Genomic DNA, 144179 nt, shown 5'->3' on the forward strand with positions numbered 1-144179 from the left:
TTCTTGTGAGCAGTATATACACAGATTCCACTAGTATACATATCTTTTATTAATTAATAAAGTAAGCACTTGGAGGAAAAAATACACTAGGTTCCTGTGAGACAGCAACTATCATACAAAAACAGGTTTTTCTATAGATTTGACTATTAAGTTCAACATGTTTTTTTTCATGATCATAAGACCATGCAATTCTTGAAATCTGTACTACAGTCATGAAATTTGGACAACCAGCTTTTTAATTTTAGAAAGTAACTAATTCTTATAATAGAATCTTACATTAGAAAGAGCATTACATAACTTTTTCTTCATAATATAGAAGAAAAATTCTATCATGCCTGCCTTTTTTTTTTCCTGTTAATTTTCTGGAAAAGTAGAATGTGAACTTACCAGTGTTTATTTTAGCATGACCTAATAGTCTGTAATTTAAAGGAAAAAAAATCACAATACCATCTAGCATCTCTTTGTGGGCTTTCTATGTTTCAGATTACTTAGGTCCACTTTAAATCTTGAGAGCTCAGTTTTGGTTACTAAATGTTCCAAAGGATTCCTGGTTAAATACTAAATTGAAGGAAACAAGAGCTGTCTAGAGTTAACCCATCTGATGATTGTGGTTTTATGGGCTTTTTAAGAATCTCTATGGCACTGCACTGATGTTTTTCTAAAAGCTTTGGAGAGGCTGTGATAAAATAACATTATTATTGTAAATACTGTTAGAATTTTTTAAAACCTGCAAAAGTGTTCTCATGTGCTTTGGAATGACATCACGATCCCCACCCCTTCTCAAGAATAATCTGCATCCATTTTTAAAGTGATGATGCTTCCGTGAAAACAAACTTTGGTTACTATTTAATCTGCATATAGGACCATGTCATTTTTATAGGAAAGCCTAGTCAAAGGCAAATCCTATAGATGTACATGTAAGCACAAACACACAACCTCAAGGTGTATATGAGATTATACACCAATATGATCAGGAATTAATTGATGTTTGTAAGTAACAATATTGTCCTTTGTCACAAGACACCTTAAGTGAGACTGGACGTGCAGGCTACATTAGCGGTACATCTCGGCCAGTATTCCATCTTCAGTAATAGCCAAAAGTTCAGAAGAGGTCACAGATGTGTGACAATTCTCACTGACACTCTTCTGACCACCAACTACTTTGATGTCAGGAACTTCCTGAACCATATGTTATTTCTGTTAGTTTAGCAACTTTCAGCACATCACCCTTCCAAGCAATAGTCCATGCTTCCCCTGGAAACCGTATCAGTTTATAATATCTACTGCATATATTTGACAAGTTATCCCACAGGTCTCTCCACTACTGATGTCATGGAGAACCTCTTCTTTTTGAAGGCTCTGAATCTGCCTTTCCTCCTGTGTATGCTTTTGTTTTGAAAGGAAGTTGTCTTCATCTTCCTTCTCTGCAGATCTCCACGATATTGCTCTCAAGTCATTCTTATCCTAGACCAAAGTCCTAGTTTACAGAAATGTTCTTAAATGGAAGCCACTCCATCTAGCTCATCATCCTTGCCAACCTTCTCTAAGCCTCTTCTAGTTTTAATAAACCTTTGAAAGCTCCAGAAGTACACACAGCACTCAGAAGGCAACTGGACCATACACTCTCATAATGACATTCTCAAATTTATTCTGAATTTCTTTACTCTGACATTTGAGTTGTGTTTTGGTGACCAATGAGCTCATGATCTCATAGGATCCCCAATCACAATCCCCAAATCTTACTCCTCAATGGTAATACCCAGCTCAAACTCATAACCTAATATATAATTGGGATTGTTCTGCCTAGTTATCCTTCTCAGTTATCCTCATTTACCTACATTGAATTTTATCACCCATTTTGTTACACAAACATCCTCAGCACTTTAACATCCTTCCATCGTTCTCCACAATGAACCTGAACACTTTAGCATGTACCATTTAAACAACATAATTAGGTTGCAGAGCACACAGAGGATATGAAGTTCCAAGTTTTGCTTTTTGAGACAGTCACCTAACTCAAATTGTAATTCAAGATGTTTTTAACAGTTTCAGCTATCAGTCAGGTAAATGGTTCTGGTGCTCTAGTCCCGCTAGCTAACACAAGCTCAAATAAGAGGGGCAAGGCAGTGGCTGAAAAAAAAACACAATACCACACAGAAGCTGCAAGGACCGTACTAGGACAAGGCCTTTCATGGGAGATAACTTTCTTCATGACGTTACACTAGATGGTTGGGAACAAAAAGACAACTCGTGAAGGACAGAAATAAAGTGACTGAGAGACAGTCACTGGGGAGGGTAGTCTCCCCAGTACATACACTGCATCCTGGCTGTAGGTGGTAGCTATGCAGTAGTCCAAACCCTGCAGCAGAAGTCCAGCCCTGCCCTGAGTCCCACTGCCTGAACAGCATTGCCTGGGTGCAATAGCTGCGACAGGGTTTAGCAGTGCTTTTTTCATAACCTCTGATTTTCATATTATTTATTGGAGCTATTAAAATTAAAATGCTGATTCTGGTTGCCCTGTTTCCTCTTCACCTTATCCCAGCCCTCAGAAAAAGGCAAGAAGTAAGAAAGAGTGGCCAATTTCCAAGCAGCCCCTAACTTCCACTACAGCCTAGAGTCAAGGAACTGCTGTTCTATGTGAAAAGAAAATACTTCATAGATTATTGTAGATTTATAGTGAATAGAAAGAGCCACATTTAGCCATGACTGCTTTTGCTACTGCTACAGCTGTGATGCTGGATGATTGTATCAATGACCTGATGAGCTAAAACACAAAAGCCTTAGGGAGGGATAACTGAAGATGCAGAATATTTAGGATAACAACAAAGCAAATCCCTCTTCAAAGCTATAATCAATGAGACTTTCTGAAGCTGCACAGCAGAGACAAGGAATGTATTTCTGACTCTTGTTCATGCACCAGCTTTGTCTACACAGTGGTATAAATATACACCTAAAAGTCACTAGAGTGACTTCACAGAGTCCCTCACGCCATTTTGCTATGAGAACATCCTTGTGAATGAGGTAAGTGCGTAGCTCTGCATTTGTTCCCATCTCCCATTCAGTATGTTGAACATTCTGCTCCAGAGCACTGTGATGTGCTACGCATGTCATTTTGGGATGCACATTTGAATCTGTAAGAATTCTGATATTGATGCCAGATTAGAGAACAGCTAAAAGCAGTCATGCATAACTTATGCATAACTACATGACTGAACACAGCAGAGGGAGATAAGTCAGACAGTTAGTATCCAGAATAGTCATCTGGATTACAATATTTGGATTCAGGTGACCAGCAGCAACTACTGGATCAGTTTTAGGCAGCAAAGCCAGAACCTGCTAGAAGTCCACGCAGATTCTGCCCTGGAGCTGCACCAATGTAAAACCATTTTGGGCACTCCTGTCAGCCTGATGAAATGTCATAACTGTGGTCACCAAACAACTCTAGTATTAAATCACAAGGTAATCACCTCATTACTGGCAGGGCAACACATCCAGGAAGGTTGATAGTAGCACACGGGGGTTTCTGAATGTCATGTCAAGTCACAGCAATAGGGTTCCCTGTTCCCACAGGTTATGAAACACATACCTGTTGCACTACTCTATCCCAGCTCCATCTCCCAAATGTACAGGCTTAAGACTTTGTCAACACACTGTCATATTTCTACACATCTTGCTGGACACAGTTTACCACATTAAGCATTCACCAATACTAATAATGCATGATCTACGACAAAAGACCCATGTCCTGAAAAGTAATTTTTATTCTCCACAGACACCAGGACACTTATGAGCCCTCCTCTTTTTTTTAAAGCAACTTAGTAGACTCTGCTTCCCTGATTTTCAATCCTACATTAGGTAATGGGAGAAAAACACATGCAAGATGTTGCCTTAAACAGCTGCAGACTGCCAGTGCGACAGGCTTCCAGAAAGGTGGAAGGAAGATGGTGACAAAAAAGATGGAACAAAAATAGTCTTATGATGTATGGTATGCATCAACGTTTCATGCACGTTATGGGAAGAAATCCTGGAGGGCAGATGGAAACATGAAACGGAAACGCTTTTGTGAATCCTGTAGAATGTGTTCCTCTAAAAGTGCTCTCCAACAAGACGCTTGAGCTCCTTTCACGCTGTGGGAAAGTAGCTGGAGGCTAGCAAAAAATTTGCAATCAAAAAGATATGTTTAGTTTAATTTTATTTTTAAAAAGTTGTGAGGAGATGAGTTTTACAATAGTCATGTGTTCCATTTATTTTTCAGACGGGTGTTTAGTAAAATTGATTTATTTACTGATTTAGCTGACAGTGAATTTTTTCAATGAAAAATAATGACCTTAAAAACAAAGCAGGTCATGCACAGAGTGCTCCTCTAGATGATGTACACAAGAATCAGAAGAGTCAGGAAGCACTTCAGTTCAACTGACATAGTGGTCTCAATATGGAACATCTTCTATGTTTTGCAGGGTGTTGGAGACAAAATGCTTGAACCGTGTTTTGTTACAACTGTTTATGTTTAGCACCTTTGTATTGCCTGTTTCTTGTCCCCTTCCAGAAATGCATAATCCATCACAATCTTCTGGGTATTCTCCAGGAAACCCTCCTTTCACCACTCTGCCTTTGCTGAGCTGACAATTTCAAGGTTCAGATCCACCTTTCATTTATCTTCAGAAATCTGATGGCTATCTTTTAGCTACTAATTCCCCTCTTCATATGGGCTGCAGCTTTTTTATGTGCTAAGAGAAATCAGAAAAAAAATAAAGATGTTACTAGTCAACCCACTCATTACAAACTCTATTTTAATACTGCTAACTAGTTTCTTCCCTCATGACCACATTCAGATTCTTTTCTCCCAACTTTTCTTTTCACCGTGTGCCCTTCAAAACTGCAGGATGCCTTCCAAATTACTTCCACATATTACATATGCTGTTGTAGGTTTTTCTGGGACACACATAATGGGGTAAGTTGGTTGCTATTGTTTCAAAAATTGAAATGTCAGACACTGTTGGATAGGCATTTGAGTATGAAGGGTTCTGCTTTTAGTTTTTTGTTTTGGTTTGGTTTGGTTTTTTAAGAAAAAACTAGTAGGCATTACATATTTAATTGCATACACACGCAACTAGCTGTCCTTATCCTAGAGGATATTACTCCCTAGAAAATTCCTGGGAGACTTAAGGATCTCATTTATAAAGACAACAGGCAAACTTGTGATAATGCACTGCAAGGTTACCTATTGACAAGCTCATCCAGCAGTGCTAGCAGAGCATTTCTTTAAAGGGAAAAGAAACCCCAACAACCCAACACCTCCTTTACCTGCACTTTTTGCATCAAACCTCCCTCCCACACACTTTTTCATGCTTTTTATGGCTTCTAAAAATTACACAAAGCTAAGAAAATTCTGTACACATTGTTAGATCTACACAAGCTCACTCTACTAAATAAAAGTTTTAGAACAGCAACACAATTCAAAATTCTTTGTGTACTTCACCCTGAGTGAAGATTGAGCACACTAATGAAACTCCATGACAGCACAGCTTTATACTTGAGACTGCATTAAGATGTATAAACACTCTGAGCATGACTAAGGTCTGGAGCAGGGGGGCAGCATAACCAAAGCTGGAGAAGGCTGTGATTAGTGAGGAGGAAATGAGAGGAGATCAAATCAGCTGCGAAAGGAGGCAGAAAAGTGCAACTCATGTTTGGGACTTGGCACAGCAAAGAAATATATCATTAAAGCTTTAAAGTAAGACTGATGAGAAGATGACATTTCAGTGAGGGGAACAAGAGCAAAGAAAAAAAAATGCAAAGGCATCAAAAAGTGTGATCAAGAGCTCTTGTATTTGTAGAGTCGGGTATTGGAGAAACTGAAGGATGTCACCTGGGCAGGGGTGTAGGCAGTGGCAGGAAGAAACACAGTCCCATGTAACAACACCCACTCTCTATGTCTGTGCATGCCTCCGTACACATGGTTCCCTCCAGCCTTCAAACTATTTCCCCTTGCACCTACATGAGGAGCAGAGCTCCAGGGAGCGTGGACGTGAGCCATGCCATGGCTTCAGCTCAGCTAACACAGGCAGCTCCTTGCTGTGTCTAGCTGGGCTGGGCTGCTTCATGCCTTCCCCACAGCCCCAGGGACACCCCAAAGGCAGGGAGCGAGCAGTGTGCTCCATGGTGACATCAGGGTCACCACTCTCCTCCTGGAGATTTCCAGCCAGGGTTTCCAAATAGGGCAAGACAGGTACGGGACAGAGTTGCAAAGATCTGGACAGTGAAAACAACTGATTTGGGCAGAGAAGATAACTTGATGCTATTCCTCATGGAATGGGTCTTTTAAATTGAGGGTAGAGAGCGCAGAGAATGAGGGGAAGGAGAAGACATGGAGGTACCAGGGAGCTGACAGTGTAAAGTTTCCAAAAAGTCCTTCAGTACAGCTGGACTGATATGCAGGCAAGGTTAGCTGAGCAAAGACCAGGGATAGGGGTAGGGGATACTAACAGTAAAAGCTGATACTCTGGGTGAGAGAGTAAGAGAAATGACAGGATGGAGGGACAGTAGCTGGAGTGCAGAAGTTTGGAGGTGGCCAGCGATGCACACAGTGCATCTGTGTGGATGAGGAGCCCACAGAAAATAAATAAAACAGAAGTCTGATCTAAGTGTGAGAACAGCTAAGTTAAATGTCCAGGGAAAGTCTGCTACCTGAGCGGTAGAGTTCCACTCCAGAAAAAGTAGTTTAAACCCTCCTGTCAAGTTACTGTGTGTTATAGATTAGGAAATCAGGGGAATTTTTCTTCCCCTGCCTCACTCCAAGGAAAAAACGGGGTGGGGGGTGGGGGGTGGGGAGGGAGGTTATTAGTGTTACAAAAGATGTAGCCTGCCTAGGTTAATGGCCCATTTGGAGAGACTAATCTATAACACTGTACAACTGGGCATGCAATACTTACCAGATTAGTTTCCTCCTCCGGCCTCTGCAGGATCCTGTAGCCGTTTCTTGGGTATTGTTCACAGCTGATGAAACACAAAGCTTTGCAGCAGGCCCAGGCCCAGACAGACACTATGGCACGGGTGAGGTTATTGACCTTTTCTTGCCGGGTTTTTACCCAGTTACCTCAGGCTGTGGCATTGTGCACCATCCGAGAGAAAAAAAATACATTGCTGGTGGATTTGGTGGCAATGTCACTTGCAAAACCACAGCCCAGAGCATGTATGAAGGCACTGATCAAGAATCCTGTTGTGTCTCTTTGTCTTCTGCTACATCTTTTGTGGTCCCTTCTGCTGATTCATCCCCAAGGCCAGGTCCAGGTGTGCTTTCTCTCTTTCACTTATGTGGGGAGTGACCTGTACCTGTCTATCCCATAACAATTCATATCTGAGTAGGGTCAGTCATATATGAACTGGAGGCCACCCAGAGCCTTGGCAGACTCTTCAAAACTAATTGATTATTCCAAGCAACTTGCTTGCAACCTCCACCACAAAGAGCAGCCACTCTTGCCTACCTGTCAAAATGTGTGGAGCATCCCCTCAGGATGATCCTGGAGTAAAGAAGGACATGGGTAGTGAGCCAAGTAGGAATACAAACTCCAAATACAAACTCCAGTATATTATAAGCAATTAACCCAAAGAAACCTTAAAGTGGAAACTAACACACCACAACAAGCATTTACTAAAGTAAGTAGTCCTTCGTGATGCAACACTGAGAATTAAGTTCAGTATGGACACATGATGCTGTAAAGGATCTGAAGTGTGTTCAAAGTAACATCCTACTGTGGACTAAGCCATAGTACATTGGTTTTACTAATTATTTCCCAGTAATCATCAGCCTAGACATTCTTTCTCACTTCATCTATTTTAAAGTTCACAAAGGGACAATTCTACCTATCGTTTGCTTGAGTGAATCCTATGTTTCCATACTTCGAAAAACAAAATAGAAGTAAAGAACAAAAAGTGAAGTTAATTTTGCATGCAGTTTCTGTTTGTTAGGGAGAATCTCTTTTTCAACATACAGAAAGAATATCATGCATAATGTAAAGAAAAAAAATTCCCCACAATAGGTTATTCCTTATCCTCTACCTTTAAGAGACTACTGCAGTAGATAATACAAACTGGTTTGTAGTAACTGTTTTCAAGTAGATCATCTCTAAGCCACTAAGATACCAAAAGAATGGGTCAGATGGGTATATATATTTCAAATCTGCTAAGTCCTGGTCCCATCTCTCTCACATACCCCTCTGCAATTTTGAGCAAAAGCAGCTCACATCTAAGGCATATCAACATACACGTTTTTATCAACTTCCAGACTTTACTTAAAAAAAGAAACAAAACTACTTAACCAAACCCAGCCTACCTCTCTGTCAAGTCTGCCCTCCTCTTGCAACCTGACCCAACCACCCCTAGTTTCTAGAGTGCAGCCCTAGCCACTCTGGTCTTGCAGAGCCTCCACTGGCCACGAGCAGTTGCAGAGCCACACTCCTGCCTCCAAGGCTTCACTGCTCTAATGGCAAAACCTGAGGAATCACTTCAGATCCTTGGTGAAAAAGCCTGTAGGTCACTGTGCACCACGAATCAAGTGTTGGAGCTTTCTGTTAGATACACAGGCTGTTCATTATTTACAAAGGCCTGGATGTTAAGAAGACACCACTACAAACAGGAGCAGTATTTATTTACAGATATCATTAGCAATTTACAAGAAAATATAATAAATGGGTCACACAGGAACAGTTGAAGCACTGGATCTTAACTTCAGTATTGCATCAAATGCTGTAAGAGAGCGACAGATCACTAACGCCAAGTTAGTAATTTTCAGTAAGTTCTCATGGAATTTTTTCCTTCTAAATAATCAAAACAATTGGTCATTGGTCCTTATAAGGAAAAATGCCATACCAAACAGAATTTCATAAAATACAGCTGTTTTAACTTTACGGTTCCTTCCATCTGCAGCACCTGAATTTTGGGGTTGCATTTTTATGATTGATTGTTTGGGGGTTTTTTTTCTTAACAAGATAACAAGATAAAACTATTGACGTTATTGGCAGTAGAATTAACTTGTTCATATGGTTTCATCTGTTTTTATGACAGAGAGAGATACTCAATAAAACCACAGCATAGCAAATTTTAAACTAATAAACACCAAAACTTTACTTTTAAACAGCAAAGTATTAGCCCGTTGCTGCTAGAAGATAGCACACAATTAGACAGACAAGATTTACATAAATAACTGGATCATCCAGAATTAATACGATTTCAAGATGGCTTCAGGAAAAAAATAATGCCAACCCTCTTTTTCCAGGGCAAAATACAAACCAGCACAGAGTTAAAAAAGAGAGGATCTTTTCCTTTGTATCTTACGGTTATACCACCCCTTGAAGCATCTAATAGCACCTCATATTAAGACAAAATACAGGACTAGACAGAACAGTAGTCAGAATTCCTGAGTTGTATCAGATCTAGAGAGGATAACACTTTTGTGAACTCCAAACAGCAGCCTCCCATCTCTCCAGAGCATCTTTTGAAACATGCAGTTGAGCTTGCCTCGAGTATAGCAAAGTATATGTTTTAAGACCTCAGGCACTGGGATACCTGCCAAGTCACAACAAATATGTACACATAATCTAATCTACTTAAATTTTGAGTGGAAACTCTGTGCCCTTCAGGTATATCCCTCAAGGCTACGAACAGTATGCTTGTCAGACAGGATGAAGTTTCCCTGTGTAAGTAATAACTGAGCTATTCTGGCATCTAACCACTCCTCATGGCTTCATCCAAACCAAAGATCAGGGAGGGAGGAGTCATGAAGATGAGGGAGAGGAAGTTTGGAGATAGGGGTAAAATGAGATTAAGTAAGAAGAAACAGAGACAAATTAGAGGCCGATTAGGAACAACAAGGCTCTCTTAATAAAACAGGTATAAGAAAGCACTCTTTTCCATTCATCCCTCCCTTTATCTGGCAGATGACAAGTTGGTAAAAAATTCCTCAAAACAGCGAATGCCGTGAAGAGGAGAAGGAGATCTAAAGAGTGAAATGAAGCCAAGCAGAGGCAAATCAGCAGTGTTAACAAATTACAAGGCAATGCTCCGTAGAGGATTTTTCACACCCTTGGTATGGTCACTGTTTAGGAAAAAGTGGGTAGAAAGCAAGCCAGTTAAATCCTTGGGACCCTGTAAGGGCTTCTACAACTAAGAACAAAATTAACAAAACAAAAATCAAAACAGTTTAGAATACAAACAAATGTAAACAAACGGGCATATGTTGACAGCAAAAAGCACTTACTGCATTGTTTTCTGAAATTATGGAATATTACTATTTTTCTTTAAAAGCGGGTGACTATTGAGCTTGAAATTTCATATCACACTCGTTTCTAAGGCCTATGAACCTTCTGTTAAGAAAAGCTAAACAACTGGATAAATTTTAATAAGAGATCTTCCCATTTGGACTCTAAAAAAAATTTCACTGGCAGCCTTACTTCCTATCACTAGTCAATCTCTCAAAATATAATATTTATTAATCCTTTAAAACACTTGGTCTAATTGCACACGATAATGGTCAGGTTTATCTGAAGCAATCTAGTATTTTCTAGTTGTTCTAGTATGTTCTACACTACTGATTTTAGCAGGTTTTTTTTTCTTCTTCTTTACTTCTAACAGATAATGTTACAATTGCAAATTTCAAACTGCAACTGCCCTGATTACCCAAATCTGAGTATCAGAGGGAGAGAAGAGAGATGCAGAGACTCATGCCCATGCCGTTTGTGTGTAACTGCACAAATGAGCAGCCTTTAAGAAAAAAGAAATACGTGCAAATACGAAGTGTGGATTCATAACCAGCTAACGCTGACAGCAGTCTGACAGCACAGCACCCACCCCAGCTTTCTATCATTAAGAACACATGAAAGTGTAACACACAGAAACTTGGCTGTAGAAGTTACATTTCTTTCGTGCCTCCTATCATATCTCAGAAATCTGCCAGAGTAAAGGAAGGTATGTATCCCCTTCTGCAGGAAGGGCTGGGAGCTCATCTTACTAAACCACACTTGTTACATATTATCAACTGCACACAATACACTTATTTATGACCTGTGGCGATGACAACCTGCCATCGCTCTCCCCCGACACACCCAGCCCTGTCACTGTGCACAAGCTGCCACCATGACTAGTGCTGAGGGGAAGCATCTTCTAATGAAAAGGGAACAAAATGGTTGAAAAGAGTTAGGGCTATGCAAACAAATGGCTAAGAAAAAAGACAGACTATAAAAACAGGTACAATGGCCTGATGATGTTTTTGAAATCACTTGTTTCCTTACCAAAGCAGGGGTTGCTTTTGGAGGAGCCTCTATCCCGAATAAGAACGTGAGAATGTATCAGACATTTACATTTTAATTTCTCATTGTTACCATAGTTGTCACCAAAACGTCAAGGTTTATACGCAAAAGGCTGTACTTCGCTGTACTTGCCAAGACAAGGGCTGGTATTTCCCTTGAATTACACACAAACTAGCACTGTGAGACATCACCTTTTCAAAACAAAACAGAACACAAAACAAAACACAGAAGAATCACTCAGTATATAGCTATGGTACAGATAATTGCTGTCAGTTAACCTCAAGGCCTGATCCTTCATCAGATTTGATATCTGCCTTGGCAAGCAACTTCAGCACTTACCTTCTCATCTCTGGATCCAATCCCAAAAGCAAAGCAGCTATCTCCAGAACTAGATAATTCCACCCAAGCAAGCACTTTGTTTACTGGGTCACCCACAGGCAGAGGTGACCATGCTCAGCCAACAACCCAAGCTGGCCAGACACAAGCCACCTTCTTGATGGAGGCCAGGCTGTGTGGCAAAAGCATCCATGAGCAGCTCTATGAGGGATTAGTGGGATGGGGGAGACCTCCAGGCCTTAGGCTGCTAGCCCCATTACCTGAGAAGTGAATGCCCTTCCCCCCACCCCTGCACATGGCCCGGCGACCCCGCAAGGAGCTCACACAAACCACCTGGGAGGGACGGACGAAACAGAGAATTTATTGTGGGGTTGGGGTTTATAAGGCTTTTAGGAGGGTCAAAGGGGACCAATTACAAGTTCAGGGTCACACAGAAAAAAACATCAGGTAAAGGGTCAACAGCCAATAGGAAGGGGTTAACAAAGGACCAATGAGAAACACCTCAGGACACCTTCCCAGGACACTCTGTGTGAGAGACAATAGCTTCACAGGGGGTGTCAGGAAGAGGGAGACAGTGACACTGCAGAAAATGCAAAAAGCCATTTTGAAAACATGTTTAAACCACAGCAAAAACTTCTGTTTTCCTCACCAGTCCATCTCTGACAGGACTTTTTCCATCCTGCATATGGCAAATCCATTGCCACACAGCTCAGAGGCAGGGGTTACAGATCTGGTACAGTGTCTCGGCTAATGCTCTAGGGATTGGAGATGGACACATCTGTCCAGCTGTCATGTTGAAGAGAACACATGAGAGCACTCTGTTAGCACGTCCAGAACCTAGTTATTTTCAGCATGTCCCCATGCTGAAACAGTTCAAGGTACAGTGCTTCTTCCTCCCTCCCTTTCCTTCTCACACTGGTGCTTGTCTGACCACACAGTATACCAGGCCAGAGACCTAAAACATTCATGTTAACCCTAAAGAGCTAAAACAGTCAAATTAACCCTATAGAAAAAATGTTAACCATTTCTGTGCAGTCCAAGTCTTTGGAGTGGTTTAGTGCCAGCACAAGAGGAGGCAGAGAAGAGCCACCTCATGAACACAGATGAGCAGTTTGGGATTCCCACATGCCCAGCTCCCCCTGCACTCACAGATTTCCCATGGTCTCTTGGTACTAACTGTATTGAGTAGCCATTCAGAGACAGGAATAGCAGAAATTTCAGCATCCTTCTAGACAAGGGGATTTGGCACCATCTCTGCTTTGCAGACCCAAGAAGAATCAACCTGGCAGAACTGAGCACAACAGACTAATGCAGTATCATGACACTGTGAGAGGCTCTCACCTTAGCCAGGGTGATGAAAGGTACTAAAGGACTAAATTAATATTATTGGTGAGATGTCTCCTTGAATAAACTTGGTTCAAACTAAGCCTGCCAAACATCTACAATCACAACAGAGAAAGCACTGGGCAACTGTTAGAAATCACTATTCCTAGTAGAGTGAAAATAATGTAGAATTTCACAGTCCTCTGCACCAGAGATGGATGTCAACCACAGACAGCAACACAGGAGCTTCTGAAAGGTGAATTTAAAAAAAATACATAATCTTTCTTATTGAAATACTATCTTCTGATTTCACAGTAAGCAAGGCTGTGATGATATGGAAGTCTCTCAGAACAGCATCAAATCCAAGTACAAACTTTTTGCCTCATTTCAATATTGAGGAAAGGTGGACAAAAGTTATCTGGACATGCAATTAATGATGACAGCATAGCCTCTTGCTTGGAGCATGTTTTCAAAGAAAGAATGAAAACACAGAGGTAAACAGAAAAAGCAAATAAAATGTTTCATGATTCTTAAAAGTTGAACCACATCAAACACTCAACTTTTCTTCACCATTACAAATAGTCTTTATACAAAAGAAGCACAACAGCTCTAGTCCCATTCAGTAAGAAATCCGCTATACTACCACCTGAGCAGTAGTTTGTTGAGCTGAGAAGAGAGGGGTTAGTTCAAGAATAGTATGGCAGGAAAAGCAGATCAAGAGGAGATAACAACAGATTTCTTTCAGAAAAAGGTGGAAGGATTTTAGTTATGGACTTCTGCCAAGACTGGTCTTCAGTATTTTTTGATTCAACATTTTCATTTAGAATTTTTTTGATGTCTTTAAGTGAGCACTACTAAAATGCGTAGAAAACATGAAACTAGAAGGTGGCAGCAGAACAGTGCAGACTGAAACAACACACAAGAAAAATGGTAACAAATCTTAAGGACAGAAATAGGATGAAAAGTAGCGACAAAGAACAGAGTAACACAGAGACTACTAGTTTCTGATGAGAAGTGATGAACTGTTAGTTGGAAGCAGCAGAAAAGGAAAAAATTTGTGTATAACCTTCCTACAAGCAGCTAGTAAAAATCACTAAAACAAGCTGGTTCAGAAGAAAGAAAATATAATGACTGGAAAAAGCTGTATTTTCTGAGCAGAAATGGACATACAGATGCTACTACCAAGATCTTGCTGGGAACACCACGTATAAATTTAGTAATACAAATTCACAAAAAAATTTATCTGGGATAGCACAACAAAACATCTGACAAAAAAAAAAAATGCCTACAGTTCTTATTAAGTACACCAAAGAGACAATCCACAGGGCTGGAGCAAATAATAAGTGTAAGCTTATCAAAAGTAAGTTTAGGCTGGAAATTAAAAGCCTTTCTAGACAACAAAACACTGGCTTTAAGTTTACATGGAAAAAACTTCACTAGTTCGCAAGTGGTTCTCTATAGGTTCACAGAGACAGACATGGTTTCTGTGACAGCAAGGCATCTGGCTCAGCCAGAGTGATTTGTTACAGTTCTGGGTGATTTGTTCCGGTTCGGGGTCCCTGAATATTCATCAAAACACAACGATGGTCCTAGTGGGCCAGAGCAAAAGTCCATCCAGCCCAGCAGCCTTGCTCCAATAACAGCCAACAGCAGATCATGAGGAAGACAAGTATGTAGTATTTTTGGGAATTTCACCATTTGTGATTTAGCGACTTACTGAGCTAGATAGATTTAATACCCCTCTTTCCCACTATTTTGGCAGCCCCCTCTTGTGCTCATGTAAGCCTTTGTACTGACAACATCCCATGGCAAGGAGTTCCACAGCTTAATTTCACATTTTATTAACAACTGCTTTCTTTTAGCTCGTTCTGAACCCATTTCCCACCATTTCTCTTTTCTCTTAGCTAATGATTTTGCTCCCCTTCATCCCATCAATGCCATTCATGGTTCCTTTATGATTCTGCCTATGATATGAAATCTCTATTTTCAGTACTCTCCCTTTTGTAGTCTCATTCCAGGCTGAAAAGTCTAAGCCAACTTAGGCCTTCCTTTTTCACATTCATCACCTTGTCCTGTATTTTTGCCATGCTACATATCTTTTGTACAGCATTGAGCAGACAGACACACCACAGATTGCTGCCTGTTTGATTTCCTTCCTAACAATTAATACCCAAAATCCATCAAAGTACTACAGTAAGCTTGATGTCTACGCCAGGCAAGTCAGGATAAACTTGAATAACAACTGGGGGGTGGGAGGATGCATGAACAAATACAATATATTGGTGAAGAGGCAACACAACGTAGAAAAGGAAGTCAAGCTCCACGAAGCAAGGGAGCTCTCTGAAGGAATCAATACACAGGTATGCCTGCACTGAAGTGGCTGGAGAGAGACAAAGCTGAACAGACTGGTAGCTACTGCTTCTTCCAATAAAAGCGCTAGAGATACGAAATTAAATGAAAGGACACAGGCTTGAGAAGGAAATGTACCTGCTTTTCACACATTTCTGCTGCGTAACTCCTTGCAACAGGGTCTCTAGAGACTTTAAAATTTACAAAGGCTCAAGAGGTCATAGGAAAAAGTCATGGAAAAAGTCCAGTAAGGGTTGGTAAATACAAACCCATCATGTTTGGCTCAGGAAGCCTTTAACAAGTGGATAATTGAAGATCAGGATAATACTCTGGGAAAGCCATCCCTACTCCTGTAACTTTCGCAACACCTTTGGTTTTGCCAGTGTCAGAAACAGAACACCAGGCTTTGATATGCACACAAGTATAATTATTCTTCCTAAATAAAATGCAAACGTAGAATTTGATCTGCATTTATCAGGTTAAATAAAAGTGCTATCATTTCAGGCCTTGATGAGACTGCAAAGGCCCGTGGTAACAGTTCTCTTACAACTCTTGATTTAATAGCAGGACAATTCCTCTGTTAATGTACACAGGAACTGACATTGCTTTCACTAGGTACAAATATGAACTCAAATCCAGCATATTTTACTATTGGCAGAATTAGTAGGGTCACATTTCACCACGCTGCCAAACACTTGCCATTATAAGACAAACTCCTCTATATAAGACAACTTTGCCAAACTGCCATTGTTTTGGCTGAAATTTTACAAATTAGTCTGCTACCCTGTTCTGTTTCTTCACTTTTTATTCATTTAAAACGGTGCAGCCATTTCAAAAACAAAGGTTAATATAAAATAGTTTTGTCTGGGTCAAAAGATTCTGGCAGACTTCTCCTACTTTTCCTAGTGTTTTGAACCCCTGTCCTTTGTGATGGAGACTTGAAATTAGACAGGGATAGTAGTAGAGCTGACATTCCTGAGAACTCTACCCAAATTTAACCAATTTTTGATTACTTATTCCACAAGCCCTTTAGTATTCAGAAATCAATGGTTTGAGTCAGAAAGCTGTCCTAGAAGGACTCTGATTCTATTAGAAATCGCTGTGTCATTTAAACTAAATGCTACAGAGAAGGTCATTAATTTTCTCGGTCCTTAGCGTGACTCTACAAGGAGTGATTTGCAGAAATACTTAGTGCCTGAAGCTGCATTGGGAGGCAGTGAAAGCTGCATTCTAAACAGATTATGAAGACAATGGTTTTGAAAAACTCAGCCTAGTAATCTCAGAACAGGTTCTTCCAAAAAATGCCAAAAAGTTTGATTCTTAAAAAAACAAGTCTAAGAAAAAAAGCCACAAGAGTAATTTACTTTATTCTCACTCTGCATTTTATCCTGTGCATGCAACACAGGTTCTCCTCCTTTGGTATCAAGGTGCTTTACAGTACAAGTATCATGATGCAGGTTGGGCAAGAGGTGTCTATCACTCTCTATCACAAGAGTCAGAAACAACATACAAGCAGCTCAGTGTTTCACCAGCGTATGGACTGTGGCTGTAGGGCAGGTTTTCTGGCTGTAGGGCAGGTTTTCTCACAGTATCCAGAGCCTGAAGCAAAACATCAAACGTGCTAGAGAGCATACCAGAACTCTGTATAAATATGTTCCATTGTCAAAATCCACGCATAAGTTTCCAGCCAGAAAACTGGCTTATGAACTCCCATCTGCAGGATACATACAGCTCTGAGAACTAGCACCCCACTGGATATTTGCCTTCAGTGATTCAGGGCCTGTAAAACAGGATAGCATAGGAGTGTCCATGGCAATGACTGAGAGGAACATAGTTTGGCTTTGTGTAAATGAGGGACAGCTGAATTTACTATTTGATTTAAAAACAGTAGTGTCAGCCACTGTTGTTAAATTAACACACAAAATTAAACAGGGTGCATACATGCAACCACAAGTACTCAAACTGCATTTTTCCCTTTCTTTTCCACATGTCTCAGTTCTCCTCCTTCGAGTAACACTGTAAGCTTGTCAGGGGAAGGACAGATGCCTGCTGTGTTTTCCTTTACAGCCTCTAGTACACTGAATCCTAAAAATGGATGTTACTTTTCTTTTTTCTAAGACATGAACAAAGCAACACAACTCCTAAAGCCTCCTTTAGTTCCATTTATTCTTACCCGGTCATCAGTGCTTAGAAACAAACATTCTTCCTGTCCACTGCTCTCCTGTGAAAGACCACAGTATCTATAGTTACTGGAGAGGAGTGCTTCAGTTATCTAGGCTCCAATCCTTCCCATGATTCACTTTTCAGCTTGTCCCAGAAGGATCCTCTGCTTTCCTCTGCTTTCTCAGAGGATAACAGAACCAAGATTTCTCTCTTTCCAACAGCAGCTACTGAAATTCACTCTCATCACCAGGAAGCTCATCAATCCCTAAGAGAATCAAATACGAAGATCACATCTGAAACTGAAGAGCTGAAGAGTCACTTCTGATCAGCTTACAACTTCCACAATCTTGCCAGGCCTTCCCCAGTGCAAGCAAAGAGGTGAGACTGCAACTCTAGCCCTAAGAAATGCTATCAGAGAACACAGGTTGAGCTTTTTTTTTTTTTAAAAAAAAAAAAAAAAAGAGTTACTAACTTCCCCCAAACCATTTTTCTTCTTATTTGTAGGCCTTCCTGCCGAAGGAAAGCATACTGGGCAGGTGGCACACACAGCTGACACTGTGAAACTCTCACCGGAAGGAACAAATAGTATCAGAAGCACCATCCCAACTTCCTTCAAAATATCCACGATTTTCTAACAGCCCTGAGAAGCAAATACCATGATAATTTCCTATCCTAAGAATGGAATAGCATGAGGGAGAAGGAGAAGAAGGGCTATATGAAGAAAGAATCTATCCCACTCCTTTCTTAAGCCATGACTGCTTACAAGAGACAATCTCACACAAATACAAGATATTTTTGTCTGATCTTGCTCGGCTGTTTCTCCTTGGACATTTGGATACCAAATTTATTAAAGACAATACTGTATTTTTGGTTAAAGGCAGACCAAGAGCTTCCTCCTTAGAATCCATGAGAATTCCTCTTCAGTTCAGTGGAGCAGCACAAACTTGCGGCTAAGAGATTTCGGGCGTTAATTCTGAAAGGTACAAACAAACAAGCCGACGTCCAAGTTCACGCAAATATCCTCTCAGGGCAGCTGTTTATTTTATATGATTCTTCCAGCTGTGCAAAAGGTGCTTTTAAAAAGCAGAGCACATTGCAGAAGGCGGCGCAGTAGCTCAACACAACCCCCAGTATGGCAGAGTTCTTCCCTGGGGAGGAGACGGGGCACGGGCAAGAAGTCCAAGCCCAAGAAGCTGCTGTGGCGCAGAACACAGAGTAGCAAGACCCAGGACCTGAAACCCTGCTGGCAGATGGACATTTCAGATAGTTCATCTCAAGGAATGTGTTAAGAATCGCACACAAGAATCCACTGAAGCATTCAAGTAGTCAGAGGATTGATATATTTTGCAGGTATGTATATCCTTGGTCACAGTCTGCTAGTGCTTTATCTACAAATTACTTATCAATACACAAATAATCCTCTGTCTCCTAGTGATCCTATGTCACAGAGCACCACTGGAACAAGTGGTGCAGAAATAAGCACACAAACATCTTTCTTTTGCAGCTGATGAGTAATATGGGACTGAAAAATGATGAAAGCAGAATAGAAAAGCAACGTGGTACAGAAAAAACAGTACATTAAAAAAAGTAGTAACGAAGCATTCAGGAAAGAATTAATCAAAACAAAACCTAAACTGAACTTTTCCTTTAAATCAAACATTTCAAAATACTGAACAATGAGATACTTGATTATGAAAAATCTTAACATGCAAAAATAAAAGGGCCAGATCAATAAGGTCTTTTGAAGTATTATTAAAATGATGGTCCACCTGGAGAAGGTAGTTTCCAGATGCACTGACTACTCTGGACAATCTTATTTTATGTTCTCCATGTTTTCTTGGAGATACAAATGAAAACCACTGTTGAAGAAAGCTGCTGAAACTTGGAATAAACATGAAAGAGTAACAAGATGAGAAAAGCCATTACTAGACAGGAAAAGACAGAAAGCAGAAACCTGGAAAACCTGAAGCAAAATAACAAACAAACAGTTTAACCTTGTTGAGGACAGTGGGACATGGATAACTAGGAACACATACTCTCCTGGTCCTCTTTTACTATAAGGAATTTATCCCGGGTTTGACCTCTTGTCTGACTTGGCTTTTTAAATATAAAAGCTCCCCTTCGGTAAATACATTCTCATCTTTAAAACATAATTATCGTCTGAAAGTTGACACTAAAAATAGCAGGAAGGAGCTTCATATTCACGTCTTCTTGATTTCTGTATCAATTTACTTGATTGCAACAGCCAAGCATATGTCCTCTGGTCCTCAAGGCTCAAAGGAGTTCTGAATGTTAGTCCTAAAGCAATGTTTGACAGCGTGATGCTTTTCAGTTTAAATCCATGAATAATAGTTGAAATTCAACGTGTAACTGTAAACACATTGCATATAAAGAACAAAGCAGTCAAAAATGTTTACTAACTTTCTTAAGAAAAGCAAGTATCTGAACAAAAAAACCCCAAATTAGATTAGGGAAACACAAAAAAAATAAAAAGAATACATATTCCACTAATCCATACTGGCATGCCAGGAAAACTTAAAGACAATTTGGAACAAACTTCACAAATTCTTACAATTAGGAAATACATGAGGAATAACATCATGAATAAGTCTTCAAATTAGCAAGTGACCAAGAAGTATACACTTTGCCAATTTCAGTTCAAATCAAAATACTTCATGATACAAGCATATTTTTAGTACTTTTACAAATAAATGAGTTCTTTGGAATAAGATTCTTAACTCATTAACATTCCCATTTTTTCCCCTGCAGTGTCAGAAACAGCCATTTCAAGATGACTTTTGCAAATCTGTAAATTGAAAGGAACGCTTAACATGTAATCTCATATGAAATTAGTCTGAAAAAAAAGGTCAAAAATCTTTTAAATATGAATCTTGGAAAAGTTAGGGCTCTTTTTTTTCCTTTACTTTAACGACTGTCTGAACTAACTACTGCACTAACCTGATGACACACTTATTTATTATATTTTCTTATGCCTGTTATTCACTTGTTGGCAGTAATACAATTTCATTTAGCAATAGCTTGGACCCCTCAGTAAGGGAATGTGTACATAGTAGCGCTCTAATCTTGCTGCCCAGCTGCTAAGACAGTCACATGAGTCACTTGCTGCCTTTAGAGCAACACACACCACTTGCTGAATTTAGAGACATTCTCTGTTTCTGCACTGACCATACATGTCAACTGAGTAATACCCTATCCTAACCACACACAAAATTCACTAGGTGTTTGTTGGTGGGTTTTTTATATTTAAATCAGTGAGTCAAAGAGTGTATTTCTTACTAATGCAGTTAACTACCCAGCTCCACAAAGTGATTTACGTACCAGTTTCCAGTATTATCATTCTCACACCAGTTAGGTTAACTTCAGGAATCATTTCAAATGTAGGTAACCTCATCTAATTGTTCAGTGAAAATCCAGTCCCGAAAGAATGAAGAACTCTGTCTGCCAGGACGATTCAGTATACAGCTCTGGAACAAAACGCTTCACAACAATTCCTGCCTTATCAGGATTTTAAACTGCGACTGTTTGGAACACCACCTTATTCAACAGTCTATTTAAAAACAATTTACATAAAGACTGTCAAAACTACTTCCACATAGCACTTCAGTCTACTAATACATATAACTCCTTGTGGAAAATACTCTATTTATTAACATAATCTATAGGTGCTAGGTAGGAAGTGCTATCTCATACTGTTTGGTACGCTGCCTTACAGCAAAACACTGTGAGGAGACAGTTCTTTGGGCTGTTGCTACATCCTCAGTGTAGGCCTGAGGATGTTTCATTTTACTCTGTATCACGTAATATCCTCTTTCCCACTTCCCACCAAACCCGAGGAGTCTTTTAGATTATACGAAACACACTTCTACAGTCCAAAAATACACTGGCACAAATTCCAAAAGATGTTTCAGTCGGCCTAAAGAAGAAAGCAGCGTATCAAACCTTACCTAACTCTGTTTGTTTCAATTATGGCCAAGCTTGCCTTGAAACAATCCTTACAGATTTCTTGCCAGTAGGAAATCACAGTAGGCAATGTCCCAGCTTGCCAGTCAAGCAGCAGCACATTTTCAAGTTAAATACTCTAATCTGTCAGATAACATTAAAGAGAGCTCCATAACTAGCCAGAATAGAGTATCAAGTAATAACAACTAACTAAACTTTTCATTCATGTTGTATCATTCTGAATTAGCATTTTAAAAAATAAACTAAAAGGATTATTTCTATGCTGTTTCAGCAAACTTTGCACTGTAATTTAACTAAATACAAGCAAATTCCTTGTATTGGTATTTATTACCTAAAAAATTCTAGTCACTGATGTACACACTGCCAGTCAAACTCCAGTCAAATTTCAGATTAACACCCATATATATACTGTTCTTACAAGCAACATCTAAGATTTCTGAAGTCAAAAGATAAGGCAGAACTACTTTTTGTTGTATTTTTGCACTTTACAGAATTTTCTGCCAAGTCAGTATTGCGGTTTCCCACGTCTGTGTGACTCTTTACTCAGCAACAGTATACTATTACAAACATTGAAAAGACAACTTCAGAAAACAAAGTGGCAGAGGGACATGGGGCAAGATTAGCAATTGAAACAACTAATCCAGATGAATCTCAGTGTCTCCAATCCAGCTGGCATAGATTCGCACACCCCTTTATCTTTCCCCTAATCGGTATAGCATTCTATTCAGGTATTTCACTATCACAACATAATAATCTACATCAGAATTAGGAACTGCTACCCCCTCACGCTGTGAAAAAGTTTTGGCATATGCCAGTTTTAATCATCAATTTGTCTTGAATAGCCAGAATGCCTTAAAGCAGGCCAAAACATGCTGACGTATAAAACAATTCTTGGAAAAAAGTCTGCAATTTGATAATGAATGTATTACGCATTCTATTAAAGAAGTTTCTCTGCTTAAGAATTCAACTTCATGGGCGTATTTCTGGGATGTCCTGAAACCTTTCAGATGGGCTCTAGTAAGAGGTAGCTGCTTAGGATAAAAACATTGCCTACAGAATGATGTATGATGGCTTAGTGGATTAGCACGTTAAAAGTATAATCTCTTTTGACACAGCTATTTTTAAGGGTTCTTAAAAAAGAGTATAAAATGTTAATTCTGTTTTCCAGTAAACATAACTTTTGATCTGCTGAGTCAGAGGTGTTATGCATAATAATCACAGCAGGAGTACAATGCTATTTGTATTTTTTTGTAGGAAAAAGAATGAGCACAATTCCGTGCAAATAACAAGAAAAAAAATAATCACAGAGCAGAAGTCAGTTAAGGGCAAATACACCAGAGGAAAACTGTAGTTCTGGCAAAACAAAACAATTGTTTTCCTAGGTAAAATCCACATTTCTAGAGAGTCAACTCCAGAGCCATATAACATTCACATACAGGTTTTATAATAAGCACTTTCAACACTTGACTAAAATACTGTGTGCTACTAAGTCAGCACAGTATCACTTTTCTATGTATCACTTTTAATTCTGAATTCAGACCCACAAAACCAACAAACTCACTAACCTTAGAAAGCACTTTATCATGCACTATCTGAATGTAGCAGAAGAGCTTTGTGTTTGTACAGCTCCCAAAAATCATCATGGAAGATTCTGAATACCTATGCATGTCTAGGTACCTAACCTTTTTATCTCAAAAGAAAAAGCTATGGATGTACATGGACACAATGTAATTTTTTTCTCTGGTCAAGTTTTGAAGGTTTTGTTATTGAAAACTACATTCTTCTAAATGTACACAATATATTATTTTAATAAATATACTCATATAGCACACATTCCCTTATTGAGGGATCCAAGCTATTGCTCAACACATCTTTTATGACATCTAAGTATTATTTACTTTGTTGAAAAATATCACCAGATGAGTATAGTAGTTATTTTTCTTTGCTTTCGAGACAGTTAAATATTTTTCAAACACTCTAACTTCATATGTGGTTACACTAATTGCCCTTTCAAGTTAAGAGACTTGTAAAATCATCCTGAAGTGTCCATTTCTGATACTGTAGGAAAAAATCAAAATGACACTGAGTGAAGGAAGGATCTTATTCCAAATAATTAATTTATTTGTAAAAGCCAGAGTAAAGCAGTTCCCTGTTCACACTCTAGAAAGCAATGAGTCCTTCACTGCTGGTCTGCTCCTTCCACATTTAGGACACTGCAGTTCCATCATTAAGCAGCATCCCCTGCCGAGAAGCACATGACTCTACTGTTCCATGATGTACCCTCAATGACCACCAATTTCCGAATGAACCTGAAAAAATACTGGTTTGAACATGTAAAAAAACCTGCTGAACAGCTTGATTCTGGGCAACCTTAAAGATCACCCCTTTTCATGAGTGCTACCTGAAACAATCTCAAATGCATGTTGCAATATTAAAAAAAAAAAAAAAAAAAGCTGTTGGGGAAATACCACTCGCTCCCTGAGCAGCACTTCAGCTTTAACACAGATCTCTCATTCTAAGACAGGTTTAATATGTTAGCACTACAGACCATACAGTTACTACTGTATAGTTACTAATGACCTACCTAGAATTTGATAGATGGAAATGGTGACATTTGGAAAGCATGAAATAGAAGCTTCACGTCTTGAAGGTCGCAGAGAAAAGAATTGTTAGCATCCAACTGGATTTTGATAAGCTTTGTCAGAGGAACCTGGGACATGCATTTTTATTGACAGCTTGTTCAATTTATTTTGTTTTCATTTATAGCAAAGCACTGTTGAAAAGGCAAAGGAAACTTTCAAATAATCTGGTCAGGATCAGACAGGAAAAAATCTCCCTCTTCCACCAAAAAATTCTGTAGTTCATATCATTTAATAACTTTGCCAGCCACTGCAACACACTAAAAAAAATACCAAGAAACAGACTTCCTAAGCAACTGACAAATGCAATAAGTTGAGGTGAAAAAAACCAAAGGATTAATTTTTTACTCCACATAACCAGTCTAAAAATACCCAAAGCAAGAGGATAGAACACTTGCTCTTCAGGCCAGAATTCTGCCATGCATTGGGAGGGGAGTTGAAGTAATTTTGACAACATTCGCTCTCAGATGCACCCCCAAACACAAAATCACATCACAAAATTACAAAGCCGTTAAGTAACAGTTAATTCATTAGAGGGATACAAATGCAATATGACCTTTGTCCAGCAAACCTTACAACTTTCCTACAAAGGCCTAAGTTACAAAAAATCTGGATATATTACAGAATTGTAGAATGGTTTGGGTTGGAAGGGACCTTAAAATCATCCAGTTCCAATCCCCCTGCCATGGGCAGGGACACCTTCCACTAGACCAGGTTGCTCAAAGGCCTTGAACACTTCCAGAGATAGGGCACCCACAACACTCTGTGGGCAATGCATTTCAGTGCCTCACCACCCTCACGAATAAAGAATTTCTTCCTAAAATCAAATCCAGTCCTCTTGTCAGTTTTACCTCTTGTCCTATCACTACACGCCCTTATAAAAAAATCCCTGTCCAGAGGCTGTTGTCAGCCAAAGTGGTGGCAAATTTTACATGTATTTGGGAAGGAAGAATTAACAAATCAGTTACACTCTGTCTTCTTCAAACTGAGTCTCACTATCCTAATGTAAGAAATGGGATTTAAGTACTACTTCACAGAACAGAGTACTTGCAACCTGACAACATATTTCTGCCTGCCTTTTTGCTTTTTTGTTAAGCTACCTACATAAAACTTTTATGCTAAAACTACCTTCAAATACCAAACTACCTCCTTTATGATGAAGATCTTAGCAGAATGAATTATTTGAACCTTCAACCACAATTTAACAACTAAAACTATGACAAGTATAGGGGACATCCATTAAGTCTTAAGCCCATTAAGTTTAGGGCATCCATTAAATCTTTGAGAAATGGTTTGCTCAGAGTTGAGAGACTTTCTATTGCTTGGTTCCTACTAAAAACCAGAATAAATAGCACAATACTCGAGTACTTACTCAGACATAACCTTTAGGAAATTTAATCTGCCTAATGAAGAATTACAGAGTTCATCTCAAGATAACTGAATATATTATCAGTTTCAAGGTTGCAACATTACTGTGTGACTGATATCACAAATAAAGGACTGAGAGGCAGTGATTTAAGTTGCCAGAGCCCCTTCTTGATCACACCTCCCTTTTCATTCAAGGCTTGAAGAAAAATTCAGTCTCGTTTTATGTTCAGTATTTTTATTAGTCAAACTATAGAAATAATAAAAATAATAATACATATTCAACCTCCTTAAACTAAAGCACCTTGCTACTCCAATTAAATGGATGAGCAACCAATGCAGCTAAAAACTGCTTAAATGAACTTTCCTTTCAGTACAAATATTTAAGTATAATGAAAAGCAAGAAGTTTGTTTTACATAATGCAGAGATAAAAACTGTACTAGAAACCAAAATGTGTTACTCAAGATGAACTTAACTTACTTGTTCTCAAATACTCTGAAGTGGCCAAGTTTTCAAAGGTGAAATAATATTATACTGCAGGGGAGACCTCTAAAACTTGTTTTTTGTTCCAGGAAACTCATCTCATCATTTAACAATACTGAAAGTATAATCTAGACTTCTGTTTGCCTTCTACAGCAATTCATACTAGGAGTGTGTTTGAGTAATTCTTATGAGAAATAGGTATAGTACATATTTGACTAATGCTACAAGGCTACAAAAACTGACATCTTTTCCTCATAAGTTAGTTTAACATTCGTCCAGTTGGGGTCTATTCCCATCATCCAAACACCATTATGACTAAATTTCCAGTGTTACTCTACACACAATTTTTATACTTGTAGCATCACCAGCTCAAGTTAATGACACAGTACTCCTCAGTACAATTTTTGTAGTACAAAAACGATCAATATCAAAATTTAATGAGACACAGATTCATTCCAAGAGAATAAAAGAGCTTTAAGTAAGTGAAATTACTGCTGGGTTCAGAAAAGAGTGTATCCAGATGAAAAGATACTCTCATGCAGCTAAGACAAAAACCCTTTAAAATTATAACTGGGAAAACATTACATTTTACAAGTAATGAGAAATTAAACGAGTTTGATATAAATATTTCATATATACTTTTTAAAGTAATTTCAACACATATTAAAACCAGCCTGAATAATTAGGATAATTAACATATTAGGATTCTGGGTTAACTTTTTAAGTAAAAAATAATGTAACTTTGTTGTTTAGGAATAGAGCTGATTTCATTGTACTGGTATGCTTATAACTGTACTTAAACACCATTTAAAATAGCATGTAGCAACACCGTCCTTTGACAGACGCAATAATATTTTTATTACTTTTTCTGAAACTGATTAAAATATAGCCATAAGCTATATGTTTGTGCTGGGACATAATTAGAAGTGGTTTAGTCTAAACACAATCCTAGTATTCAAAAGAATAAAAGAAAACTGTCAAGTCACAGAGGAAAAAAAAATCCAAATATTTAAATTAACTGGCATCTATTGTGATCAGCTATGTCTAAGCTCTTCTCTAAGCTATGTGGTTCACCGTTTCCTAGTGTCCTAGATGAAACAAATTATGCGAGTATCGACCACAGTAACTTCCAGTGAACAAAATAAGCTTGAACAATGTCTATGTTTAGCTTTTAAACAGAGCATGAAACCCTGGCAGGATTTTATATTTGTTTTATTTTAGTTTAATACTCGCTCTTCTTAAAGTACTTGTGAGGAGAAGAGTACCAGTAACTGATAGCAGGTAGCTAACACCATAAATTTACACCTTTGGAGTGTATCGTCTTATGAAAACATAAGAACAGCTGCAGGCAATTTCTACTTTTACATATTTATATTGTATCTATACTTGCATGTGATAAATGCAGTACTACTAAGCCCTGCATGTAGGCAGCTGCAGTAAATGCACAACTAGTATAAATGAAAATTCCACACATGACAGTAAGAGTTTGAAGAAACTTAACATTTACAAACTTGTAAATGTTTTATTACTAAATATACTGGCTTGATTGAAATTTAATAGCAAGCTGCCAGAATCTCTCTTTTTGCCTTTTCTTCAAAAAGGTCTCTTTTAAAAAAAGATTCCTATATCACAACTGATTCAAAAGACATTACATTCTATCTGAACAGCCAGATGTTTCCTCAAAATGTGTCTGTGTATCTATTACATATAAATGTAACATTCATGATAAATACATATACCACACAGTAAAGAGCTTTATTAGGAGTGACAAGCACTTGGGACAGTAAAATCTGATTTGCATACACAGGGTCTTTCTGCTGTTCAAACACTTAGTGTAATGAGATCTCATTAATTCAGAATCAGGTGATTTGCAGGGCTTTTTAGAAAACTCATGCCCTAGCAAATCTGATACCCTGTAGTACACAAATACATACTCAATACATGAAGAGGGAAGGTAAGTTTTCTGACATTCTCCTTCCTTTCTGATTACTTGTCAATTCACAGTAAATGTGCATAAGGCAAAATCAACCATCTACATCTTATTTCATATGAAATACTTCATGCTTTGCAGACTGCCAAATCTGATGTGACTCACAACCATAAAGAAAAGCTCTCATGGTTAGTAATACAGTGTCAGGCTACTAGGTAAATTACCTGTACAATACACAAGTAAGTCTATGTGCAATCTGCATGGTTAAATGATATCAAATGAAGTATTATTATAGCAATATGGAAGAGATTATTATTAGTTATCCTAACTTCAGTGAAAAAACAACTTTGACAAATAATTCCCTTTAAACACCTTCTAATCTGATTTCTAGGGATATTCTCCTTGAGAGAGGAATTTAGCACATTAAGTGCAAAAGAAGATTATAGCAATTCAGTTTACTGTAACAGACACTTTTTGCATTTTTCCAAGTTCCTTTACATAGTTATTTCTTAATTACTTCTGATGGCAATTGTTAGGTTTTACTTTGCTCATTCCCACTTGACTTTCTCAAATCTGATTTGAGCTGTTTTACTCCAGAGTTTTAAGTTACTGTTCTGTGTATGATAGCCACACTTGTCTATATTCGTTGTATCTATCTCACTTTTTGGTTTTATACCAGTTCAGACCTATTTTTTCTTTTCCTCTCTTTCCTTTCCTCTAAACAAATAAAATAAAATTATGCACACTGGGCCACATGCTACTCTCCCCATGCCATCTTGTAAGTCTATCAAAACCACAAGGGCTGAGCATGAAAAAATAGCCCATCGCTCTGGACAGGTATTTCAATGTATTTAACAAGGTATTTTTACAGTCTGCAAAGACAATGAACTAGGAAGGGGACAGAAGTTATTACAGAGAAGGCTATAATAGAACTGATTTATTCCTTCAACATGAGAATAACCACATATTCTTTTCCACTCCTCACTGTCAAGTATGTACTTAGTCAGTCACCTCAAAACTCTGCTATGTACAGGGGTTAATTTTAATGCCATGATCCTACAGTAACTGCTTACTAGACATGCAGGGTCCATTTAAATATTAACAATTTTAATATAACCTATGAGAAGGCCCCATACTTTAAAACTGTTAGCACAAAGCTACTTTAAAAAGCATTTTATATCTTGTCAAAAAATTAAAAAAAATCCTCTCATTCTGTTCATTTTTGCTATTCGTCTTAAGATGATACAATAACAGGTGAACACTGATACTGAAGTAGATAAAAAACACTTTAACAAGCCAATCTAAATAAAAGTGAAGCTGAACCTGCAGCAACGGTGACCAGTTTTGCTAAATATTACGTTTTCTTTAGTTGCATACAATTAGAATTTCTTGCATTTGATCTTTGGTGGAAAACTGTTCATTTAAAATGCATTAATAACTGCAATCTATGCAATTTCAGATAAATATTTCTTGAAAAATTAAAACATACATAAGCACCTGTATAAGTGATTATATTGAGAGTTAATCAATGTTTTACATTCAAGTTACAAGATCACACAATTTAAAAATCAAAATAAATTAAATTAAATTCTAGATGTCTTTTTTTTTTATTAGCAGGAAAAACACACAATTCTCTACTATCAAAATGCTCAGATAAATGCAAAAAAACCCCTTACGCTTCAAAAATTTAAACATTTTACATTTGATCAATACAAATGTTACTTTGGTCTAATATTTGAATTATTTTTAAATAGTTTTTTAAGGCTACCTAAACATTTGGTAATTGGTTAAAGATGCTTAGAAGTTCAGTGGATAAATACTGCACATTTTTTTTCAAAAGCTCTGCAAGCTAAATCTTTTCTAGTAGCAGATATTTGGAGAATATCTCCATGAAAGCAAGTGCTCTATCACTTCAGTGGTGATGACTGCTAGCTCCTTTTAACTCTACACTGATTTGAGAATGGTCTAAGTGCTCTAACATATTTCATGTTTTCCAGAATATCTCCCCTTGGTAAACAGATAAAGTTGTTCAAGAACCCTCCCAAAAAGCATTTGTTCACAAAATCTGGTTTTGACAACATAAGAAGTTATAAACAATTTCATAAAAAATTTTTAAAACTTATGTTTTAGACTCTGAAGCAAAACATCCATTTTAACAAAATAACCTTGAACAGTTGCAAACAGTGGTTTATTTAGAACATGAGCAGTACCCTCTTTAACCCATTAATTTTAAAACACATGTAATACCCTGAAAGGAGGAGACTTAAGGGCACCATTTTGACTAACTAGCTGCAGAGATGGACAACCATTAGAAGTGTCTGTGCTTAGTATGTAGTGCCTTTTGGAATTACACAAACTTTTCAAAGGTTTCTTAATTTAAATCTCAAAAGTTCTATGCTGGGAAACTAATTTTTTCAGGATAATTACTAAATTAAAAGTACACACCAAGAGACACATTTGAACTAAGCATTCAAGGAAAGCTGAATGCATATCAATTTAGATTCGTGTATTTGCTTGTACTGTTGTAGAATACTGCAGTTATTAACTTTTAAACAGTTTTGAATAGGAATGATAAGTATCTAAGAAGGATTTTAACACATTTACAGCTCTCCAGTTTACCTACAAAAAGTAGGGTAACTTTACCAACAACAGCCCATAGCATTTGTTTCTTCAGGTGTTTTAATTTTAGAAAATCTTGAAAAAATCATACTGTATCATGTATAGAATCAGACCAACTCATAATACAGGAGATTATCTTAACTCTTAGAACTAAGGAAGCTTTGAAAGTTACTTTCTATTTTTATTAAAAAAACACTTCATCACTGTAAGAAAAATTCAGTTTTCTACGAAAGAGAGTAAGTTTGTAAAAAAAAAATCCTAAACAACATTTATTTTCTGCTATTATTATCACTATCTGGACTATACCTTAAATTAAACCCAGTTTAGAACAGCATCAAATTCTGTGAGAACACCCTTTCCTCTTTCTCCTCCCTGTGTCCTGAATTTTGTACTATGGTTGGATACACTGAATTTAATTTGTAATACATAGCTGTAAGTCAAGAAGGATACTGCACTACACGTGCTTCTTTCATGTTGTTCTTACCAGTGCCTATACCTATTTTCAGCATTACAATATTAATGATTAAGAAGTTCTTAATTAGGTAAAAATATAGTAACATATTAAACACTTCATACTGGTGGTCACAGATACAGCATTTGAAGAGTTCTTAAATACTGTTCTCAATACCATTAACTAGTTTATTTAAGTTAGTTCTGCACATCTACTAGTATCTGTCTATCTACCCTGGTACATTAAAACCACCAACACATAGTATACTGCTATTAATTTATCAAATTTCTATGCATTCCAGGGTAATGTTACTTCAGTCCATAAAAATAATAGATCAGGTTAAGAAATATTCAGAAAGGAACTTTTAAGTCTGAATCTCTAAACCATAAAAGGCAGTTTTGGAAAAATGTTAAAGTTCATTCCTTTATACAAACTGATTAATCTTTTTTCCTTAATGAGCCTTTTTTTTCTAGCCTAAAAGTAGTTAATGTGATTTAATTTTCACAACTGTGAGTCACTGGAAAACTTTGAGATTTCTTCCCAAATTTTTAACCACCAGGCTATCTAGACAACAAGCTTCTTTGGTCACCCTTGTAGTAAAGGTACACATCATTTGTGAGCACATGCTATTGAACACAGAGGGCTATCACAACTGATACTCAACTTCCACAGATTCAAAGAAAACATTTGCTGAAATAGCCTGCCTACAAGTTCAGTACTTCAGCTTTGCTCTCAAGAACCACATACCTGTATTCAACTTTCAATCCAGAATTAAATACAAAGACTAAAAAAACCAAAGCAAATGTAAAGGAAACATTGTAACTCTCATAAAGATATAAAATTACCACGTTAAGAGGCGATGTTATTTTTTTTAAATAGGATATTTCACTGAAAATTAAAATACATAGGAGATAATAGGGATAAGCAGAGCATTTCACATCATTACAGTTAAACATTTGCAAGTTACAAATCAAGCATAAAACTGTATCAGCCAGAACCCATGCTAAAAGCATGCATGCACACACACATGCACACATATACATGAAACTAGACCACAGTTAGGATGATTTTTCTTTCTTTAAACAATGCCAGAGGCAATTCTTCCAAGTGATGCTATAACTACACAGCTAAGGTGTACTTATAAGGAGCCCCTACTTTGGCCAATTAAAACCTACAGTTACTTTCACTATTTTCAAAACCTTTGGGGACTGTTCAGGAGATTCAAGTACAGAACAAGCTTTTCAACAAACTCAGGTGTTCCCAACAAAACTGAATGTATTCAAAGTAAAAATAATGCACTTCACAACTTTTACAAAATGTCTATGAAATTGCCCTACACGCATAGGGAATTCATCTCCTCCCAGGGAATTCACAGCTAGCAGAACAGCACTAGGTCTTAACATTAAACAACCTGAGACTATTTTATTTCTACAACATGCATTCCAAAAAATGTTCTCCAAAACACAGCATCTCAATTAACACACAAGAAAACTCCCCTAAAGACCTGCTACACACAAAAGAATTGCTTTGATCCCAACGAATCTGCACGTTTTTCCCTGTTATCCTGCCTTAACTTATCAGACCAGGGCCGATTTGATAGCTTTCCATTAAAAAAAACCAACAACGAACCATCCCTCTGCTAAAGGCAGAGGTGCTGCAGAGGTGATGATAACCCTAGGAAAAGAGAAGCTGTCTCTTTAAAATGTCCTGCTATGTCCCTGATCCCACGTGGAACCAACATCAGCAGCACTTTCGCATTAACTTCAACGTGAGGTGAGATGAGGCATCATTATTTTATATAAATAAAACGAGGAGACTGCAGAATACATTCTTTGTAGGAGACAAACAGGTGAACTGAACGTGCCAGGGAAATCAGCAACCATCCGCAGAAGAGGTGCCCTGCCCCTGAGCCCTCTCTTCTTTCCCTATGGAGCATTACCTCAACCCCACACTACTCTGAAGAATCCAGTTTAAATAGAGGAGGGAGCTACCAGGAAAACTTGAAATTCAAAGACAACGAAAATGCACTTTATAAACCGGAAAGGTTTACTCTTTGCCTCACACATCCTAATTAGATCAGGAAAGTGACACTACAAAGGCATTACATTCCGGTCCGAAAAAAAAAAAAAAAAGGAAAGAAAAAGACAGAGGCAAAGAAAGGAGCCCCCATCTCCCCGAACCCCCCCAAACATACCAAAAAAGCATTAAAAAAGGAAGTTATAAAGCAGCACATAAAGCATTTATCTTATCTAGGATCACTCCACATTACCCCCAAGTTACACACTTTCTGCACCATCATCTCCCCCTACCTCTCTCTCCTGAAAGGGATTTTCACGTTTTCTCATTGTCGGTGGCGAGTTATAAGAGGCTTTTGCCTTTCCAAAGAATTCATCAACAAAAAAAAAATAATAAATATTAACTCCTTGCTCCCTGAAACCTTAAAACGGTCTCGGGAAGACACGGGTTTTATTCTGTTACCTTGAGGAAGAAAAGGGGGAGCAGCTCCGATTTTTAGGTATTTTTTGGCATTTTTTTCTGATTTTTATTTTGTTATATGCCTCAGTTCTCCCTCCATTTTGGTTGTTTATGATACTGACAACAAGCTGTCCCTGCTCTCTCTCTCTCTCTCTCCGGATCTCTCCTGCTTTCAGTTAGCAAAACCCCCCTCCCCAATGAAACACGACTCAGCACTTACTTGGGTTCACACTTTTCTCTAAACACATACCGATGGGGAAGGGAAAAGCTCCTGGGCCACTCGGAGGGAGAGAGCAGGCAAATTCGTTTCTTTATTACGAAAAAAAAAACTTTTGTCCAAAAAACGACGGGAAAGGGGGGTCGAGTGCCCCAAAGTCACTCCGGATCCCCCCAAAGCCGCAGCCGCCAGGTCCGGGGGACACCCCACGGGTAGCCGGGTCCACGGGGGAAATTTCTGTGCGAAATTTGTCCGGTTTGAGGCGGTGGGCGAATTTATATTAATTTTTTCCCTCATTTTTCGGCACCGCGGTCTCTAATGTCTTCCGCTCCCTCTCTCGCCGCTCTCGCCGCTGTCACTGCATTCACAGCACAGGCTCCGGAGAGGCGAGGAGGGGAGGGGGCGGCCGCGCAGCTCCTGCCCCTGCCCCTGCCCCGCGGCCCCGGCCCCGGCCCGGCGCGGGGGTCGGCGGCGGGCACCCCGCGCCCTCCTGTCGTCCCCCGGGCAGCCCCGCCGCCTCGCCCGCTCGCTCGCGAACCAACATAGCGCCGCGGGGAGGGAGGGGAGGAGTGGAGGAAACTCCTGAGAGAGGTTTTTCTGAAAATCATCTCTTTCTCCCCGCGAGGGAGGGGAAGGGGGGGGCACCTCTCGCCTCGCCTCCCCTCCCCTGCTTTTCCCCTCGTGGGGGGGGGTCCGACGCGGGGCGGCGGGGGGCTGCGGGAGATGGCGGGGAGAGGGATGGAAGGGAGGGATGGTTAACACAAACTTTTCCTCACTGCTCGCTGCTCCTCTCTCCTCTCCCCCCTCCTTCTCCTCCTCCCCCTTCATAATTTAAATAACCCTGATATTTCCCTGCTAAACCCCGGCGCCTGCCCCCCAAACCCGCAGCAGACTCACCGCGGGAGCCTCAGCATCCCCTCTGCGCCCCGTTTCCACCCTTTACAGTGTTCTCCGATTTTTCTGTAATTTTTTCCCCATATTTCGGGCTGGACGCGGCGGGCCTGGAAATTGTTTGCTTTCCCGTCTTTCCAGCAGCCATTGTAGTGTATGCGCTGCGGTGCAGCCCAGCCTGCCGCACACGCCGCGCCCACACCGCCCGCCGCCCACACGCACCGCGGGTTGGACGCCTCCCCCAGTCAGTCAGGGCCGCGGCCGCGCCCCGCCGCCGGCGCCTGCGGGCCGCGCCGCCCGCCCCGTTGGTGGAAGGAGGCGCCGCTCACGGCCGGGGCGGGCGCGACGCCGCCGCCATTGGCGGCTCGGCCGTGCCACTCAGCACCGCCGGGGCGTGGGCGGCGGCGGCGCGGGGCCGGGGGGAGCCGCGGGGCCGGGAGCGGGGTAGGCTGCGCCCGTACTTAAGCGCGCTGCCCGAGCCGCTGACGTCTTTCGAATTGGAGACGGGCTGTCCCCCTCCCGCCCCGCGCTCCCGCGGACACGGCCGGGGACGGAGAGGTGAGTGCCGCCGGCGGCGACCCGCGCTGTGCCTGCCGCCGCTTCCCCTTCCCGGCCGGCGGAGGGGAGGCTCTCTCGCCCTTCGCCTCCCGCGGGCCGGGGCAGCTCCGCTCGGGCCCGGCGGCGGCGCGGCCCGGGCACCGCTCCCTGGGCGGCAGGTGGTGCCGGGGGGTGGCAGCGGGACCGACCGCGGGGACCGACCCGGGCCGGGGGAAGGTGGCGCCGGGAGCCTCAGGCCGCTCCGCCGGGGGCGGGGGTCGGCAGGGGCCGGGCAGTGGGCACCTGGATGGCCCCCGGCCCCCCTGGGAGGCCGAGTTCGGCCAGGCGGCAGCTCCGCGGGGCCGTGCGCCCGGGTCCGCAGGCTGCCGCCTCCCGCCCCCCTCCGCCGCTACAGCGGTAAAAGCCGTAGGGTTTTTAATACGGCCTTGGCTTCGGGGTTCAAAGTTTAATAAGCTAGTCTGTATTGCAGCATAATTAGCGATTTTGCATGCGTATATGTGCATTTAGAACAGACCAAGCGCTTTTCAATGGGAGGGAGCCTGTGGAGAAGTGCCCTGATGGGTTTATGAACTGAAAAAGCCCAAGGGCTAAAGAGTGCCAGCAACAGCCCTGGTTCTCTGTGGTACAGTTAACAACTGTTAATGTGTTAAAACATAATTATGAACTGCGGAATAGACAGGCCTTTGGTTGTGGTTGGGTTCTGACCTGTGATCTGAAAGCAGGAAGGGAAGCCTGTGCCTATGCAAAACCGGGGAGGAGGAGGAAGCTCGCTTCCTGCCCAACTGCTCATGCAGTCACACAGCAGCATTTCGGCGTGACCCGCCTGCCCTTCCAGCTGATAATGTTTCAGGTCCTGAAGTACTTCGGAGAGGGAGAGAGAGGAACACGCGCAGGAGCTATCAGAGCTTTTCGGTAGTACTAAGAATGTTTAAGCACTTGTCTGCTCTGAGCTAAGCAGCTTCGTGAGAACCTGAACTGCCTGTTCATTAGTAGGTATTTAATGCCTTGTGTGCATTGTTCCTTAAACCAGGCAAGGTTGCAGACTCTGGTACTGTAATCATACTGAAAGCGTTAAGTGCAGTTTGTATAATGAACGCTGATTATGACAATGGATCTTATGAGTCACAAACACTCTTTCAGAGAGTAAGTCTGAAGTCAAGCTAATACTATACACCTTAAGGCATGTCTGCTTAGGTGGTAATATCAATGAAATGCAGAGTTAAAACACAGACACAAACGAACATCTAAAAATGTTGTGTCTTTTAGGCTGACTTAGGTGAGGCATTGTGATGTGCTGCTTTTGCTTTCTGCTGCTTTTCCTCTCCCTCCTCCTTTCTTGAAGTCTGGGGTGATACTAGTATACCTGCTTGTGTTTCCATTTGAGTTGGAAGTGCTGGATCAAAAATACTCTTGCACTCACAAAAAAGGCAAACATTTGCCTAGCTTGTAAAGTTAACTTAAGCACTGGATAGTTCTCAAAGGCAGGTTGAAGGGTTTCCCGATGCTGTTCGTTAAAAGGCCCATTTGCAGAAGACTATCCTGTGGAATGCAGAGAGTACTCTAAGCATCAGGAGAGTATACATGCACAGGATGTAAAATCTAGGACTTGTTTGCCGAGAATGGCTTACTTTTACCTGAAGAAGAAACCCCATCTAAAACACTGTTTTCTGTCTGTGACTTACAAAGAACAGTATTTGATTTTTGTTTGCTGATATTAAGCAAAACTGGCTTTTAACTGCAGACTTGCATTATCTTTCCCTAATGTGAACAGAAACAAGTTTAAGTTTAGAACTTTTAGGGAAAATAAAAAAAATGAAAGATGCAGCTCAGTTTCCTTCATCAGCAGTATTTGCTCCCTCAGTCCTGCTTGCATTGCCTCAAACAGTCATCTGGTCAACATTAATTTATTTTTTTTTAGATTTAGTATTTGTTTGGAACAAATACCTGCATGGCCATATGTGTGCCAGAGGCAATGTATAGGAAGTTGTAAAGGGAAAGGGAGTCTGCTCTTCATCTTGATGTCATCATCTTGGATCAGTGTAGGTTCTTGGCACTGAATTCTGTGTCTCTTAAGCTTACAGTTCCTAGAGTCAGTGTCAAACTACTAAAGCGTTGAAAAATGTGATTCAAGGTGTCACGCAAGTGTTAGTGCGTCTGGTCCCACCTTGCAGGGAAACCATTTCTCTTTCTATTAAATATTTGATACAGCATCACAGGAAGTAGTTGGGCACTTGTTGTACCTGGGAAAGCTCAGTGAAGATACAGATGTGATTGAGCTAAGGAGTAGGCACAAATCTAGAAAAGTTTACTTGTACATTCCTCCCACACACTATTGATTGAAGCGCCTACAGTGTGTTGGCTGTGAACAGTTTCTGTGGAGCTGTTTCTCCTAAACGCGGTCACTTCCTTTGTGATATCACGGGCTAGTGTGAGAGTTACTGCAGTGACTCCATTCTCTGCAGAAATTCATCAGGGAGTAAGCAGTCTTGGTAGTGGGCTAAACTTGCCTGAGATTCCTTGCTGTTACTGCTTTTGAAATAACATTTTTGCAAAAGAAGTTTGGTAGTGGTTTGGCTTTTGTTTGTTTTTTTTTAAAGGCAACCAAACTCTGTGTGTTATTACAAGGCCTTCATTACATCTTCAGACTTAATCCTGAGTTACTAATAAAAGTAGATACTTAACCTGTTTATTTTCTGTTTCTATCCAAGGTACAAGTATCTGTCTAGATGTCCAGGCATGCACAAAAGCTTAGAGATCACGATATAAATCCATGTGTAGCGGTAAGATGATCAAATTGAGATTTCTGGTTTTATGTTTTGATGTTAAATAATGCAATTTCTAGAGGCCTTTTTCAGGAATGCCACTCTTACATTATAGCATTTTGCATAAAGGGTTTCTTAAAACTCTGAAGATGGAAGAGCTGAAGATCATCCATTATAGTAAGCGTGAAATAATGAGTAATTCCCAATAAATAGGAGTGATACAACTGATAGCAATCTCTTAATTTTCTGTCCTTAAAACCAGAGCCTGAAATCCTGGTTAGACCAGCTTGGTTGTTTTTTAAAAGTCTTTTATGAGTTATACTAAGCATCATTGTAAACAATTATTCTGCGCATTCTATCCTTACTGTTTAAAGAGTACTAATGTCTGTTACCTCCAAATGAAGTCACTGCTTGGAAGTACTGATTATCCTTTGTGATAGATGTTCCTTTGCTCTCTTTGATAGTATTCTTTCATCTCAGAAGCTGCCTCCTATCTTCATAGATATTCTGGGACTTGTTGAAATATTTAAACACTGAGTACAGTAACTTCCCTCAGCTCTGAAGTATATTTTCCCCTATTAAAGGAAACAGATGCCACTACAAAATGTCTGGATGAAAACAACTATAAGAAGGATATGTGTACTGCTTATTTTTTGAAGTACAAAAACTGCAGAAAATTCTGGGTAAGCAGAGTAGACTTTCTAATTTTTACTCCCTGTTTTGCTTTAAGTACATTACTTCTAACACACTGGTTTCTGAACCCTTCAGACTTAGCTAATGCTGACTGCTGCTGTTTTTATGGTAACTTACAGGTCCAAGTAGTCTCAGTATGTGTTGCTGGAAGACTTAAGCAGATGCACATCAAAGCACTTCGCTCAATTCCTCTAAGTTTACCCTCTTAGGTTGTGTGTTCCTGCAGTACCTGATGTTTCCCTCTCAGTTTGAGTCAGATATTTCTGGTAATAAGTTTTCTTTTAAACATAGGCAATAAAAAAGTTCTGAGGTAAGGTTATCTGGTTTTCCATTGTTTTGGATCGTGTTTGCTTTAACTTAGGATAAAGCTTAGGAAGAGATCATTCTTACTTGGTGGTTCATTCTTAGGAAGAGTTCATTCTTATTGCCTTCTCTCTTGTGGTAAAGAAGTATAATGAGGAACTACGTGTTTTTGCTGTTTTATTTCCTTAGTAGTAAAGAGTTTTTAGCTTAGCCTTTAAATACTTGGCAAACTGCAAAAAAAACTATTTACAGACAATTGTGCGTTAGTCTGACAGAGTGTAACGGGACTGTGGATTTCACTGTCTTCTGAAGCAGCAGGGTAAACTATCAGGTATTTTCAATTAAGTACTAGTAAGCTTAGTTATAGAGTATCTGGTTCTTGATATATTAAAAGTTTTTCTGTTAAAGAATCTTGTTTGTTTGGAGCTCCGAAGCAGAGATTCTGAGAAATCTGTTCTCATGGTCATTTTATTCTATTTTCAGCATGCCATTATGATGCAAAGGAGAAGAAATGGTGTGAAACCAGAGATGCCCTCAGCAGACGAGAGAAAGAAAATCTTGGAATCGGTGGGGAAGCCCTACTGACTAGAAACTTGAATTGACTGTTTTCTCTGTACATATCAAGACTTACCAGCAGCAAGTTACTGTTTTATGAACTGAACTCTACCGTAGTCATATCTTGGATTAAAATAACATCTTAAGTTTTGAAATGTGTGAGCTTTCTAGGATAGAACTTCCTGGTTTGATTCATACTTCCTGTCATGGGAACTTGGCCTTTTACTGGAAGACATGAGTATCAACACAACTTATGTCTAGATATTTTGGAAGTAGAAACTAACTTGCTGTGAAATGCTAAATATAAAATTAATGGGACCTGCAGAAAGTCTGAGTAAAAAGAGGGGGTGATGAGTGTTGTAGTGTGGTTCTAAGACTGGAGCAGGTTGAGAAGCTGGTACATGCAACATGTTTCACGCACCCAGCTATTCTGCCCAACAGTATGGATTTACCATGTGTGGTCTTATCATTCTTTCCACGTGTGTCGAATTCTGTGTCCCGAGTTTAAATAAGACTGTTCATAAACTAAAATCCTAAATGCAGCAAGCTTGTCGTTAGGTCTGCCACTGTACTTGTCAGTGACAGCAGAAGCTTGCAATAAATCAGATCTGTAAGCTTTGCTTGTTACAAGGTTAGAGAGGTGGATGAAGATAGTTCAGACCTGAGGAATTCAGTTCTGAATAGTACTTTCTGTCGATAGTAAATAGATACTTCGCTGCTGGGCAGGCGGGGGGGGACTTGCAGACACGTAAACATATACTCTGAGTGACATGGCAGGTTTAACTATAGTACATCTATCTAAGACTCTCTGGACAGCTGAAGCTCTGGGTTTAGAAATGCTTACTCATACAAGGCTACAAGCTCAGTTTGAACAGGTACTGTAATCTTAAGTAGGATTGATTCCTTAACTAAACGGAACAGCTAATAAGTGTAAACAGGTTGCTGTCTAGTGGAAATAGTGTCTTCTTACCTTTTGCCTTCTGATGTCGTGGCTTAAAAGCTTGAACCCTGTGGCAAAACAGAAAAACTACTATCACGAGCTCAGGTTCCATGTGAAATCCTTTAGTACTTACTGGGATCAAGTTGGCAGAACTCTGGCTGACCTCATGGAGGATAGTGTAAAAGTGTTGTCTCTATTTAGACTGTTTTGGAAAGTCTTCATGGCTTCCTGTTTCCCCTGTCTGGCTTGCCGTGTTTCTTTCCACTGGGGGCCTATCTCTATGCTTGTTGGGATTTTTATGTTGTTTCCACCTGCCCCCTTATTTGATCTGACTAATAACTATACAATATCTGCTTTCACTCTTCCTTTCTGTTCTCCATCTACATCTGAGTTTTGAAATGGATTGATCCCACCCTTTCTGTTATTGGAATAAGTGTGTAACTCTATGCCTTTTGAGTATGCAATTCTCTGAGCATAGCTGTGCAGCCTCTAAGCCATGTCACAAGTTCTCTTGTCAGTTCCTGGCAAGGAAAATGGACTTTCTTCAATCAAGATCATAAGAGTCTTAATTTCAAAGTACTTTCTCTGCACTTAAATGCAAACTTTGACATTTTACTTTTTTTTCCTAGTGTGGAACAGAGAAGAAATTTTCATTATAGATTCAAGGGCTTGCTTTTGTCCACTGCTTCCTTGCCACCTTTTTCCAATACCCTCCTACATACCAGTCTTTTTTTTTTTCCCCATTTGGCACCAATTCTTTTTTTACTGATTTGAGTGTTTTGGTCTGTTCTTATTCCATCTTTTTTATTCTGTCTCTGATCTAATGATGTAGTGTTGCAATAATGTTCTAATACATCTCCTTTTGAAGGTCTTGTGCTCTGTTCTTGTCATAGTGAAAGAACTCCTTGCTTTCATTAGTCAAACTTAGCCTTAGTACCTCCTCATTGGCCATGCCTCTCTCAGCTGCAATTTTGATGGAGCTATTGTCCACTTTTCCTTAGGGCTGTGTCTCTCTGGACTCCTAATTTTGCTGCCTTGCTTGCCTAAGGGCACCTTCTCTCCTACTTGGCACAGGTTTGTCATTTGGCACCTCTGCCGTATCTTTGGGCATGTTCTTTGCTCCTATGGCTTTAGCTACTATTCTAGTGCTTGCTGTTTTTCTGCTGCTGTGCTCTTACACTCTGGGCTCACAGTAATTAAAACATATATTAGATATTATACAAAAGAACGTATCCTAAGTTTTCCTTTCAGGTTTTTTTCAAGTATAGAAAGTATATACTTTTTTTTTCCTGCCACTGTTTGCTTGGAAAGTTTCCACTAGTGTTCTTTTCTTTTGAAGGTTGACTGACTTATCTTTAGACTTTGATAAGTACTCTGTACTGCTTTGTAAAGAACTAGTGCTGGACTTCAGAAAGTCAGAAAAGGAGGTGCATTCCCTGCTTTCAAGTATCATTACAAGAATGTGGGATCACAGGTTAGGCTAAGGCACATGTAATGAAAGAACAGTAGTCTAATATTAGACCTCCTGATCATCAGTGGACACACATGGTGAGCTGTCTGTGGGTGTTACAACAAAAATGAGTTTAGTGTAGAACTGAGAGCAATTTAAGCAGTGAACTTGTAGATTTAATTCAGGTGATCAGTCATCTGTTGTAGGGAATGCCACTTATTTCCATTGCATATGCCTTATAGTTACTGTTAAGTAACACTAGTTTATGAAAAATCTTGGAGAGCAAGAAGTTTTCTTCCTTGTGTTATAATGTCTCGAGTGATCTGTTAGCTGAGTATGACTTTTCATCATTTTTTTCCCTCACTAGAGGTTGCTGTTCTTGCTTTCATTACTGAAGCTCAAGTGGTAAATTATGATAGCTAAAACATAGGCTCTTATGTATGAAATGGTTGAGTTTTTTCCATTAATTTCTGTAGTGTGATTAACTGTCTTTGGTTGTGAGCCAAAGATAATGGTCTTTTCCTCATACCTGAGAGCTTATATTCCACACTTCACTGAAACACCGACATAAGCTGTAGCCTGCCAGTCTTACTGGGCAGAAGTAAACTGGGCTGAATTCTTAGTTTGCTAAAGCACACTTTTGTGTACTAACACAGAAAACATAACACAATGGATCAATATAATTAATTCAGAAGCAAGGAAGGACCTGTGAGTTGGTTGTGGGTTTTATTTTGGTTTTTAAAGGTTTTTTGGTTTGGGGGTTGTTTGGGGTTTTTTGTTTGTTTTGTTGTTGGGGGTTTTTTTTTAGTTTTGGGGTTTTTTTAATAGGTATAATTATTCATTTTGTTTGTGGTACAAGGACCAAATCTGGATAGTAGCATGAACATTTGATAACTTTTTTGTTTGACAGCTGGATGGTGCTGTTGCACAACAGACTGAAAACAGCAGCACTCCACCCACTACTGGCTCTTTCAAGCTCTTTTGGCCTCTTCCCACAGAGGTAGCAGAATTCATGCAGGAGAAAGGAAAGATTGGTGCTGTCTCTACACTGTAAACAGAAGAGGACAAGAGTCTAAATCACAGAAACAGGAGGTTTCTGTGCAGCCCGGGAAGCTTTGAAATAGGGTCCTTGAAAGAATTTTTTTTTTTTCCACAGTGTTCATTTGATCACAGCTGGGCACAGAGCAGCAGCTACAGGCTCTCTCCCAGGCTTAGGTGAATATCCAGACTCGCATCTGTACACTTTTACCATCTCATTTTTCCCATTGCCCTACAGTGCAAGGTCTTTGTCTGGCTCTGGGAGTTAGCTGCTGCCGCAGTTGGAATGAGTCTGCTCTTGAAGATGTTAGAAGTAAGTTATCTAGCTCTAGAGTCCTGAACATGTCTTTGGGTTTATCTGAAGCTTTTGAAAGGCAGGGAGTTGCACCTGCTGTGGCTGTGAATCTCTTTCATGGTCTTCACCTAATAAAACTTCTGTGCTCGTGATCAAGGGCATAACAAGATTTTGCTAAAACTTCTTCAGGACAGGCAGGATAAATTTACAGTATAAAATGTTATTCTGCTCTAATGCTTTTGTAGACAGCCCTTAGGTTAAAAGTATCTGCATCTGTAGAGTTAGTCTTTAGAAACAGCCATTAAAAAAGTAATCATAGTGTGAAAAAAGATTGGAAAAATAGTACACTATTGCAGGCTTTTTTTTTTTCTTTTGAAAGAATCTGAGGCAACTGGAGGAAATAGTTTGGTAAGTATCAAAGTAGTAAAAAGTAAAACAAGCACACTACTTCAGAATTTTTAAATTTTTATTACAGCTTATTTGATATGAAGAGGAGGGAAGTACTGCATTTATACTAGCTAAATGCAGTGGGTTCTTAAAACTTTAGTATATGTTTTACTACATACGTGATACCATATGTAGTAACTCAAACCATCAGATTTTTGAATAAGTAATTTTTCTCCATCCTTTAGGTTTCTACCTTGATGATTTCTATCTCAAAATCCTTTTTTTGAGGATTTTCAGCACTGTTCTTCCAATCATTACTCACTCTTAGAAGTCCCTCTACCCTTGAGCTACTTCTTTACGTATTTTACTTCAATAAACAGCTATGCAGTGCAAACACTCGCTTATATCAAGAGACTTTGGCAGAACACAACAAAATTCGGGATACAACAAAATTGAACTAGTGTCTTTGAAAACAAGACAATTGCAATATAAGGTGATGTCTAATGATAAAGATTATGCTCAAGATAGAAATGAGGTACTGACTAAATACAGTAAAAGCAGTTCACAGCTGTATGACAACATTACACTTATAGTAAAAATAGGGGCCATCAGTTCAAGCTTGCAGACATAAGTCTTTGAAGAATCCAAATGCTTTAATTGATGATAAAAGATGCCAACTGTTTTGTCAAAAGAAAGATTTTACAGCATTTTCACAGAAATGGCCTGCTGGTAATATTTTGTTATTGTATTGCATGTGAATCTAAAATTTTTTCTTGCTCTCAAATGTAGACCTACCTCTAAGCAGTCCTTGGTGGCAGTTTCATGCAGCTGGTGAAGTGAATGTGGTTGCATGAGACAAGTAGGGTGACATTTTCTCCTGATTTTTGTTAAATAGTGGAATCGAATGAAGTTGCTGCATTGGGCTATGTTAGTCATACAATGCTTGCTTCAATGCATAAGTAACAAAAGGATGGAATGGAGATAAGAGGATAAATTCTTAAGGTGGGGGGTGCACTATGAATTTGCCATATCCTGCAGTATCAGTCTTTAGAACTTCAGCTCTATGTTTCCTGATGCTGAGTGGATTTGAACAGGTGTTACTGATAGTCTAAGAAATACTGTGTTTTAGTATTCTTCCATTTGACTGTCAAACAACTACAATAATTCTTAAGTTAAAGATGACAGTTCAAGGTCTTGGGCTGGTCCTATACAGGATTGAAGAACTACTTTGACTCTCAGATTTCAAATGAACAGATCTTTAAGGATCTACACCTGTTGTCTGTCTTGGTGTTTAGACATCTAGAGCCTGTGGATGCCAGTTTGATATTAGAAGTCCCTGGTGCTTTATGTTCTACCTTGCACTTTGATGCTGACAGTGCTGATGGACTGCTGGAATTTATGGAATAAATATTTCACTCCCATCAGCCTTGCAGACTGACTGTGAAGTCTGCTAGTGTGTGGGTGAGCGGAAGGAAATTTATTTTTCTTCAGGGTGTTGCTTGATGGTCATCTTTACAGTCCTTCCCTTGAGCAACTGCCATTCCATCTCCCTTTTTCCTCCCTCCATCTGGTGCCTCTGTGTGATCCCCACCACCACTGCTAGTGCAGAGCTCTAGTACCTGGGGCGTGTATCCAGCTGCAAAATAGCAAAGGGAAAAGGAGAGAAGCTCTGGGCATCTCTGGAGCTGCAGCTGCACCCTTGTATGCCTTCAACAAATGCTGAAGTCACAGCTGCTCTCACAGGTCAAAAAGACTTTCTATGTTTGAAGAAGCAGCTTAGCTATTAAAAGCTGTGAGTACACAAGGGCTGTGATTCTTAGAATCATAGATGTAACATTTCAAATACCTCCAGGAATGGTGACTCCACCACTTCCCTTGGTAGCCTGTTCCAATGTTTGACAACCTTTTTGGTGAAGAATATTCTCCTGATGTCCAATCTGAACCTCCCCTGCAAAACTTGAAGCCATTTCCTCTTGTCCTGTTCGTTACTTGGGAGAAGAGACTGCTTCCTACCTCACTACAAGCTCCTTTCAGATGGTTGTAGAGAGCAATGAGGTCCCCTGCTGAGCCCACTTTTCTCCGGGCTAAATACCCCCAGTTCCCTCAGCTGCTCCTTGTTAAATGAGACCCTTCTTGAAGGATGTCTAGCTTTTCTGGCTTCCTTTGCCCTTCAGGACTGCCTCCAAAGAGATTGTCAACCAGACTTCTAAACAGGCCAAAGTCTGCCCTCCCAATGTTGAAGGTGGCAGTTCTTCTGACAAACCTCTCCTCTACCCTGCCACCTGCTCCCTTACTTTGAGAACTGAAAACTGTCATTTCATTATCACTGTGTGCCAGGTGGCCTCTAACCATCATGCCCCTCTAGCATCCCCCAACAGTCCTTCTTTGTTCACAAACAACTAGAGTGCCTTCCCTAGTTGGCTCCCTCACTGGCTGTCAGGAAGTTTTCTTCCACACGCTTCAGGAACTTCCTGGACTGTTTTCTCTCCACTGTGTTATATGAGGTGTCAGGCAGCTAGAAGTAGATAGAACCTAGAAGGAGCCACAATTTCCTAGCACTTTCAGCTAGGCAATTAAATAGTCTTAATAGTGTGCCCATTTTTTTTATCCTAGATATGATCACATTGCAGTTAGGTGCTGCAACTACACATGTATGAGGAGCAGAAAAACACCGAAAAGGCTCACTGGTAGGTTTTTACCTACCTCTGTGTTAAAATGAGTTTACAGGTTTCTGCCCTTTAAATTTTAGTGTTCAAAACCCTGAAAATCAATTATATTAATAAATACTTTAGCACCTCAGCTCTTTTAGGGTTGCTGTGGGACAAGAAGAGTTCACAAAATGCTTTGGTTTTCTGCAGTGTAGAAAAATTGCCAGCCAGGAGTGGTAGAGAGCATCAGTATATCTCCTGGTCTCCTCCAGTTGGCAGCTGGAGGAGGTCATCCTGCTGGAAAAGCAGGTGAATATTTCCAAACAGCCAGCTGCTCCTTGAGTCACGGTAATTTTGTTCTCTGACCCAAGTGGGTACAGATCAGCTCAATTTTATACAGGTCTGGAAATGCAGGCTGATTGTTTCTGGTTGTGCTAGGGAGGTCATTTGTGGCTGATTATTGCTACCAGTTTGCCTCTGTAAAGCCACGGGAAGCTGACACTGTTCCTAAATCAGCCATTTGCTAATTTCAAATGTTAACTGATTAATTTGGTTTTGTTCACATCCTCTATTGGGTCTAGAATTGCTGTTCCCTTGTAGAGAATGATTTTTTTTGTGCAAGATTGTCCTCATGATTTATTTCCAGTTCAGCTTCCATATTGCTAGATTCTGCACCAACCCAAGAGAAATAATATTCGCTTTTCAGTAAGGGATTAATACAGTTGATGAGATGTTTCTGACACAGGAGGTTCACAGATGTTCTTGCACAAGCCTTTAGAAGGACATTCGACATGTGGCGATGCAGTAACATGTTCAGGAAATTTTAGGTAAGCAAATTAACTTAATAAACCACTTTTCATCGAACTAGATGGAGCCAAATCAGGTACTTTGCCAAGAAATCTATGTTTATTAGTGCAGTATAATTTGTTGCTTACAAAGCTCTTTGGCTCAGGCAGGGTTTGTGAGGGGAACGAGCGGTGGTGTTGGGAGGTTTCCTGCCGAAAGAGGGCGGCTCCGCTGGGAGCTCAGCAGCAGCGCTCACTGTTCCTTCTCCGGGTCCTTAAGGAGGGGATCAATACTGTGCCACACGACCCATCCCTGAAGCTCGAAAAAAAATCATCATTTGACATGAAAACCAAAGAAAGGTGAGCTGTTTGGTATGCCAGTTTGCTGCTAAGGGGGGCTGGACTAGGAAATTGTCACAGCACCAGAAGGCATCCTAGGACTCTGCTTCCAGTCTCACAGTAGTTTCTGGGGTTTCTAGCAAGGGCAACCTAAATTCACATGCATAAACTCTTTTGTTGGTAGTGAATGCATTGGCATATGCAGAGTTCTTCTTTTAAAAGCCTATATTCAATAGAGATTTAAACATCTCCACAGCAAGTCATCTCTCTGTATCCCCAAAGACTAAGAACCATAGAAGTTGGGCACTTTTTATAATTTAAGTGTGATTTCTCTAAAGGGAGATGATTGCGGAAAAGAAGAATTTTTCTTTTGCCAGAAATCACCTCCCTATATCACTGTCTCTACTGGAAGATGTGTGTGGTATTTGGGATATGCTGTATCTTCACAGTGGGTCTTGGATGTGCCTTGCATTTTGCCCAACACAGAGCCTATCAGGCAGCTCACAGATAGTGTTGACTCCCACAGTATTTATCCAAATGACCTTAAAATTACTTAGTCAAAGAAAAAAAAAAGGTCATAGTCTTTCCCACCTTAGACCCCTGAAGAGTTGCATAAATATCATATTTCTTTAAGAGTTATATAGGAAGAAGACTTTGTTTATATTCCCCTTGTTTGTAGTACAGGAACTGTTTAATATGTCCTGCTGTTTCTGGATAGGTAGCACTCTCCCAGTGTCAAACACAGCTTACTAGACTGCCAGAGTGACAATTTCACACCTTATTATGAAAGTCCTTAGCATAAGGCATCCAAAAGCTCCTTGTTTCAGCACCTGTGATCCCACTTTATTATTTCTACCCTTATTACATCACCCAACATATGCTACTCTGTTTTGGTAGGTGGGATCTGATAAGTCTTTTGTGATGTTATGTGAAATAATAAGGCAAACCAAAATTAGGTGTCACTACTTCAGCCACTGGAATAAGAGTTTTGTTAGCAAAGTGAGATAGAAATTAATTTTATTTTGAAATATTAGCATTCGGTTTTGAGGGTATCTGCTTGCCAAGTTAATTTTATATTTCTTAATATATGTATCCCTTACACTGTACCATCATTTCCTGGTTTGTAAAGCTGAAACAAATTTGGTACTCTTCCTAGTCACATAGTTTTTGTTAAAATGGAGTTTTGATTTGGTTCTCTTAAAATTAGGAGCATATTTTGATTCAATTTTGTTTTTTAAATTTTAGCAACTCTGAAAACAAAAAACTTCTCAAAGCGACTTCTTAAAAATATCTGGACACTTCAAAATAAATGAAACAACACCAGGTAGTTGTTCTTCAACAGCCTCATTGTATTTTAATCTCTTCTTTTAACAGTATTATCCACTTTTTAAAAAGCAGTATTATCAAAATAACTCAGTAAAGACATTTCATCATTGCATCCATAAGCTAATCTTGATTTTTTGAGATACATCTATACAATCTGGCCTAAAGATCTGAGCCAGCAACTTAAATGCATGTGAATGCTCATTAATTTTACTGGTGGATCTGAGCTAAGCTGTGGGCAGGGTGTATCTCTGAGCTGCAGTGTTGAACCCTTCTGGGTGCCTGATGAGGAATAAGTTTTCTTGTGTGAGATGGATGTGAAACACTTGAATTATGAAATACTAGCTACATGTAAGGAAATGTATTGCTTGTGTCAGTGAGTTTAGAGATTATTTTTCTTTCAGATGAACCTCAGAATGTCACAAGTTGCTGTACATTAGGGAAGCCTTTTGAAATGTTCCCTCTGTGCTCAACAGAATCAAGACTGTTGGAGAAAGACTCAAACATGATATCCTGCTGATTAGAAGGGGTGTCATCTGCTCCTAAAAACTTATCTAGGAGTGTAGCAAACAACATCCCTGAAAATTACCTTCACCTATAGACATTGAAAGAAATCCACAACCTCTAGCCCCCAGAACAGTTAAAGATTATTTTGATTCAGTAAAGACAGCAGTAGGAAACTAATGTAATTTTTTCTATTCCCAAGAAGCCAGATCACAAAACTGGTACTTTTCTTCCTCAGGTATTACAAAAACCTAATTCTTGTGAGGAAAAAAATGATATCTAACAAGTCTCTCTGTGCTCCTTATATATCTGCCCTAATTTTTGCCTTACTGTCAAGGACAGCTAAGATTTAATTGACCACAAGCAAAAAAACAACTTCTAAATTCCTCACAAAGACCACATTCTACCAGCTGGTAGAATGAAAAAATATGAAAAACCAAAAAATATGCAAGTAATGGCACTTCCAAATAGGCCATCTCCAATCCTATTATGAAGACAGGTAATTTCCCAGGTAAACCTATACTAATGGTTTAATTGTTCAAACTTCTAGGCCTCATTCTGCTAAAAAACAAACAGAAGACTAGCCCACCAAAAGGAAAAGTAAAAAACCAAAACCAAACCAACAAACCCTGAGGGGCAACTAGCACACATCTAAGTAGGCATTTCCATGTCAGAGTTCACTGCATGTGTATGATCATGTGCATATTTTCCCTCTGGTGAAGCAATCACATTTTAGCTCTCAAAACTACAAATGTTTTCCCCCTGTCTTTGAGACTTGTTTAAACTATTTGGATGTTATTAAGCTAAGTATCATTTGTGAGAATAATTCAAGCAAGCAGAGAGAGAATGGGAAAAAAAGAATATTTGAGAGTATTTACAGACTTGTTTTAGTATTTAATAATTTAATTATGTTTTTATCTTAAAAAAATCCTCTAGAAGAGAGATTTTATTGCCAATGTGAAATGTGGGGTTTTGAAAAAAAATGCAGACCTAGGCCATAGATACTTCACTCTTTTGAATAACTTTTAGAAGTTCATATGCACTTCTAGTATCAACGTTCCCAAGTCAGCAAGTGGCAAAGTCTGGAACCTCAATCACCAGTTTTATGTTCCATTAGAACACACAGATGGGGAACGCTGCAGCCTGTGCCCTATTTGTGGTAGACCTGTGGTATCCACAGAGGACTCTTGTAGTCACTGACCCATGCCCAGACATTATGACATTTCAGACAAGGTTTTAAGAATGGAAATATGTGATTTTAGGTAGTGTTTCTTCCTTATATCTGTATAGGGAGTGTCTCAGGGTATACTCATAGTATGGAAATGCCCAACCACTCAATACATCTTAAATCCTGACCTTTAACTGTTCGTATCACACTCCTGATGTTCTTACACCTTCATTCAAGTTCCTCAAGAACCTGCATCACATGCTAAATTCTGCCTCCTCCTATCTGGAGAAGTTGGGACAAAAAAAGAAGATATGGGAATATTTTGCCTCTACTCATGTTCTCTTGGGAAACTGAGCTATTTCTGGGAACCTGGAGCCTAGTTCTAGTCCAGTTTTCTTGTCCTGAGGTAAGCCAAAGTTTGCCTTTAAGAAGACAAGTATGTCCCCTCCATTCACCCTCACCTGCGATTGCAGAAACTGTTTTCAACCCAGGCAAGTGCAGTGGATGTTCCTGTTCTGTGGAAAGTACAGATCAAAGTGATTTTTGAGACTTGTTTTGACTGTACCAAAATGTTCTAAAGCATTATACTGTCTGTGAATTTGTTCATTAACTCATGGTGCAGGAAAAACAATCAACCGTGTACCTTTATCTTGCAAAGTTTGATGGTTTAATTGTTCATTGCAGCACATGGAAAGCAACTAATTATTACCAGTTTTCTTTTTTCTTTAGGTGGTACCTGTCATCAATAAGCAAAACGTTTTTAGATGAGAAACTGTAGAGCTCATCTCTCTAACAGCTCACCATTGTCAAATGGGGAGACCTCGCTCCCTTTACCCCATCCCATTGCCTAGGGACATTTCATCTTTAGCCTTCCACAAGTTCTCACACTTGCTAGATCCTTCACTGAACTGATCACATTGCTCACCAAGCAGCTTAAAGGGTACAGCTTCTGTGTTGTTAATGGCTGCTCTTAAGTAATTTCACACTTAAGCAAGTGATTGTGCAAGCACTGGGACTCATGAACCTCAGGCAACAAGCAGTATCTGGTTACAGATAACCATTTGTGATTGCTGCCCTTCTGTTCAGTTATGGACATTCAGGCCAAGTGACCTCCCATGTAAACGTGGGTTACCACCAACCAAAGTTATGAGTCAAGGCTGCAACAGCTCATATCCTCTATGGCTCACCAGAGAGACCTCTAGCACCAAAAGACTCCAGTTGCATGACGTGGGTTCAATTCCCATTTTTCCATCTAACTGTTTAACAACAAAAGCCTAAAAAAAAAAAAAAAAAAACAAGGAAAAAGTGATTAAAATCTACCAGTATAAACCCTCCATGCAGATTTGTGAAGCTAAACTCAGAACAACAGTTTGTGTAATGATGATGAACTGTTAAATAAAATTAAGTGCCTTTCCCTGTGGACTTTGTAATAAAAATTGTAAACAATATTTGGCAAAAAAAGCTGCAGGACTATGGGCTGTCACTCCCAGATGGCATAAATTAGTGGAAGGTTTGTTGTGCTTCCCTTCCCAAGCCATCCACCCCTCCCTGGGTTTTGTATGTGCTAGCCTTGAACAGGGATGACTCAGCTGCTGGTGAATCACCTGCTGAAGTGCTAAAAGTGCTAGCTTGGCTGCATTTCCTCAAGCAACAGTGAACTGTCAAGGCAGACTAGCAAGAAAATAGTCTTCTGCAGCTGGGAGAATCTCCCTGCTTGCACATCTCAATGTGCTGCAATTAGAGGTGGTTGCACAGATATTACTGTGACTTCAACAATCCCTGCTGAGATGTTGCTTGCTAAAATCTTCCTTGTGCAATTGCTTTTTCATGACAGGGCTTTTCCACAGGCATTGCTCTAAAGCTTTCTTTAACAGAAAACCAGTTGGTTAATAGGTCCTGTACACTATTAACTGGAGAAATACGGGTCAGGGATGTTTCACTGTTTTTCTGTTGCTGACATGAAAAGTAATGGAATATACCAACCAGAGAGATTGTTCCAGAAAAGACATGAGGTCTAGAAAAGCCTTCTGAAATCTTGCTGTTTCAAATTACTGTTTTCTGGACTGATGATGCTGGAGAAAGACAGGAGGAAAAGTAAAAACTGCATGGAAAGCTTTGCTGGACTCTACATCCCCACGGGACTGCATATATCCAACCAGCTGCTAGAGAGAAAAATATAGAGAACCTATTGTCACTGTGTGGTAAGTCTAAATGTCTTTTACAAACAGAGACAGTTTGAGAGATACAAATCAAGCCTGGCTTCCCACAATAATTTTTAACTAATGTGACTGATGGGCCTTTTTGACTATTTTGTTTAGTATTGGTATCTTCTTTGCCTTAATAGTCAAAGAGTTACAAAATCACTTAGGTTAGAAAAGACCTCTGAGGTCATTGAGTGCAACCTTTGACCAATCACCACCTTGTCAACTAGACCATGGCACTAAGTGCCACATTCAGTTGTTTCTTGAACATCTGCAAGAATGGTGTCTCCACCACCTCCCTGGGCAGTCCATTACAATGCTTTAAAACCCTTTCTGTGAAAAAATTCCTCCTGATGTCCAACTTGAACTTCCCCTGGCACAGGTTAAGACTATGTCCTCTCATCCTGTTGCTAGTTTCCTGGAAGAAGAGGCTGGCCCCCATCTTGCTACAAACTCCTTTCAGGTAGTTGCAGAGTATGATAAGGTTCCCCCAAGCCTCCTTTTCTCCAGGCTAAACAATCCCAGCTTGCTTAGCCACTCCTTATAAGACTTGTACTCCAGACCTTTCACCAGCTTCATTGCCCTTCTCTGGACACACTGCAGCACCTCAGTGAAGGGGCTTAAAGTGAAGGGGCCCAAGACTGGACACAGCACTCAAGGTGTGGCATCACTAGTGCCAAGTACAGGGGGACAATCACTTCCCTGGTCCTGCTGGCCACATCATTCTTACTACAAGCCAGGATGACACTGGCCTTCTTGGCCACCTGGGCACACTGTTGGCTCATGTTTAGCCAGCTGTCAATCAGCACTTTTCCACTGGGCTACTTTCCAACCACTCCTCCCCCAGCCTGCATAGGTAATAGCAGTGCATAGTATATAGCAGTAGTGTATAGGCCAGCTGCCAGTTCTCAGCAACAGCAGCACCAGCCTCCCCTGCTGATAAGCAAGCAGACAATGGGAGGAGATCATGTCCAAACCTCTTTTGTGGCCCTGAGCATGAACCAGCATGTGAAGAGCAGCAGTATCATGGCCCCTGTTTAGCTGGTTGACCAGGTCAACCTTTCCCAACAGATATTTCCTATCATCATCTTTGTCAGGGTCCTCTGAGTCAGAATCCTCTTGCAAACCAATGGTTGCACAATGATGGTTAAATTCTGAGTCATGTAGGATAGAGAAAACAGTGCCAAAAAGGATTATTCAGGTTACATATCTGTGTAATTTCTCATTGTGACAAAGCCAGAGGGTTCATCCCCTGGCAGGACCAAGGTAAACAAACAAGTCTATTTCTATCAATTCTTATTTTTGGAACAAGTCTGATTAATATTAACATTCTTGTGGGGGAAGATCCAAGGATATGGCAGAATCCCCATATGAGCCAGGTTTGCTCATATAATGTCTCAATAAACCTTCAAATTAGTCTTACAATAAGCATATTGTTTGAAAAACAGACAGGAGATTTACTCAAAGGCCTTCCTTCCTTCCTTTGAGTATTCCTTCCTTTCTATATTTTTTCATGAACATTCCACATCAGTAATATTAAAAAATATTCCACTGTCTGGAAAAGCAGGCATTGGTCTTGGTGCTGTTTGAGGTTCTTACATGCAGAGGAAGTGTTCCAAAACATAACTGCATGCACAATGCAAATATCAAAATATTTGCAGAAAAGCAAATGCAAGGGTACATACCCATCTCTAAGTGCTGTGTAATACTGCCTATTCTAACACCATTCCAGCTTCAGTGGAAAGCCACTGCTAACCTGTGTGCTTAGTTGCATGACAGCACACACAAATCTTAGATACAAACAATTATTATCAGCATTGTACTGACTGTGATTTGCCTTTTCATGTCTTTCTACCTCAATTTATTTTCAAACCATAAGCCACTTTAGTGTTGAAAGTCTTCATACCACTGAAGCTAACTATTTATCATTGTCAACTTTATTCTAAAAGTTAAGCATAATATATGTGTATGTAAGTTTACAGGTATTATTTTTTTCTCCTAAGATAATAGCTTTTGTTAAGAGGGATCTTCTTAAGGGATTATAGTCCATTTACAATCAATCCATTTTGCTAATCTTTAAAAACCTCTAAGATAACTGCTGTCAATTTATATCAGTCCTTTCTCTACGCTCACAAAATATGAAGGTTCTCAATATTTTCCATCCAAGTCTCCTTACAGTCCAGCTTGGGAGTGGCAATAGGATGAGAGCCAAGGAATTTCCAGAAATCTTGAAATGCTACTAAGTCATTACTGACGCAGTGCCATGAATACTTACTTGATGAAAGTTAGATGCAGGACCATTCTGTCCCTAATTAGCAGATATTATCCGTGCATCCCATCAGAAGTCAAAGCTTCTTGCTTGCTTACAGACTGGGGAAAGAAAAAGGGTAGTTACTTCCCCATTTAGGAACAAACACAATCTTTCAGCACTCTCTGACCTCAAATAGTCTCCGGAAGAGAATATTTTAGCTACCACCTTTTCTGAGTCCCTTTCTCACCTCCAGTCATTCCTTATTTAGATTATATTTGGTTTACAGTTTAAAAGATTAATAGATCTATTGATGTTAAAATATCCTTTAAAAATATTTGTAGGTGTATTAAGTCTGGAGACCAGTCTTGTGGCAGAATGTCTTCCAAAATAGATTTAATGGAATACACAGACATGAAGCCCTAAGAAATGCCAAACTTGATAAGTCACCACAGAAGCTCTAATGGTTTACATGTAGGAATGTAAGAATGGACATTGTAGATTTCCTCAGGGTGATTTTCAAAGTGGTAAGATCAAATACTTCAAAGTAGTTAAGAGAATTTGTATTTGGTTATAAAGGCATAATTTATTGCTTTATTGCACCTCCTCCAAAATCCTTAGCCAAGGAATTGGTGTGATCCCTGAATTTCTCCCTCAGCTTGTTCTCTTGATCTGCTTGTACTTTTCATGCTCTTTTCTGACTATTAAGAGAACACTATTAAAAAGAAAACAATCAAATAAACAAATCAATCTATAACTCAGGTGGAGAACATGGATAGATATTCACAGTATGTCTTTGTGGCTTTGTCTGCTGTAACAGAACAAAATAAAAAACATATATACAGACAACACAGGAGAGGCCTTCACAATGGAAATAATGCAACAGCTCTTTCTATGAATGTAAAAAATCCATTATTTCTGCACCATGTTCTGAAAAATTATGTTAAAAAGGCTAGGCTTGTGGCTGGCTGAATAAAGAAAAGAGATGTGAACATGCCACTGTCTCCTTAGTCCAGGTTCTTAGCAGTCAGGGTGCTGGCCCATAAAATGCCTGCTATTTTGAAAGAAATTATTTAATCTGACAGGGAAAGCATTGCACAGGCAAGTCACTTTCTGGCTTCAGATGTAAATCTCGAATCTGCTATAGCATACCAGATTGCAAAAACTAGTTGAAAAGACTTGTCTGCCTCAGGAAGGAGACATATTGCTCCTTCACTCAAAACAGCTCTGATCTACCTCTTCATATCTCTGTACAGGCAGAATCCAAACGAAACCTAAACATTATAATTAATATATGTATATATATATATATATATATATATAATGGCCAGTCTTCGCGAGCGAAGATTTGGGAAAGGTCATTGACCCTTCGAGCCTGCGCAGTGGATTTTTTAGGTGAGACACAGCGTGCACTGAACTGAGCCCACCCTTTAATCCTGAGGTTCATCTGCCGGGGCCGAGCAAGCTTGGACAGTGGCAGTGAGGGTCTCAGGACGTAGGTTTGTTTAGAGTGACCTTCTCTTAGATGGATTGCCTTACAGGGCTAATGAGCTCCATCTGCCCGGGGGGCCAGGAATCGAACCCGGGTCGCAGCGGTGAGAGTCCTGCACCCTAACCACTAGACCACCAGAGGCCCCAATTAATATATGTATAGTTGAAGCATATATACATATATATATGTATGTTTATATATGTCCTATATTCCGCTTTTCCAAAGTGCTTATTCTCTTTTAAAAAATACCTTGTTTGAGACTCTAAAACACAATGCTAGCCTACCATTATTTCAGCTCAGGAAATTCTCTAGACCAGTAAAACAGGTCCAGCCTTCAAGAATCCTGTGGACCAACAGGAAATTTTATGGTACTTCCCATAAGGAGACTATTTACCAACTAATTACTCATCACCAATATCACCCTTCCCTCTTTCCTTGCATCCTCCATGTATTTAGTGGACTCCCATTTGAACTGGTGAATTAAACTTCCTCACTGTTTTTTCATGCATCCTCCCATCTTTTTCCCTAAGGTGGTTTTCCACTTTGGATACCGTAGTTCTTTCCCAAAAAATGTAGCTGCCTCTCTCCAAATCTAGGAAAAAGCAGATGACAGGACATTATTTCTTGAATATGAAGTGATTGTTTAAGTGCTCTCTCCCCTTTGAATGGAAGCTGAAAACCAGACCCATTTTATATGGGCAGAGTTAAAACCACACACAAATTAAAAGCAAAGATACTTTGGTTTTTTTTAATTATCTGAAGACTAAGGACCAATCTATAATCCTTAAAATGTTATTATAAATATTATTGTAGATAAAATTATCTGTATCTAAAAGCATGAATGAGGGCAGTCAGCCATTTCATTGGCAATGTGGGAAAAAAAAAATTGAATAAACTAGTTTCATAGCTCTTTTCCAAGTCCTTGGCTCAAAAGCAAGGTTGGAAACAGATTTCTGCCTCTTGCTGCAGATGGAGATAATTTCTACAAGGAGACTCTACCTGCTTCAAGTCTTGCTTTTTTTTTTTTTTTTTGTGAAATTAACTTGGTATTCCTTTTCTTAGAGAATTAGAACACAGAAATTTCAACTAGATACCTTGTCATTTTACTCCCATCCTCTGTTACAGACTGACTCAATACTACGGCATGGAAATGACATACTTCCTGAAGGAAACACTTCAAAACAGCACCTCACCTGGCTATCCAAGTGAGATTTGTTCCTTCTGGATACAACAACCTTTACAGATGTGATTGCTTGGAATTGATAGCTCTCTCTTAATTTGTTAGAAGCTCCCCCAAAAATGAGAACGATATTCTACAATAACTGTAGCATGATTCAAATCAGTTTTGGAATGTTATTAACTGTCCATAGTGCATTGTGTGGTTATTTTTCAGGGTCAACCATTATCATGCCAGAAATATGCAGACAGACCAATAAGTAATGCAAAGTGTATTTTCTAAAATTAATATAGAGAAGACTTTCCATGTTAGCCTTCCAACAAGAATTCCCACTTCTTGGCAATAATAATTAAAAACCACGTGCTGAATAGATTCTGCAGCTATCACAAATCACCCTGCATTAATCTCTGAACAAGCTGCTTCTGCAGTGAGGTACTTAATACAGGTGATGCAGTACCTCCCCAGCAGGACTGCACCATTGCCCAGGTTTCATAGCCTAAATCATGGCACCTTCTGGGCATGAAGTTTATGGTGCCAACAGGCCAAACTTGTTCAGTAAGAACCTCTTTTTTTGCTGTTGGCTGCATCTGCTGACAGCGTTGTTGCTGCTGCTCGTGTTCTGGCTCTGTTGATTCTTCTTTCTATGCTAAAGCCAGGAATGCTGCCTCTGGTCCTGAAGACATAGAAAGGAGGAAATGTCAGAATATGTCTCAGGGTTCTGCCTCTTCTGCATGTTTTTTGTTGTTCTTCCCTCCTGGGCAGGGATTCTGGAACATTACTCCAATACAAGGCCTGCAGAACCACATTTCCTGAGATAGATGTAGTTATTTGCCACCTTGGATAAAGGTGACATCTCTCAACACAGCCATACCAATAATCAAGGTTTGTTTTAATTGAACAGTAACTACCCAGCAGACCAAATACTGCAAGGCACCTTGGCATAGAACTTCTGCCTTTGTCATACCCTTTTCTTGAACATCTGTGTCCCAATTAAGAGGATGTTCATATTCCTGGTGTGAATGGTGCCAAGGGCAAAAGAAAAAGGTGTGAAGATTTTGTCCCCTCTCTTCCCTAGACAAAACTATGTTTTCCTCAGGCATACGCTGTCTGCACAACTTCAGGCTCTGAGCTTGGTGGCTTTGGCAAGAAGCTAAAGTATGGGTCAAGCTGGAGACACTTAGGACTGCAGAGAAAGTGTGTCATACACTGAGTGGACAAAAGCCACTGCTTGTAGTGCTCCTCCACCTATTGAAGCATTAATAACACTTTTAAGTGTCACCTGAGAGACAGTAGTTCTGCATTCTCCTAGAATATCTGATAACTGTGGACCCAAACCCACCTCTCATGACTGTCACAGCAAAGAAGTCAGTGAGAGAAGCTATTTCGTTAAAGTATTTGTTTTGCTATTTCGTTAAAGTATTTGTTTTACAAAGCCCATAGTTTTGAACAGCTGCTTAGCAAAGTCCACACAGGTGTCTTTGGAAGATCAACTGCCCCTAGGAAAAGTTACCAGAAAAGAGGTACATGCTTGGTTCTTTCCTGAAGTGAGACCAGACCACCATGAACACCAGCTTCCAAGGACGTGCATATAGCTCTTGGGTATGATTTCCAAATTCATAAAATAAGTAATAATAAAACTTGTATCTCAGCTGCTGGTTTTTTGTTTGTTTGCTTTCTTCCTCAGTCTTGTTCAGAGAATCAAGTTAATTTTTCTTGGCACTATGTCCTCCATGTTCTGAAGCATTAAAAGAAATACAACAGGCAACAAAATACCATACGTTGTCTTTGAATCACCCTATCACTAATTTTTAGGCCAACACAGCCATCCCAGCCAAATTTGGGACCCAGTCATTTTTGTTAAGAGACTATTTAATATTCCAAGCAGTGGTCATGAAACCAACAATTCTTTTGTGGGAGCTGCCCGACATACCATTCAGCAGTCCTGGGCTACTGTCAGACATTATGCTGTCACAACTGAGTTGCTCTTTCTTTTGATGTTCTATCTTCTTGTTTGGGTCTGACAGCTATCCTTCCATGAGTTTTCTTGCTAAAAGCAGGAGGAAAGAGTCTCTCTTAGCATCAAGAAAGTAGTCAATCAAGACCATTATTATGCTGGAAGTAAACCATCTTTTATTTCAAAAAGTTCACATGGCAGTTGAAGATCCAAACACTCCATGCAACCTTCTGAACACAGGGAAGCTGTTTGTGCTGTTTGACCTCCAGGATACAGCTCCACTTATCTGTCATGCCATCTCAGGAGATGTGGAAGATCAAAAGCACCACAGGACAGGCTATTATCCTCCAGGCACATGATGTAATTTGACAGTGACCACAGTATTCAAAGTGGCAGCAGCACACTTACATAAAAGCAATATTTCTGTACTCCTACCAGCACAGCAGAAATTTTCTAGTGAAGCTCTGTATGATGTATTGTATGTGCTCAATCTTCCACAGAGCTTGGTCTCTAAAAGATATGAATATACTGGACTGAGGCCAGCAAAGGGCTGCAAAGATAATTAAGGTACTGGAACACCTGTCATACAAAGAGAGGTCAAGATTGCTGATATTGCTCAGTCTGGAGAAAAGGCTCAGGCCCAATGTGTATAAGTACCTAAAAGGAAGGTGTAAAACACAGAACCAGACTCTTAGTGGTATTCACGTAAAAGAAAAGAAAAAATAAAGTACATTCAGTATAAACATAATTTTATTTGTTTTTAAGAAGAGTGTGAACAAACACTGGAACAGGTTACTCAGAGAGATTATAGAGTTTTCAACCTTAGAGATATTTAGAACTTAACTGAACACGGATACTTTCCAAGCTTAATGATTCTGTGAAGTCGTAGTCCCTTGGAGATGTACTTCTCTAGCACAGATTATCAGGTAAAATCCTCCTAGTGGTGTGACAAACCTGAACCTGCTGAGAATCCACAAATCCCACTGCCTGACTCACTGCTTCTAATTTCGCTCAGAAGAACATGTCCACAAAGACACTAAAAATGAAAAGCTACTTGCTCTGGAGTTTGGTACTCATACTGTTTATATGCATAACCCACTTTTCTTCCCCTTTGCTCCAGAATTCTGCATACCTAGTATTTCATAGCCAGAAGGGAAAAATGTGGTGCATTGGTACAAAAAGGTGAGGAGTCTGAAAACACAGATACATCACACAGTTATTAGTGGTAGACTTTGAGAACAGTGAGATGTGTGTATGGACACCACATTTAGACAGCCTCATTTTTTACTTGTTAACTTTCGTTTCCTCGAGCGTAAAATAAGTGGAAATTCTGAGGTAGAAAAGCTGCAGAACTGAGAGTGAAACAAATCTCTTCTTCATCAGTCTGAATTCTAGCTCTCATCGATCCCTCATAAAGGTAAGACTTTTTAACACACTTGTTTTACTCAGTGTTTCTTGCTCATCAGTAGTAAAGTAAATCTTTCTCTGCTAGTATATTTCACTAATTGTATAGACAAGAGAAATGAAATAGTTTCTAGGCCATCATGTAAAGAAAAAAAAAGACCCACCATTAAAAAAAAATCACCTTTTTCTCCATACGGTTCCAACTGCTGTACCAGTTGCTAGCAGAGTACTGTGACATGACATGGGCTTAGCCAGCATTTACATAAATGACATACATATAAGATTCCTGTTTCTTGTTTTGGATTACAAAAAGCCAAGGGGGCTTTCAGCTTTCTAAGCATCCCTCTTCAAAAGGGCAAGGCCTCCTCAGCATATGTCCAAAATAAATGGATGGTCCTAAGAGTAAAGGGAAAGTAAAACAAGTCTCTGTAGACACAAGGCAACCTGCCACCCAACTCAGAGAACCAAAACATCATGCCATTACTCAAGCTATGACTGTAATGAGACCATTCACTCCAGTTCCATCAGCATCATCCCTTTCTGAAGTAATCCCAAGAGAAACCCCTATTATTCAATACACCACCTTTGCTTTTAGTAGCTTGTTGTCTTACTTGACAAGACATTGTATTGCCCACCTAGACTGGCAGTCTTATGCTTTATACCTACAAGTTCATTCTTTTTAGGAGATGACAATTTAAAATTGTTTTTAAAATACTGCACCTAAATGATACAAAGACTTCTGTTACAAAGTTGCATAGTATGAGCTTTTAAAATAAATTAGGCAAAGTAGATCAGCAGCACAAAAACACAATTTAAATCCTTCCCCATCCCTGTTCCGACATCCATAATCATCTGTGAGTTCAGAGACCACCACCTCCAAATATTAATACATGTCATTAATATATTTCGTTGTTTTTTCATCAACACAGCACATATTTTCATTTCACAAAACTTTCATTCGTATGAATTACAATCTTGTTTCAGGAAACTCTTGAATTCTTCAGCTTACCAGGGAATGATACCAGCAGTACAGCTCATCCTCATGGTTCATTGAATGGCAGCAAGAAGTCAGGTCCACTAGAGCCTTTTCTGGCTCCCTGCTGAATACATGAGGCTTCTTGCTCCGTTCTCCCCACAAAGTTGCCAATTAGTAGTTTGTGATGGAGGATCATATTTAAGGCATTATAAACAGACATAACCAAAGCAACTAAATTCAATTAATGTATTTTCATAATGAGGTGAAAAGAAACCAGTTCACTGGATTAAAAAAAATAGTTTAAATGAAAGCTGTTAAGTGCCAATTAAAAAGCAACTTTTCTAAATCTTGTTACTAATGAGAAATGAGGCACCCTAAGTTCACAGCTGCTAGAGAAGCAAACCTTTCCCATCACCACCTTTAGCAAGGTCCACTTTAGAGTTGCTAGTCTCTGCATTTTGTGCTTTTTCACTCCTTCTTTGGTCGACCTTTGAAGGTATCCATTGCATGGAGTATTCCAAAATAGTCCATAAGGAGAACAGTTGCTTTCACTGGTAGAATGCTGTAAGGAAGAAGATAAAAAGGAACAAAACACACATCAGAGGAGTTGTGCAGTTTTATCATAGAATTATTTTTACCTGGCTAGTACTGGCAAAGGCAGTATACTCTTTAGAATATTGGCCCACTGGTCCTCTCATAATATCTATTATACTTGTTTGGCAGCCTGAGTTATTAGACAGATTGGTATCCCAACCTGGCTTTTAACAGAGTCACAAATGCCCTAATGCCGGAGAGCAAGACACCAGATAGGTGCTGGGTTAACGGTTGCACTCAGTGATCTTAGAGGTCTTTTTCAACCAATGATCCTATCACATGCAGTTACGGAGCAGCAGGCCCAGTCTCTACAGCCTACTGTAAAACAGCACCCCAATGGAGTCAGCAAGTCACAGTTAGACATTTCTGTCATTGTTCTGTGGTCCAAGGGTAGACTGAACCCCTAAAACAAAACAAAACAAAAACGAAGAAGAGAAACCCTCCAGAAATATGTAGAACCTAATGAAAAGTCACAGCAACAAGTAGAAGTCTGGTACATTTAGTCAAACATGCAGCTGGAACATCCCTGGACAGAAAAGAGAGAGAGGAAAAGAAAGTCATAACTTACCTTTTCAAAGCAAATAATACATGAAGGATGCTGTGTGGTATCAGCAACAGTTCTTGGTTCTGCCGAACAGCATTGACTATCTTCTCAGCCACATACTCTGGATCCAGCACAGGAAGGACACGTGGCCACCTGAAAGAGAAAACATCTCTTACTGTAATATAAATTGGTTTGAATTCACATTTAACTCAAAATAAGTCTCCATTTTACAGTTATTCAACTAGAGAAAGAAATAAATACCACAAATCCTATGAACAGAACCTTCATTATGTTAGAGTGAGTGAACATTGTTATTTTCCCTCTGTATGACCTCTCACAAGACAAATCAGAGTCCTCCTATTAAGACACACCAGGCTTTTATTTGGCTCATAAATTTTGTCATTATACACACATACTGAGCAAACCTATGACACTGGTTTCAGGAGGTGCATGGGGGTTTAGAAACCAGACAGGACAACCAGAGCATTTGGCTTCTGCAGAGGAAAGGACACTAATTATTCACATTTCAGCTTAAATGAATGGTAAAGGACTTAGGCTTTTGACATTTGGCTTGCCCAGTCACTGTTAACACCCATCTGAAGCCCTAAAAACAGCACAAGCAGAGAAAAGCCTAGCTCCTGATTTTCATAAAGGAAATAGGGGTAACACACTAAACATGCAACTTGCATAAAAACCTCACAAGAGTTTACTCACTTGGTTTTAATACCATCAAACATTCCTGTGTTTATGACGACAGGACACACAATTGTGGTTTTAATACCAGTCTTTCCCAGACTTCTCATCTCTATATCAATTGACTCTGCAAAACCAATTGCTGCAAATTTACTTGAACAGTAATCTGTAAAATAAACATTAATTGCAGTTTAATATTTAAATTTACAAGTTAAACTTTACTGAACAGATTAACAGTTTTTGACAGAGAACAAAATTTTGCTCTAGTAAGTAAATGGATTAGACACCTATTCTTTTTTCAGTGTACAACAACACAATATAGTATCGAAATGATATATATATATAGTACCTTCAGGAAATTACTGTCCAATAATAAAACACTTCACAAAAGAATAGGAATGGTTTTCAGGATTAGGTTACTAATAAAATTTGCCTTTGATGTGATTCATTCCATTACTTTCCCTCTCCTAAATTAACAGTTGTTCTAGACTGGCAGACAGAGGGTCTCTCATTGCATCCCTGCTATCACTTTTCCACTCTCTATGGAGCAATGGTAAATGAAATTACCTTTTCATATCAGACCTTATCTTTGAATCCATGTACTTGCTTCTTATATATCAAACTCAAGTTTTCAAGACTCTCTAATGTGGTTTCAACTTGAAATGCAATTTGGCCTCATTATCACTGCCTTGAGGCTAGATTTCTTTTACTGCTATGTTACCTTATTTCATTTTCCTCCCTCTTTGTATACATTTTCCAGAAATGCCTTCTGAGTTTTCACTAAATCTAGAGTGGGCTCTTCCCTATCAGAGACCCTCAGTGTTGAAAGTTCTATATGGCTTCTAGATCTTCTAACTGCCTTGGCAGAAAAACCTGTTTTAGAGCACAACTGAGCTTCTGGAAAACTCTTTTTAAAGAAATTGTCTATTTAAGGTCAGCTGCTTTGAAAGTATGACTATTTGCTGTACCTATAAAGAAAGATCCAGAAAACTCAAATTTAATTTGTGGGGTTTTTTTCCCCATGAGTATTGACTGCAGAATTTAAATCAAACTAGTTGTCTAAATGAACATTAGCTTTAATACACTACCTGAAAGACGAGTGATTCCACATAAGCCTGCAGCGCTTGCCATGCTAACCAAGTGTCCGTGGTTAGTGGCAATCATTGCTGGGAGGAAGGCTTTGTAAGTCTGCAATATAAGTCAGAGTTGCAATGTAACATTTTACTAATTAAGCTACATGTGATAATATTATGAAATTGTTGTTTTTTAGAGAAATTCTCCCTACAGAAGCTCTCCCCCTTCCATTATGGAAAGGGGGGGGGTGAGTATGTGAAGTTTGTTGTTTAAACTCTAACCTTCAGGTATTTAAACGGGGACTTTTCCAGCCACACAAGTACTACCAAAGACAGATGATAACTTGCTGAAAGCTAACTATATAGATTCAGCTAGTTGTGAAGTTTCTTCCAGCTCCCCACTGCAACATTTCAAACGAGAATGAAGTGTTCAGTGCAAATTTTCTAAAATGGCAAAAATTGGAATTTCACGTTTTCCTTCTACTGAAGTCAGTAAATCTTTGTTATTAAATTTATTTATAAATAAACCAAAATATTTTAATATCTTCTTCACAATTCTTTATGATAGAAACACCACATAGGTGATCTGCCTTGCCTGGAAGGAAGAAAAAGCACATAAGCTTATTAATTTTGAACAAAAGCTCCACGTATTATTAAGAGCATTATCTGAACATGTGGTATTTCTTACTGAAACTATCATAACCACAAAACAACTAGAACACTAACAGAATTAAACATTTCTCTGTGACTAGGGCAGCAACTATTCAGATGGGCCTGCTTCATGTCGCTTAATCATATGACTACACTCAGAATTTAGAAGATGGTAAACTTTGGTTCTTAAGAGCATTTCTAAATGTGAAATACTTCCTACCTACTCCAGAGGTTCTCAAAGGATCCACTCTTCCACCTTTTTTTTTTTTTTTTTTTACAGACTCCAGGGCATAGAAAGCAATTTCTTGTATCGTTTCTAACTGAACTTCCTTGCATGTTTCCCTCAATTCCAAAAGGCAAAATTAACACTGAAAACATGCTAGAGAGATGTTTTATATAAATATGGAAAATACGGGCATTACCCAGAAGTGTGCCATTGTGTTCACTTCCATGGTTTTTTCTACAAGTGAATCTGGAGAATCAATAAATGTCTTGCCAGTTACAATACCAGCATTGTTGACTAGGATACTAACATCGCCAACTTCTTTTTTAACCTAAAACAAAAAGTATCAAGAGATTACAATAAATACAAAACATGCTTTCCAAGTATTATATAAGAAAACTTAAACAAAAATATTAAACATTTCAAATAAGTTAAACTTATCCTCTTATGGATCCAAACACCTCAGGTCCCTGCATATTTTCACCTGATGCCTTTTTAAAATCTGAGTTTTCTACTGGATTTTCTTTGGAGATGTGGAGTCCAACAGCTCCATACAAGTTTCTGCTTTCAGCCCCTCTGTTTCTGGGGACAACTGTTACAGATAAGTGTCTACTGCAGAGAGCTTAACGAATGCAACAAGTATTTTTCTGTGGTAAATCCATCTTAAAATCAACGAACAATTCTGGACTAGAAGCCTGTACACTCTAGCCTAGAAAATAAGTTGGCTAAAAAGCAATACCTATACATTTAATTCAGTAGGAAGAAGTATAGTTCTCATTTTAGCTCCAGACTGAAAACATTGATGAACAGACTCACTTGAGACAACAACTACAGGCCAGCTGATACCAAGATACTGTACTAGCTCTCAAAAGGAGAATGAAAATATTCAATATAGTATTTGTAGAACAATTAATTCATCTGAGCTATCTGGGAAAAAAAGAAAAAAGTACTCTTTATGTTGTTTAACTTATGACTTCCAGATTAAGTGCTGAACATGTACTGATCAGTAGTTTTGGGAAACCAGGTTGGTTTTATACCATTTTGCCATACAACTGGAGATCACAGAACCTTAATTTCTTCATGCTTCTTTTGCTAGATGCCTACAGTGACTAAAGAAAGCCCAGGCAGACCAGACAGGCTAGCCTATATAACAGTAAAGAATTAAAGGGTGATTTATCACCTACCCTTTATTCTAGCTTAACTTTCTAATCTTCCTTAAACTTATTCATGTTTGTTGACTAAGCAAGGGTTCAAAAAAACAAACAAACAACAAAACCCAGAGAGCAGCTTACACAGAATTAGGATTACACAGAATATCTTATATAAAAAATTCAACAGCCAGAGCCACTGTCCACTTCAGTCATTGCTCGAATATTCTTATCTGTCTATTGCTCTCTGAAAAAGTTGTAGCAATTTAAATACTCTGGAGCAGTGGCACATGATCTCCATAGGCAGCCTCAGACAAGTTGTTCTAGTCACCAACCTGAGTATGCACCCCTCATCACAAGTTAAAAGTAGCACAGACTCATAAATGTATTTGTTAGTAAAGGATGTTTTAATACTGCCTCATGTCAGATGATCTAGCAATTCTGAAAACCTGGACCAGTACCTCAAATCTACTCTTTGGGGCAAATAAATACCTGAATAAATGGTCATGCTTCTTTTGTGCAAACAAAAAAAGGACAGAGCTGGGAGATGTGGTATGTACAGTTTGTTACTTGGTGACTGGGGCACTCACATTAGATGAGCAGAAGGAACAGCAAACAGAACTTTTATCACACCATTTCTAACTGGTGGTGAAAACCTGAACAACCTCTTCTTTTACCACTTGGCTCTGCTGAGTCTTACAAAATATATTCACATTTTGGATGGAATTCAAAGCAGATTTAAGTGCCACACTTTGCAACCCAGACAAATAATTGCAGCTTTACAACACCTCTGTTCATGCTGCTTCCCTATTAACTAGATGTGACAGCTTTCCTCAGCAAATTGGCTGTCTTAATTCACTTCTCTCAGCCCTCCCTTGTGCATGACAGTGTCAAGATACTCAGCACAGGCTTCCACACTCTCCTTTGAGGCCAAGTATAAGAGAACTTTATCAAGCCTTTTCTCTAGCTACTGGGGGTGGAGGAGTGAGTGTGTGTGTATGTGTAATATAATGGCCAGTCTTCGCGAGCGAAGACTTGGGAAAGGTCATTAACCCTTCGAGCCTGCGCAGTGGATTTTTTAGGTGAGACACAGCGTGCACTGAACTGAGCCCACCCTTTAATCCTGAGGTTCATCTGCCGGGGCCGAGCAAGCTTGGACAGCAGCAGTGAGGGTCTCAGAACGTAGGTTTGTTTAGAGTGACCTTCTCTTAGATGGATTGCCTTACAGGGCTGACGAGCTCCATCTGCCCGGGGGGCTGGGAATCGAACCCGGGTCGCAGCGGTGAGAGTCCTGCACCCTAACCACTAGACCACCAGAGGCCCCGTGTGTATGTGTAAAATAATGCCAACTCTCCAGAGCATTAAACCCCTCAAATCATACAGAGCAAGAAATTATGTTCCAGGTGTTTTAGGCCTCAGCAAAGGAAGCATTATGCGAACAGCTGGTCTGATTAAACATCTTTTTCAGGTATAAACACTTTTCTGTTTGTTTCTGCATTTATATTTAAGCATTTACATTGAAGTTTAGTAGTGAGCAATTCCCATGATTCCCAAACAGCATTCCAAAATGTGTACTTTCTAAGAACCATGAGCACCTCCATAACTGCTTATAAGAGGTATTAAAAAACACTGGATATTTTACAGGCAGCATGAAATACCACCAGGAAGTGTGTTTCTACTGTTGCTCCTGTGCACAAGAAAGAACACTCTTAGAACACTGGAAGACTGACTGTAAACTATCATTTTGACTAAAAAGCAAGAAACAAAACCAGCAGATAAGTAAAAGAGTACAATGCAAGAGAGATCCTGAAAGTAACTGTGACCCATGATGCAATTTTGCGGCATGACTATGAGAAGAGGCTTCTGTTTCTTGATGAGTAGGAGGAACAAAAAACAGAGTTACTTCCATCTTTCAAGGTCCTAGATTCTTTAAGTTTAGCTGAACTTGAGGGAGGGGTAGACAAGAGAAGGCCACATTCCTTTATGAGTTGGGTACTTCTGGAACAGGGACATTAGAAATAAATTTTAAGCTATAGCTCTTGATAGCCAAAAGCTGTCCTCGATCCTGTTAGTACAGGAAAGGAACAAGGACCTCACATGTGCAGGGCCTTTTGCTTCTCTTCCTGCTGAAGTAACTTTTTTTCCTGGTGTCTCTGTGTGGCTGATGAAGCAAGTATTAAAGGTTCACATAAATTCCTTTTTGGCTTTGAGATTTGGCTTTTACTGTGGGTAAAGTATTCAACCATATCTTGCCCCACCTGCATGAATTTAGTTCACTATAGTCTTGCAAAACCCCAAGTCACTGTGTGAAGCTAAATCACCAGAAGGGGAAAAAACCCCAGAATCAGGAACCACGATATCTTATTTTGCAAAGGCTGATGCTGAGCACTGTAAGCCAAAGTCTACTATGCTGCATTAAGTAAACAGTGGCACAAGGCACCAACTACTACTAAAGTCTTTTTGTCACTTGTAAGATGGGAAAGTTGCTAGCATGATTCTACAACAGCACCAGGACGTGACATTTCTGGAATAACATTAGTAGGGTATTTTCTTTTCTGGGATCAGCAGGAGGATTATTAGTGAATCTGACAGTTAGTGAACTGCTGACAAAGTTATAAGTGAAGGATCATGCACCAAGACCCTATTACAACTTCTTTGCCCCTGTCTAGCTCTGTTTGTATCATCTGGAACCTGTGTTACACACAAATCTACATGCGCTTCTCTTTTTTAAATTTGGGTAGAATGGCTCAATTACTGCTTTTCTCCATGGGACTGAAGTGTTAGCCCTCAAGTCTTCAAAACTGAAGGTTAGTTTTCATCTTCTTCGTTCCAGTGTCCTTCACTCTACAATATTCCCTCCTCCTCCAGTCCTCCCAGTTCAGCAGGAAGCACAGCTACAGGCCTGTGGAGAGACATGTGCAGCTACTCTGCAGGGACAGCAGATGTCCAGCTCAGTTGGTGTAAAGGAGCTGCGAGGGGGACCAAGGATGATCAGAATTACTGGAATAAAAAAAACAATATCACCAGCCTCTAACGAGCTGCAAGTTATGCATAAGCTTCACTTATCAGAAAGCTTGTTGTAATCATTTTTGCACAGACAGAAAAAGAAAAAAGGCTAGAGCTTCTTAAAGAGCACCAAAACCTGAGTTCAGCCTTCAGCCAATAGATGTTCCTGAAGACAGCGGAACTTTTTTTTTCTTTTAAAGAATTTATCCCCAGGCAAACACTCACTGTGGAAACTTTTTAGTCCAACAGTTAAGTTTAGCAAATTTTAAGCAAATGAGAACATGTTGTTATACTGGAAACTGTTAAGCAATTTTAGCTTTTGGCAATGCTACTTATGCTGCCCAAAATATCTAACTACATGCTATGTTTACAAAGCTCTTCAGAAATGAAAGAAAGAAATATTTAAGACCTCAAGATATATTTATTAATTCAGACAAAGTGAATTTGCAAAAATCTATTCACAGCCATCGAATTATTTGAAAATTGTCTAAGCAATTAATCCTTTTTATGATGTATAGTCTTTAGGGTTTAATTTTGGCAAAAGGCTGCCAGAACTTGAAATACTGCTTTAGTTTCAATAAATTGATTTTCTGCACTTCACGAGTAAGTGCCTGCTCAGTAATTGAATGAATGATTGAGAAGTTACCCAGCTGAAAGGAGCTACTAAAAAAGAGAACCAGCTCTTTTTACTTTTTAAGGAATAAAGATACACAAGTCAACTCTGAAAAACAGAATTCTTGAACTAGATAATGCACAATACATTCAGAATTAATTAACCTTAATTTCTTGCTTTGAAGCCACTAAAAAACTCAATCATGCATCCAACACACGCACATACACTCATCTTAGGATAGTGTCAAAGCCGCAAATAAGATACTTTACCTGATCAGCTACTCTGTAGACATCCTGCCTCTTACTAATATCACAGATGTAAGAGTGTACTCTTTCTGCTCCATTTTCTCTGGCCAGTCTGACTGTCTCCTTGAGCCCCTCTTGATTAACATCCCATAGAACCAACGTGGCTCCAAGTCTGGCAAACTTTAATGATAAGCATCTTCCAATGCCACTTGCTGCTCCTGTTATTAATACTATTTCACCACTAACATTCTTCTTCCGTCTAGGCACAACCAAGAACACTAGTGACTCCAGTAAGTAATAAACAAAAAGTCCGATGACTTTTAATGTTTCCAGGAAGAAGTTCATCTTGAGGCTATTTATTCAGATACCTGATGAAAAAAAAAAAAAAAAACCCAAACATTTACCAAATAGGATAAACCATAGAAAAAAATCCAATGCCAACATTTCAAAACTGAAAACACATTTTCAGGTCCATTCTAAATATTTTCTCTAGCCCACTTTTGGTGTTGTTTCAAAAAAACGTATAGGCTTACACCTGCATATCTGACCCAATTTTTTATGTTCTGTCTCATCTCCAGGTTGTTCCTCCAGAATGCAGTACACAATTCATTTACAATTCAGCAGCAGTAAGAAACAACTGCCCTTGTTTGCTTAGAAATTTCCCATCCCTGATGTTATGGGTTTCATTCTCTGCTCGGACAGAATGTGGACTCAAAATAAAATAGAATGAAAAAAAAATAATAATGAAAGTGATATCTACCCATTGAACATCTTAAACAGAAATGCATGACAAACAACTTTAGTGCTCATAAGCTAGTACTTTAGTAAGGAAAAATTCTGCTTTTAGAACCACAATGTTTTTTGCTTTGTAGGCACTCCTTGTCATCACAAAATATGTAGAACAAGTCACAGTCTCAACTCTGCCGAAAAAAACCCAAAAAAACCCCAAAAACCCATGAGCATAGGGACAATATCCTTATAAATCTCCAAAACACAGCAGGTAAACACCTGGCTGTCACTCCTAGCTTTTCAACTACCATTATTGAGGAGAGTTTGCTTTTGCAGTTGAACACAGTGCTGTAAGAACTCACTGCAAAGCTGTCAGGTTTCTTCTCTTCGCCTTCCTGCACGAAGCAAATGTCATAGGCTTGAATCATACCATCTCAGATATGCTTTTAACCTCATAGTCTGTACTCATCCAGTAATGATGAAAACCAAGCAGGCATTTAAGCCCTTGAAGAAATGTTATTTTATTTCCCAGTATACGAATGCTATGCAAGAAACGCACCCTTCGTCAAAGGAGATCTTTAATCTCTTAACTACAGTATGAAGGATTATTATCTTCCTTCTCAGCTAAATGTAGAGTACACTGGCACTTACACTTCAACCTTTAGCACTACATGCCCACTTTGCTTACATTCTTAGTGAACTTTGCTATCTATGTATATAGGTAATCGTGTTTGACAAGTGCCAGGAAATAAGTAACTTAGATCTCTGCTACTCTGAGCAAAGTTCATGAAAGTTAGCATGTGGACATAAACGTGTTATCATGAGTCAGATTTTGTACATGGGAAACAAGGGCAGTCTTGAAAAGAGATAGGCTACTGCTAGAACACAGCTAGTTATTTCAGAAAGTTTTCTGGCAGAAACATTAGAACATCTTAAAACTATTCCAATAACAGAAAAACATTTGTCAAAAACATAGTGGGTAGGAAAACAAGTTCTTCTTTCTGGAGAAGTCTTAGGGAGAATGCTTTCTGTTGAATACTTTCTATTCCTCATTCCCATTAAAACGTGACAAAATGTACATAGAGGCAGTAACACCAGTAAGAAATATCAAAGTAGCACAGGAATATTTTTATAGAGATAATATTGACATGTCCTGTAATGGGCTCTCATAGCTATAGAGCTACTACAGATTAAGCAAAGGTAGAGTTATAAAAGTGTCATTAAATTTCATGTACATATATATATATATAAAAAACCCAGCAAGTTTTAGGAAACACAAGTTCTTTGTTGAGTTTAAAACAGAAGCAACAAATCTTTAAAATAAATGCAATTGCTGAATTTAGCCTGATTACACTAATTTAATGCACCAAACAAAACACCTTCCATTTACATGAAAGGGGACTGGCAACTCTGGAGTAGATAAGGATATTAAAGTTAATCCCTAAGGAAAACTGAGGGAGGCAATTGCCTTCAGAGGCAATATACGATTTGATTTAAATCCAGTTTAGAATTTAGGACAGTAATTCTTTAAATAAAATAATTATATATTATGCTTGTATAGGACAGACAGACACTAGATTTTTCAGAAAAGTACTCACTTTCACTTAATGCAGTAGAATTGTTTAGGCATACAGACCACAGGATACTTCCGGTTAGAACATCAACTCTGCATCCTTCAAAGAGACAGTTTCCATTGACACATTTCTCCCCCAACCCAACTTTGACTGGGGCAGGAGTCCTCCATTCTCACTCACTGCATTAGAACTGCTAATTATACCAGCTACTGTAACCAAGCATATCCATACAGACAGTTAAATTTACCAACTCACTTGGTCGATTTTGCATCCTCAACTTAAGCAACCAGGGATTTATTTCCAGGTGAATTAACCAAAGATGCCTTTGGCACATATAAGATCTCAGATAACTTCTGATGCCATGAATTATTTTTTAATATGTCTACATCCACACAGACATAAGTGTGGAAGGAAGGCTGTTACGCAGTAGTGAAGTATCAGAGGTTTTACAATGGCTTATCAGACAGATCTCGAGTGCAGATAACTTTGCTAACACAGGCTTGTTGGTACCTGTGACAAAACTCACAGCCGACAGACTCTTGCAGACCTAACAGACTCCTAAAGACTATCATCGCTCACAAATCACAAGGGCAGGACTGAGGCTGGCAGCTGAACGGCAAAACACCTCTGCTAGTCGAAGGGACTAAAGGTTGATCACGCAGGCACCTGAGCAGGACTTGGCCTGCATGAATTTTTCTCACTGCATCTGGAGGGTTGCGATCCCCCAAAAATATAGTGGTCCTGTAGCCAAGGCTGTCCAAGAGCTGAGGTGCAGCAATACCCTCCTCACCACCCGGAGGATGTCGGACGACCTCACTCTCACTTAGCGTCTGCTAACCCGATCAGCATCATAACAAAACCTACGGGCAGCTTTCAGCTGCGGTAACCGGCTCACCACTCGCTTTCAGGCCGCCTCCCCGGCACTCGCCGCTGCCCGGGCCCCCCGCTCCTCCCGCCGAGCGACCACACAGCCTGTCCCATCCGCCAGCGCCCGCCCGGCCAGAACTCCCCAGGACCGTGGGTACCTCCGTCTGCCCAGCGTGCCACGGCGGCTCTGATAAGGGCAACAGCAAGGCGAGGAAGAAGAGAGATCCGCAGGGCGGAGCGGAGCAGCCCTGCTTTTATGTCGGCAGCCCGCCCCGGCGCGGGGTTGACCGGATGCCCGGGGGCGGGACGAGATGGAATGGCATAGGATAGCATAGTATGGCACGGCATGGCACGGGTGGCACGGCATGGATGGCATGGCACGGCATGGTTCCGCTCCGCTCCGCTCTGCGGCGGCAGAGTGCCGGGCCGGGGGCTGCGGTTTGCCAGGGCCTGCCGGGCGGCGGGACAGCGTTCAGCCAGGCGGGGGGAGCGGGCGGAGGGGTGCCTGCCCTCCGCGCCCAGCACGGAGCTGTGGGGTCGCCCCTGGAAAGGAGAGCTGCGGCCCCGGGGGGCAGTGAGGACGCTCGGGTCCCTGGGCTGCTCGCTGAGGCCGCGGTAGGGCCACAGACTCAAAGGACGGGCGACGGCCCCATACTTTCCTTTGGTTTCTTTTTTTTTTTTTTTTTTTTTTTTTTTTTTTTGTATTCATAATGTCCTTTTGATTTTTATGAAGGAGAGATTTTTCTGTTGGAGAGATGACCGACTGGGAGAAGATGGATTTCACACAGCTGGTCTAGAACGAGTGGGGGTGCTGGAGGGCTCGTACTGTCGAGAGGCGGGTGCTGATTATGGCTTCAGAGGAACTCTAAAGAAAACTGTTGGGCAGTATTGGGCTTCGGGACGTGTAGGATTTATGGAAGCCTGTGTGAACAAGTCACTACACATGTAGTGGTTGTAACTCCATGTACACTCCATGCACACCTGCTTGTTGTGAAGAGATCATCTGACCTGTAGGGCCAAACCCTGTGTGAAGCCATAATGTGTAAAAGGGGTTTCACCAGGGTGCGTGTGATCCTTTCAGGGTGGTGTCCTCTCAAGGGAATGAACAGCACTCCAGCTTGCAAAATGTCTTCTGGCTGTGGTCAGAATAAAGTCTTGAGTTTGCTAATTCAGTGTAATGCTCTGCATTTACTGCTACATATGCTTGAATCCCTTAGGGCAGCATTGTTTTGGAAGGTTTTTTTTTACCTCATGCTCTTCCTTAGCCATCAGAACTCTGAAACTGTAAGGTACTGAATATTCACAACTTCAAGGAAAGTTTGTATGAGAAGATGTTTAGTACCCACAGAAAAAAATATGACTGAAGGCATTTGCTTGGCAAATCATTATCATGATCATTAATATGCCTCCCTTCCAGACTGGCATGTTTGTGTTGTTGTTATACTTCTGTAGAAGTATGAGAACACAGCTTTTGGAGTGTTATTTTCATCTGATGAATTAAGCAAATATTTATGAAACACTAGAATTAATATACTGCTTAATAATGGCTGTGAAACAGCAATTAATAATGTAAGCTACCTTGAGAAGCTTTGAAAATCTGTTGTTTGATCCAGTATTCTTCAAAGAAAATTTGAAAACTTCATGTGCACAACCACTTTTAAGGAAAAAGGATGGAAGCACACTTGGCAATACATACTGTAGAGGGAGCAGGTTGCTTTAGTTGCTTGCTTGCCTTGAAATAAATGGGTCCCCATAGTCAAAAAGAGTAGAGGCCTGTAAGGTGCTGTGCTGTTTCAATAGATATGTTTCTTGCTTTGCCTACACTTTCTATTTAAATTATTGTTGAAAGAGGTCAAAAGGTCTTTTATTTCAGGTATGCAGCTTTGGATCAGAGTCTAGGCTCTTGACTATAAACTCTACTGCACCCTAAGAGCTACTCACTGAAAAGAAATAAACTGCTGGATTAGAATATTTTAGTGGGAGTTAGTGAATTGTATTAATACAGTACATTCAGGAGGCTAATGATAATCAAACAGTGACACTGGTGGCTGCTCCTTTCTTTTTGTGGATTGTATTGTTTACAGTGGCTTACTTAAAAACAGGAAGCATAAAAGACCCCTATTCATTTAATTTTAAAAAGGTTTAAATATGTGCTTTATATGAAAACTTGGAAAGTAATAGCATTTAACATTGAGGCTGACCTTATGATTGGAGTTGGAGGATAGAAGGTGGGAGACTTTTCCTTTCCCCAGCTTGTACAAAGATTTCCTGCGTGTAATAAACTCACTGAATAAAACTTGCTGAAACAAAACTCACCAGATAGCTCGACTTTGCTAGTCTCTGTTATGAAAAACTAAAATTAGTCTGTAGAAAAACCATTTTTAAGATGTCAAATGAGCGTCTTCCGCAGTTTTGGGTCAGAGAAGACCCAAGTGGAATCATTACTCTTGATTCAGGTCTAGGAATGGAACTACGCTAATTTGTATCAGATAAAGATGTCTCCCTCTTGCCACATGTTACTTTTGGACCAATTTGTGAGTGCTGTCAAAATTCCAGGAGTGTACAACCCCATGAGATTGGTGTTGTTTGTTTGTTTTGTGTAACATCCTGGTGGAAGTTTTCAAAAGAACCCAAGGTATTCAAGTCATAAGAACACATTGAGGAACTTTGTAAGTGCTCTCACTTTTGCTTGTCTGAAGTACTTGTGCTACATAAGTGTACTCCTAGTTTAGCCATTTTTTACTGAGGGCTGTACTGTATTTTGGCCTACCTTAACTTCAAGAAAACACTTGGCATTTGTTGTAAGGGAGATATTGGCACCTCTGCTGGAACAGTAGCAGAGGTGTAACCTAAAAATAGCACTAAAAATAGCACTAAAGTGCTATTTATACTTCATGTGAATCTTTGGTAGAAGCTTTATTACATTTGCCTTACTTCACCACTATTTAATCTTGTTTATGGATGTGTCAAACAAACATGGATAAAGCAAATAGAGAGTAAGGATTGGTCTGAGCTGCATAAATCCAATTGCATGGTGACTAGGATAGTCATCCTCACTTTAGAGTAATAAAACCAAACAACAATATTTTGTCATGCTGTTGCAGCTGTATTTTCTTAAGAGTTCTCATACTACTTTTTTTTCTACCAGAACACTCAAAATGCGATAAATGTTTTGATATTAAAGCATCAGTTATCCCCCATGTACCCCAGGTGCTGAAGTGGAATAGTGTAATATGCTTGTAAACAGTCAGATCTTTCTGCTTTCTTTGAATGCCTACTGTGAAATTTGTAGAATCCTAAGAAGACCTCATTGCAGTCTTCAACATCCTCATGAGGGGAAGAGGAGAGGCAAGTACCAATATCTTCACTTTCTTGACCAGTGACAGGACTCGAGGAAACAGCAGGAAGCTACATCAGGAAAAAGATTTTCACCCATAGGATGGTTGGGCACTGGAATGGGCTCCCCAGGGAAGTGGTCACAGCACTAAACCTGTCTGAGTTCAAGTATTTGGACAATACTTTCAGGCACATGATGTGATTCTTGGGGTGTCCTGTGCAGGGCCAGGAGTTGGACTTGATGATCCTGATGGGTCCCTTCCAACTCAGCTTATTCTGTGGTAAGTGGCACTGTCAGCTGCTTCAGCAATTGCAGGTATGTCATTGCACTTGCAGCCTGAACAAACTTGCTCTTAGTCACACATTGCAACTGCTCACAGAGAAGTGGGTCTTCATTTGAAAAACTAATGCCTTGCTAATAGAAGTCAAATGTCTCCTGTGTTGCCTCTGAAGGAAGCAGGGCAAACACCACTGAGCCAGAGTTCTTCAAAATTGACTTTTTTTTCTTATTCCAGCAGAAGAAAAACAACTGAGGCAAAGGAGAATCCAGTCAAACAGAAGAATTGTCATTCTGAACACAAAAGACTGAGTTGAATTCTGAATTTTCATTTACCATATGCATTTCCTTTGAGTCATATTTACCATCTAACAGAGGTTTATTGAATTCTAGTTCCCCCTATCATCAGATTTAAAATAGAGGAATTAGAGAAGTGACAAACTATTACCCACTGGTGCCCCATTTACTACATCTGGGAAAAGTGCCAAGTCCTGTTTAGTGAGGGTGAGCAGGTGAGATATGATGCGCTAACATCTGTTCAAAGTATTTACTAACTACATAGCAAATGTGAGCAGCAGCTTGGTGCACTGAATAGCATCCCTTGCAAATCAAATTGAGAGAGGGACAAATTCTCATCAGAAGAGGAACATGCCAGCACTAAGTATCATCATGACTTAGCCTTTGGATGCTCAGGTCCCAGAGTTCACTCCCTGTTAAACTGTGCTTACAGTATGATAGTCAGTGTCAGGACCTGATACATTGTTTTTCATTCCCTGAGCATTTTACTGCAGTGTAGTAAACCTGGTCAGAACAGATAAGTAAAGCCCTGCAAGAAAATATTTTGATATGGGCTAGCTCTGCAATCAGATTTGTCATATGTTCACACAGCACAGAGGATTGTGTGGGAAGAGGAGTGAAAGCTTGCAAAACAAGACTAACTTAATTGGAGCTCCCATGGGATGAGAAAGTGTGGAATGGACTCTCTTACCTCTCAGCTTGGCAACAGGTAGTATGATACACAGGGGTGTGTGTGAAATTATGTTCTTTACTCATGCAGGAATGCCCATTATGTCAGTCCTGTAAGAAGGCAGCATTGGCTGAGCTTCTATCCGCTTCCAGAGCTAACCCACTTTATTCAGAACAGCGAGCTGAATTAAAAAAAAAAAAAGGGTGCATTCTAGTGTGATACAGAAATGTTACATCATATGCTCACGTAGTAATTATGTGACCAAGTGCTCTTATGAATCAGGGCTTTGTCTAGCAGTGCACGTTTTCTGATCCCTCAGTTGGATTTTATTTGCAAATGCACAAACTGTAACTTTGATGCACTATGAACACAGATAATCAGTAGCCCACCACAGTCAGGTGCAAAGAGATTGCTGTTATGTAGCTCTTGGCTCACTGTTTTTACAGGCTTCCCTATCTGTGCATGGTGTGTTCCCCATAGTATCCTTATTTGTAAGAGAACCTGCCTGTACTGCAGGAGGAAGTATCTCACAAGAGATTTTTCTCCTTTCTTCACGAAAAAAAGCCCAAACCAAACCCCATATATTTGTGAATGGTTACTTGGGGAGTTTGGGCTGAAACATCATTTACAATACAGATGTGTACAGGCTGTCGGGATGGATTTAAAGAGAGAAGTTGAAAAAAAAAAAGTAGTTTGTAATCCCTGCTGAACAGTAAGCAGAGTCAGGCAGCTTCCTACTGTCTGGAACTTAGAAAAATTTCTTCCTAATAAAGAGTAATGCAAGGCTTCCGACATAGAAAAATTAGACACAGCAGGGAACCAAAACTAGCAAAAGAGATCGGAGGTCTGGGAAATGAGGCAGCAAAGCTGTTAACCAGCTAACAGAAAGAAAAGTTAGCAAGATTTTAATTGATTAATGGAATATATGTGAAAGCAGTGGTGGGAGAGTGTATTCTAGTACAGGAATAAGCAGGGATTGGAGGAGAACATGGGATGGAAACAGCAGGGTAAAACCAAATAACTAATTTAAACCTCCATGTGTTGGAGGGAAGATGCCAGGTAAGGTGGTCATGAATACCTCATATGGCCTTGCAGATCTGTGCCCTGATGGAAAAGTGGAACGGCCTTTCATGGTAGGGGCTACAAGTGAAGATAAATTATAAGGGGAGAAGGAAACAGGAATAATGATTCTATGCCAGAGCTAGTCTTCATTTCTCTGCTTTTCCTTCTTTTCAGATTCTCTTGCTTTTTGTCTCATTTCAGATGCTAAATAGCCTGGGGACAGTGAGGTGCAGAACTTCTAGCATACTCTAATGTACTCTGTAACATGTGGCCACTAATTCTCTGAGTGTTCAGCCTCATTCCAAACTTGTATCACTGTGAGCTACCATTAAAATAGGAAACATCCTTTGCTCCCATGTCCTTTCAATACTTAGTTTTTTTATAGGCCTAAAGTAGATGGGAGTTCCCAGCTCTGCACCATACTTTCTAGGATGTGAGCTCATGTGATTATTAAGCATCAGAATTTTTTGCTATTCTGAAGTGCCTCTCAACAAGGCAAAAAGTACCCTCTGTCCCTCAGTGAAACTTTGTGAATGACAGAACATACTTACATGTCTTGTGATGCTCTATTTGTGATGCTCTATTTTGGATTGCTTTATATTTCTTACTTGAGATAATGCTGCAAATGTCCATGATGGAAGTAAAAGCCGCTACATTTCTCTGCACTAATTGTTGGCCTGCAAACTGAAGAAAAATGCTATGAAGGGAAAAACTGCCGATATTTTTATGCTAACTTTTATGTCCTTGATATCATACTTAGTTGCCAGATGCAATGACATAAACCCTCGAGTCTCTGCTACATGGAAAAGTGCAGCATTGGTGCATTTGGGTTTTAATTTGCCTTTTCTCTACAATTTCTAAATTATTAGGGTATTCAATTGCACAGGAAATCCACACATAAACATTTTGGTGAAACTATTTTCTCAGAGAACATGTACATGCATGAACATTGATCATGAAGAATTTACAAGGAGTGTACTGGCTTGGACAAGGTTTCACTGTGTTCCCCTGGTTACTTCAGAAGAGCCCCAAACCTGCTACTTTCCGAGTGATCCAGCTGATATCTGATGAACCAGAGATTAAATAACCTTTGCTTTGCCAAGTTTGAATCAAACTTAAATGTCACTCTCCCTCACTGCAAATTTGGATTTCTATACATAATAGTTTATTTAGGTTGAACAACTCCCCAAAAGAAGATAAGGGTGTACAGGCCTAATTTCCACACGGTGGTTCTGGATGTGCCTCAGGGCTACCCACTTGTGCTGTGTGGTACACGTGACATGACATGCAGTGCAAGCTGCTGTTTTCATGATGTAAAATTCTGATCTAAACTGGGGAGGTGATTTGTATTCAGGACTTTGAGGTCTTGAGTACTATTGAGGCTATTGCAGTGCACTGTGGGTTAGAAAGTTAGGGAGTTCAAGGAAAATTAGAGAATTTAAGGAAAAAGGCATTTCAAATATATAAGCAGGGGGAAAAAATCCTGTCCAGTTCTTTTAGTCACACTTCTCAACCTTTTTCTAACTTGTACTATATTTTTGTTGTATATTAGTTACTATATTTACACTTGGATGATTTTGTTACATCAGTTTGCCGTCATTTGTTTGAAATGCATCCAATACATTTTTCCTACAATAAAATGTTGTAACTTTGTGTATTGTATATAAGATTCTTCTTTTAAAATTCCCTGTTGTCACACTTCAGCTCTGACTGTAAAGCCTGTGGCTGGCTATTGATGGATAAAACTGAGCACCATGTTGTTTGGTGGCAAAGGGCTGATATATGTGATACCACAGCAGCACAAAGTGGTATGATAAAAAAATCTGAAGGAAGTTTGTAAAGAAAGAAAACCTGTCCAGGAGATTTTTACTCTCAGCTAATCCTAAGGAAAAGCTTGTCACAGAAAAGTTTTTGTAGTCCTTTATTGTATTTGTATTATCTTGATGTATTGTATTATCTTTCATTCTGTTTTATACTAGAAAACCTAGAAACACAGTGCTCAATTAAAACTTTTTTCGACAGCTGACTTCAAACAGCCACAGGAGATTTTGATTTTGTGATTTTATTTGTCCAGACATCACTTGCTAAGTGTGAAACCTCACCCATAGAAATCCTAAGAAATCAACTCAATATTACAGAGGCAGAACTTTTTTCCACGTTTTGGTTCCATTGGAATGCAGGATATGATCTTAGCACTCATAGTGTCATTTCTCATCTATCTGAATATGAAGTAAGTCCCTTATATTTTCCAAAAGGTCTGCATTTCTCACTATTGCTCATTTAATTTCTGAAGTATTTTTCTGTACTAGACTTGAAATCTCTTACGTGTTAATTCCATTGCTCAAAGCCAAACAAAACCATTCTTAAAATGCTTACCCATTTAACTTCCTGTAGTTAAAGGATAGTTCCACTAACCTTATCTTTCTCAGCCTCCTTCCTGTTCCCTGAAAATTACACTTGGACAAAACATGATCACTGAACCTGGTTTTAGACTGGACTTTGTTTCAAAATTTATCAGGTTGACAATTGCTTGCTTTTTAAACCCAAATCAGTGGTCTCTGAAGTGGGGAATGAGCTCAGAAAGCATTGGGAAGTATGTCAGCATAACATGTGAAGTGACATAAAAGTTTTTCAGGGAAGACAGGATAAGAAAATAGAAAGCAATGATTACACCATCATGTACCCACATCTTTCATGCTGAGTGAGGGCTAATTCCCATGCATTTTACTCCCTCTCGGATAAGATATAGAACAAAGAGTGAGCAGGCTGGTTACACTGTGGAATAGTTTTTGCTTAAGAGAAATTTCAACAGCTTGGAAGAGTTGAGAGGGGAGAGATGTGATGGAGGAATAGAATATCTCAAATGGTGTGAATGAAGTGAATGATTATTCAGTTTCTCACAATACAAAAGTAGGTGATAACAAGTGACTGTCATCCTCAAACTGTAAATGAAAGAAAAGAAATTGCACTTTCCCTCAAGACCCTTAGTCCTGGAAATCAGACTGATTTTCATGCCAAAAATTGTAATCCTTTTAAGCAAATTGTTTATAAATATATATTATATAAATACATACACAAAAAGGTGTACTTAATAGCCATTGTTTCCAGAAATTGCCTACTAGAAGTCCCATTTCAGAGACCCAACAGTCAGCTATGTATGTATGTAATAATTATTGGACATTTTACAAAGTGATTGTGAAGAATGTTGTTATTGCTCAGAGCAGCAGTTTAAAGAAAGAAGCATTTCATTTCAGAAAGCTAAATTACACATCTGATCTGACATGACTGATTCTTGTACCTATACAGTACTGGCAGTGACATCATTTGTTACGGGATAACAGCCATACTGTGTTAGTCAAAACATCTATTTAACCTTGTATTTTACCTCTCAGGTAGTCAGCAGCATGTATGTAGGCAAACAGTGTAAAAACAGGGAAACCATACAAGTGCTCTTTCCCCAGTGTGTATGGACACATTCAGTTCAGGGACTTCCTGAGCCACAGAAAATAGTCTTGCGTTTAATGGTCCTGATGGATAAATGGAGCAAATGTAATTGGTGTGCTCATGCACTACAGCAGTTTCTGAATGATTACAGAAATGTTGCTTTTCTGCCTTTTGATCTCTGGATAATCTGTGTGGATTTCCCCTTAAAAAAAAGACCTATTTTATGTAGGGTGCATGTTTTGGTTTGCCCATGTTAGTACGTCACACATCTACAATTAAAATATTAGGATTTTATCTATCTTACCTGCCTTTGTAGGCATTAGAGTATAGGCACATAATACTTATACTGTGCAATTAGAGGAACTATTAATTATTGAAGGTACCACTGAACTGGAAAACAATGTATATCAGCCTATCTGCTGCATTTGAAACTGTAATTTATGGGTTGTTTCATCTGTGGATCATGCCCAACATATGACAACAGTAACTAAAAAAAAGTAAACTTCTTCTCTCTGGGCTTAAATTTGCCATATGGGGACATGTACCTCCATTGGAAAATTTCTAGACACCTGCAAACTGAGATGGAAAAATATATTAAGAAAGGAATATCAGTAAGGAAGGTGGGAAAAAGCTTCCCATCATGTTCAACAGAGATCTTCATCCTTTCATTTTTGTTGTTGTTTTTTTTTTTTTTTAATTGACTGATCATCCATAGTTCTTAAAGAAAAACAGCGATCTACTAAGTTCTGAGCAAAGAAAATCCACTGGCCAGCTTGTGCACCAGAGGTTTTCAGTTAGAAGCAACCAAAACCAAACCTGAGCTTTGAAGATTCCATTCTTATTTTCATGTTGTCTGTATTTGTTTGTTTGCACTCCCAAATACTGGTGGGTACAGTTTTGGCTTTTTGTTTACATGATTTCATAGACTGCCTTTCTGTGTTTTGCACAACATTGGGTAATAAAACATTGGTTAGGAAGGTATGGCCAAGGAGATGGCCCAGATGCCAACCTCACATTACCAGTCTTTCCTAGAAAGTCCGAAAAGCCATAAAAAACAAAAAGATGCGTGATATATCTGCCAATCTCAGGTTATGTCAGAAGTGGTGTAACAGCCACAGCCTCACAGGGACTGAACTTTCTATTTGAAACAAACGCCCACAAACACAGTCACAGCCCGTAGGCATCACGATCCTCCAAGAGCTGTTCCGCTCCAGGATGAAGTGATTATAGAAATAATAAATTTAATAAATGAATTTTAAACCCTAGCTCGGAAGTGCCACAGTCATCGAGAGGAACGAGCCGCTTCCCCTGCAGAACGAGCTGGGGGCCAGCTGAAAACCCACTCCTGCGCTAGCTGGCGGTCACGGTTGTTTTAGGCTGTTGGGCTTTCCTCTTTACACTTGCACCTACAGCAACAACAAGAAAAACCACCCAAACCAAACCCCACCTTCCTCCGGAGTACCACGCCGCTGGCGCTCCGGGAAACCGGGAGGGGAGGCACCGGCCCTCCCAGCAGCCCCACGCCGGGCCCGCCCGCGCTGCCGGGAAATGTAGTGCGGGCCGGGCCGGCGGGAGCGAGCGGGGGCGGCCCGCGGGGCCGTGTAGGGGGTCCCCGCCGTGCCCGGCGCCCGCAGCCCCCCCGCATGGCTGGGCAGCACCCGGGGCGCGCCTGCGGGGGCTGCCGGAGGGGCTCGGGCCTCTGGTGCCACAAAATGGCACCTGCTGGTTCGAGCGTGTGGGCTCGGTGCACGGCTGAGGCCCGGCCCTGAGGGCAGATGAGCCCCGTTGCGGCAACGGCGGCACTTGCGCAATGAGGACTGATAGAGCAATAGGCACCTGATACAGCTACGTGGGTCGCGCAGTGTTTTCTCTGGGCCTCGAGCTTGGGCGTGCCCCTGTGTGAGGACGTTTCCATGGGTGGGAAACACAGTTTTGCGCTTACATGTGAGCAGGTTTTCACCGTGCGCTCTTGGCAGTGCCAGGTTTCAGTGTTACAGGCCCTGTTACAACCAGACCTGCTTCTCCATGTTACAAGGACTGGAGTCTCTTTTTCCAAGTCTGTGATGCTTAAAGCTCAAGTCATCCACAGTTCCTGGCTTCCCACCTTGTCTTCCCCATAGCTTTTCCTTTGTTGGTGGTGTGCTTTCCTCAACTCTATTGGGATCAGAAGCAGATCACAGTCCCTTCTCCCTCAGGAGAATCTTACCTACTTCCACCAAGAAGATCCTTAGCCAACCTATACTTACTACTTGTAATTCTATCAGTCTTCCAAGCACCACCTCTTTGACATTTGGACATACCTCATATACACACCATTTTAAGGTCACATTCTCAGCTCTTCTCACCGCTCCATTTTCGTGCGTTACTAACTTCCACACTCCCAAAATCTACAGTCCTTCCTACTCAGCAAGCTGCCCACTGTCTTATTCTTTCCACCCTTGACTATTCAATTTTGGTTTTATTTCACCTCTTTAAATCTTAAAAATCAGTCCTTTACTTATCAGTTGCATCATTAAAATAGTATCTATGTCTCGGTCATTCGTAGTTGACCTCAGAAATCCAAGGAAAGACTTTCCACAGAGGAAGTTGCCCAGAGACTTAACTATCAGGACAATGAAATATGTATGAGATTATGAGAGGCTGGTGGCAGATCAGTTCCTAATAAAGCAAAGCCAGAGAACCTCTTAAACATCAGGGATGTGGGAACAGAAAATGCATTGTTAATGACCCACAGGATCTGTTTCTTTCTTCATTCCTCCTGTTAGGTCTGGAAAGCTGGGACAGGAGGAGCTCTGATGCACAGGCTAGCTGTTCCCTCAGCTAAGCCTCTTCTCTGAGGTGAAATGACAGTAGTCAAAGCTGGGATAGTAAAGCACATAGGAACATGCTCAGCCAACCAATCTTACACAGGTCAGGACTGCAAGATAAGAGAACTTTCTGCTGCATGGGCCTGAAAAGGAGCTAGTGGGGAGCAGCAGTGTTGTAATGACACCTGTGCTGTTTGACTTCTTTTCCTTGGCACTGGGAATGTGCTGGCCTAAATGATGCCAGTCATGAAGTTACCCACTGTAACCTACTAGAAGGTTACTGTGAAGTGCAGAGCTTTTCTCACAAGACATTAATAGATAACTCTTTCAAAACCCATACAAATAACATCTGACTTATCTACTCTTCATACATCTTGATGAACATTCTAATATTTAGGTCTGTCTCCACAATTTGTTAATATTTGTTGTCCACCTCTTCATCGGTTCTGTTTCTGTTGTGTCTAACTTCCATATGACTCTTTCTGCATGTAATAAATCATGAATGAAATTTGGGTAGGAGGCAAAGTGCTCAAGAATAATTCACTCAGTGACTTGCTTGCTTTGTTTGGGTGTTTGTTTGTTTGGGCTTGTTTATTTTACAGGAAGAGACCTGTGTTTCTTCATATGCTAGATATTTATTCTGCCATCACAGTATTCAGATGTGATAGGAAATCAAACTCACTGGGGTTTATTTCATGTATTTCCCTCTAAACCTCCTTCATGTTTGCAAACTTGCTTTCCTTGTGGAAAATTGAACTGTAAACATTTTGAAACTAGCTTGTCTTCTTAATTTTTCCTCTGAATCATTTAATATGCTCCATTGAAAAGTTTATAATACTGAACATTATTTTCTGATGGCCCTATAGGGGCCATTTATCTTTAACAAAGATAAATTAAAAGTTTCCTGAGTGTCCTTATTCAGACATAGTTGCTGTTTGAAGAGGTGATGGTCATTAGGTGTTGCTGGAAATGACTGGACCATTGAGTGTACAAAGGTCAGCACAGTACAGAGGTTTCAGATTTGACAGGTTAATATGATTCACAGAACAGTCTCATTTTAAAGAAGATATATTTATGCTAGTATAGAGAAATTTCATCTGTCTGTAATTTTAATACTGCCAAATCTCCTATGACTGTGAAATCTAAAGTGAAAAACCTATGCAATGAAGAGCATGTGACTCCTTGAGCAGTTGAGCCTGAATTGTCTATCTTAAGCCAGTGCTGCCTGGTTTTCTAATGCCCTCACTAATTAGTCCTTCCAGTGGAACCATTATTTGTCTATATGTTCTTATCATCTTGTCTCTGGTGTCCCTTTGTAGAAAGTCCTTGAAGCAAATTTCCACCTTTCTCTAGTTTATCCTGTTTCTTCTTTATCAACGTATCCTGTGAACTTCTTCTTGTGTGTCCTGCCAGCTCCTGCATAGATGTAATTATGCATTCCTTCATTTGTTTAGGACTTGTAGGAGCCACAGTAAAAGGTACACAACAAGATATTTGATACATAATCAAATGACACCTCAATTTGATTTATTACCAAGAAAAATAGGACAAATGTAATAGGGAAGTCACGGGCTTCTGTATTTGAGCAATTATGTATGTGTGGAATGGAGCAAGAATGATTGTCATCCTGCTGTGTTCAGTCTTACCTAACCTCACTATAGTTCCAGTTGCTGGTGACCATCCTTCAAGGCCTGACAGAACTGGAGTTGAATGGAAGACATCAGAGATGAGAAGGCTCAGAAGTAAAATATGAACTGGAGCTCCCTGTGGGCAGAAGTCAAAAGACCACCTCAGAGTTGGAACACTTAGTATGTTGCTTCATACAGATAAGATAATTTTATCAGCAGTAGATAGATCATACTATATTAGCAGTAGATAGATTTATTTACCTCATAAACTTCCCCCATTTTCCCATGTCTGTTCAGGTTTCACTTTGTGTATTTTGCAACTCTTAGGAGCACAGTTGCAGGTCAAAACTAAAAATGGCTACCACCTTTGCAGATGTTATTTTCCAATATTCCATGTCAGTTTCAAATGCAATCATATTTCTTTATACGGAAAAAAATATTATACCTTATTTGTACTCTACAGAATTGTTTGCATGGCTAAAATACAAGCTTATTAGGCTTATGACTAAGTTTACAGCACATAAGAACATCATCCATAAGCTCTTATAACCAGAAAAACAGGGCCAACAGTGCATCAAAGACTCACAAGAAATAAACTCTCTCAATTTTTCTGAATGTGATGGTAATATGAGGGAAGAGACGATTGCATACAGAAGGGTGAGGAAGAAGTGGCTGAGCTTGTGATTTAAAAAGCTTGGCCATTAGCTTGATAATCCTGCTAGTTTCACTGCAGAAAAATGTGTTACCACATTGTCAAAATTGCTCTGTAATGTCTCATGCTCTTTCAGGATGTGCAGTTTAATAGCATTCTGATCTCTGAAAACCAAAGTGAGTAATCTAGGTACATGCTAATGCAACCTTAGCACTTCCTCATTGAACAGGTAATAATCACTTGCAGTTGTCTGATAGTGTCCAGTTGTGTTCCCATTTTTAGGTGATGCTGAACTAAGGTGTTAGGGGATTAGCTGGAACAGCTTTAAACAGTTAATTAGGGCATGAGATGATTCATCCTTCAACAGAAGATGAAGGGTGAAGGCTCTCCTCTAGATCCTCTCTAACTGGAGATCACAAAGATGATTAGAAGGATGGAACACCTCTCCTATGAGGAAAGGCTGAGAGAGCTGGGGTTGTTCAGCCTGGAGAAGAAAAGGCTCCAGGGAGACCTTATGGCAGACCTTGAATATTTAAGTGGGACTTATAAAAAAGATCGGGACAAACTTTTTATTAAGGCTGTTGCAATCAGACAAGGTGCAACAGTTTTAAACTGAAGGAGGGTACATTCGGACAAGAAATAAGGAAAAGGTGAAAATAAGGATGGTGAAACACTATCCTCATTGGTTGCCCAGAGAGCTGATGGATGCCCCATCCCTGGAAACATTCATCTGGGACAGGACTCTGAGCAACCTCATCTAGTTCAAGATGTCCCTGCTCATTGCAGGGGAGTTGGATTAGGTGACCTTTGAAGATCCTTTCCAACGTGGACTCTTCTATGATTATGTGATCCACCCCATCACCCCATTTATATGACCAACTAAAGAAAAGAGAGATTCCCTAAGCAGTCCAGAATGACCAAAGCCAAGTTTTATACCATGTATCAGTGGTGGATTCCTGTAGTCTTGTTGGAACTGCTGATGCACAGGGAAGAATGTGTCATGGGGGTCCATGGGAGGCCTGTGAAAGTATAACTTTGTGTAAGAGTTATGTGGCTGTGAACAAAATAACAATTTATAAAATTTAACAGGGTTAATTCTGGGTACAAGAGTAAAAGTTTGAGTGCACAGCTGTGTGGGATGCTTTGATTTAATGTATCTCATGTAAACATAGATTTAGCAGTGAGATGGAATCAGTATCAGAGCCTCAATTCTAGAACAATATAATCTGCAGAGACAAAATACATTTTTTGTGAATTAAGCTACAGATGCTCAAAGAGAGCAGAATTTAGGTGATTTTGGTGTGTATCAACTCATTATTGCTCATCTTCAGAAGTCTGAGTGATAGTGAACATAGTTGGTGTGTGATCCTATTCCGATCCATCTTCTTCCCTGTACACCTCTATATAGTAGAACTGGGCTAATGATCAGACTTCAATATACTTAAAATATGTCAGGTTCAGTGAGAGAAATAAAAAAATTGATCTAACTGCCAAATCCCTACAGCATATTGGCACATCCTCCTCCTTTCCCCTTACCTTCTCACCTTTCCCCCAAATACACCATCTTTATGCCAGGCAGCACTCCCAGCTTATCATCTTTAATTTCTGTTGAACTTTTCAAGTGGAAAAGTTACAAATGTGTAGCAGATGCTTTCCATGTCACATTTTCTGCTGCTGGACACACCGTAGACATCAATTTAGTTTGAGGTTCAGTAGTTCTGGTTTACCTGAGGTACCTGATGTGCTGCGTCTGGAGACACCTCTTTATAATGGCATGATTAGCTTCATTATTTTTCTTTGAAAAGGAAAGGGTAGGACTCTCTTGTATTCAGCCTAGTGAATTTATACCAAGATCTGATCAAAAAAGAGAATACATCGCAGCAGTTAAATTACTATGTTGATCGGGATAGACCAGTGCATTGGGTGAAAGATGAGCCCAGATCATTGACTCCTCAATAATTTATGCACAGCTCTGGTATGTTAACAAAGAGCTTGTGAACACTATAGTCACCCAAACCATGTATAACCATATGGGTATAAAATGCTCTTAAAAGAAATAAGAAGTCAAGATTTTCTGGCAGCAGTCTCTGTAAAGAGCAGAGCCGAAATCTGCAATTTGCTCATGAGAGCTCTGTTTGTCTCTAGTGAAGAGACTTATTTAAATCTTATGAAAGCGGAATGTGCTGCAGTTTTGCCCTTCCCAGTCTGAGGGTTAAATTTGCATTCCCTTCAATGTCTTTCCAGCTAACATGAAAATAACTTCCATGTGTCATTTCTCTCTTTAAAAATAGTTGGAGTTCCTTCTAAATTATGTTCAGTATTCAGATTATACCTCCAAACTACAAATATCCTCAACCATTTGAATGTAGTTTTAATTTCTTGATTTCAGTGTGTTCTTCAGAGCTACAAGACCTACTCTGTTCTTTCTTCAGTGCTAGAAACAGCAGTCTGCAATATGCAACCATTGTTTTGAACTCCCAACACCTTACTGAACATTAGTTTTAATAGGCTTTCACGTTATTGTTACATAGACAAAGCAATGAGGAGTAAGGTTAAATCCCTTTATGGGGAGCACAGTAAAAGGACAGCTGGTTCTTAGTATGTGTGGATACCCCAGGACTCTTGTCTCAGAGGCCTGGTTTCTGACCACAACTACACATTACTAACCAAGATGTCTTTTGGCTGCCCTGCTGGTAATATCATCAGAAATATTTGGCAGAATGGCATAGAAGTTACATTTCCATACATTTGGGAAGAGTTGTAAGAGAGAAGAGAGTTGAACTGAGGGAGATGTAGGAAGAATTGAGTCACTGCCTGCTCCAAAGCAGCCAGCGCTTGGCCAGTCCTCCAGTGCTGTCTGGAGAGGGTGCTCTCAGTCGCCATCCAAACCGGGAGGAGCTATGGAGAGGAGACAACATGGATGTGAATTAAGTAGACAGAGCTAGGCATGCAACGGTGACCTGAAGGTGTGGCAGGGTCCTGCCTTGGTAGGGAAGAATTGGAAGAGTTGGGAAGGCATATGAGAGAGCAGAAAGGGATGGTGCTGCTAGGGGGTTGGAGGCTATTGTGCTGGACCCACTAGCTTTACTGCCCATGGAACAATTTATAATTTAGGAGCTCTGACTGCCATTCAGAGAAAGACATGAGAAGAAAACAAGGGTGGTAGAGAATAGTTGTTGAAGTGGGATTTCAGTGAAGGGTACAAGATCACATTTAGGGCCAGTATTATAGTTTGCAGGCTCTTTCACCAAGAATGTTTGTGTTTCTTTGAAGATGAGATTAGTAGGTGTGACAGAGCTGTCTGTCTCCATGGTGGCAAGAGCAGGCTATGGAGGGGACAAATGCAAACCAAAGTTTTCATTTTGGCTAATGTTTTCTCATGGCTTGCCTGCACTGGGATACTTTGGAATGTTAAAGTGAAATAAACTAATGCGCATATGCTAAGTTGCACTAAACTTCTATGTGGATGGTCTCATTCATTGTAACTTAGGTCACCATATCTTAGCCTACTGTGAAATAAATCTGCCTTTCTTCTAAATGAAAATGTAATAAAGCCCCACTTACATATGTTGTCTGGTTAATTTGTCTTGACAAGACATTTTTCTTTAGTGCCCTATGTAAATGAAGCCTTAAGTGAGACAGTACTGGAGTCACATTATTGGGCAACAAAGATCATAAGCTTAGCTGAGGGTGATGTTAGGGCATGGTAGGATCAGACATCAACTTCTTCTTAGGAAGTCCTTGTTAACACAAATATAAAAATATATCCTTCTTGATGTAGACAGGCACATCTATTATAGGACATTTCAATCTGACTTTTTGAAAAAGTTTATAGTGAGGCAATTCCGGAAATATTTGGAGGCTTCATATTTCCTTGATCCCTGCCAAATTGGTTTCAGGCCTCATTATTGTAGAGAAACTATAGGACTGTTTGTTTTATTAGCTTACTGCCAATCGTCAAAGACTGACTTTACATATCAATTATCTTCAAAAATCAGCTCAGGAATTTTGGGGACATCCATAATAGACAAATATACTTAACTGGTAAATATTTTTCACTAATACATGGGCACTTTTTTCAGTGCAGGAAGTCACGGTGAAAGTGTCAACTGATCTTGTCTTGCAGGATTTATTACATGATGTTTGACAAGGTAGAACGAATACGAAGTCTCATCAAGATAAAATATTATAGAAGTGACTCCACTAACTGGCAGAGCTCAGTATTTCTTATTTTGTGATAATGGGTAGATACATGACTTTGTGTATGTCTTAAATACTTGCATTTAGTTTGTTTTGGTCCTTGAAAATAAAAAAAGCTGCCAATACTTTGTGACAGTGATCCCAGCTATAGGTAGTCTTGATTTCCCAGAAACCAAGAAGTGTTTCCCACAAGAACAATAAATAAGATAATTAAGATCTTCAATCAGTTAAGAGTTCAGTTTACACTTTTCATATCAAAAGAACCTCCCTCTCTTTATCTGAAAGGGCATTCCCACAGGATGATGAATGTAGATGACACCCTCGTTCATAAGCAGGGGCTGACTGATTCCCAGAAGTCAATTATGCTTTGAAGGTGGAGATGTGGGAGAACCACAGGAATCAGCTACAGTTCTTTGAAAGATCCAGAGCTGAAGACTCCAAGGATCTGCTCTGTTTTTCAGCCCATATATCTGTTTGGACCTGGATGATATTCACATTCTCTAAATAAAATGTTTCTCTAAGCCCCCAAGAAAATAAGGGATAAAACCCAGGAGATTCCAACTAAGAAAAAATTATTGCAATGAAAAAAGCAAGACAGAATCGTTGAAAGAAGAGTAACGAAATAAATTATACGCTGAGGCCACCTACTGGGTGTTGTTGAATTTGCAGAATAAATGGTAGAAAAACTGGAGAGTCAGTTGGCAGGACTCCAAAACAAAATAAGAGCACTGTCTTCCTCTTAAAAAAAACCCCAACCAACCAACCAACAACAGCAAAACAAAACAAAAAATATAAAGAGGAGGCGCAGACCAACCGATAAAACCCAGAGGAAAAACAAAAATCTTATGTTTTGGAAGCTCAGAATTTTTTTAACTCTTTGAGAAGTTTCAGAAAAAGAAACGACACTTGTAACAGGATTGCTTTTCTTTCTTCCTTCCTTCCTTTCTTTCTTTCTTTCTTTCTTTCTTTCTTTCTTGCTTGCTTGCTTGCTTGCTTGCTTTCTTGTTTGCTTTCTTGCTTTCTTCCTTTCTTTCATCTGGAATCTACTATCCTAGCTGGAAAGCCTGTCTTCATCTTTCTCCTTTGTAAAATCAAAGTAGGTTGTAGAAAAGGAATCTAGAAGACCACTCATAAAACAGTTAATTCTGGTGCTTTAAATTCATCCCATTCAAGCCAAATAGTAGAGTATGTCTACAATAGTATGGTAGGAAAGGTGCATTTTTATCTTTTAAAGTGTGATATTAGAAGCTGTGACTGACCATTATATACTGAAGTTATTTGTTTTAACTTATTCATTGCAATGAACTTACTATCTGGATTTGTTCATGGCAATGTAAAGCAAAGTTGCTCTGAGAAGAATGTAGCAATAAAATTGGTATGCTAGTGCTTCTTAGACTTTGTAAAAAAGCATTGCTGTTATCTAGCTTCTTAGACTTTGTAAAAAAGCATTGCTGTTATCTAATTCTGTTAAAATGAAGTTTGTTTTTCAAGTTTAGTGTTTATTCCTTGGCTTTAAGATACCACTGTTTGTGAGCAAAATCATCTTCTCAACTTATAAATGTCTGTGCAGAGTCAGGGGAATATGAACAAATGTAATACACTTTCAGCACTGCCTTGAGCAGAGCTTTGTATAAGTGTAGCCTGGTGGTAAAACTGAAAGATTTAAATGAGCTGAAAGTTCTTGATCTTTTCTACCACTTGACTTGCAAAAACCTGTCTAAGAAATAAACTATTTTTGGAAGATGGAATGCCGTCACCAGAAGATACCTATCTTTTACGCACTTCTTCATTCCTTTTCCTTTCCACAGCCCTTCCTTCTGCTGGTATGGAAAAGTGTGAATGACTAAAGAATGTATAGAAATCTGGCCACTGATTTCAGCACAAAATCCACAATGAAACATAATCTAAGCAGAAAACTCAATTCTACCACCTGTATCAATACAATCTGTAGCAAGTAGTTATCAGAAATGTGCTATGGTAATACCAGATTTTAAAGGAATCAGGAGCAAAATATCAAGGATTTGGCAGAGGAAGATTTTCCTTCATTTCAGTGTGGAAGGTGGCATTAGGCTGATTCAGACATTAATGTGTTGCAGATAGTGCTATAGGCTGCAGGAGGAAGGAGGTTCCACACAAGGTCCTGCTGATGATTCCCCACTGGTGGCAAGAGCAGTCCTGCTCTATGAGCCCTTGTGCAGCTGGTGGGCTCATGGCATAGGAAAGATGTTGTGGTGCTCTGCTGTAAACATGTCACAGGTGGGCTTTGGTGTGTCATAGGGTGAAACGGGAGCAGGCAATGCTGTGTGGGGCTTGGCTCCTCTGAGAGAAATGGTTTTGAGTGGGATGAAAAGGTTAGCTTCCAGGCTGGCCCTTCTAGGGACTGTAAGAAGAACTCTTATTTGGTCATTGCTTAATACATCAAGACGAACTGAGTTATGGAATTTAGAAAAGAACTGAACTGAGTGGAAAATTAGAAATTCTAGCCTTCGTGACAGGGATGGCCGAGGCCTACTGGTGTGATTGCCCCAAGTAATGGCACTGGACACTCCTTTCAGCCTATATGCACAGCTCAGTTAGACACGAAAAACTCAATTCAGTAGGAGGACTTTCCATCCAGTAGGACAGGGCAAGAGACCACCTCTATCCAGCAAGAACTTGGACAGTTTTGGCCTCAGTTGTCATGACTTCTGCTTCTGGTTGTTTCATAACTAAATAGGAGTGGAGAAAGAAGACCTCAAGAGCTTATTTAACAATTAAAATAGAACAACACGGCATGTCACAGACATGGCTATATTGATGAGAAGAAGTCTGAGCAAAACCGTACTACCTGGACAAATGATACGGAAGAGGCTCCATTTTTCATTCAGAGCATCTGAGCAGTGTCCTGTGCTTGCTGATGCTGAAACATCAGAATTGGGAAAAGCGCTGTCAAGGCTGAAAATCTGCTGTGTGGTTTTCCAGGCATTTCACTGCAGATTTATGGTCGGTAAGCTTGGCTTCTGAATTGCAGGGATGTATTCAATTTTTTCCTGGCTTCAGTATGCTGCTGATCTTTTATGCACTATTTTTCCTTCAGAAAATTTTCCAGTTCTTAATGAAAGGATTGTAGATTTAAATTCTTCTGTTTTCTTTCCTGCTGAAAATAATATGCTGGCCTTCAACCGGTCTGCAAAGAGCAAATCTAGCTTTCAGCATATATGTTACTTGGTATTTACTGGAACCAATTATTGATGTGATAATGTAGTCACAGTCTCATACAGAATAACCAAATACATTCACAATCTCAATGAGTGGCTTTTATCTTCCAGAATTAGGTGAAGAACACATTGTCATGTCAGGGAACAACTATCTAATCTCTCGTAATGAGACTAGAAATTTGTACAATGCTTGAGCACTGAAGAATACCCCACTTCACACAGCTTATGTGGTAAATTCAGTCTTTAAAATGACAGTAGTAGAGCTGGATTAATATATTACATGGAAAATCATCAGAAACTTGGGAACTACACTTTGAAACAGCAAGTATTATTGAATCAAAATAATGCAGACACTTATGGAGGAAGGTGTCTACCATCTAAAATACCTTAAATTACTGTTATAGTTAAGAATTACAGTCATAGCAATTTTCTTCTTTTAGTGTTTGTATTTGATTAATTGTAGATCAAAAATATTCGTGTTTTAGTTGAGAAGTAATTTGCAGCACAGAAATACAGCATTTGCATGATGTCAAATATGAAGTCTTTTCATGAAATAATTTTTTTTGTCTAATAGGTTTTGCTCTCGCCTGTAATTTGTTGGCCTGGATATACAGTCAGTTTACAAAGAAATAGTGTGTTGGTGGAATCAAAGTTTTCCCTGATGTAGCCTTTCCTAAATGTACTTAACAAAAATAAACTTTTATTTATTTAGAATTGTCCTTTTTCCTCATGCTATTTATTAGCATAAATATTTTTTCTTAAAACTAGTATTTATTCGGTCAACTTTCATGCATAAACCGCAGAAACTCATTCCAGAACAGGTTGTGCACTTAAAATATGAATGTTGCAGTACTGTTTTCTTAATTTAAGGAAGAACCCTATGCAAAACTAAATTGTCATTAATTCTCATTAATTTATAATGGGTTTAATCATCATAAAATACCTACTGGAACACCAGAATAGAAATAATAGAAATAATACCAATATGTCTGATGTCATTCTATCTTTCCATACACTCTGATATTAATATGTACGTGGCCTAAAAGAGTATGTGATTGATCATATCTTCCCAAGAAAATAAAATTCATAGATTCTGGTTTTAATGACACTGTTGAAGACCATTGCTGAATCCCATTCATTGTTTGAATATGTAGTGGAAAAAGCAACCTGTCCATTTTTATGGACAAAAAGACGTGCTCCTCTATCGGAAAAGTTACTTACAGGTTGAGTAGCAGTTCTGTTGGGTGTTACAGGGGACAAATAGGAGTCAAATTTGAACCAAGACTGTGTTCTGGTGGATAGTAAAGCAAACTGCGTAGTGGGCTACACTGTGAGGAGCATTGCCGGCAGGTCGTGGCAAGTTATTTTCCTTAGCTAATAGTAAGGTGCAATAACCACAGGATTGTGGTCTGGGATGTTCAGGAGGGACACTAGAAAAAACTTTTTTATTACACTGATAGTACAGCACTAGAGAGTGAGTCCAGGGAGACGGAGGAATCTCCTTCCAGTTTTCAAAAGCCCTAGTTGACCATGTAGTGCTGAGTGGAAAGCTGGGTGAGAAATACCCAGATATACCTTCCAGTCGATGTGCCTGTGATTCTGTGATAAGTCTTGTGAAAAAGAAAATTCTGCCTGCCTGAAATGAAAGCTGGCAAAGTTCAACCGTGCTTAGTACAGCCCATGAGTATTTTTCATGTGATTTAGGAATTATTCCAAACACAGTGACATCATTCACACAGCTCTGGATTGTACAATGGTTACAAAGAATCTCTGCTATCATTTTTGGCTGTGGATAGATGTCTACATGGCACAAATTTAAAACAAAACATCTATGAAACCTCTACAGTCCTCATCCTAGGTTACTTGTGGATGTGTGCTGCATAAGAAGAATAGAAAGCACCTCTGCACTGTTTTCTAAATAGTTCTGTAGCACGTGGCTCATGAGTCACAAGAAGGAAGTGATCAGTCACCACAGCCTTCCCTGTCTCCCCTGGGACTCTGAGAAGATGCATCATACTCTTAGTTTTTGTCTTCATCTATCAGCATCTGCATCTGTGTTAGTAGAGAAAAGAGCATCAGAGTCTGAGCACTCTCCTGTGCCTGTCTATGCTCTGGCATTATTAGTGGGTTTTGTCCTTCTCAGTCAGCACTCTCCTGAACAATGTGTTTCCACAGTTTTGAGGAGAGTACACGCCAGGGATTGTTCCCCGAGGCCAACCCATGTTTAAGGAAAGGAGAATTTAGGTTTGTAGACCTCAGTGACTTGGCATCCTACTTATTTGTTGCAACATAAAAATGTCAAAAAATGTATATATGTCTGTGAGGAGTAAAATAAGATAATGTGGTTTCTGAGGTGTCTCACTAGAATAAAGAAGATTTAGTCAGTGGCAAACATTGAAATGTTGCAAGTAGATTCACGTACCATAAAAACTGCTCATCTAGTGTCTAAGATTATTTAGGAGCTTGAAGCTGTTCTTGTCATGAAAAGAAGCTGTAATGAAATATATATTTGTATCTATATGTATTTTGTTGCTAGTACCATTTGATGTTTCCCAGATGTTTTAGAACAGATTTTCCATTCACCTTCATGCCACCCTTGATTTCTTGACCTTCTGTATTCTCAGCTGTCTCCTCATCAGGTTTACTAGTCTTAAACTATTTTACCTCTACTTTATAGGAAGGCCATTATGTAGTTAAAAATTATCCTTGCCAGGTTTCTCTCTACTCTTTCATTTCTGCTATGCACTTTCAGTCATGGTCTTGGTATTCATAATACATATAACTGATTTTACCCAGTGGCATAATGACATTTTTTATCTTTTTTTTTTCAGTATTAATTTCCAAATAATTCATAACATCTCCCAGATTTTTTTTTTTTTAAATCATTATTCAACACTGATATTTGATGTTTGTGTTGATACTTTTATGTAACTACCTATTATATCTTTAAAGTCTCACTCTCTAGTAGCAATAGCCGATTTGGGGTCATAATTAGATTTGTTTGCAAAGTTAGGGCTGTGTTTTCATGTGTCATTTTACTTTTGTTTACATAAAAGTGATTTTCTCTGCTGTTTTTGTACTTAGTCACTCAGTCTCCTGAGGCTCTTCTGTGGTTCATTTTCAGGCCTCAGGATGCTGTATAACCACATCACCAGCACACCATGTCTCCTTCTGAGTCACACCTTTTTGTGGTTGTTTCGGATATGATGAACACTTTGGATGTGAGCACCGTATAGTTTGTGGCAGCTGGCATTTACTTCTATTTTTTTTGGAACAACTGTAATGGCACAAGGGCTTTTCCTGCTAGCCCTTGTCAGTGTAATTTTTTTAAAATCTTGTCAAATGTCTTTTTGAATCTGGATAGACTATGTTAACTGTTTCTCCCTTGTCTGTAGGCTTCTTGATTCCTTGAAAGAAGAGCAATAGATCTGTGAGGCAATCTAGTAGCTTTCCTAGACTATATTATATTCTGTCTTTATTCTGTATTTCTCAACCAGTCATTTGCAGGAAGTAGATAACTGCCACCAGTAGCATAGGTAGAGATACATTGAATGATATGAATGGAAATGGACACCTGAAACCATGCAGAAAAAAATAATTCTGGAATATATAATTAATTTGATTTGTTTGCACTGCTTTAATGATGACAGAATTGCAGCAATGTACATTTGTAAAGCACAGCATCGTACATCTATCATCCACAGTTTTCTCAGTCAAGAAATATTGTTGATGCAAGTTGTATTTTGCCATCAAAAATTTCCTGAGTTCTTTTGCAGAGACAGATACTCATTAGTAAAGAGATATTATTACTTTTTTCTGTTCCATTGCAATGGAGATGTGCAAAATATAAAGCAATACTACAGAAAATCTGTTTTGACCAAGCACTAATTTGTTCTGTGTGAATAAGGAAGGAAAGGACTGTCATGGCTCAAAAAAGAACTGGAAAAAAAAGTACTGACAGACTCATTGTATTTAACTACTAAATTTTCAATCTTCATTATGATCAATTACTGAAGAAAGTGAAATGTCAGTCATTACAGAGCTCAGGTGTGGATGACATGTCAGGTCCCCTTGAGTTCCCACAAGCAAGCACTTACTCTACAGAAGAAATGGGATTACTTGACCTCAGGCCTGGCTGCTGACCTACAGAGCCGTTTAGCTTGAGTGGCTAAATGCTGCTAAGATGAAAATAAAGGACTATTTAGAGAGAACTAGCATGTGCAGACCCTCTCATCTCCTTCCACAGCACTTGACACGGTCAGCCATGAGAATAAGTTGTTTCCTCTAAAAGAGAAGGATGCTGGGAAATGTATTAAGTTGCTTTGAGTCCTTTCTGAAGGCTTGCAGTGATGAATAATTGCTAGATATTATTGGGCTGCTCACATATGGTGTTCAAGAATGATTTTTCTTGGGTCTTTTTATTGTCAAGTGAAACTGAGCAGGTGACATAAACTGAAGTACTAGCAAAAGGTAGATGAGACGCTGCTCTCTTACTTACTCCATACAACCATGCTGCTGTTTCTGTCTTGTTGGCTCTGTGCTTGGACAAAGTTAGCCCAAGGATGAAAAACATCTGTGTGAAACAGAACCCATGCAAGAATCATGATGTGAGGAAAGCCATTCTGAGGAGTGCAAAATACAGTCTACATTGAGTTAGTCGCTCCACATCTGTAATTGATCAACTGAATCTATAATTTAGAATTCCTTTTGCATTCCTTGATTGTGCTAAGTTTGGACATAGCATTACCCATGAGTAATGCTTTCTATAAGCTTTGATTGGCCAGAAGACCCTATCCCATGCTCGCAGACGATGACATGTTACTCAGTTATTCATGCTTCACTTGCTTCCTGGCTGGACTACAAGAGTCTGATGCATTTGGTCACCAGGCTTTCAGCACTTAAAACAATTCACCTAGAATAAAAAGCCCTCAGCCATGCTGTTTACTTTGAGTGTATCATCAGACCTGTCCTCAGCTGTCTACAATCTCTTCCCACAAAGAAGTCAAAAGCAAGATATGGTTCTTCTCATCACAGCAGGGTTTTCCACAATGGCCAAAAAATGTCTAGAGCTTAGTGTTGACAACTGCACTCATCTGTCCATGCAGACCATTCTCTTTGCTTTCTTTCTTCACCTCAGTAGGGGTAAATGCTGTCATAAATGTTGTCTGTCTAGGAGACAGAATGTTCTTGGAGGCCAATCCCGAGTCTGTGAAATGAATATCCTGGGATATAAGGACGGTCACAAACCTGACCTTCCATTCAAAGTTTGATGGACTCTTATTTTGACCTTCTCTAGCAAAAACACTGAAGCAACATAATTGTTTATAATAAAACCAACTCTACCAAACAGACGAGACTTCACTGACCATGCATCTTCCCTTGGGAAGAAGATGAGAGAACAAACAGCATGCAGCAAGCAGGAAGTCATGCTGCTTAATGTACTTTGGAATGACACTCCAATGCCATGCTGGTGAGTGAGGCATAAAGTGAGGCAGAAAGTTACTCAGAGCTTAGTTTCCATGCTGTTTCTGATGCAACCTTGATACTTGCTTCTTTGAACAAGTAAATGGTGTTGAGAAAGTAAACACACCCTTTCCTTCAAATGCATTTGTTTCTGCTATTTGAACATTTGTCATGCTATCATAGGACGTAACATGCAAACGTAACATTTTTCTCTCGTTGAGGTTTTTATGATTGGTACCCAAACCCTGCAAAACCAACCCTAGTTCTCTGTGCTCATCCCCAAACTCTTTATCCATTGAATTCCACCTTTTACTACTCCTACCAGCTGCCAAATTTTTGTCAAGCTTAAAGATTTTGTATCTATTAAAAGAACCCTTAGGCAGACTTAACAAACACATGAATGCACAAATTAAAAAAGTGATTGCCATATGGATAGGAAAGTGAAAAGCCAAATACTAATAAAGCAATAAAACTAAATGAAGATAGTTTCCATGTATTGTCTTCTGCCTTTATGAGAATTCATTCTCTTCTATCTATCCCTCGAAAATTCAGCAGAAACCTAAAAATACTTTACACTTTAGTTGTAAGGCATTTTAGTGACAAATAGAGTTATGTGCATTCAAAAGAAATATTTGCTGTGGAACCAGCATCTTGGAAACCCTGTGACAGAGATTCCTGTAAAAATTTCACTGAAGACATGAGAGTAAATGAATTTCCCTATCTCAATTTCCATAATATATAAATAAATATGAACTTTGTCCCTCTACAGGGACACTTTTTTTAACTGATCATAGGTAATTTTAACCATTGTAGACAGTGCCTTGCAAACAAGAACTATAACTGACACCACATTCTCCCCCGCCCTCAAAAAATATAATCAAGTCTAGCCACTGTTAACTGAAGCTTATTTTTTTTAAACTCTTAGTAAATTCCAGAGTCACAACTAAATCCTTCCTGGCACTTTCTTATTCACTGTATGTTCTTGTACTTTCCCAGCAGGTCTCATCATGAAGCCTGCAGCTGCCTGATGTGCTAGGAGCTACTATCCCATACTGACCCAATCTATTGTGTTTGCATGCCACCTTGGCTTTACAGCTTCTTCGGGTATGGGACTGAGTCTGGGATGGAGAAGCTGAGGCATGTGTTAGTAGAAAGCAGGTACAGCTGATCAGATGTCTGCTGCCCTTCACAGAGGGAAAGATCTTGCTTTTGCAAGGAGCGTTTTCTCCAGGCATCCACCGCTGCAGTTTTCAGACATAAACAAAATACTGAGAAACTGCAAATTTGTTTCAGAAGTTTTCCGGGCTACTGGTTCTCTATTCTTTATTTGGACTATGCATTGCATTGGGACTGTGTTCAGTTACTTTTATGCATCTAGGATACTCTGTGACAGGAATTATCATTCTCTGTATTTAAATGTGAAATCAGTGTGCGTGTTATTTGACCTTGTGCATAAATGTGTACATATCTGCACACAGTGATATGGAATTTTCAGCTGAATGCCATAATGCAAGGAATTTCATTTTTATTACACTGTAATTTGAGAAATTACAAGTAGTTAAAAAAAAAAAGACATTTTTAGAATATTAATTAAAAATAAAAATTATGATTAAAGAGAGGGAATTTCAAGGCAATAGTTTATGTTTTAGGATGTGGGATTTTTTTAAAGTTTATTTTACACCTAAACCCATTGAGAAAACTAGTTTCTAGAGAGGAAGTAAATTAGACCTGCTCCATAATAGAATATTCCTTTTTAAAAAAAAAAATTGAGTCCTCATTTAATTATAATCTTGTTTGGAGTCAAATATTTTCATGGCCTATTGTTTGAAGGCAGTTATCTAACATCCTCTACAGCCCCACGTATAATCAAACAAAAGGTTAGAAATTACAAACAACAAATACCCAGCTATTTACTGAACATAAAGCATAGTTTACAGAGTTTACACATAAATTAATTTTAAAAAAATCTTGTGTGAAAGTACTTATTTTCCTGTTTTACATGCAATGTGTAAATATATACTAAAATGACTTATTTTCTTTTACCACTTTATAATAGAGCTAAATGTCCAGCTACATTTAGGATGAAACTCAATGTGAGTTATGTGCTTTTAAAAAAAAATAAACAGAACTGTATTTGTGAAAGAATAAAGAGAATTTTCACAGCATCATTTTGTTTAAATAGACATTAAGAACAAGATCCTGAAAAATCTTCAGTATCACACAGAAAATATTACCCAAACAAGGACTAAACCTAAGTAAATAATTAATTCTGCTAATGACTAGCGAAGAGGTTTAAATTACTAATACCAGTGTTTTAAAGCTGTCTAGTTTCAGTCCTTACTTTTCTGAACAATGGTGTTACCTAGGTGGTAGAAAATCCCAAAGTAATTAAAAATAAATGTTGTTTTTCTTAGTGCAAAATTGAGGTGGCAAATACAGACTTCCTGTTAGCCCATGAAACTGAGGAAGTCATGGTCCACCGTATTTCTTTATTTCTCCATTTTTTTTAAATTTTATATTTACAAAGTTGCTCAGGAAGCAACAAAAGTAGAAGAATTCACATGTCCCAGAGAACAGGGTAGATGTAATAATTTAAATTGCTAAATTGTTGGCATTTAATATCTTCAGAGCCATTTTCTTTCAGTAATTTCTCTTTCATCATGTGAATCTTCAACAAATTGAAGATTTCACTCAATGAATGATTGTGAGGTAAATGAAAGATATGAGCATCACTTTTGGAAGTGCCAAACTGAAGAGACATTTCTAGTTAGCCCTGAAAATATATGTTCATCTCACGATATCTGAAAGCCCGTCACTATATCTAACCCCTCCCTGTTAAATTCATCACATCTAAGTTAATATATACTTATTGCAACATGCTATTTAACCATTACTATAGTACCATCTCCTTTAGTAACAAATCAGATAATCTTGCATTTACATTTCTGACACCATTCTTCATGATCTGGCTGACCTCAGTCTGCAGATGAAGAAGGACCCTTACTTAAATCATGCTCTGTAGTTGAGAGAACAGTCAGTAAGAGAGGCTTCAAAAACAGGGAATTGTTGATTCCTCCCTCGGAGGGCATTTTGCCAGAGCATTGTGCTTGAGACTCATGGAAATTCTTGGACTAAATATATGCATGCATGGGACTGGAAAAATATATATAAAGCATGTGTCTCTATAGGAATCCAATTCAGCTAAAGCACAAGATTTGAAAACACTTCTTCCTTGTGACTCAGATTGAATAAGACCATGAGCTTGACAGTCTATTTTATTGCACATTTTTACCAGATTTGTAATAATGAATATTTGCTAATCAATATTTGGCAGAGAAGAAAGAGACCATGAAGAGGAAAGACATGTACTTAAGTGCTTAAGTGCGAGCCTGCTTGCTTTTTTCCACCTGAACTTCAAGCTTGATCTTTCTCATGGTGTACTCTAAGTCTACCATAGAAGATGAAAATGTGCACCTGATAAAATAAGAAACGGGGATTTCAAAAAAGTATAGAGTTTCACATTCAACTTTCCTTATTTTAAAGAGAATTTTTTCAGTATTTATTCTCCAGTCTCACAGAGTTGCCTCTCAATAAAATATGTAAGAACAGCTGCAGACATGGTGAGATATTAACAATGAATAAATAACACTCCAGTCTGGTGAAATTTATAGGACTTTTTCCCATAGTAACTGAGTTGTTCAAATGTTTACCAACTCATGCTATGTATAAATATTCGGGGTTCTGCACCTGTAAATGCATGCCTAATCTGGGCCAGCTGAAGGCAACTGCAGTGTCCTGCAGTGGTATGGACACTATTCTGGGAAGGCAGATGTAATTCGCACATTCACATGCACAAAGAGGGCTCAAAATCTCAGTGGTACTTCAGGCTACTTACCTGCCTTCAGTCTCCTTTCCTTGGTCTTTTCACTGCCTGCAATTTTGATTATTGTTCTCAGCAAATTCATTAACTACAAGGTGTTAAAAGCTGAAGATCATGGCTCATGAGCTGTACTGTTGAGACAGTCTGAGCAACACCTTTGGCTTCCGTTTTTTCATGTTATCAAGGGTTTTTTGGCTCTGTCCCATATCTAATATTCTGGATCCAGCAGTCTTCTGCACATCTCTTTTTAAATATCTTATTGCACTTTCATAACAATTTGCTGCCCCAGTTTCCCTATGGTGCCCTGTCTTTTCTTACTATGAGGCTTGTAATTATTAAGATATTATTAAGGCTGTTGTCAAAACCTTAAAGAAGGAATGCAAGAACTGCCCCTGACATATGAATAACTCCAGGATGTTTTAGAAGGTGTACGTGGATTTTCTGATACATAAGACAGTTTTCTAAAAAAAGCAAAAAATGTAGTTGCAGCTCGAAACCATGACAATTTCTCTTAACTTTGAAATACTCACGGCAAGATATTGCTTTCAATATACGGATGTTGTTATTCAGTAGAGGGCACTCTTGTGTGCACAGAGTTTGTATGGTACAGTACAGTCAGTCAAGATCTTAAAAGCATCAGCTGGATTTAGTATCTTACAGGTTTATAACGGTGTTATATGAATCTGTTTCCTTCGAATTTCTTTCTTGATGTACAACTCTATTGTGTCACTGAAAGGCTAACTCCTCGTTTTTGGGGCTTGTGAAGGCAGGGGATAGAATGACCCCTTAGTCACTTCCAGTGGTGAATGCTTTCACCATAAGAACATATGACTCGGTGTGCGCGGGAAATACACATCGCCGCCAACTGGGAAAAGGTAAAAGGTGAAGAACAAGCACCCCTTTGCCTTTCAGGTTTTGCCCACAGCATTCGAGGAGCGAGTGAAGAGGCTATAAAATTGCCTCTTGGAGATACAGGACGCGGTTGCCGATGCTCCGTCCTCGCCAGCGAATTCCCATTGGGGCGGCGACCGCGGCCGCTCCGGCCCCGCTCCAGCCGCCCTCTGCTGACACGGGATGAGCACTCTTCTTCCTTCAGGGAATGAGTGCTGCCGCCGGGAGCTGTGTACTTTTGGTTCGGCGAGCCTCTAAGGTTTTTCTTCTTCTTTCCAAATAACTGAAGAGTTTTAAGAATCATAGGTTAGGAAAAAAAAAAATATTAAGTGCTTATATAGTGTTTCATTAATAGGTGAAGTTCCTTTTGTGGAAGATGCCAGTATAATAGAAGTAAATAGCCGTGAATATTCTATGAATGCGTCGGTCGATAACACGAAGCGACCCCCAATGCTGAAGGCAGGGAGGGCTGGAGCGGCAGCCCGGGGGCGGAGGCGCACAGGGTGGGTCGCCCCCAGCAGCAGGCGGGGACAGGCGGGTACCGAGGAGTGCCGGGAGCCCCGCCGGGATCCCCGCCGGGATCCCCGCCGCGTCCGGTGCCGCCTGCGGAGCGCTGCCGGCTCGGGGGGAGCGGGGCACGGGCCGCACTTGGCTGGGCCTGTGTGCGGCGTGCGGCCGTCCCCGCTAGGAACGGGAGCAGGTTTAGGGCAGGTTTAGATTCGGGCAGGGCTGTGGCCTCTCCTGCATGGTATTGTATGGGAGAGAAGCCAGGGAAAAGAGGAAATGACCTCAAGTTGTCAGGGGAGGTTTAGACTAGAGATTAGGAAAGACTTCACAGAAAGGGTTGGCAGGCATTGCAACAGGCTTCCCAGAGGAGCAGTGGAATCACCATCCCTGGAGGTGTTTAAAAGATGCGTAGATGTGGCTGTTCTGGACTTGGTTTAGTGGCGGACTTGGCCGTGCTGGATTAACAGTTGGACTCAATGATCTTAAAGGTCTTTTTCAACCTAAATGATCCTATGTGTGAATGATGGGACTTACTGCCAATGCCATCGTGCCAGGATGTGCCCTGAAGTTTAGTGTGTAGGCACCTTCCTCTAGGTATGTAAAGCTGAGTTAGGTCTATGTCCAAGTCCTTGACTCACAAGGACCATAATATGTTTCCTCCTTTTTGCCCATGTACTTCTTACCCAAAAGAAAACTGGAGGTCATTGAAGTGCCTGCTGACCTGTTGATCATCATGCCCTGGCTTACTGGCAATAAAGGGCGTATTTGAACTCCTCCAGTGTGTAGCCAGGTGGACAAGGTGAGGACAGAGTTTAGGATCTTTGTGTCTAAGATGCAAAAGCCAGACTGGGTACATATTGGCCATCACTCCAGCAAGAAAATCTGAGCAATGCAGGGACAGAAGCAACCCACCATCAAATTTGAACCCTCTGCTCCTCAGCGTTGTGACATTGCACTATAAATGGAGGCAGTCCCCAACGAGGGGTTCCCAAGCTCTTCCTGACAGATTAATCATGTTTAAATTGCTTTCAAAGTTATAATGGGTCATTGAGTTCCTCTTTTCTCCTATATTCTGGCCATAGTGCTATCCACTACCCTCACAGTCATGCCTTCTGTGAACTAACCTGAAAACTTTCACCGGTTTTCATCTGGAGAAAAACCAGAACAGTTGGTTTGCCTTAGTTTAGCTGGTAGCTAACTAGTACCTCTGCACTGGAGATAAAAATGTATCAAATAAAGAAGGCAGTGAAAAAATTATTAAAGTGTCCTTAATATCCTTATTATCATCATATGACTTTGTTACTTCACGGTCTATTCCAGATCAGTAACAAATGCATGAAATGAGCACAGCCTCCAGCATTGATTTAACTGGAGTTCCCTGAGCAGCCCATGTCGACTCTGGAAATCAACTCGTTGCTCTTCCTAGTTGTCCCTCACTTTTAAGCCTACCTTTTTTATCTGTACCTACAAGAACCTTAATTTTCAGTTCTATTGGAGCTTGGTTTCCGTAAGTGAAAACCAACTTTTCTAGTTAACCTAGTATCTTACAAGGTACCCAAGCAATTTGTTTGATAATAAAGAGATTACAAAAATCAGAATACGAACCCAAACTTCATGTCTTCATCAGTACTTTTCATAACATTTTCCTTTCTGAAGCTGTGAATAAGAAAGGGGAAGTAATCCTTTTAACCAAGACCACATTCACTAAAGCTGTTTCAGAAATGGGAACTGCTCACTCCTAACCTCCGTAGCATTTCTGAGGATAATATCCTGTAAAGCATAAAAATCTTTCACTCTGTATTGATCTCCATGGGGAATGAGTGATGTGAGGCAGATTTTACCAGAAGAAGACTATTTACCTAAACCACTAATTTGAACATTTATAGCTAATTCAATAGTCATAGGGAAGACATCTGGTGTTTCAATTGCCTGCTGTACTCAGAATCTATTGTTTCCAGCTTGCCCAACTAGTACAAATTTATTAGATGTTAGTACTTGATAGTCTATGAAGTGAAGAAAGAAGGAATAATCCAACATATCAACATCATTGTGATATTTTGGCATTATATATTGTTATAGTATATATATAATTTTTAAAATGAGTTTAAACTTGGACATAAATTAGCTATATCCTTCCTGTCTGTTTTGTGATGCATATTACATGTTCAAATATTTGAACTGATAGGTTGGAATTCCTTTACCCCACTTTTAAACAATTGAATGGACATCTCAGAATAGGAAATCCATCCAAAATTCATCATCTGCTGGTAGAAATAAATTGCTGCTATCAGAAACCAATCAGGCAATCAGACAATGAAATGAGTAGCTTGTGTCTGTCTGCCACCTCACCTCCAGATAACCAAAATTAAATGAGATGGATTACTTACTTACTGCTGCAGGATCATTCAGGTGAGCAAATACAATTTAGCTTAAATAAGCAAGTGATGCATGGTTAGATCTGCAGCTCAAAGTGTGCCACAATTCTGTGTAATGTACTTTGAATTTAAATGAACATCATCAGGAATATTCCTTCTGCTATTTAAACTCTGGAGAGCACTTCTATGATAGTTGGTAATGAAAAGGAAGGTGTTCATGTGCAAGCAAAGCAAACAACATCATGTTATTAAGAAGTGAAATTTAGGAAAGACTACAATAGGTTGGTTAACATTGTTTATTCTGTGGGGTTTTTTGAGGAAATGTGGGACATCTAGAAATAAATGCTGTAGAAACATTTAAACTTTTATTCATTAAACCTGTTTCACCTTGTTTGGTTAAAAAAAAACCCAACAAAACAAAACCAAAAAAAACCAACCAACTCCCTCTACATTTTGTCCACTTTTGGTCCAGTCAGAGAATTTTACTGACAGGGAAGACAGCTTTGCTGCCTTTTGCAGTATTGTGAAGCAGTATTTTTCAGAGGAATCACCCTTGTTTCCAAACACAAGCAACTATTTTACCTGTCCTGTTTGTGCTAAGAATGGTGGCAACCAACTTCAGACAGACTTTTGCTTTTTCTAAGTCACCTACTCCTTCCTTAGTTCCTTTTTCTCAGGATGGGAAAAGTAGACTGTGGACCAGCAGTAAACTAGGTATTTATTGGACTAGTAGGAACACTGTTTGCTTAAATGGAAATGTGTATAACTAATGAATTAGCTATTTTTTACAGAATATTTCTGTCAAGCATTACATTGTTTGGAGATACAGTGTTATCCAACACCTTTCTGATATGTTTCTCAAAACATAGCAGTTTCGCAAACTCCTGATTTTTTCCTGCCCACATTTATGTGGAAGCAAGAGCTCACTGGTATCACAGATGTGGTCTCCATCACATTCCAGAGTACATTGGGAGCTGCTGAATTAAACAGGACTTTCCAGGTGGTTGTCACTGGCCAAGGCTTATCTAATTCAAAAGCGACTGGGACAAATTAATGACTATTTGAATATAATTTGAATAATGCTAAAATAGTTTGCTTGCTTGATTGTTTGTTTTATGGCAGAATACATTTTTAAATAAATCTTAAAACCATGGGTAATGATAGGAGTCTTTTGGTTTTTTGGACCAGAGTCTCCTGTGGGAAGATTGTCACTGTGGCACACCTAAGACCCAGATATTCTGTGAAGAATAAGCCATGATGTGGATATCACCTTTTCCTGATCTGTAGGAGATATCCAAGTGTGGGGAGCAGTGTTACCTCTCATGTACCTGGTAGCCCCACCTCCAGTGAGTAGGGAAAGATGGGAGGCAGCCCTCTGTTGTTTGATGTGACATACATGAGAGGTATCTTTTCTAACACCTGGGGAATTCTGTGCAATTTCACAGGCTCTAATGTAAACACGGGAAATGTGGCTGTGTGCTGGCATTTGTGAATGGTGACAGAAAATACCATTGGTGTGGGGCAGGAGGAGTTACCTGGTCAGGCTTGAGCTCTCCATCAGCCTCCACTGTGGTCTGGGTCTCAGCATACTTCAGGAGGGGCCTGAATCCTCTGAACCTATGCTGAGAGATTTTTCAGGAGAGGATAGAGGCATAAACAGTTCTGTGTCTTTTTGTGGCTTTCCATGTCACTCCTTCCTTTAGATACCTGTCTGTAAAACAGAACTAGTAATTTATTCTGCCAACATCTACTCAGGAAAAGTCCTCGTTCTGCCAAATTGTTGGCTCTTTCTACCAAACTGACTTGTGTCAGTAATTCTTTGCTGTCCTTTGCTTAAAGGTGTATTTCATGGAAAAAAATAAAAATGTTCTCCCACACCTGAGAGTTTGCATATTGACTTGGCACAGGTGCTAAAAATATTTTTCCACTTAGTTTTCTATTTTGTTGCTTTTCATTGCTCTTGTTGTGACTTACAGTTTTAGGAAAACTGGTTGGTTCTTTCTGACTCTGACAGTCTGACGTAAATATATCTGGAGGCAATTATTCCTTATAAGAAAGAGTCTTTGAAGTATTTGTCTCCTGTAAGTGGGCTTCATTTAACAGCCAGGAGAGTTTGAAAAGGGGTTTTCTCATTTTTGTAATCAGTGGAGTATTATTTGATTGTTAGATTTTAGTAACATTTAGGTGCAAGTCAGCAAAGCTGGTGAGAAAGTGCAGTAGAAGAGCCAAGTGGAGGCAGAGTGTGATGGATCTTTGTGCTGTAGCTGTGGTTAATACCACAAGCAGAGCTTTACCCTTGTAGTGTCACCCAGGCAGAAGGCAGCAGTAAGGCTGAGAATCTCTGAGAACCTAACGCTGTCCTTGTTCCAGGTCACCTGAACAAGGTTTCACCCCTGAAACCACATTATTACCAGACACTGCTGTTGATACACATTTGACTAAACATAAAGGACAAAACCAGAAGTTCCCTGTTCTTTATTCTTTCTTGGTATCTTTGGAAACTCTGAGTCTGATCCAGACAAAGGAAAAACCTTCAATTTTTACAGCTAAGTCTGATCTTTGGCCAAAGCAGCTAATATGTTTTATGAGAAAGCTTAAGGTTCCAAGGCATGTCAGGCTATTTATTGCAGGCATATTTTAAGTGTTGTTAACAGCTTCCATGTTGAATCAGAAGAACGTTATAGACATGTTTGTTTAATCCCCTTTTCCAAATGTAAAAATTTAATAAAATATTATTTTGGAAGATTTACTCGTCTAAGGACTAACAATGTGTAAGCAGGAAATCCTGTCTTTCCTCTATGGCCTTCCTGCTTGCTCCTTCTGCCATGTCAGTAAGCAAGCGTTCCTTACATCTCATTTTCTTCAGGTAACCTAAGTTCCTCTTTTTACTTTCTCTATCAGTGACTTAGAGCACTAGGATGGCTTCAACTGTGTTGCAGTTTAAAGCAAACTGTTTTTCAATCCCATTTGAAGCTCTGATTTTTCATTTTAGGGGAAATAAGGATGATACAAAAGCTTCGAAGAAGATTCCCATCCAATGATAATTTTAAAGGTGCACATGAAAAATACTAAGGATTATTCTCTACGAAGAAAGCAAACAAACCAGAAGCAAAAAGCTGGGAATGTAAAACACTAGGACAAAAAGAAGGTTTGTGCACTTAAGAGTTAAATAGGTACAACCTCTCTCTTGCATGCAATGTTAGTTAACGCTAAATGCTTCTTTCTCATATTTCCTCAGAAAGAGGACATTTCCTATTAATAGTACAAGAGAAACATAATGCTGCAAGCGTAGTATTATCAAATTCTTTTAATAGCAGTCTTCTGCACTTTCCTTTTAGATATTTTATGAGGTTATGTTGATAAGTATCTGAATGCACCTATGTTGCAATAGTATCGAAGGAGTTATTTTAAAGATATTTTGCATTTTGTGGAATACAAAGCACTAAAACTAATCACTGTCATTAACATCACTAGGCATGATGCCATCTCCAAGATGGAAATACACCTTTGATTTACAAAGTGCGTGTGATGAGAATTTATTCCAACAATGCATCAGTTGCCATTATGTGTGGTCGAAGTACTTTAAGTTTTCCATTGTGAGAAGTGTACCATGACTCCTAAATTGTGGAGGTTGTTCCTTATGTAGGAATTCTGATGGTTGTCTCTGCTGATATATAACAAACTTGTTTCTTATATAAAAGAAGTGGTATTTATTTTTCTGAATCTTACTTTAGTTATTGCAGTGGCTTCTGATTTTTGTGTAAAAGTATGTGCCTTCTTTGGAAAGAAAATTGTAAAAATGCAAATGGAAGGAAAGAGAAGAATATATACACTTGCATCTACATGAAATTTGTACTTCATTTAATTAGAAAGTCACTGTAAAATCTTTGAAAAACATGAAATCAGCTACTATGAAATTATATATATTAAAGAATTATGTATAAAACCCACCAGTTTACTACGTGGTAAACACGTCTGTATACAGCAAGCACAGTCCTGTGTAACATGGCTTAAATATTGAAGGGAAACAATTTTCTTCTAATTTCCATTCCCCTATGAGCCCACAGTGTGCATTCTCATCTCCTGTTTTTGAAGGCATGGTTAGAATCATGGGTCTTCTTTTAATTTATGTGAGGACTCTCAGATTTGTCAGTTTAGCAGTCAAGGCACTGCTATTCCTTCAGATTCCAGGGAAATATAAGTTATAGACAATGCAGGGCTTTAGATAACAAACTAGACATCAGGTCTAGCCTGATTTCCTACTTTTAATTTATTTGCTGTCAGACTCTAAGTAGCTTTCAAAGACCTTTCCAGAATTATCACACTCTGGCTTCTTTTCCTGTTCTGTAGGAGTATCTAATTCCTTGTTTCCTGTTGCGTCCTAGCATATCATCCCAGACAGACAGGCAACACGATGGACTCTTGAGTCAGCTCTACTCAGCCCATTCTATTGCAGAAAAAAAAAGTACCTTTATGTGTGTAAATGTAAGAGAAGAATATATAAATTTTCATCTGCATGAAATTTGTATTTCATTTAACTATAGGAAACAGAAAAAAAAAGGAGAGAAAAGAAGCTTTAACCCATGTTTTTAAAAAGATGATTTTAGTATAGTTCGTAAAGGTTAGTATGACTATGCTAGAGAAATTGTGTGACTCAGCTAGAGAAATTTCAAGGAACTTAAATCTTTTGTGTAAGCTATTTTTGGATGCACATAAACTAGCAGCTACAACCATATAATTCATATTTATGCCTTTCTTTCATAGATATGTACTTTGCTTTATATATATGTGTATATATATATATATGTTCTTCAACATTAAACTAAAATACATTGTATCATTATTCATAAGATACTTGATTCTTGTTTAAAAACTCAGGAGTGTATTATAATTGAGCTGAAAATGATATTAGGTCTTTTCTGCTAAAGTGAAAAACAGAGGGGTTTAGAACCAGATCTAGAACATCAATTTTAGATATACTTATCTGGTGATAAAGTGTCCTGAAAGCTGAGCCTTAGCAAGGCACATCCGACTTGGCTGAGTATATAGTCAAAAGGAAGAGTAAAATTTAAAAAGAACCCTAAGTAAAGAGTAAATAATTGAAGTGTAAGATAATTATTGAGTAATTTCTTTATGTGGAACAGATGATTTGCCTGTACTTCAAAAAATTTATTTGCAGGACCATAAATGCATAATTAAAAATGCATATAATTAAAAAACAGTAACAGTGAAAAGATAACCTTCAGTAAAGACCTTTAAAGATTTGTACGTCTTTTGACTAAACAGTTGAGAAATGGAGGAATAAAAAACAATTTCTGTCCTTACATCGTCTTTTTGTCTCTCGTGAGTGAAAACCAGAGACAATACATGTACATATATCTTATGCCACTTACACTCTTTTTGTGCTTCCTAGATTACAAATGCAGATATTGAAACAGCAAATGTGTTGTGTAGGAAAATTTTATGAAGAATTCCTGTTAATCATAGCCCATGGCTTGGTGGGGTGGCAAGCAATGCTTCAAGTGAAGAACTGCTACAATGGTGCAGTGTAAAAAATACCATCCAAGATTTCTGAGTTTTTTCTCCATTGGATAGGAGGTCTGCCCTGCTACCTGGGGAATTTAGTTGACCCAAAATAGATATCTACATCTTATAAACCTGTAGCTACAAGCTACCTAGGCTCCCTTTAATGACAATGGAACAGAGAAAGCACTCCTAGGTATGATTCATCTAACCAGACAGCAGTAAGAAATCAGATGAATGGTGACTTAAATGGCACCAAAAATGCATATTGGAAATATTAATGTTTCATTTGTTAACCACATTTTGGTGAAACAAGCAATGGAGAAAGCAGTAGAGCAACTGTTAAAATGCCACTTCCACCAACACAATGCATTTGATCAATGAACACCTGGGCATCATGGAGTTTATGAAAATGTTGAGCAACGCCTTGTGACTCTTTAAATCATTGCTGCCTCAGGCAGTGCTGCCATCTGAGATTAGTTAATGAATTGGATGGCTACCTGATCATGTATTTGGCTTCAGCAACCTTTCTGTGCAATGGTAAAAGGCAATTAGGTCTGTATTAATTATTTTTTAAATTAAACTGTCATTCTTTATTAGCAGTCTGTAGCATCGTGAAGAATCTGAAGTATTGAACAGAGACATTGTATTGACTGAAGAAAGAAACTAGAAAAATCCATAATAGTAATCAGTGTAGAATTTTGATCTGTTAATAGTTGGGGTCTTTGGATTGATTCAGGCCTTTCTTCCTCATGAAATTATATGAAGTATTGAAAATCATCAGACAATACAGAAAGTAATAACATTTCTCTGGGTGTAAAAGTAAAGAGATGAAAATCTGTTTCTAGTTAATATGAAAAAGTGTATAAGCATGAGGCCCGCTTTTCTCAGGACTTGTAATGATGAAAAACAGGGACAGTACATTTATACACACTTTATGCAACTTTCACTATTTTTTGTGTTTTCCAGGGTACAAATAGGGTCAAAGACAAAAGTAGTGACAGAGAAACAGGGAATTTCCTGGCTTCCAGCACCAAATCTATCCCTCCACTTGTGAGAACTGCGGAATAAACGTCTTTCCAGACAGAGGCTAAGAAGATAGAAGTTACTAATGAAAAAGACTTCAAATATTGCAGGATTTGGAAATATTTTTACTCTTAGTATATAAAACTAGTCTCAAATTAGCTTGAGTGTTATTAGAGTGTCTATTTATGAAAGCCATCCTTCTAAAATAATTTCCTTTATTTCTCCCACTCTAGGCAATTTTGCAGTAGATTCTCTAATTTCAGAATTAGTGTTGGATAAAATATGAGAATAAGGAGACACTGGGAACTCCTAAGATCTAGTAAGAAAAATGCCTGTAGCTTATGTTTCAACACTATGTAAAATTAATAGGAATGCTCCCCACAGCAAATAGCATATTCAAACACTTACGTGTGCTGCTCTGTGGTTGTGCAAATGCTTCTGTAGCGTTCGTGCAGGCTGGAATGGAACGTGCAGCTGATGGAAAAGAATTGTCCTTATCTGGTATTCCAAGACGTTTGACTGGATTTCCTGCAAGCACCAGTGTCTTGATGGCATGGAAAGGAAACTTTGCACACAAATGTCTTTGGACTGACCCCTGTGTTATGCTGTCCTTCCTTTGGTCTTTTCTTTGTGCTAGACATTTACTTTCTCAGATTGGTTTCACTCTTAAAAATTGGGATCCAAAGAAATTCATTAGATAACTTAAAATAATGTGTTTTGTAGGCTGACATTTACAGAGCCTTCAGAAAGACTGAGGCTGTTCTGGGAATGTTTTAAAATTAAATGGGATAATGCCAATTCAGGTGATTAAACAGAACAAGCTATCAGAATTTCTGGGTATGTCCAGTTGTTTCTGTGATGTGCTGCAAGCTGTATCTCAGTGTTGTTACATGCTTAAGTATAGCAGCAAAGAATTTGAGCATATATGAGAAACTGCAGTGATGACTTATGGGGCCATATAACGAATTTGATTGACTGGAAACATTTATCTCTCAAGTAAAAGAGGAACTAAAAAATGTAGGAGAACATATGTAATATATCTCCATCTCCATACAATGGCTATTTTCCGTAGAGCCATATATTTCAGATGGTTATCCCAATTTGGCTATGATAGCACATACACCCAGAAAGAACTGGGTCTGATCCTGGAAGGCTGCTGCATAATGATCATAGAATCACAGGGTTGGAAGAGACCCACAAGAATCATCAAAGTCCAGCTCCTGGCCTTGCACAGGACAGCCCCAAGAATCATGATGCTCATGGTGTATTGTACATTTGTATCATATATATGACATTCTCTGCTTTTTGCAGATGCTTTAAAAATGCTCTTCCTCCAGAAGGAGCTTTGATGCAGGACAGGCACTAAGTTGCACTGAGCCATCCAGCCAGTGGGCTTAATGGGACAAGGTGCTACTGTGAGCCTCTCCCTCTTTTCCATGCTCTGGGCATTAAAGAGTCACATGGTGCCATGTCCCAGCAAAACCACCTGAGTACTCAGTTGCTCAGGGACAGTCACAGAGTGGCACTGAAATCTCCAAGTGATTACAGAAATTGATGAGAAATCAAAGTTGCATATGGTTACTCTAAGGTTTATTTAAGATTTTTGTTAGATTACAAGGTGACCCAGCATAATTCAAATGTTTCTTTCTCAAAATGCTTATAATTTGATTGTGAATAATGTTCTTCATAAGACATCCAGAACTACAAGTTCCTCTATAAGAAAAAAATTCTCCGAAGAGATGTGCTGTACCAATGGGCATAAAACAAGAGCAAGACACTGTATTTTCTCTGACATCACAGATTATCTCACTGTTGATGCAGCAACACAGGTCTCTTCATCAGTTTCACAGAGAATGAGGAGTACTCCCAAAGGAGAAAAAAAATGAAGATAAACTGCCTTCCAGTCTCATTTGCAGCTTCAGTAGTAACAGAATTTCTCCTGTTAAAATGATTTTGTGTAGAGGAATTACAAATAAAATGAAAGCCTCAAAGAAGGAGAGGGCATGTTTCTCAGGAGTTGTTGATAACTGAGATACTTCTTTCAAAATATGAAAGATAATTTTATATTAGGAAAACAGGAACAGCATCCGATTGCATCTTCTGAGCTTTAATAGGAAGGTCTTGGCTTAGAGTTTTAGAATTATATTAAGGACCCATCACACTTCTGTTCTGTACAAAAAAGAGAAACAAAAAAACCCCAAAACAACAACAACAATAACAAACCCCCAACCAACCCCAAAACTCAAAATTATTTTCCATGTGTTTTCATAGAGAAGAACGAGTTACTGATTTCTAGGTCTCATAAGAAGATCTAACAGATCACTGTGAGACTTAGAAAGTATAAGCTTTACAAATTCCTTCTTGATAAAAGCAGATTAGCCTGAAAAAAATGGAACCAAAGAGTGCCCTTGGCTGAGGTTGCAGCAATACAGAGTAAGTTTTTGCAGTATGGCTGTGCAGCATAGGTGAAATATAGCTTGCAAAATAGAACATTATTTCCTTTACATTATTCTTAATCTATTCATGTCCTGTCTATATAGTTGGTAAACTTACAACTGCAGATGTAGGTAGTAAGATTCATATACTTTAGTTCAAGAAAATGAAAATAAGAAAAAGGTCCCGAAAAGAGAGTCCTTACAATGTGCTCTTTGGCTGCAGATATTTCATCCTGAAACCTCAGATTTTAAAGGATGGATAGTCCACCAAATATTAATGTCACTAACAGGTGTGAGTTTCATTTTACAAATAATTTAAAAATATATATTTTTCACCTCACGAGCCCTGTTCTTAAGCTCTGCAACACCAGTAATGACATTAGGTATGAAGATATTCAGGCCCACAATACATTCACAAATATAATGTCACGCCAGTTTGCATTGTCTCCTGTAATCATACTTAAAAATGATCATAGATCTAGAGCCAAATTGCAACATTCATGTGGAATAAGGGAATCCCAATACCCAACATATTTGCTTGCAATTGAGAAAAAGACCATTATTCGCAATTTAGAGCAATTTAGACTTTGTTCCTGTCTCATTAGTAGGAAGAAAATAATTTTTCAATTACTCATCACCTAGAGAGTTTTTAAAAATATAAATCAATAAACCTTGCTTTTCAAAGAGGCAAACTCAAGATAGCTTTCTCATTCTCTCAGCTAAAATTTTCCCTGTAATATCTACAGGTACATGAAAGAATTTACTGAATGCATGCATACTTTGGAAACATTGGTGTTAAAAAAATAGGTTTTTCATTGGAGTGTGCATTCTTATAAGCGTTTATAGCTGGAAGGGAGCTTGTAAGTATGGGTTTACTTAAGTACAATTGAAATATGATGGCAAATATGGGCAATAGATGACTACAAAGCCTAGTTTCTAAAAATCCACTCTAATATCTTACAGTGGATTTTTAGAAACTAGGCTTTGTAGATTCACTACTACTGCATTTTATTTGTTTATTTTTTAAGTTAAGCAAATTATGAACATTTTATGCTAGCATTTCCTGAAAATTTACATGAGGATTGATTTTTATCAATTAAGTACCAGCATGTACTTTTGTGCAACTATTCCCTGAATTTCTGCTCTTGAGGAGGTTTTTTGTTCTTTATTATCTCTAGGTCGTAGTTTCATTTGAAGACAGTTGAAGGACTTCTCTCCAAACATAAGAAGAGATTTTGCTCAAGAGCCAGCCCATAATTATACAAGAATACATGAGGTATTCCTCTTGTCTGTATTCCTTTTCCCATGATTTACAACAGAATTATGTTCCACACTGACACACAGGCTACCTCATTAAAGTTTCATCTGAAAGCAGTACAGTCCATGCAAAGTTGTCGCTTGGTCACTTAACGTAATGCCTATGTAATTTCAATTTTAATGGTTTTTCAAAAGTTACTCAGAAAATTACCAAACAAAGATTTCTTGCACAGATTCTCACAATACTCTTGAATCAACGATTTTCTAAGTAATTTTACTAAGATCACTGGAATTAAAACTGTGTGGACGAGTTTACAGGTCCAGATTCAGCTGCTGACTTCAGGGACCTAACCTGGGACACAGCATCTTGAACCCACTTTCTGGCCTCAGCATGGTGCTTCAAAGCTGCATTGGAGCCTCTAGAGCCAGAGAAGGGAGCCAGATGCCTGTGGGCTTCATCGGTGCTCAATACTCAGCTGCCTACAGCAGATGCTCACCACAGAGCATATGTTTATAAACTCTGACTATTCTGTTGTTGGAACCTTTTACAAAATTTATAGAGACAACTAATCACCATATAAGTAATTTCCAGGATGGAATTCTTTCCTGTCTACTTTCTCTGATTATGGGGCTTCATCATCTTTCCTTTCTGAGTGGGCACATGATGCTTTGCTACTGCTGCAGGTGTACATACACTCTTTCTAAACTACAGCCTTTGATAAATGATCCGGTATCAGCCTCTAGCCCTGGATCAAGACCCAGGCACATGTATCCCACAGAACAGCGCTTAGCAAAGTGTGCTGTGACTAACGAGGAGCGTGGTAAGTGCCACAGCACCACACACACTTTATCAGCGTGCCTTGCAGTTCACTCCTCTTCAGAACACAGGCTCCCTGCACAGCTCACCAGGCAGAGCCCATCATCCCACAGCAACCCTTCTTCATGTCGGCTTTATGTTAATTGCAGTGTTATTTTGACCCTAAAAGGGAAATGTGTTAAATGCTTTGTGGTTTAGTTTCTTTTGGTAGTTTTTTATTTGGTTTTTTTTGTCTGTTTGTTTGGTTTTGTTTTGATTTCTGCTTCGACAGAAGTGTGTTTTTCCTGTGCTTTAAGATTTTGCTCAGAAATTGAGAATTCAGAATACGAAATGGAGTCAAACATCCCTGCCTGGTCTTACAGACTTTTATTGAGACCTCAGATAAAAGCAGCATGCCATCATGAAATGAGAGATTTCAGGCTATGTCATTGAAATTTCAGTCTGAAGACAATACAGTCCATGCCAAGTTGTTGCTTAGTCACTTAACATATTACCTATTTAATTTTAAATTTCAGTGATTTTTCAAAGGTTACTCGGAAAATTACCAAATATAAAGACATAAAAGACAGTTATGAAGAATTAAATTGCATGTAGACCAATGTCAAATATCATACAAGAAGTAAATTGTCTGTCAAAGAATAAACATGAATTAAACTTATTTTTTACTGAAAATATTCAATTTGATGGCACTTGCAGTCTTCAGAATATTTTTGTTTCAATCCTTTTCCTTCTGACCAAAGGCTTTATCCATGCTCTCACGGAACTTGATGCATGACTCGAAGCACAGTATTGCTTTTCTAGGAACGAAACTGATGAGACAAACACGGAGTTAGGTTTGTTTTTTTTAGAAAAATGTACTCTATAAATAAAGAAATCGTAAATTCATTATATTTGCTCAGTAATTCTAATGTCTGGCAATAACACATTTGGTGTTTCCCCCATGTTATAAGTGGGGGAAATGAATGACAGGCCAAGCCATTTTGCAAAAGCCCAGCCAGCACTGGAGGCAGTGACTGGAAGCAGACAGTTCTAGCCCAGGCATTACTCCCAGTGTACCATATCATGAAAACTCTTGACATTTCTATACTCAACTGTACCTTAAGACATATATTAGAGACAGAAGGGGCCAGAGGAATGCTATTCACCTACACTATTAAAAAATTAAAACCACTGTTTCTTCAAAGTTGGGTACCTATAACTGGATTGACTGCAGGAATATTAACTAAAGGATTGCTTTTACTAAACATTTATGCTGATTTTATGGGCATATGGCAAAGGAAAGAAGGCAATGCTAGAAGACAAGTCACATGCTTACGTTTTCAAACCCAGTAAGCGTAAAGTTGGAGGCATGATTAGATAAAACTTTTCCTTTTTAATTGCATTCAAGATCTTGCTGGCTACATACTCTGGATCAAAAACAGGAAGCAAAAGAGGTTTTCTGTGAAACAAGAAAAAATTGTTATGGGATTATAAAACTTTGCTTTTGAGATGTATTCTAACACATATGTAATTAACTAACTAACTAACTTTCCCCTCAAATAGCCTTGAAAAGGAATCTCCAAATCTCTTTGTTCCTGCTATCATCAGAATAAATTGAAAACACTTTGATGATGTTTTGAATCTTAATGGCTTTAGAGCAAGCAGAGCATAATGAAGTTAATGCCCACAATGATTGCAGCATTTGAAAACTTCCAAGCTTAGCCATACTATATTCTCTTCTATGCATAAAGTTCTGCCTTCTGCACACCTCCTCTTTCTCTACTGTGGGTGCTGTGGTGACAGCTAAGTGGATCAGAACCAGGTCTGTCTCCAGCCAGGAGAAAGGCTGTGCTCTGCATAACATATGCTCCTGCAGGATGATGAATGGTGGAAGCAGGAGCAGAGTACTGAAAAACCAATGTCACTGCTACCGTGCTACTACAACAGTTAATTCAGTGCTTGCAGCATCTCCAATTACTGCACCCATAGTCTCCCACCAGATACTATCACCACAGCTATTCCCTCTCAGAGAAGTGCAGTACCTGCTAATACAGATCATGGGGCACAGTTAATAATGACAGGTCATGGGTATCCTGACAGCCATAACTGTAATCACACTGCCAAAATTACTTGGGGCAGAGAACATCAGCAGTGTCCATTCTACTGACTAATAAGGCTCCCTTTAACCCTTAAATACTGCTGTGCATCCCAAACCATTCCTTGACTGTGAGGTTATTACAGTCCCTGTTGCACGTCAGTTATTAACTGTATGCAAGACTTGCATTTCTTTAGATCAAAAGACATAGTTTTATGTGCCAATAGGGCAAAACCACTGAATTGAAAATCAAATCAACCAGCTAGAGACTGAATATGGTATATCTTGTGAGTAGTGGTTATTTTTTACATACGAAATAGTACGCAATCTGTTTTACTTACGCGCTTTGGAAACCTTTACTTAATTTAGTGTTAACAAAATAAGGGCAAATGATTGTGGTTTTAATGCCACATTTTCCTGCATGATACAGTTCTGAACTAATGCCTTCCATCATTCCAATGATTGCATACTTTGTTGCAGCATAATCTGAAAAATGAATAAAGAAGAAATATTCAAAATCTCCAAAGCACCACAGTAAATGCTATATACAAAATTTAACTCTTTGTAATAATATTTAATCCATTATATTATTTAGTTCTATAATTAGCACCCTTCTAATTAGTATTTTAAGCATATTGGTGATGCTAACTCTGAAGGTTAATGACTCTTCCTGTGGTTGATGCACAGTTGTCTAAGGATAAGATTAATCCTTTCCAGAGCAGTTTTTTCAGTGCACTATAGAGTGATATAGGAAGATGAACTTATTCGACCTTTTATGTGCATTTCCAGATACTCATATACAAACAGACATTCTTTCAAGTTAGAATGTCTTCACCCTTCAATATCACAGGTTACATTTCACAAAGAACTGTTTCTAGTGGTAAAATATAAATACCTTACTTATAAATGCTGCTTTAGCCTATTACTTCTGATTTACCCTGCAAGTTTTTGTTTTGTTTTCTCAGGAAGATGGAATTTAGTCAGAATTTTATTTTTGATGAATGTACGGAACTCCATCCTTGGCGATAATCAAAACTTGCCCTCACACAACCCTGTGAAACCTGATCTAAGTTGGGCCTGCCTGCTTTTATTTGGATATGTGGACCAAATGACCTTCAGAGATTGCTTCCAACCAAATTATTCTACAATTTTACAACTGTAAGAAACTAATATAGTGATTTACATGTGGTTTCCTAAAGTTTTTTCAAATCTTTGTGTAAATAGTTGTTAGATACAGTGAAATCCAATTTTGCTAAAAGAGTGACTTCAAAGACCGGCATCAGAGATAGTTTGCTATTCTTCAGGAATTCACCCCCAGTGAATGATGGAACCACACAGCCTAAAAATAAATAGCTAAGGTGTAAAAGGTTAAAACATGGATGCTCAGATCCACTCCCATAAGTCTTACAGTTATATGATGAAACCTGAACGTAACCTATATTGTCAATACCAAATATGACCCAATGATAACAGGGGGCAAATGAACAGTACAGTAACACCATCAATCAGAAGAAGAAACAAGAGACAGTTATTACACCGAAGTTCAGATTCTTAAAGAGTGTCCTCAGCGATACAAATCAACATGTAAGACAGGCTTGAGGAAAGACTGGGCAGCAGACCCAGACTGATGGAATAGGGAGGACTAGAGCAGACTGCTCTCCCGAGGGAAACAGCTGAAAATATTGAGCTTTTAAATAGCTTAAAATTTATTCAAATTAATTTTATTGAAAATTCTGCCAAAATGCCTTCTGGACCTGAAAATCATTTTCCAGCTAAATATATAGTTCCAGGTATAATCCATGTCTCAGGACTCCAAAGAAAACCTGGCGTGAGAAAGAGTTAGACAACCTGTATGCAGAGCTTCTTCCCACTGCACACATACGAGCTGTATTGTCCTTATTCTGCCAAGATAAGACAGCTTGTAATCAGACAATAAAATTTGCAGCGAGCTCCCGGTGCCACTTGGGTAACGTGACACTGTCACACATCACCTTTGACATCCACAGGTTCTCGTCAGCATAGGCTGCTTCAGCCAAGCATTTATTAGGTCTCAGAGAAAAGTCATTTTTATGTAGATCTAATTTGTAATGGCAGTTGACAATACTGACCTGTCAGTCTGTAGAGTCCCAGCAATCCGCTTGCACTGGCTGTGCTAACCAGGTGCCCACGATTACGGGCCATCATGGCTGGAAGAAAAGCCTTGCAAGTCTAAGAGAATATACATATATTAAAAGAAACCCTTTATAAATAGACATGCCAAAAAAGTTGCATTTCAAAATTAGGCTTTCTGGGGCTTCATTATACAAGAAGCCCAACTGAACTTTTATCTCTGTAACAATTTTTAAATGATAGACAACATTTCCTTGAATGACTACCCTCTATTTGATGATCTAACAGCATTAAAATTGTCTTATTAAAAGCAGCAAAGTTTCTATTTTCTCTGTCTCCTGGTTCTTCACGATTTGAGTCTATTTGAGACTATTGCCAAAGGTTTGGTACACAAGAGGGAGCTAGAAGTCAACACATCAAGGGAAGTTCAGCTGCCTGTGGGCCCTTTTTTTTTACAAACTGAACTTCCAGACAACTCCAGCATCCCAGACACCACTGTGGGTGACACTAACTAAGGAGAACGCTAGTGTTTTATGAAGGGTTAGATAAAAAAACCAAACAAACAATAACAATTTTTTTTTTCAACAGCTGAGATGTCCTATTTGACTCCAAATGTGAGTACCTAGTATATCACTATCCTCCTGCCCAGTGTTTCTTCAGACCTGTGAGGGGGAACATCTCTCTCAGTCCATTTGCCTCAAGTATTTGGAAGAATGATGCAGTGTGGCTGAGGAATGCTTAGAGAGCTCCTACCTGCAAGGATTTTCCACGGAGAATTGCCTTTTAACAAGGGAGTTGCAATGCTATATTGCTCCCTGATGCAAGCTGTTCACTCAGGCATATAAACAAAAAAGCCAAGAGGGGCAAGAGTAACACTCCCTCACAACAAAAGCTCCTAAAGGTCAAATGAGAGCCCAAATAACAACAAACTCCTTCAGAGGTAAAAAAATACAGATAATACTTACTATCCACACTACTTTTCTAAGTACTTTAATCAGGTGGTGATTAGGAATGAAAGCACAGCCTGAAGACTGACACCAACATGTGCAGCAAAAAATGATTGGAATAGAATGATTTAGGTTGGAAAAGAACTGAGTCCAACTGCAAACCTAACACTGCAAGTCCACCACTAAGTCATGGTTGTGTCTCCCTGAATGCTACAAGTCCCTTAGACAAAGACTTCTAATGCCAGCAAACAGGGAAGACACATGCCATCATGTCAGCACTAACTTCAACTACAGCTGTTACAGGTAGAGCACATTTCATGGTACAGTTGCACAAATTTTTGATTTACCAGAGTGCTCAGGGAGGTTTGTGTTAATACTACTGAAACATAATGGGGAGAATGTCAATTTGGTGTGTTTCCAATTACAGGATGATTATGAAAACATATTCTCCCCCAGTCGAGGCCCTTCACATCCCTATTCCAAATTGGGGTTTTGAGGTGTATGCCACCATGGTGATTTTCACACCAAAACACTTGACTCTACCTTTTGGTCACACAGAAAAAAAAATAACAAACCACAAAACTTTACCCAGACTTGAGAGAAGAAGTTGGTTTTGAAGGTCTTTTCAAAATCTTCATCTGAAAGGTCACAGAACTTCTTCCCAATCAGTATGCCAGCATTATTGATTAGAATAGTAACATCCCCAACTTCTTTTTTAACCTGAATAAAAAAACATAAAGTTTTAGAAGGTATCCTTGCCTCTTGTGCTTCATTTATGAAAATGTTTAGTGATATTTGCAGTAATTGATATATCTACTGAAAACATAAGTACTTAAGAACTGTTGTATTGCTTCAGATCAAAGGTCCATCTGAGCCTCCTAGCCCTTGTCTCATGGTGAAAAGCAATAAAAAAAGGACGAGGGCTCTAAGGTCTCCAGTGTACTTAACTTTTCACATGCTGCAACTTCAGAGCTTCCTGAGAGACATAAGGTATCAGAATCTTTGTGTTTAATATATCCCAGTGATTCTCCACCCCATCTCGCTCCCTGAATTTGTCTAATAGCTCCCTGAACTCCAGAATACTTTTGGCTTCCACAGGAATATAAGGCAATAAGTTACAAAGCTTTAGTGTGCACCGTGAGTGTGCTTTAGCTGCAATTGGGACATTTCTTGTCCCATATTTTTCGTGTTGTGACAGACTGCATTCCTCAGACAAGCCTGTTTAACCTCTTTTCTATATAATTTCTCCTGAATTGGAAAGAATTCAGCACAGATTCCTGGGGATACCAATCCTCTGAGTAAAAAGGATAGACCATGAAATAGATAGATAACCTCACTTGGAAAGAAGGCCAAAATCACTGTTAGCTCAATTTATTATAAAAAGATTTTGGTTTATTATAAAAAGATTTTGTCCCAAGATTTGGATTTATATCAAAGCAGATGGCCAAGATTTATTCATAGTATTAAGAAACAGTCTCACTGCAGAGATTCCTGTGCTAGAGGTGAGTGGTTATCCAGTGTCTCAAAAATTATAGTATGAATACAAAAGCATAAAAATCCCATACATGCTGCTGTCTGGCAATTTGGAAACAGGTACTTCAATCTGATACCTCAACATCTGACCTTTCTTTGGCTCTCTCAGGGAACCTTAGCATTCAGTGAAGACTTGCTTGATACTCCTTCAGCTGTGTCAGGTTTAATGCTTGTCATAGAAAACCAGGGTTCAGATATTAGCACCATTCCACCTGCACAAACAAATTTAAATCTAGACACTACTGAGTATGGCAGGAGTACTCAATTCTTCTTTTGTGGGATGTATCTGTGCTTTCTTCCCACTCATTTCTTTTAACTGCTGTGTCAGTCCATATGATGATCCTCTTTTTCTTCACTTGACAACATAGCTTCACCAGTGTCAGTATTTTATTTAACCTGGCTTCATTTGACCTGTTTACTCACTGCTACAGAATACATGTGAAGCTTGGCTCCCATTTGCAAAAAGTCAAGCTGATTATTCTACATTACATATTTTGTCAGGTGTCTATTAATTCCTCTTTTTATTATGATTTCTACCAATTTTCTCTAAGACAAGATCACAGTTTGTGGCCTCTGAAGTGCACTTTACAACTGGAATATTTGCTACTCTTTGTTTCTGATAACCTGTTATAGCAAAACACACCCCCCACATTTCCAGCCCATCAGATCCATATCTAATTTCCTTCAAAATTCCCGGGTGGACACTGCCTGATCCTGAAAATTAGTTGCTGTTCACTTCACCAGTTTATTTTAAAAACCTCTTCTTTAGGGACTTTGGTTGTTTGATTTGCTTCCCAGAAAGAAAGCTTTCATTATCGGAAAATACCTAGGTTTTTCTGCAGTGAGTATATAAAATAAAAACAATTAATTTAAATTTTTGCTATTGCTTTTTCTTCTGGGTCCAAGCTGAAGAATTCTCATATTACCAATCAAAAAGTTGCAGGTATTTCCAAGAGTAGAGGAGGCCTCTAGATGAAAGACTCTTGAACTAATAAAATTTCTGGCTTCATCATGACAGTTCAATACATGCAAATATCTATGAAGATGTTGATATTGTTAACAATAATTTAACACCTTAACAGCAATTTCTGAATTTTAAACAGCTCTTCAAACTTCTATTGGTAGGTCAGTCTGCGCCCTGCAGCATAGTGTTTGCTGATATGGGCACAGCAAATTCTGCAGGCTGGAGCCCTGCGGCTCATTTGGTTAATGTGTTTGGAGATTGAAAATTACTGGAAGGCACAGAACAAACCTTTTGAGACTGTGTTAAACTAAGAGCAAACAAATAATTTAAAAATGTTCAGCATGGACATTGAAGTCCAACAAAGAAATTAACTGCATAAGCCTAAATTACACCTTTTGGTGAATGTCTTTGCAAGAAGCAGATAGCCTTTATGGGAACTGGGCTTTAATGCCAATTTAAAATGTTATCTTTTAAAGAGATTTGATCTTGGCAAATTCTAAGGTAAGTTTTTATTTTTACTTGCAAAAAATAAGATTTGAGAAGAACTGGGTTTTTTTATAGTATCATTTCAAATAAAGATCAAATGTCATATATGAAGTTCTGACCACAAATTGCTCAGACAAAGTTTTCATCTTTCTTGGAAGTGATAACAGATACGAAGATTGCTGAAATTACTGGGATTGCTACTTCCAAAATTGTTGCAGTCATTATCAATGTCTCACACAGGTGTCAGGATCACATCATCTGTACTAAGTCATTGGCAAAGATAATCCTCCTTGAACATTACATATTGTGTCAGCACATGACAGACCACTCAACAACTTGCTCATCTGTGCTTACATGCTATTACGGTACAATAAATACACCACTGCCCAAGTAATGCTATGGTACCACCTGTGGTTCTTAACATTTAGGACAAATGGCCCTAAGCGGAATTTTTTCTGTGCACAGTCAGCACAGTGTCTGTGTCCCTAATGGTGCTAACAAGGGTAGGTAAAATAATACCTTGTTGACTGCAAATGTGAGAATTGCAGTTTCAGATACTTACAGATCCTGAATCCAACTTACCTTTTAGAGGTACTTTGCATTGGGAACATTTCTTGAGGGAAAAAAAATGTTTCAAACTTTCATAGCCATGCTCAGAAGGAATTAATTTGTTTTAGTTAAAATTAAAAGCAACAATCACAAAACAAAGAGCTTGCCCCCCCAAATTTTCATAGAAAATTAATGTTACATTTCAAGGCTATTCTGAAACAATCTATCAACATTCACATGTCCTGAAATATTTTAGCTAATTTCTCTGATATATGCCTTCAGACACTGAACAGTGTATGTTCTTATATTATAGAAGAAGAATTTATCCTTGGATAAAATGGCAGAGTGGCTAACTGGATTATAATGAGGCTATACTGGGAAATATTTTCAGGCAGTTTAAGGACAAGTAAAAAGTAACAATGTGAATGTCCAATTTCTACACTCTGACAATAATATAAATAAAAAAGATAATAGTTTAAAGAATGTAGGTCAGCCCAGCAAAAGAGTTTAATTTAAAATGGAGCTTTTTTCTACCTTACTTCCCAGGTATATTGACCAAAAAATAAAGTGAAGCTGAATCATCATTTTGACTGGACACCCTGATGACGTTTCTGAAAACATTATACCCTCAAAGAACTACAGTTTTCTATACAAATGGGCAAAGGAAAGAACCCCTCTCTTACAACATATACTGATTTTTTCTTTTTTTTTTTTTTTAAATTATTTCTTGATATCTTGAAGAAATTTCAAAGCCTAAACAAATATATGGAGATAACCTCTGCTGCATGTTTTACCATACTCTTAATATAAAAGAAGTTACTGTCTCACAACGAAGACTAAAAATGGATAAATCTCAACAGAACCTCTTAAATCCAGTTACTTTATCAAGAACATAGTTTAAGGTCCATCCAGAAGTGACTTGTTGAAAAGACAAAGTCATTGCCCTACATGATTTCTTATCTTTAGTGAATAGTAACAGTTTCTAAAAAGAAAAAAAAAAAAAGAAAAAGAAAAATAAAAATAATCCGTAGCATGTACTATTAAAAAGAAGCAAGAAAAATCAGAAGTAAGAAGCCAAATCTTACCTTGTCTGCCTTTTCATAGACATCCTCTCTACTGCTGCAGTCACAATGATAGACAAACACTCGGTTAGCTCCTTTTTCTTGGGCTAATCTGCATGTTTCTTTGTTACCTTTGTCATCGATGTCCCAGAGAATCAAAGTCACTCCTAAAGGAGCAAATTTTAAGGCAATCTGCCTTCCAATCCCATTTGCAGAACCAGTAATAAGAACTATTTCACCAGCAAAAGATTTTTTGCATAGAGGAAATACACAGATGAGATTCTCAATAAGTAAATAAATGAAAAATTTCAGGTACTGTAGTAACTTCTGGATGCATCTGAAGTTGAACATGATTTCTCAGGTACAAGCACCACTCTTCTGTAATTCAAATCCAGAAATAAAATACATTACGACACTGAGATATTGACTAAAAAAAGAGGTTGACCTTCAAACAGCCATTTCTTTTGCATTGTTCTTTTGTGCAAATACAAAATACATTATTAAAGATTTGCTTTGTGAAATATACCGGATCCTTACTAGTAGAATTAAAGCAAATATCTTCTGCTAGATCCTATGGACCTTCTCTGTCGTCCTGGAGTCCTCAGCTTCCATCTCCTTTTTTGAAAAGATTTACTCACATTTTAAACAGGTATGTTGAGTCAATAGCTACAGAGCACTTTGTTTTCACAACAAGGTGATGTTAGCTGAACAAAAAAGTACTGAACACACTGGTGTGGTATCAACCTTAAGAAGGAAGGTGTCCTCCTTAGCAGGAAACGTTACCTGTTTCGGGAGGCAGGCAATCGGAACGTTCCCACACTGTGTGTATTTTCCAGTGCCGAACGGCCAAAATCACACCACGTATTCCCATTTGTGAGCAAATTGCCAGTCACAGGCAAAAGCCTAGCAATTAGGAGCCTTGATTTTCACCCTACATTGACCTCACCACTTCCTTTACGGTGTTTGGGGCGGGAAGAGCGAGGCTCAGGAGAAGGAGCGTCCGTCACCGACCCGCCGGGCCCGTCCCGCCTCCGGACTGTATCCCAGGGGGGAAGGCTCCAATCTCCCCGCGGCTGCGGCCCCCTCGCCCCTTCCCCACTAGCCCCAGCCCTGCCCCAGCGGGGCTGAGAGCCCCTCGCTCCGCCCGCCCCACACTCCCGCCGGGCCCCCGCGCTCACCGCCGCCTCCTGCCTGCCCCGCACTGCCCGCCCGCCGCGGCCCACGGCTGGTACTACCCTGCCCGGCCCGGCCCGGCCCGCCCCGAAGGTTGGGCTCCGTGCGGGGGCGGAGGCGGCCCGAGGAGGTGCGGGGTGCGGGGTCGGGGCCGAGGCTGGGGCAGGGGCAGGCGGCGCTTCCTGGCTGGGCGGGTGCGGGATGCCGGATGCCGGCGGGGCCGCCCGGCTCTGCGGCAGAGGGTGCCAAGCCTTGTCGAGGGCATCTATCGGGCGGCAGCTGCCGCTACTAGGTCGACACATTCCGCTGCTGCTGCCACATCGGCGGCCCTCCCGCGCCTGGCCGGCCCGGCCATCGGAAAGGCACTGCAGGTTCCATCCCGCTTGGTGAACCACCTGGCCAAGGGCTTGGATAGCAAGGGATCTCTCCTCCCCCTGCTGCTACTTCGTAGCAGTTGCAAAGTTAAAAACTTCTTACTTTACATCATAAATTACTGTTCACCGACTTGCCGGGATGGGACCAAAAAGGGAGAAGCTGATCATAAACGTGTCTCCCTAAAACAGTGAAACCCCACGATCATCATTGTTTCTTGTGGGTCCTCAGTTTTCCATACATGCCTTATCCAACTTTAAAACCATAGTTCTGCACCACTGAAGCATCACTGTTTTTTCCCCAAGTTTGAATAGAAAACCACACTCCTACCTAGGTCCTTAAGAATGTGCTTTTCCTGTGGTGTTATCTGCTTGTCTTGATCACCTTGACATCTTCCACCCTGTTTACGTAAATAGGCAATAAAGAGACCACTACTTTATTTGCAGTACTTTGAATTTTGCATAAGTGATACTGAAAGTCTTTTTTATCAGCAAGTTGTAGAGGGAAATTATCTGAAAAAAGTCACAGCGTGCTCTGATCCACACAATTCAGATTAGACTTCATGGGGATTCACGGGGTATTTTTCAGTTAAGCTGAAATGAAATTATAGTTCACATAATTTGATGTAATTTACACCAAGAAATATGGTGGAAAATTCCAGGTTGTCAGTGTGAATAGTTGTATGGAAGGGATGTGCTTTCATACACAGTTAACTGTTGAATATTCTACTTAGGTGCCAGAAAAAGGGGAAGCTGAAATACACTCACTGAGGCTGAAGGCAGATCTGTGGTTCCAAACAAGGCACCAAGCAATGCAAAATAGGTGGGTAAGGTAACTCCAAGTGTCTCACTGTAATCGGTAATTACATGGCAAAATCAGCAGACTGTGGTGAGAGGAAGCTGAAATGATTCAGCAATGAATTCCTGGTTAGGAAACAAACCAGAGGAGATGCTTGTTTATTATGATGACACTTCAAGGTGAACAGCATTGGTGAGGAACAATGTTGCAACCAGAACTTTGCAAGCTGTAAGTTAACAGGAGGAGCCTGTTTCCAAAGCACGTGGTTATACAAGTATGAGAACACGTCACTTTCCTGCTCTTACGCTGAACTGACCTAAGAAGCAGCTAGCTATCATTCTATATGTAGTGAAAATGACAATGATGATTAAAAATTTGTATACCTAGATTAGAGGCTTCGGTGTGGTAGTGGAGTATTACAGTTTATTGCTAGCTTTAGGTAAAGAGTGGATGTGGTAAGTGACAAGGGACTTGGGGATCACACAGTGATTTCGAATAAATTACATTCTGCTCACTAATAGCTAGATTTGATGACGCCTTTAGAGACTTGTTTAGCATTTGGAGATTAAATATCTGTGTGGATTTTTGTCTTAGTTTTGTCTCAGTGTTTCATAACACTGAATTTTGTTGTCAAACAGAAACTTATTTTCCTGCCTGATGTATGCACCACAACTCTAGCCCCAAACTTATCTTTCTCCACAATTAACTTCAAATTTGTACCAGAAGTTCCATTTCCAAATGATATTAAAAGCACAGAAATGAAATTTTCCACAATGTTTGACTGCACTGGAAAAAAAAAAAAAATCCATGAAAACAGCCCCATGAGTGGTATTTTTATTATTGACCTTCCAGTAACAAACCTTCATGTCTGGCATTTGTTTTAATCATAACAAAGCTATTAAACATATGACACAGAGCAAACGCACAAATAAATAAATTTAGGTACACCACTAACAATGTCAAGAACACAAATAACCACATGACCGAGAATGCCTAAAGATGACAGTAAACCAGCATCTTTATGTACCACTGAACATTTTGTATATACTCCATGTTAGGAGAACTTAAGAGAAGTCATAAGAGGCTGTCACGGTTTAACCCCAGAGAGCAACCAAGCCCCACGCAGCCACCCTCTCACTACCCCATCAGTGGGATCGGGGAGAGAATTGAGAGTGTAAAAACTAGAAAACTCATGGATTGAAATAAAGACAGTTTAATATGTAAAGCAAAAGCTGTGTACACAAGAAAAGCAAAACAAGGAATTAATTCATTGCTTCCCATGGGCAGTCAGGTGTTCAGCCATCTCCAGGAGAGCAGGGCCCCATCACACATAACAGTTACTTGGGAAGACAAACACCATCATTCCAAACATACCCTCTTCTTCTCCCCCCCCCCCCTTATATACTGAGCATGATGTCATATGGTCTGGAATATCCCTTTGGTCAGCTGGGGGCAGCTGTCCCAGCTGTGCCACTTCCCAACCCCTCATGCACCCCCAGCCTCCTCACCAGCATGGCAGTATGAAAAGCAGAAAAGGCCTTGGCTCTGTGTAAGCACTACTCAGCAATAATAAAACCAATAAAAACATCTCTATATGTAATCACTGTGTTCAGCACAAATCCAAAACAGAGCTCCGTACTAGCCACTGTGATGAAAATTAACTCTACCTCAGGCAGAACCAGCACAGAGGCATATCAAATTAAGCCTATCAAGTCTATTATAATAAATCACTATCCTTTATTTCTGTGCATAAGAATCGGTTAAACATATGCTAAAATCTATCCATGTAGAGAGGGATTTGGCTGAGGTTTTCTCATGGTATAAATCCTCTGGCACACTTACAATTGTCAAGGTGACAGAGTATTTCTGTGAGTATATGCTTGTTGTGACACATGGAATTATCAAAACTGCTACAGGCCTTGCATAGTAAATGTAAGTATAACTAATTTTATTGGCCTTTTGATTGGTAGTAAATATTAGAGTTAGATAATTACCTCCTATTCTCAAGCCATCTGGACCTTTTGAATATTTCTGGTGGATTACACATTGACCAATATCTTTTGGTTGCTGAGAATGTGAAGATGCTTACATGCAAGGTGCTGAGGTGAATGATATTGAAAAGCATCTTCACTGCTGAGCTGCAATAGGTGATTTAAATATATATTATTAATTACTAGTAATTACTATATCCCCCAGCTTTTTATAAATAGTTATTAAGTGTTTATCAATATATTAATAAGACATTTGTGTACTCATCATCATCAACATCATCATGGCTGGGCTTTGCGAACGAAGATTTGGGAAGGGCTCTACCCATGTTTGTTGCAAGTACGTTGGTGGCTAAAAAGGCCAATACGAGACAGGAATGTCCGGTTGCAAAAGGCACAGCAGAAAGACTCCTTAGGTGGTATATTCTGCAGGGCACAATTCTTTCTGCGTTGTCTTTTCTCCTCAAGAGTGATCCTGCGTGCGTTCTCAAAAGCATCAGCAGCGTTATAGGTGGTGTGTCTCCAGACCTCCCGATTGGAGGCCAGAGTAGACCAGTTACGGTGATCAATATGGCCAAGGCTGAGATGTTGTTTCAGGGAGTCCTTGTATCTTCTCTTCGGGGCTCCTCTCTTGCGGCAGCCGGTGTCAAGTTCGCCATAAAGCAAGATCTTAGGGAGGCGGTGGTCCTTCATCCTGGAGACGTGCCCTGCCCAGCGCAGCTGAGTTCTCAGCAACATGGCCTCAACACTTGTGACCGCTGCTTGTTCTAGAAGAGACATATTGGTCACATAATCTGATCAGTGGATGTTTAGGATTGTATGGAGACAGCGTTGATGGAAGTGTTCCAGGAGTTGCAGGTGGTGGCGGTAGATGACCCATGAGTCGGATCCATATAAAAGAGTTGACAGCACTATGGCTTTGTAAAAACTGATCTTTGTACTTTTCTTCAAGTGTTTATTTTACCAAACTCTTATGAAGCTTTCCAAAGGCACTATATGCCTTAGCTAACCTGTTGTCTATCTCTCCGTCAATCTTACCCTCCGAGGAGATGAGGCTACCTAGGTAATTNTCCAGACCTCCCGATTGGAGGCCAGAGTAGACCAGTTATGGTGATCAATATGGCCAAGGCTGAGATGTTGTTTCAGGGAGTCCTTGTATCTTTTCTTCGGGGCTCCTCTCTTGCGGCAGCCGGTGTCAAGTTCACCATAAAGCAAGATCTTAGGGAGGTGGTGGTCCTTCATCCTTGAGACCTGTCCTGCCCAGCGCAGCTGAGTTCTCAGCAATATGGTCTCAATACTCGTAACTGCTGCCTGTTCTAGAACAGATGTGTTGGTCACATAGTCTGACCAGTGGATGTTTAGGATTGTGCGGAGACAGCGTTGATGGAAGTGTTCCAGGAGTTGCAGGTGGTGGCGGTAGATGACCCATGATTCGGATCCATATAAAAGAGTTGACAGCAGTATGGCTTTGTAAACACTGATCTTTGTACTTTTCTTCAAGTGTTTATTTCACCAAACTCTTATGAAGCTTTCCAAAGGCACTATATGCCTTTGCTAACCTGTTGTCTATCTCTCCATCAATCTTACCCTCCGAGGAGATGAGGCTACCTAGGTAATTAAACTGCTGGACTGATTTGAGTTCTGATTCACCAATGGTGATATGGGGATGATGGAAGACTTCCTGAGGTGCAGGTTGATAGAGAACTTCTGTTTTCTTTAAGCTGACTTCCAGCCCAAAGAGCTCAGCAGAGTCTGCAAAGCAGGATGTTAAACGCTGCAGAGCTGCTTCTGTGTGGGTGACAAGGGTGGCGTCATCAGCATAGAGCAGCTCCTGGACAAGATGATTTAAGGTCTTAGTCGCCTTAGTGGGCCTTCAGTCGTCTTAGGTTGAAAAGGCTTCCATAGGTACGATATCGAATGTAGATACCGTCCTGATCCTTGAGGTCTGCCGTGGCCCTTTGGAGCATCATGCTGAAAAAGATTGTGAATAGGGTTGGCGCAAGAATGCAGCCCTGTTTCACACCATTAGTTATTAGAAAGGGCTCAGAAAGTGCATTGTCATATCTGTCTTGGCCGTGCTGATCCTCATGGAGTGAGATGATCATTTTAAGGAACTTGAGGGGACAACCTAAATGTTCCAAAATCTGCCACAGACCTTTTCTGCTCACAGTATCAAAAGCCTTGGTGAGGTCAACAAAGGTTGCATAGAGATCTTTATTCTGTTCCCTACACTTCTCTTGCAGTTGTCTGAGAACAAATACCATGTCTGTGGTACTCCCATTGGCTCTGAAATCATATTGGCTTTCAGGTAGAATTCCTTCTGCTATAGTGGGTATTAGTCTGTTCAAGAGTATTCTTGCCAGGATTTTGCCAGCAATGGAAAGCAGAGTAATACCACGGTAATTTGAACAGTCTGATTTAATTCCTTTCTTCTTATACAAAGTGATGATGACCCGGAAGCCGCTGTGCATCCGCGGCTAGCCCCCAGGCACGTCCGTGGCAAGAGAAAGGAGAGGGGGAGCCTTGCTGGCGGGTACTGCGCCCTTGTGGGAGAAGAGAGGGGAGCTTTGGAGCGCACAGATGTTGTGTACTTCAGCATGTAAAACTACCATCAAAAAGAAAAATATGGACTTAGTAGAATGAGATTACTTTATGAAATGCTTGAGGAATAATTATTTTACTGGGCAACTGAATGGCTTTTGTTTGTATTTTAAAGCTTAATATAAGCCATTCACATGCTGCAAACAGATATGACAAAAAATGCTTTGATAAATACAGACAAATTAAGTGATATTTTAACATTTTCTGACAAAACTAATTTCTGCAGACTCTAACAGTTCTTTAGATCTCTGTTGAATTTATGGAAGAATTTTATTTGTCATTCAAAATGGTTTGATATCGTATCAGTTCTGACAATTAATGTAGTTGTGCAAATCATGAGGCAATTTGCATTTATATATTTGGAGAAATAAAACATAAAAAACCACACAAGTATACCTAATTCCTCAAAAAGTGAACTGTTTAGCACTGATAAGGACTGGTGAGGAAAAGCAGCTCTCTGCAGGTCACTAGATCTGTTCAAGTTAGTGAATTGATATTATTAAAATAAGATGTCCAGGTTTGTAAGGACCCAAACAAGAAGCATATAGCCTGTCTGTGATAGTGAATTTAGTCATGTGATTTAATTTTAAGAGTAATCCAATATAGTACACAAGATTAAAAGTGGGAATCCCTTATTACACAGCATATGCGACAGCCTTAACTCTCTAGACTTAATAGTTTTAACTGTCAGAAGGTCAGGAAAAGCTCCTATTGTTTCCTGATGTGTCAAAACACGCTTCTGACCTGTAGAAGTCAAAGGCATCAGCCTGAAATCTCACCAGACAGCTATGACTTATGTTAAATGAAATCAAAGTAGTATTTTTATTAATTCACCAGAAGGAAATAAAATCCTCAGTGCAAACTTAATGTATCCCTTGGATCTGTGCATATTCTTTCTAAAAGCTTTGGCCAAAACTCAGAACTACAACAGAGCACCCAAAAGGCAATGCACTCTGCAGTGAACCTATCATCCTACCTCAAGATGAAGTTCATCAGTGATACAAGGGAAGTGCTTGTACGCATTATAAATGAAGAAGAAAAGGAGTTTCAGCTCACAAAACTTGAATCTTGTGTCCTGAATCAAAGCATGAGTTTCTTGCTTTCCAAGGAATAGCAGGGAGCAGGAAGGACCTCTTTTCCTGGTTTTTTTTGTTTCTTTTTTTTTTCCCTTCTAATTGGTTCAATATACTTCATCACACAGTCAGCCAAACTAATTTAATCTCCATTGAACTGAAAATTAGGAGTTGCTGTATCAGATAGCTGTTGTAATACTGCTGGGGCATAATCCTGGAAATAACTATAGGCCATTTTGGCTACAGGAGGGTTTGTACTTCTCACAGGCATTTGAGAAAGAATTCTAGTACTGTAAAGAAAATCCTTAGCTATTGAACTTAAGCCATTCTATAGAGACATCCTGCAGAGACATTTCAGCTGAGATCCCTATAGCTGTGCAGATGCGTAGGGATCCCTCTGCAGGCCTGTGCATGCCACATCCATCTTCAAAGGTGTTGCTTATCTGCATCCACATCTAACCCTGCAGGTGCTTAGTGTTCTGCCAATTACAATGTCAGTCAAAGGGCAACTCTACCCCGTGACTGAGAAGGTGCTTGGAGTATGTGCCTCGCCAGCACATACAAGTATCCCTTGTTACCTGGCAGTATCCAGGTGTGGTATCTGTGAGAGTACAGTCATGCCTGGTGTAGGGGCACCAATGCTTGTCTGCTGCTTCATTCCAATTAAAACACACAGCTGATGGTACCATTCCTTAGGAAGAGGGCACAAAACATGGAGCCTGTCATTTTTGTGCCTAAAGACACTTAAGACTTTAAGCTGCAGAACCTTACATCCCTGGAAATGGGTGTCATCTGGGAAAAGCTGCTGCTGACTGTGCCCTTCATGAGGAAAAAAAATGATACCTTGGAGACAATTGTAGGCAAATGAGTAGAGGACAAAACTATAAAGTTTTCTCTTGCATGTAGAAAACTGGCTTTGCTTCCCAGGTTGAAATACCATATTCCCCAAAAGAAGCCAGGAAGGAGAATGATGTCTTCTGTAAGTTAGTCAGACATACAAAGTCTTTTCGTATGTAGTCTGACCAGTTCTTCCTGTCAAATGGTATTCCCTGGCTCCCAATTAATTGAAAGGCTGAAATTATTTATGACTCAGGAAGTATATTTTCTTTTATCTCTTTAACCCTTTTCAGCCTGAATGACAAGCAATTGGGCTAATTTACTAGGAGGGGTTCTTTATTTGCAGGTGGGCATAATGGCACTTGAATGCACTCATAAATAATTTACATTTTTTCTTGTATATTGAAAAAATGAGCACTTATTTAAGTGGTGGTATTGCTGAGGACTACAGAAATGGATCACCCAATCTTTTTTAGCCTGACTAAGCGGTGTCACTGTGCTGCTGAAGAGCCTAATAGTGATGGGGCTGTAATAGCAGTGGTGGGGAGCCTAATAGTAAGTGGAAGAAAAGATGGTATTCCTGCTCAGGAAGGATCTCTTTTCTGAGAACACTTTCTGAGATCACAGACTGGGTTGGATTAGGGACTCTGAAATGCAACAGTACAGTGCAGAAGGGAAAGGGGATATGGTGATGGAAGTCCAGGCACGTAGGCTGACAACTTGCTGTTTTATAGTAGCCGGAGCTTTCTCAAGGTGTGTCTCAGTGCTTCTACTGAATAATCAAATAGTCTGAAAATCACCAAGCAGAGAATAATTATGCCAGGAAGAACTGCCATCAGGACTCCAGAACAGCTGGAGTATACCAGCAGAGCCAGCAAGCCACAGAAGACCTCAAAGCTGTGCAAGAATTGGAGGGGAAGGTGTCTTCAGTAGTGAGCGATATTATTCAGAAAAGGATCTCCTCTAAGAATTTACCTTTACCTAATGCTATGCCTATTTATTTTGTCTCATGTTAAGGTCAGTTAGTGATTTAATTACTCTTTTCATTAAGATACTGAGAAACTGAATGATGATGATATTCACATTTACACAAAGAAGGTAGAGCAGATTTGTCATCCTGCTGCCATGTTTTTGGTCAGACTTCACCAGTGACCTTAACCTTTCAAGGGTCCGCAAGGACTGGTGCTGGGACAGTGAAGTTAGGAAATTTAAAAGGCTTTTGCAGGCACCACATGTTCTGAATGGCCATGATGTTGTGAACAGATTCATTTATGCAGTATGGTGAAACTCCCTGAGTCCAAGGGATCTCAAGAATTCAAAGGGAGAAGTTATTACTTCTGATCCTCTTAGTCTAGTCTGAGAACCTCGTTTCAGAATTTTTGTCTCACTTACTGCAGAGAAACTCAGTATGATGGATACTCGGGAGTAAAGCACATCTCCTATCTTGGGTCTGCTGATCCACAGCTTGGTAAGCAAAGTTTAAGCATGCACAGGCTTCCACAGAAGTTCTTTGCTTTAACTAGTTTCCACTGCTTCTGCTCAGATGGAAGCTGACAGCTTTTTTTTTTTTTCTGGCTGACGGGCAAAGAATGACTTTGCCACATTAACTGTTTCATTCACTGTCATAGCATGACAGCTATGCTGTATTAACAAAAAAATAAAATAAAACCGGTATTTTTCTGCATAATACTTTTCTAGATGGAGAAATGCGATGCAGTTGAAATTTCAGCCCTATTTCCTGCCCTTGTCAGCTAGTTGTTGAGGAGATGAAGATGGAAATGTAGAAAAATGTGAAAGTCCTACTGTAAAACCCTTTTATACTGCAGGTCGTGATTGAAAAATGTCAGTGTATATGTTCCAAGAGAGGCTTATGTGGCTTGTCTGCCTCAACTGCTTTTATGAGAGAAAATCACCTATTATTTGGGCTGCTGCTGCCATTGTCTCCTCTCATGCGAGGGGAAAAAAAGCGTTACCTGAATAAGTGTTTTAGAATATTTTCCAGGGCATTAAGTCCAAGAATTAAGATGCAGATTCCCATAGGAGCAGTTTTCATAACTCAGAGTCCTGTAATTTTATATGGATTGGAATCGAGATGAGCTTGTATCAGACGTATGCACACAGATCTCAGTGCACTTGGAGTGCAAATCAGTACATACATTTAAACTTAGTAGGAAAGTACAGGATTGGTAGGATCTTTTGCAAGCGGTCACATGGGCTGGAGAAGACTGTGTTGAGAAAGAGTAATGCCAGAATTGCAAGAGACAAAAGTCTTGTATGCCCCTACGGACTTGGATAGCTATGAAGAGATTTAGCATTCGTAATCTGTGTATAAGGATATGCCAGCCTTCTCCTTGAGGAAGGAGTGCAGTGCAGCGCAATGCTTTTAACAAAGCTTTTAGCAGAGTGTAAAAGCACATCTTTTAGACGTGTTTTTGTGATGACTACTCAACTTTGAAAGATTTCATTCCATGGTTTCAGCAAGGATTACAGTAAGTGCTCAATTTAGGTAGTCACAATCTAATTAAACAAATTCAGTCTAAATCCCTGCTGGGACAGTATTTGTCTGTCAAATACCTCTAAGCATTTTCATTTTATATAGCAACAGTTAATTGGATATGCAACTGTCAGTTTAAATGCTTTAAATGAGGCTGATGAGATTAGTAATTGAATGCTTAGATTAATGATTTACAGCTGACTTTGCTGCCCTGTTCCTTGCTCACAGGTATGTTCATGATAGTTCCCTATCCTTATCAGGTGGATGACAGAGTGGTCTATGACTGCCATATAGTTATGATGGTATGAAATACAGTTATGATACAGGATTGATGTAACCAGTGCATTCTGACACATAGAACTATTTTTAATACTATGGGGAGCAAGGGATTATGATCAAAGTGTTAAAAGCAAAAAGTCTAAAAATAGCCACCTAATCTTCACAGTTAGGACTTGGAACTGGAAGTCTCTGTCATTTTCCAATTAAATGCATAAATGTCTCTTATGGTTTGAGTTGGAAAGCAAACCTCAGTGTGGTGGGTGGTGAAATTATACCCAAAGCTGTGAGTTGAGGCTGATAAAGGGATTTCTATGAGAGGTGGCAGGACTGCAAAGGGCGTGGAAGAGATGAAGTGTGTACACTGTCAAAGTGTCTGCTATTGGAGAAGGAGACCAGACTGCAAAGTTTAGTCAGGTAGAGGGATCTCATTGGTGATGCTTGCATCACTCATCTTGTTGGGAACTGAAGAGAAGCATGAAAGTTTTAAGCCTCTGGTAGGGACGTGGTTATTCTGTTCTCTGTGTAACATTTTAGATTCCACTTCAGTGCTTTAAAAGACCAAAAATACAGTATGCTCCTTGGGGTGTCACGGGTTTCAGGGCCAGCTAACCTGTACCAGGAATTTCTTCGTTCTCAGAGCAACCTAGGGTCAGATGACTTTAATGTTCATTTGCCTTTTAGGTTGCAAATTTTAGGATGCTCCTGTTGGTATAAAAAGGAATTTTGCTGTTTCTGGCCAGCTGAGCTCTGTAGTGCTTGAAGAGGAAAGCTGTAAGGAAAATTTTCTGAGGCACTGAGATATAAAGATAAATTACAGAGCTCTGCTATGAATTTGTCATTTTTTGCCTTATAGGCCTCCAAAACTACCTTTAATGACAGAGAGGCCCTTATATACCACACACTGAAAATTTAGGTTCTTGTTAATTAAGTTCCCTCCAGAATTAAAATGAATCAGTGCATATTTAGAGTCTGTGTTGAGCACACTATAATAATACTTCTTTCAGTATATTAAATTAGAACATGTTTCTGTTCTTCTAAAGGTTCTATCTTGGGAAACATTATCTGAAATAGCTAACAACATTAGATGTTATAATTACTTATATTTATGATATAGTTATAAACAATTATAAAGTAAATTATTGTAATTATTTAAAATAATTACAAAATAATGATTGTAATAATAATTTTGTAGCTATTTATATTTATTAGATATCATACTATGTATTAATTTACCAGAAAAAAAACAAACAGGAAATTCGAAGTTATACTCTGCATATTTTAGCTCATAGAATATGCCAAGTTAATCTGAAATGTGGGAATGGATTTATGACCTTTCCTCATTATCTCAAGATTTAAGGTTAGGTTTCCAGGCAGAGCTTCAGCTGCAAGCAGTTTGGTATTCAGAAATCATTGGATTCATCAGCTTCTCTCTCCCTCATGATCTGCTCTTGTATGTGAACTTCATTTAGTGCAGGAACTCCTTTTTTATTTTTTTTATTCCCTCCTGTAATTAGTTCCTATTAAAAAGTCCAACTCATCCTTGTCTAACCTCCATTAGACTATCTTTTTCTTTCTTTTGTTCCTAATGCAGAGGCACTAATCTCTTTGACCAGTCAAAACCCTTCCAGCATTTATTGTTCATATTAATTTTTTTTAATACATACTCAGTATTCAGACCAATTTGATCATATTCTGGAACAATGGGAAAAGCCAGGGAAAGGAAATGTAGAATCTTTTTTTGGTCTCAGGATGACATTTCTTCCTTCAGAATACTCTTGCAATTAGTTTTCTTTCTAGACATCAGGCTTTCCTCCTTTCTACTCTTATTTATACAAAGCAATACAGCTATTTCAATAATCATCTGATAAAGTGATAGTTCTAGGAATGTATAGTAAGAGGAAAATTAGGGTAGCCTTTCAGAACTAAGACCAAGAGGGGAGATGCCCTTTTTCATCTCCCAGCCCAGCAGACCTTATCTTCAACCTTAGTTTTGATTAGTGATTCAGAAAATCTTGGTTGATTCACTGGCACATATTTAGTTGATTTAATCTGAATTGTTAATTACTGAAAATGTGAGAACACTTTAGTGTTAAAGAGTGCCTGAATGATGGCATAACTGAAAGTCATAAAATAAGAAATTCCACATCAACAGAAGAAATTAGATCTTATTCTAATTTCCCATCTTTTAAATTACAATTATTAAAGCAAGAAAGTGTCTGACTGGAGATATTTTCAATTATAATGGAAGGAATGAGGACTATTCAGCTTTGCTATTTCATTCAGAGAACCAAAGTCACATCCCCCTTTGCCACCTGCCTGTTCAACCTTGGAACAGACTTAACTTCTTCACTTTGGTTGCCCTTACTCCTGTTTTGGGTTGCATGCATATATCCCAGTTAGATGTTTGTAACAAGTACTTTCCTTTTTGCTAAATAAAGTCGCAGAATCACAGAATCAATTAGGTTGGAGAAGACCTCTAAGATTCAGTTCAGCCTATGACTGGACACCACCACGTCAGCTAGACCATGACACTAAGTGCCACGTCCAGTCTTTCCTCAAACACCTCCAGAGATGGTGACTCCACTACCATCCTGGGCAGTCCATTCCAATGTCTAATCACCCTGTCTGTGAAGAAATTCTTCCTAATGTCCAACCTAAACTTCCCCTGGTGCAGCTTAACACTTTGTCCTCTTGTCCTGTCATTAGTTGCCTAGGGGAAGAGGCCAACCCCCACCTGGTTACAAACTCCTTTCAGGTAGTTCTAGAGAGCAAAAAGGTCCCCCTGAGCCTCCTCCTCTCCAGGCCAAATAACCCCAGCTCCCTCAGCCGCTTATCACAAGACTTGTGCTCCAGACTCTTCACCAGCTTTGTTGCTCTTCTCCAGACTTGCTCAAGTATCTCAACGTCCTTCCTGAATTGAGGGGCCCAGAACTGGACACAGCACTTGAGGTGTGGCCTCACCAGTGCCGAGTACAGGGGGATAATCACTTCCCCAGTCCTGCTGGACATGCTATTTCTGAGCCATGGTGCCATTGGCTTTCTTGGCCACCTGGGCACACTGCTGGCTCATGTTCAGCCACTGTCAACCAGTACCTCCAGGTCCTTTTCTGCTGGGTAGCCTTCCAGCCACTCTTCCCCCCAGCCTGTAGCGCTGCATGGGGTTATTGTGGCCAAAGTGCAGGACTTGGCACTTGGCCTTGTTGATCCTCATACTGTTGGTCTCGTCCCTTCTATCCAGTCTGTCCAGATCCCTCCAGAGCTTTCCTACCCTCCAGCAGATCAACACTCCCACTCAACATGGTGTTGTCCATGAATTAGCTAACAGTAGATTCAATGCCCTCATCAATAAAGATATTAATAAGGACTGGGGGACAGTACTTGTGAATGGACACCAACTGGATGCAGCACCAT

At 39.5% G+C, this 144179-nt stretch overlaps 3 protein-coding genes and 1 long non-coding RNA gene across 13 annotated transcripts; 1 reads left to right on the forward strand and 3 right to left on the reverse strand.

Annotated features, from left to right (window-relative positions):
* Positions 1-3600: 3600 nt before the first annotated feature.
* On the reverse strand, positions 3601-34730 carry LOC108506871. The gene is made up of 4 exons (XR_001877887.1): positions 34533-34730; positions 7485-7520; positions 6933-7102; positions 3601-4727 (listed from the first exon to the last, which is right to left on the reverse strand). It is a non-coding gene; the product is annotated as an uncharacterized LOC108506871 (long non-coding RNA).
* Positions 34731-34949: 219 nt separating this feature from the next.
* CHCHD7 (coiled-coil-helix-coiled-coil-helix domain containing 7) lies at positions 34950-39928 on the forward strand. Of its 7 annotated transcripts, XM_017834290.1 has the most exons (5): positions 34973-35084; positions 35807-35996; positions 37793-37864; positions 38431-38529; positions 39326-39928. In XM_017834290.1, the coding sequence occupies exons 3-5, from the start codon at positions 37811-37813 to the stop codon at positions 39425-39427; spliced, it is 255 nt and encodes an 84-aa protein (XP_017689779.1). In that variant the 5' UTR covers positions 34973-35084; positions 35807-35996; positions 37793-37810; the 3' UTR covers positions 39428-39928. The 7 variants fall into 7 exon arrangements, with proteins under 7 accessions (XP_017689783.1, XP_017689777.1, XP_017689779.1 ...); XM_017834294.1 differs by lacking the exons at positions 35807-35996; positions 39326-39928 and adding an exon at positions 38659-39319 and having other exon boundaries at positions 34950-35084; XM_017834288.1 differs by lacking the exon at positions 35807-35996 and having other exon boundaries at positions 34951-35084.
* A 19574-nt stretch (positions 39929-59502) lies between these two features.
* Positions 59503-73974, reverse strand: SDR16C5 (short chain dehydrogenase/reductase family 16C, member 5). Of its 4 annotated transcripts, none has more exons than XM_017834283.1 (7): positions 73845-73974; positions 70541-70884; positions 65704-65835; positions 64646-64745; positions 63579-63723; positions 62889-63017; positions 59503-62288 (listed from the first exon to the last, which is right to left on the reverse strand). In XM_017834283.1, the coding sequence occupies exons 2-7, from the start codon at positions 70859-70861 to the stop codon at positions 62195-62197; spliced, it is 921 nt and encodes a 306-aa protein (XP_017689772.1). In that variant the 5' UTR covers positions 70862-70884; positions 73845-73974; the 3' UTR covers positions 59503-62194. The 4 variants fall into 4 exon arrangements, with proteins under 4 accessions (XP_017689772.1, XP_017689773.1, XP_017689775.1 ...); XM_017834284.1 differs by lacking the exon at positions 73845-73974 and adding an exon at positions 73715-73825; XM_017834286.1 differs by lacking the exon at positions 73845-73974 and adding an exon at positions 73684-73704.
* Positions 73975-118521: 44547 nt separating this feature from the next.
* On the reverse strand, positions 118522-130381 carry LOC108506878 (epidermal retinol dehydrogenase 2-like). Its single transcript, XM_017834313.1, has 7 exons — positions 130332-130381; positions 129178-129531; positions 125149-125280; positions 123613-123712; positions 121846-121990; positions 120746-120868; positions 118522-120239 (listed from the first exon to the last, which is right to left on the reverse strand). Exons 2-7 carry the CDS (start codon positions 129502-129504, stop codon positions 120146-120148), a joined length of 921 nt encoding a protein of 306 aa, XP_017689802.1. The 5' UTR covers positions 129505-129531; positions 130332-130381; the 3' UTR covers positions 118522-120145.
* Between the last annotated feature and the right edge of the window lie 13798 nt (positions 130382-144179).

The sequence above is a fragment of the Lepidothrix coronata genome, unplaced genomic scaffold (assembly GCF_001604755.1).
Source record: "Lepidothrix coronata isolate B3197 unplaced genomic scaffold, Lepidothrix_coronata-1.0 Scaffold232, whole genome shotgun sequence".
NCBI classification, from domain to species: Eukaryota; Metazoa; Chordata; class Aves; order Passeriformes; family Pipridae; genus Lepidothrix; species Lepidothrix coronata.

What these genes read in the sequence shown, in the direction of transcription:
- SDR16C5 (XM_017834283.1), bottom strand. Translation starts at nt 70,861, where the DNA reads ATGAACTTCTTCCTGGAAACATTAAAAGTCATCGGACTTTTTGTTTAT. An exon ending in TGGAATCACTCGTCTTTCAG is followed by an intron (nt 63,724 to 64,645) that starts GTAGTGTATTAA and finishes TTTATTTTACAG; the next exon opens with ATTACTGTTCAAGTAAATTT. An exon ending in TTTGATGGTATTAAAACCAA is followed by an intron (nt 63,018 to 63,578) that starts GTGAGTAAACTC and finishes TTTCTCTTTCAG; the next exon opens with GTGGCCACGTGTCCTTCCTG.
- LOC108506878 (XM_017834313.1), bottom strand. Translation starts at nt 129,504, where the DNA reads ATGTTCAACTTCAGATGCATCCAGAAGTTACTACAGTACCTGAAATTT. An exon ending in GGGACTCTACAGACTGACAG is followed by an intron (nt 121,991 to 123,612) that starts GTCAGTATTGTC and finishes TTCATTTTTCAG; the next exon opens with ATTATGCTGCAACAAAGTAT. An exon ending in CGCTTACTGGGTTTGAAAAC is followed by an intron (nt 120,240 to 120,745) that starts GTAAGCATGTGA and finishes TTGTCTCATCAG; the next exon opens with TTTCGTTCCTAGAAAAGCAA.
- CHCHD7 (XM_017834288.1), top strand. Translation starts at nt 37,811, where the DNA reads ATGTCCAGGCATGCACAAAAGCTTAGAGATCACGATATAAATCCATGT. An exon ending in ATATAAATCCATGTGTAGCG is followed by an intron (nt 37,865 to 38,430) that starts GTAAGATGATCA and finishes CCCCTATTAAAG; the next exon opens with GAAACAGATGCCACTACAAA. An exon ending in AAAACTGCAGAAAATTCTGG is followed by an intron (nt 38,530 to 39,325) that starts GTAAGCAGAGTA and finishes TTCTATTTTCAG; the next exon opens with CATGCCATTATGATGCAAAG.